General features: G+C 39.7%; 9 protein-coding genes and 2 long non-coding RNA genes across 35 annotated transcripts in view; 7 read left to right on the forward strand and 4 right to left on the reverse strand.

Annotated features, from left to right (window-relative positions):
• Nucleotides 1-5,385, reverse strand: part of slc17a8 (solute carrier family 17 member 8) — an 11,956-nt gene extending 6,571 nt beyond the window's left edge. The window contains exons 1-4 of the mRNA XM_086298285.1: nucleotides 4,931-5,385; nucleotides 2,862-3,117; nucleotides 2,388-2,506; nucleotides 819-933 (exon numbers count right to left, since the gene is read on the reverse strand). Of these exons, the coding sequence (XP_086154411.1) occupies nucleotides 819-933; nucleotides 2,388-2,506; nucleotides 2,862-3,117; nucleotides 4,931-5,028 (588 nt within the window). The 5' untranslated portion in view covers nucleotides 5,029-5,385. The remainder of the gene's footprint in view (nucleotides 1-818; nucleotides 934-2,387; nucleotides 2,507-2,861; nucleotides 3,118-4,930) is intronic.
• A 5,006-nt stretch (nucleotides 5,386-10,391) lies between these two features.
• On the forward strand, nucleotides 10,392-28,425 carry bmal2 (basic helix-loop-helix ARNT like 2). Of its 4 annotated transcripts, none has more exons than XM_086298301.1 (17): nucleotides 10,393-10,714; nucleotides 19,086-19,215; nucleotides 19,310-19,363; nucleotides 20,172-20,213; nucleotides 20,376-20,533; nucleotides 20,852-20,931; nucleotides 21,346-21,438; nucleotides 22,685-22,802; nucleotides 22,874-23,023; nucleotides 23,132-23,375; nucleotides 23,793-23,899; nucleotides 24,941-25,091; nucleotides 25,199-25,269; nucleotides 25,383-25,494; nucleotides 25,623-25,713; nucleotides 26,207-26,306; nucleotides 26,429-28,425. In XM_086298301.1, the coding sequence occupies exons 1-17, from the start codon at nucleotides 10,657-10,659 to the stop codon at nucleotides 26,584-26,586; spliced, it is 1,917 nt and encodes a 638-aa protein (XP_086154427.1). In that variant the 5' UTR covers nucleotides 10,393-10,656; the 3' UTR covers nucleotides 26,587-28,425. The 4 variants fall into 4 exon arrangements, with proteins under 4 accessions (XP_086154429.1, XP_086154428.1, XP_086154427.1 ...); XM_086298304.1 differs by lacking the exon at nucleotides 10,393-10,714 and adding an exon at nucleotides 10,985-11,342; XM_086298303.1 differs by lacking the exon at nucleotides 21,346-21,438 and having other exon boundaries at nucleotides 10,392-10,714.
• A 140-nt stretch (nucleotides 28,426-28,565) lies between these two features.
• Nucleotides 28,566-35,337, forward strand: LOC147324474 (guanylyl cyclase inhibitory protein). Its single transcript, XM_086298306.1, has 4 exons — nucleotides 28,566-30,038; nucleotides 31,210-31,342; nucleotides 33,114-33,456; nucleotides 33,979-35,337. The coding sequence occupies exons 1-4, from the start codon at nucleotides 29,968-29,970 to the stop codon at nucleotides 34,119-34,121; spliced, it is 690 nt and encodes a 229-aa protein (XP_086154432.1). The 5' UTR covers nucleotides 28,566-29,967; the 3' UTR covers nucleotides 34,122-35,337.
• A 183-nt stretch (nucleotides 35,338-35,520) lies between these two features.
• Nucleotides 35,521-61,287, forward strand: ppfibp1b (PPFIA binding protein 1b). Of its 12 annotated transcripts, none has more exons than XM_086298288.1 (28): nucleotides 35,521-35,676; nucleotides 41,393-41,474; nucleotides 42,859-43,064; nucleotides 43,930-44,019; nucleotides 44,928-45,041; nucleotides 45,382-45,513; nucleotides 46,240-46,332; nucleotides 48,887-48,979; nucleotides 49,649-49,766; nucleotides 49,865-49,909; nucleotides 51,310-51,371; nucleotides 51,799-51,883; nucleotides 52,160-52,359; nucleotides 52,736-52,833; nucleotides 53,658-53,718; nucleotides 53,941-54,115; nucleotides 54,536-54,568; nucleotides 55,127-55,268; nucleotides 55,348-55,479; nucleotides 55,675-55,825; nucleotides 55,954-56,065; nucleotides 56,186-56,274; nucleotides 57,524-57,646; nucleotides 57,753-57,878; nucleotides 57,965-58,153; nucleotides 58,730-58,894; nucleotides 58,992-59,057; nucleotides 59,141-61,287. In XM_086298288.1, the coding sequence occupies exons 2-28, from the start codon at nucleotides 41,411-41,413 to the stop codon at nucleotides 59,222-59,224; spliced, it is 3,048 nt and encodes a 1,015-aa protein (XP_086154414.1). In that variant the 5' UTR covers nucleotides 35,521-35,676; nucleotides 41,393-41,410; the 3' UTR covers nucleotides 59,225-61,287. The 12 variants fall into 12 exon arrangements, with proteins under 12 accessions (XP_086154414.1, XP_086154415.1, XP_086154416.1 ...); XM_086298289.1 differs by having other exon boundaries at nucleotides 53,944-54,115; XM_086298290.1 differs by having other exon boundaries at nucleotides 53,661-53,718.
• A 146-nt stretch (nucleotides 61,288-61,433) lies between these two features.
• endouc (endonuclease, polyU-specific C) lies at nucleotides 61,434-64,976 on the forward strand. Its single transcript, XM_086302717.1, has 7 exons — nucleotides 61,434-61,527; nucleotides 61,654-61,710; nucleotides 61,807-61,906; nucleotides 63,283-63,394; nucleotides 63,485-63,606; nucleotides 64,235-64,465; nucleotides 64,543-64,976. Exons 1-7 carry the CDS (start codon nucleotides 61,517-61,519, stop codon nucleotides 64,804-64,806), a joined length of 897 nt encoding a protein of 298 aa, XP_086158843.1. The 5' UTR covers nucleotides 61,434-61,516; the 3' UTR covers nucleotides 64,807-64,976.
• Nucleotides 64,977-65,308: 332 nt separating this feature from the next.
• On the forward strand, nucleotides 65,309-69,557 carry LOC147324477 (uncharacterized). Its single transcript, XR_015130144.1, has 3 exons — nucleotides 65,309-68,008; nucleotides 68,126-68,256; nucleotides 69,289-69,557. It is a non-coding gene; the product is annotated as an uncharacterized LOC147324477 (long non-coding RNA).
• Nucleotides 69,558-82,422: 12,865 nt separating this feature from the next.
• On the reverse strand, nucleotides 82,423-83,782 carry LOC147324478 (uncharacterized). The gene has a single exon (XM_086298315.1). It carries the CDS (start codon nucleotides 83,599-83,601, stop codon nucleotides 82,438-82,440), a length of 1,164 nt encoding a protein of 387 aa, XP_086154441.1. The 5' UTR covers nucleotides 83,602-83,782; the 3' UTR covers nucleotides 82,423-82,437.
• Nucleotides 82,861-91,804, forward strand: LOC147324479 (uncharacterized). The gene is made up of 14 exons (XM_086298312.1): nucleotides 82,861-84,870; nucleotides 85,604-85,758; nucleotides 86,311-86,524; nucleotides 86,668-86,743; nucleotides 87,304-87,554; nucleotides 88,511-88,584; nucleotides 88,903-89,003; nucleotides 89,148-89,351; nucleotides 89,515-89,601; nucleotides 89,798-90,051; nucleotides 90,208-90,336; nucleotides 90,419-90,559; nucleotides 91,051-91,174; nucleotides 91,246-91,804. Exons 1-14 carry the CDS (start codon nucleotides 84,730-84,732, stop codon nucleotides 91,461-91,463), a joined length of 2,169 nt encoding a protein of 722 aa, XP_086154438.1. The 5' UTR covers nucleotides 82,861-84,729; the 3' UTR covers nucleotides 91,464-91,804.
• A 426-nt stretch (nucleotides 91,805-92,230) lies between these two features.
• Nucleotides 92,231-97,971, reverse strand: LOC147324480 (uncharacterized). 3 transcript variants are annotated; one of them, XM_086298331.1, is made up of 9 exons: nucleotides 97,623-97,971; nucleotides 96,151-96,225; nucleotides 95,736-95,891; nucleotides 95,157-95,472; nucleotides 94,773-94,971; nucleotides 94,276-94,488; nucleotides 93,220-93,330; nucleotides 92,827-93,103; nucleotides 92,231-92,700 (listed from the first exon to the last, which is right to left on the reverse strand). In XM_086298331.1, the coding sequence occupies exons 6-9, from the start codon at nucleotides 94,383-94,385 to the stop codon at nucleotides 92,494-92,496; spliced, it is 705 nt and encodes a 234-aa protein (XP_086154457.1). In that variant the 5' UTR covers nucleotides 94,386-94,488; nucleotides 94,773-94,971; nucleotides 95,157-95,472; nucleotides 95,736-95,891; nucleotides 96,151-96,225; nucleotides 97,623-97,971; the 3' UTR covers nucleotides 92,231-92,493. The 3 variants fall into 3 exon arrangements, with proteins under 3 accessions (XP_086154457.1, XP_086154458.1, XP_086154459.1); XM_086298332.1 differs by lacking the exon at nucleotides 97,623-97,971 and having other exon boundaries at nucleotides 96,151-96,831; XM_086298333.1 differs by lacking the exons at nucleotides 96,151-96,225; nucleotides 97,623-97,971 and having other exon boundaries at nucleotides 95,736-95,911.
• A 1,687-nt stretch (nucleotides 97,972-99,658) lies between these two features.
• On the reverse strand, nucleotides 99,659-101,468 carry LOC147324481 (uncharacterized). Its single transcript, XM_086298319.1, has one exon. It carries the CDS (start codon nucleotides 101,072-101,074, stop codon nucleotides 100,043-100,045), a length of 1,032 nt encoding a protein of 343 aa, XP_086154445.1. The 5' UTR covers nucleotides 101,075-101,468; the 3' UTR covers nucleotides 99,659-100,042.
• A 6,807-nt stretch (nucleotides 101,469-108,275) lies between these two features.
• LOC147324482 (uncharacterized) lies at nucleotides 108,276-112,920 on the forward strand. 9 transcript variants are annotated; one of them, XR_015130147.1, is made up of 6 exons: nucleotides 108,276-109,936; nucleotides 110,146-110,267; nucleotides 110,365-111,185; nucleotides 111,404-111,635; nucleotides 111,733-111,911; nucleotides 112,268-112,920. It is a non-coding gene; the product is annotated as an uncharacterized LOC147324482 (long non-coding RNA). The 9 variants fall into 9 exon arrangements; XR_015130153.1 differs by having other exon boundaries at nucleotides 111,547-111,635; XR_015130148.1 differs by having other exon boundaries at nucleotides 110,365-110,955; nucleotides 111,084-111,635.
• Nucleotides 112,921-123,170: the final 10,250 nt, after the last annotated feature.

Raw genomic sequence — 123,170 nt, forward strand, 5'->3', positions numbered from 1 at the left:
TTCTTTAAATATGTACGGTAAATAAAAAGCCAGAAACTGGTTAAATGCTTAGTGTAATTCCTCTAAAGATGACAGATGATAGATTTTAACTTGGGTTAGTGCAAAAACCAAGAGTATTAGGGTCGTTGAAGTAATACTTTGGGGTTATTTTTTCTCAGAATTTTTACTTTTGTCCGATAACTGTGATAAAAGTCAGATTTCTGACGTTTTTTGCAAAAAAAAGGTCATAAGTTATTTTCTTTTTTTACCCCATTGGCTCAAATCTTCTTCTGTATACAACAGAAAGCTCCACAGTTGAAAATAAACCCAAGGTAGAAAACTCTACCCACACACTCACATATGAAAAGCTCACAGTTGTCATTTAGTCGTTTAACTGGACCTCTCAATTCTATTTTTGTGTTGGTGCCAGTTGGAGCATTTCTAACTGAGTCATTTGGAGTGCATTTTGCTAACATAGCCAAAAAGTCCAGATGTTAAATTACAGCATTTAATGTAATTTTACTGAGCACCGTATATCTATGTGATATACCCATTAGAGCCTATGGCTAGACCAATGCTCCCCTATTTTGCTAGTGGTTGCTTATGGTTGCACCCCCCCAATTTAAACATGCCTACTTCTAGTGCCAGCAACGCGAGATAGTTCAGCCTCAATGCTGACGAATAAAAATGCAAAGAGTCTGCACCTCACATAAGCATCTGGTACATTTTGTTTTCCCCATACCAAAACAGGCAAGCTGCGACAAAACAAATATTCAGATTTTTACAAATGTCAAACTACTCATTGTTTTCCCTCACATTTGGTCCCCCCCTCTTCTTACCTCCACTAAGCCCTGAAGGATGCGAACAAACATGACGCAGCCGTAGTGCGTTCTGGCTGCAGATGGGATGAACATATTGAGCAGTGATGTCAGGAAAATGGCAGCTCCGAACACCCTGCAGAAAAACTGGAATGTCATCATTTTGTACCATTGGTGAAAAGGAGTAAGTCTGGATAACTTAATCTTCGTAATAATCAAACACACTTTCCAGGAATTGTACTTTTTCGATACAACCAGCAAAGCTTTGGATAAGTTTAAAATAAAGATGTGAAGCAGAGAATGAGCCAGGTTGCTTGGAAAATCAGTTTAAAATGAGAAATACATTTCACAGACAAGTTTCCAAACTTTAACCCTGTATTTTCATACAGTCTGTTTTTAATATATAAGAGAAAACCGTGGATCCAATTAAGGTCCACAAGGTCTGTGAAGCATAAAAACAAAACAAAGACTTGCAACCCAGTGTTTGCAAAGCTGCTGCAGATGCCTGATATTGGCAGGCAGTATGTCTCCACACTAACTGGCGGTCAAAGCATCTCAGTCGGCTTTATAATGAGACATATCTCGCACCTCTGTCTTTCACTGCCTCAGATAAAGACATCCCATTCAATCCACAAGTTTCTGCTTTATCGCCACAGTGCCGCTTATAGCTCCCCCTCTCTTTTCTCCTTCGCCCCCCCTTCTCTGTTTCCAAAACAGTGTGTAAGTGACACTTGTAATATTCCAGCGGCTGGTGTTTCAGAAAGAAATCAGAGGCAGGATCTTTCATTATTAACTCTGTCAGTGGCGTGTCCTCTTTTCCTGTGAAGCTTTTATTACAGGACTGCTATCTGCTCCATCAACACCGCTCACCACACCGTACAGCGTTAACCCTTTATCCACACGGACTGAGGAGGATCCTGAATAAAAATACTGGATTTTTGGGATTTTTTCTTTGTGATCCTGTCTTAAAGGGGACCTGTTATGCTCACTTGGAATTCTATATTTTTATTCTTGGACTCTTCTAGCATAATTTTGTATGATTTGTGATTGTTTACAATAATACGTATTTACTTTATCGGCCTGGGGCAGTTCCTAAGTGCATCCAGTCTATTAAATAAGCTGTTTTATTTTGCTTACTCGTCACTTAAAGCCACATTTCTTCTGATTGGCTGTCCTTCATAAACAGCAGTGCACCTGAGAGGACTGTATTAGGCACATCCTCTGTCCCTGACATCATAGAGTGCCAAACAATAGAAAAACAACCTAAAAAGGAGCATTTAGAGCAGTCTAAGTAGTTTTTCATTCAAAAGGATTTCTTCTATACACAATAAAGGTATAATAAATACCTTTAACAATTAGGGCTGCAGCAAGTTCATCTTCATTATAAACAGCATAGTTTTTCCCCATAATGCACTGTGGTCAACAACCCAAAGTTATTTTTGGTACTCTTTAATTCACAAGTGCTCCAAAGTAGTATAATGAAACTGCTTGTTCTCTAAAATGACCAAAAGTGTAAAATCGAGTAATGATGTGAAGCAGGGACTGCAATGTTGCTGTGAAACTAGAGACTAGTCATGAAGTGTATTCGACCTGTTGGCGGACAGCTTGTTGGAGATGAAACCACCGGGGATTTGAGTGACGATGTAGCCCCAGAAGAAGGAGCCGTGGATCAGCCCCACCGTCTCTGGGTCCCAGTTAAACTGAGCTTTCTGCAAAGAGGGGAAAATGCAACAGGGAGGTTTTATAAATTAATCTTTTTATGAAAGACACATCACTATCATTTTCTTAAAATTCAGTGGTGAACTCATAAACAATAATGCACCCGTACTCCATTCAAGAGATAAAGGGTTTTTCTGCGGTCTTGATCAATTTTCAGATATGTTTCAGTTTGGTGCTTTGAATTTTTTTCAATTATTATTGCTTCAGTTCTGAAGCAAGATCTAACAGTGTCTCAAGACACTGGCAATATCACAGACAAGCCCATAAAGGCGTGAATCAAACTGGTAAACAGCAGTTTTGTCAATGTTGTCAGGGGTGGAATGGAGAGATACGGAGATCTTCTACCTGAAGCACCGGGGTCCCATTTATATAGACGGTGTTGTTGTTAACCATCTCCACGATGGCCACACCAAGATTGCATCGAATGCCGAAGGAGATGCAGAAGCCCAGGCCGCTGAGGATGGCGATGATATAACGCTTAGGCAGGCCGCCACAGCTGCAGTCCAGCAGCGGCGCGGGGCGTGGCGTTGATGCCACCGGTCTCCCATCCTCTGTCAGCTCAATATTCCCCTCTTCTTCCACATTACTGCCATCTATTTTCCTGCAGAGCAAAAATCAGTCAGAAGTTGTGTGTTCAAAATATCATCTTCAAAAATATATTTCTTTAGCTCCACAGTCTTCTTATAATTTTAGTGTCTCGTGGACTCGACACGATGGGAATCTTTTAAAGTTTAATTTGTTTGAGACGAGATTACACAGAATGCGGCTTTGTGTGTGGACTTTCTTGGTAACTCGTGTGATGACAAAAGTAGATCAGTAACAAAGCCACATCCTGCAGAGGAAAAAGGAGAAGAAAGCCAGCAAACTGCTTTTTTCAAATGCATCCCCTCTGCTTGTTCCGCCACCCAGGATCCACCGTTTCAGTGCCCCCTCCTCTCATCTGCCTGCAGAAGATTTATTATTTAGTGCAGTTCTCCTCCAGCGAGAAACAACCAAGACTGTACGAATGTATGAGGCTGGAGATCTACATGTACTCACAAACTATAGGCCTATTTCACCACTCGCGCAATGCTCTAAGATACATTAAAAAAAATCTTAAAGGATTATATAAATTTATCACAAATAACAATGACAATATTAATTTAGACCTAACAGAACTACAACATGCACTAATAGAGACTGCTGAGTAACTGAATATAAGGAATATGCCATTTGGGTATTTAGAGATTTAGAGAAGTCCGTTGAGATCATTGATAATAAATGACTATTATTTATTAATAAATTTAAATAGATACAATCTATCTGTCCTCACTGCTGTCTGTGTTTGTGATTGAGGAGCTACAGTGATGACAGCTGGTGTGTACAGTCACTGAGGAATATCTCAAGGAATAACATTTTTTAAAGTGTTCTAAGTTTTGCCATATTGAAATATAATGAATTAGATGTGTTGTTTGCGACACTGCAAAATTGCATTTGAAGTCCTGAAATGAAAATGTTGCAAAAGCAAAAGGAAGTCATTGTCAGGAAAACATGAAAGTACTCAAAAAATGTCCCCCTGACTCATTCTACTTATAAATATTATATGAGCACGTTATTGTAACCATGCATTTATTTCACAACTGAATTTTGGTGTTGCAGGTGGTTTTGGGTAGAGCTCAATTATATGACCAACTAAAACTAATTCTTATTATCTGTTTTATAATATGGATTAATATGTTCTATATTATTCACCAAACATTACTGCCATATATGGACTTCCACTTTTTAAAATTGTGTGGAGCCTGTCATGTATATCTTTTGTGGTTTTTTGCTTGTTTTGTTTTTTTTAAATTAAGACATTACTGAAACTAATTCAGATGTTTATCTCATTGTCACAGACTTAGATAATTCTGTGTATTGTTGTGTGTATTGTCTAGAAATTTAGAATCTTTTTTTTAAAAAGTGAAGAATGTCCCTTTTCCACAAGTTCATAATATCTGTCACTTTGACACAAGAAAAAAAAGACTTTAAAGGAAATGTATTTAAATTTTCCTAAAATGCCTTTAATCTTCCTTATTCATGAAGATTCCTTCATCATACACAGACACACAGAGTCCTCTGTGAAATATGTATCAGATATGAAATATGCATTAATATCTTAAAATAAAATCTGTGATTACATCATCAACATTGCTTGGGAAGCAAAAGAATAAAATATTTATTTATCGTCAGAATCTGGGGAGAACACGCCGGGCTTAATGTGCTCGCTCACAGTGTTGCATCCCTTTTACTGCAGATGCTTTATTCTTCTTATTTGAGCATTTTCACAAAGTCTCCACAGTTTCTTTATGCATGCAGTGCAGATTGCAGCTTATAAAGCATGCACAGACACTTCATGCCTTCTTCCCACCACTCGCCATTCAAACTCCACTCACCTTTGCAGTTTTCCCAAAGAGTCTCCCACTGTGTTTTTCACCTCTCCCTTCCCTGGTTTAAACACCTGCTCCTTCAACCCTGCTAAACCAAAAGGCATTGTTGTTCTCCGGGGGGTTTTCTCCTCACCTTTTATCCCAAAATAGAGTCTTGATACCTCAAGAGGTACCCTTTGTTCTGAGCAGGGACACAAAAATCCACTAAAAGCTGTTCCTCATTCCTTGAGTTTGTGGCACTGAGGATTGGCTCCACCTTTCAGTGGTACCAGGAGTCCCTCAGAGGTAAGAAGGAGTTTTGGTATGGGATACTAAAGTATTCATCAGTTACCAAAGCACCGTTTGGTCAGAGCATCTGGAACTTGTTTCATCTCTGAGAGATCCATCCAGGACTGACCAGAGAGGCAGGAAGCAAATGAAAGGGTAGAATCCAGTTTTTAGTTTCTAGGCATTGTGGTCTCTTTTTTGTCTGCAGCTGAACTGAATGAGCTGCTTAGATCTCCTCTCCATCTCATAACCTATCCATTCCTGATGAGGAGGGGCAGGTGCAGCTGGTTTTCAAAACCCAGCCCCTCGCTTTTACACATCATCATCTTCAACATCACCTCCCTGTGCCACCCCTTGAAGCTACTTGGGTTCATCTGATAGTAGGCCAGTGGACAAACTATTAAATATGAATGAGCTTGACATGTTACACTGAGGAGAGACAGGAGTAACTGGACGTGTGTGGTGTAAAGTGGGAGCAGCTGAAACCTAAGACAGAGCCATCGAGGATCAGGTTTTATATCCTGTTCTCTGCCGGTTTTGTGCCTAAATTTAGTAGGAAAGGAAAGGAAATAAGAACTGCTGCAACAAGGCTGGTGCCAGCAACAGTACCATATTTCTAACCCATTGGACACTAATGGGCATTTCTGTGAAATACTTACTGTGTGAGAGTGAATTTTCTTCTTTGCCCGTCATTAAATATGCAGCATTTTAAAAACAAATACATTGAGATTTTAAAATTTAAACAGCAGACTGGTGGGTGTTGGCCTGAACCCAGAGAGTCTGTCATAACTCTTGAAAAGTGACTGAACAGGGTAATTCTGGCACTCGTGCCATTTATTTACTGCATACACAGAGTAAGAGCTCAGCCCCCAGTGAAATTCTTTCAACAAATAATGTTCCTTTTACTAGAAATGTCGCAGCTCCTAGTTTCAGATTTCTTATGTTTTTATTAACATTTTATGATGCAATTTTAGGTTGATTGATGATATAATAATCTTTATTAGTCTCACTACATTTTTTTTTGTTACAACTCAATCTAAAGAAATAATAATAATAAAGAAATAAGATATGCATAATAGATGGGGTGACTACAACAGAATATTCCAAACATAATATCTGTAAAAATATCTAAACTCTCAGATTAAACTGGATACTGTAGATTCATCTTGGATGTAAGAAAGAAATTTCTGAATATGAAGGCTTCTCTTCATTTCTAAACAAGTAATTCCTGCCACCTAGTGGCCAGAATGGGGAACTGACGTGAGACAAAAGTAACGTATATGTTTACACCGATGAGTTGAATGTGAGATCAATGTTATACGTAATTTTCTTCAGGGATTGCTGAATTTACATCCCAATATGCTTATGTTCACATAAAAGGGAAAAAAACTTTTTAGTCCTGCCCCTGCAACACTGAAAAACATCGCAGATTCCCGGAAGCTTGCAACTGATTTTAGTCCAAAGTTGTAAATCTGACAAGTCCATTACTTGTCAGAAACAAACTACTAGTCAGTGGCTGATGATTAAATTCCATTTGTCACATCTGACCTCTTGCAGGCATGCAGCTGGACCTCCTGCAGTTCACTTACTGTCCTGAAATTAGGAAGGATGATGCATTCATTTACCTCCTGTACGGATTCCAGAATCCTGGAAGCACTGTAAAGGTGGTATTTTTTGACTTTTTCAATTTCTTCAGCAAAATTCAGCTGGCACTGCTGAGGGACAAGCTGGAAGGAGCAGGAGTTGATGTTGATGTTACTGCATGAGCAATTGACTACATCATCAAGAGACCACAGTATGTGAGGCTTCCGAATTGTGTGTCTGAAGTGGTGGTATGTAGCACGGGGGGTCCTCAGGTGATGGTGCTCTCTTCCTTCCTCTTTACACTCTTTACACTGGACCATGTATGTATAAGTCCACCTAAAGTTCGATGATACAGCCATTGTTGGATTTGTATCTCAGGGTAACAATGTAGAGAACAGGAGGGTCATCACTGAATGACCAAGTACAGTGTTTTGGCAGTAAACTATTTTTTTTGTTTTTTTGTTTTTTAATTTCCAATATATCTCTAATTGACTTTTCTCCCTGTCCCTTGTGCTGCTCCAACAAGTGAATTCCCACTGAGGGAGTAATAAAGTTTATGTCTACAGCCAGCACAGTGCCAATAAGTAACAAGAAGAACAAGAAGATTGACAATGGAGTGTCATAATTGTATTACTTCACCACTATCTAATCCAAGTCTTTAATCTCAAATTTTATTTCAGTTGTGGATTGTTTTTTGCCATGAACCAACATAAAGCCAATGGACAGGATGTGGTTCAGGATGGTTTACAGTTAAGTGAGAGAAACACCTGAGCCTAGAAGTGACATCTCATTTACTGATGACTCCTCCACACCTGCTTGGAAATCTTTTGCCATGTCATCATCATTTCAAAGAATAATAAGCAAGCTTCTACCTCAATCTTGTTTTTATGGATTTTAAATGTTTTGACAAATGTGAAGCTAGAGACACCAGCAACCATATTGAAATGTCTTCAGAGGCCAGTGCAGGTGACACAGAGGGAAATGTAAAACTGCTGGCTAAGGATAAACATAATTTCTGTAAAATAATAATTCACATTGGCAGCAATGATACTCAGAGGTCACTAAAATTAATTGAATCGGTGTGTAACTTTGCCAAAAACAATGTCATACTCTGTAGTTTTCTCTGGTCCCCTCCCCAAAACTGACCAGGGGTGACATGTTTAGGCCCATATTCTCCTTAAATTGCTGTCTGAGTGGTGTCCAATAAAATGATGTGGGCTTTATAGATAATTGGGAAACTTTCTGGAGGAAACCTGGTCTTGTTAAGAGACACAGCATCCATCCCACTTTAGATGACGCAGCAGTCATTTCTTAAAATCATGACCAGAGATAAAGGCCCAGGAACTGGACTAATGTCCTCCAGCATGTCCACGTTGCCGCAACAGCAGCGGGCGAGCACCCCCAGATATCCAGACTACCCGGAAGCAGAGTTGTAGACTTACACGCCAGACATGTTTATGTAAATGGAGAGTCCTCCTCAAACATTAAGTCTCATTATGCAGTTCTATAGGGTTCTGTGCTAGGACCAATTCTGCTTGCTTCCCTTAGACAGTATCATTAGAAGGTATAGCATACATTTTCACTGCTAAGTAGATGACACCCAACTGTATCTATGCAGTGGCTGCGCAGGACATGCAGGAGCGACAACCTCCAGCTCGTGCTAAGCAGGTCCTGATGGTGCGCAGACCTGTGGCTGAGATGTGACTAGCTGGGGCTGCAGAGGTCTCACAGCAGGCTCAGAGAATGGATGTCCTTCAGGGGAAACGGGACCCACTGGCTTGGTCTCAGAAGCTGGTGTGGAGGTCGCAGGTGGCTGAATTGGCTCTCCCAAGCCCCTAGCCCCCCTGTATTTATTTGGTATCGGATTGATACCAAAATGAGCAGTGACTGTTTACCTCCTGTTCTTCTCCAAAATCGACCACAATGCAGCCCCAGGCATCGTGTGAACAGTTCTTTGATTGCTTTGCTAATCCAACCAGAGGTAGACCTTTGTCCAAACACCTGCTGTCTCACTGGATTATAGAAGCTTACTCACTGGCATATAGCACCAAGGGTCTTCAGCCAAGACACATAGGGTGTAATATACCATGCTATACGTGTTGTACCTTGTTTCTTTTCTTCAGGGAACCTAAGTTACAGACATATAACTGACATAATAGCTGGCTGTTTCTGATAACGATTGAAGCAAAATTCTCTGGTATTTCATAATCTGCTCCAATCTATATTAATGTAAATTGTGGAGGAAAATGGTTTTTTTGTATATTTAATTGGGGGTGCGGAAACTGTCTCTGCTTGCCTTTCTGTAAAACCACTGGTTTATGCATCATCGCTCCCACTGCAATTTATGGACACATAAAAAAAAAAATCTATGTAATCATTTGTACACAGTATAGTATTTTGGACGATTTATACACTATTTTTCCCCTTTTTTCCCAATGTTTATCTCTAATTCACTTTCTTTTCCTGTCCCATGTGCTGATGTAACAAGTGAATTTCCCTGATGTGGGAGTAATAATCAAATCAAATCAAATCACTTTTATTGTCACATCACATGTGCAGGTACATTGGTACAGCACATGTGAGTGAAATTCTTGTGTGCGAGCTTCACAAGCAACAGAGTTGTGCAAATACAATAATGTAAACAAGCAAAATACAAGAATGGCTACATCTAAAACTAATAAATATATGTACAATATATAATAGTATATGCATTTCTATTATACATATTATACATAGACCTAATAAAGTCTTAGGTCTATGTTTACAGCCAGAATGGGTCCAGTAAATAACAAGAGTATTGATCAATTGATCCAAGTATGTTATATTTTATTTTATTTGTTAATTGTTTTCTGAACTAATGTAAAGACAAAGGAAAGGATGTGGTGGATGTAGCGCAGGAGGTAGAGCAGGTCACTCACTAATCAGAAGGTTGGTCCCTGGCTATCCCAGTCTGCATGCCAGGTATCCTTGTGCAAGATACTAACCCCACATTTATCTCTGATGTACCCATATGAGTGTGAATGCCTAGATAGAAAGATAGAAAGCACTTAAAGCATAGAAGAAAGTGCTTGTGTGAATGGGTAAATGTGGCATGTTGTTTAAAGCACTTTGAATGCAATAATAATAATTATTGTAATAATAAATATGAAGTATTATTAATAAGAGGAACTATCGGGGTAATGGCTAAATCTCATTATCTCATTAAATTAGGTAACTAAACATACTTTAAAACCAACTTTGAGAAAAGTTTGAGATTTTGATATTGTTAGGATCCTCGAGTATTGTCTCAAAAACTTGTTCCTTTTGTTTTTCTGTGTCACTCTGACAGGCATGCACGGCTGCTTTGAGACTTTTGATCTCTTTTGGGGGCTCTATCAGACACTTTATTAATAAGCTTTTCTTTATGCTCATTTTCTATTAAGATTTCTTTTCCGAACCCCCTCCCTTAAACTTGGAATTTTAACTAATTAACTGTCCCAGGATTTGTCAGGATAAATAAGTGCTTTTAATTATTATTTTTATTATTATTTTATTATTATATGGTTATTGGGATAACCAATCAGCCATTTTGACGGGAGGTCGGTGAAGCTACAGCGGTGATTCTGGTTGTGAACCGGTAGGAGGAGACTGTGCTCTGTCTTCCGTGTTTCCCTACTATGTCCTAATTGCACTTCGCTCTAGTACCTTTGTGCACGTTTCGATGCCCTCCCTCTGCTTTTAAATCTTCATTAGCGATAAACAAGCGGGTTTTAGAATATTTTTGCTCGTTTTGTGCCCCCCTCTCGCAGCGTCTTCACTAACAAACACTATCTGGTAGGAGTCGACTGCTTCATCCATGCATTGGAGTCCCGGGCCCCAGCGTACCGGCTCCGGCTCCAGCCATGTCGGCCAGGAATGCAACGGCTACCGGCGGTGACAGAGCGGTAGGCGAACCGGCAGGTAATTCAAACATGTTAAAGCTATTATCACTTTGAATAATAGGGGTGAAATTCAAATGTCTCCGCGGCACTGACATTTAGGAGAAATAGAAAAGAGAAGCGATGTTTTTCCGGCAGTTCTTTTGTTGCTCGTTGACTGTAACTTTGCGCTATTCCAAAAACTAGGTCAGTAGATCAGTAGACCAAGCTCGCCCTCTAACGCTATGCCATTTATGTAAGACAACACGACGCTGTTAAGCGATACCACTCTGCGAATTGCGCTAAATATCCGCCTTGCGTGTTTATCAGTTAAGGATAAGGGTTTTTATATGTAAATTGTGTGTTTTAATGCCTGTTAATGCTAACTCGAAAGATTAAACCACGTAAATGTTAGCTTAGCAGCGGCACCGAGGCGAGGCCGGGGCTACACACTCGGCTAAGATGAGTCTGTTAGAGGAGGTGCTGTCATAGCCAAGGACAGATCGTTCTTGCCGATATTTCTGACGCTTATGTTCTATTTTCTGATGAAAGTGGTGTTTAATCAGCGTCAGTGCTTGCTGCTATTTTGGCCCAACTAAGGTCGGTGCCTCTATCCGTTGACTCAGCTCGGCCATTTGTCTTACATTAGCTTGGATGAAGCAGACATTTCTGTAAGTTCATTTTAATGCTCCGCGGTCTCTTTACACAGTGTAAAATATACTCGGAACCCTTTAGTTAGTTGATTTTAGTACAAACTAAAGACCAGTGCCCATAAAAATAAACATAACTGTATATAGTGTAATTTGGTGAGTCAAAGCCAACATTTGTAAAGAATATCATTCGTAAATGGTAGTTTATAAATTCCGATAATAAGAACTGAAGTCATGTATGTATGTACATATATGTACGTACATACGTGTGTGTGTGTGTGTGTGTGTGTGTATATATATATATATATATATATATATATATATATATATATATATATATATATATATATACACATACATGCATACATACATACGTGTATATATATGTATATACATGTATGTAAGTACATACATGTATACATATGTATGTACATACATACATGTATACATATGTATGTACATACATACATGTATACATATGTATGTACATACATACATGTATATGTATGTATGTATGTATGTATATATGTATGTACATGTATGTATATATGTATGTACATACATGCATGTGTGTATAAATATGTATGTACATACATACATGTGTGTATATATGTATGTGCAACATGTCATGTGAGCGTAATCTAGGTCAAATAGCATGATCACCTTCAGCTATTGCTTATTGTTATATTCCCTCAAATATGCTTCATTGGGATAAAAATCTTGCATTAAAGAATACACTTAAACACACAATCTTTAATGTTATGGTAAAGTAAGGAATAGTATATAGGAAATGAGTAGTTAGTAAAGCAGCTGGAACCATAAAAGAAAAGGGTGCTCGAGATGATTTAAGAATTGGACACCTTTTTACTATAAATAACACTCTTTCAAATTCATTTTCCATTAAGTGAGGGTCTCATATTCAAAGATTCATACTCTGAAACTAAAGCTATTGATTATATAGTGGTAGAAAGTGTGTGTGTGTAATAAAAGAGATAATAGCCTCCTCTGCTCTGCTGTATTGAAAGCTCCCAGTAACTGAGTACTGCTTGCCACATAACTACTGCCATTTTGAATCCATGACATGCGCAATATAAACAGTTAACTGTCCAGTAAAGGCATAATATCAAATTGAAAACTGCCCATGGGGCCCTTATCCAGCAAGAGTGAGTGAGCTCAAACTGAACTTGTTGCTACTGGCCTAGGTTAAATTTTTGTTCACACTGCTCAATTTGCAATTTGAGACAACTTTTAGGATGTAAACTGTACTGGTGTTCAGGTTGTAGTAATAATAATGGATTGGATTTATATAGCGCTTTTCAAGGCACCCAAAGCGCTTTACAATACCACTATTCATTCACTCTCACATTCATACACTGGTGGAGGCAGCTACAGTTGTAGCCACAGCTGCCCTGGGTCAGACTGACAGAAGCGAGGCTGCCATATCGCGCCATCGGCCCCTCTGGCCAACACCAGTAGGCAAGTAGGGTAAAGTGTCTTGCCCAAGGACACAACGACCAGGACAGAGAGCCCAGGGATCGAACCGGCAACCTTCCGGTCGCCACGGTCGCCCATAACCAATATTATTTTGTAGTAATACATATACAAAATAATATTGAGCCAATGTGTTTTTTGTTTTTGTTTTTTTACTGTAAATACTTTGCAAAAGGTGGCCTGAAACGCAGCAGTTACATTTATTTACATGTGCCTTTTGCAAATATTTGACACTCATTATCATACTATAATGATTGTAGCTTTGTGTGTGTGTGTGTGTGTGTGTGTGTGTGTGTGTGTGTGTGTCTGTATGTTACCTATCATCTTCTTCTGGACAAGTGGACCAATGTTGATAAAGCTTTATATCAACATTGCCTAGGTCACTGTGAGTGCCATAATCTATAGTGCGTATACAAATCCCACAATTGTATATATTTTTACATTTAACAGTTCAGTTGAGCACTGAATGGAATGGGATGTCATAGAACCTTAATAATCTGCATTTATTAAGGCTGTTGTGTTTTAAACATGATTTAATGCTTTGTACCTTGCTATATTTAATCTGAACAAGGTGTGTGTCGTCCCCCCCCCAGAAAAAAAAAAGTCAGTGATCATTGCCGACCTCTCTTGGTTTTTATTGCCACTATAAGCACGTTTTAAAGCTCAGTTTTTAAAACCTTACGATGTAACTACTGCCCAGACCATGCAGCAGTATATTAATGACTAACCTTGTATTGTGGATGGATTACACAGGTCTGCAAAAATGATCTCCATTTCCCCCCATCATGTACAGTTTTTTGTTTGTTTGCTGTTGTTCTTTTTTTTGGGGGGGGTGTTTGAAAACGTGTTTTTTTTTTTTTTTTTTTTTCAGTTTAAAAAGGGAAATTGTATGCTTAATTCAACTAAAAATGTGAGTTTTGCAAGAAAACCTGACAAGATGCAGTTTTTAAAATATTTTTCTTGGTTTCAGTGAGTAAAAATCTATAAGACACAATCAAAAAAATCGTATGCAGTTTTTTGGTTGCAGACTTGTGTTATCTCAGTTGTTCTCCTGACTGAAGCTTTGTCCGTTTACAGTATCCTGCCATGCAATTGTAATTCTGTTTGGCAGTCTAATTAGAAGAACACCTTCAAAGTAATCTTATAAATGTAAATGGACTAGTTCTTATATAGCACTTTTTACTCAGCTTGAGCACTCAAAGCACTTTACACAACAGGACTCATTCACCAATTCACAATCTTTCATACAAGCACTTTATTTCTATGGTTTTTCTTTATAAGTGAAACATTTCTACACACTCTGGTGAATGCACTGGAGAGCCACTTGCAGTTCAGTATCTTGCCCAAGGATACTTTGTTATGCAGGGATCTAGCTACTAGCCTTCCAATTAGTAGACCTGGTCTACCGCCTCAACTATAGCCAGTCTAACATTCAACATGAAACATTAGGACTTATAAAGTGCTGTGAAAAAGTGTGTGCCTACTTCCTTATTTCTTAGGCTGATTGCATTTTTAATATTCAACATAGTAGAAAAGTCAAAAAACAGAACAGAACCTTGAACAGAACCTGTCTAACAAAGTGAAGTAGGCTAAAAGATCTCAAAAGCAACAAATCATGCCGGAATCTAAAGAAATGTCTGAGATGCAAAGTTACTGACATCAAGCAGTTTTGCAAGACTTTGGGAGTCCAACAACAGTTTATTCATTTTGTAATTTGGAACATTGGTGAACCGTTCCAGAAGTGGCTGGCCTACGAAAATTACTCCCAAGAGCAAATCGACAACTCATCCAGAGTAGCACCTAAAGAACTGCATAACTCACTCATCTCAGTTAAGGTCAGCGTTCACAATTCAACAATAAAAAAGGGGCTGGGCGAGACTGTGAACAGAAACAAACCTGCCAGTCCGCCTCTTAATCGCTCAAACAAGCAAAGTGAAGGTTTTGGAGTAGTCGTGTCATGCTTTGGCATGTCTTTAAACAGTGTGGAGGATTTTCCTAGCATGAACAATCTGGCTGAATTAAAACGGTTCTGCAAGAAAGAATGGCCCAAAATTCCTGATTGTCAAATGTCTCATTGTCAGTCGTCACAGTCGTTTGAATGCAGTTATTGCTGCCAAAGGTGGCACAACCAGTTTTTTGGTTTAGGGAGCAATTTACACAGGGCGAGGTAAGTTTGGATAACTCTTTTTCCATTTTAATAAGTAAAATCATCATTTAAAAACTGCATTTTGACTCTGGGTATTTTTATGTAGCATTAAATTAGTTTGTGGCATATATGCAAAAACAAAAATTAAGAATAGGGAAAATACTTTTATCACAGCATTGCATATAAGCAAGTGTAAATAAGAACGTTTACTAGTCTACATTTAGCATCTTAATAAAAGAAGGCATGAAGGAATATGAGTAGCAATTTATTTTTTATTAAGTGCAATATAGCGCTGACCTGAGAACAGTAAAATAAATTGGCTGAAGAAAACATGCTCATACCATTTACTTTCTTAACCATGTGTTTCTTCAGAATTAAAATCAGGTCTGGACTCACCAATCTTGGTGAAGCTTTTAACAATGCCATTACGTCTGCTCCTGTCTTTTGGGACAACCCATCAAACCAACATGTAAAAGAAAATGTTAAATTCCATACAATATTTTATATTAAAAATAATCAAATATTGGAGATCATCTTCTGCATCAAGAATTGTCCACCATGTTGGATGTGATCGAGTTAGTGGTTGGTAGGGAAGTGTGTATTCACCGACTAGTTGACAGTGGTCCCTGGAGGCTTCTGACAACCACTCTCTAGGTCTGTTTGACTGGTGCTTTTATTTAATCCTATAAGGTCGCCAGGGTCTGTATTAGAGATGGACCAATCCGATATTACGTATCGGTATCGGTCCGATACTGACGTAAATTACTGGATCAGATATCGGATAGAAATAAAAAATGTAATCCGATCCATTAAATATCAAAAAAGCACCTCACAAAACTTGCAACATGCTGTAACTCGGCTCATAACCGTAGCACCTCGGAGCAGTGTGCTCACGTGATAGAGCGGCTGTGTGTATTTGTAGCCTCGCTACCAAACCAGCATTTCATCTCCGAGGAAGTGATCCCAGAGAGAAGTAAATCAAGAGTGTAAGTTCATCTCTGAATGTTTGTAAAGCCTTCCAGCGTTAAGCTTAACAACCGATATATGGAGTGACTGCCTCTACTCTCTCCTGTTGCTACTTCAATCGTGAAACTGATCAGTGATCAGCTGATCGGCTTTTCTGTCGCGAGTCCGTCTCTCTTCTTTGTTTTTGGCCCACTTTGCACCAGAAAGAGGAAACCAGCGGCTGAACAACAGCAGCACATTTAAGCTTGATAAGCTGTTGTTAGAATTTATTTAATATTACTTTCTAGAGCTATACTACTTTTTCCTTTGGGAAGGTACCATCTGTGCAGTCTGCAATTCTGTTGAAAAAAGATGTTGAATCTATTTAATTATTCTTGAAAAATAATTTATTTCTGTGCATTTTTTTTTTCACACTGCATCAAATTAAAGTTGATTACGTCGATTAAGCATCATGAGGTGGGGGGTGCTTCCCTATTGTTTTTTTGCTGGGAGTTTGCAACCCTATTAGTTGGGTTGCTTAATATTTCTAAGTACTCTTTAAAATACCAGAATGGGAAGGCTTGAGTACGTTTAAGTTTATTAGATTGATCAGTATTGCTGAACTATGAAATATTTTGGGTGCAGTGTATTTTTTACATACAGGTATAACAGAATAGCTTCAGTGGGTTTTTTTTTTGGTTTTTTAACTTGAGTATGAACTTATACAAAATGCAGCAAGATATTAAAAAAACAGTTTTACTGTTTAACAAACACACTATATCGGATTCATATCGGTATCGGCAGATATCCAAATTTATGATATCGGTATCGGACATAAAAAAGTGGTATCGTGCCATCTCTAGTCTGTAAAAATGATACAAACAGGGACACATCTCAAGTTGTTACTCGGGTATGATTCACAGTTTCTGTGCTGTTATTGGGAGTAGCTCAAAATGCCACAGTTTACTAACTAAACTTTATCTGCTGGGCAAATAAAGCAAAATCCAATAATCCTATATTGAAATAAATATCACCTTATTGTTTTATAAGTTTCTTCTCTATGGAACATGTATATCTATGCTTTCCTTTGCACAGTCATCATGCAGTTAACTGCGTGCCTTATAAATGTTTGACCAGAAGTTGGGCCTTATCATTTAAGCTATTGAGCTGGTAATGACTGAAGAATGCAAACTTACTGGGCAGACCCGGGGTGTATGTGTGAGCAGGGTGGAACAGAGTATCCTATGACCTATTTTGATCAGACTGTTTGCCTTTATGTTCCACTCTTGCACATCTGTTCCCATTTCTCTGTTTTTGTTGTTGTTCTATAAATGAAAACACTCACCATTTAATGTTCAGTGGCAGCTGTTGCAACATTGTTGAAAGTATAACTTAAAGTTAATGAGAAACAAGTCATTTCTCATGTTGTTGCCATTGTGTGAGCACAGGGTGTAGGGTGAGTTGGGTGCAGCAGATGCTCATTCAGGTGTTGAGTGAATGAGCAAATTAATGGGCACGTGACCTTAAGAGAGGGATTGTGGGAGTTGACAGGGGGATGCTTGTATGGCCTGATGTCCATTCAAGTACTCGCCTTCTCTGTAATCCAACAGAATCTGATGAGGAGAGCGGGATTAAAAGTTAAGCTTCAGTCAATCTGTTAACAACTCTTTGGGTCACAGACAGTGTGAAACTGTTAAAACTAGGTGCCATGGATATCAGCCACATTTTGGCTATTTCTTGCCATTGTATCAATTTCTCACACGCGTACAAACTTGAGTGCCTCGGAGGCCATGTGTACATCAGTCATGGCAGCTCATGTTATACCACAATAGATTATACAGTGTAGAGATGTAGAGCTATTAGTTAGTGGTGTCTGAACAGCTCTACTAAAGCAGTTTGTGCATTATAAGTCTCTGTTAGCACACGTTGGCCTCAGTTCAAATACATCCCTGTGGGAGCTATGATCAGGCATTAACAGCATGCTGTTTTCTCTCTGAAGGCTGGTTAATGGCCAAGTCTTTGAGCCGTAGGAACATAATGAGCTGGATTCATTAACATCTGAAGGTTCACCGGCAAATATTATTGGAAACCCACTTCACCTTTAGGGAGATGACCTTACCAATATGATCCAGTAATATGAAAACTGTGAGGCTTTTTTTAAATTTTTTTAAAAAGCTTCATTTTTGTTATTTTGGGCTAATGTTCAAGGTGCTTGTGTTAATTTCCAGCTCCGTATTTGTATTCCTGCACTTCACTAGAATAGCTTTGCATGATTCACAGTTCAAAATTATTCTCAGACATTTGATGCAGTGACCACCTGAAGCTAGTTTTTTAGCTCCATTATTCTACTTTAAAGACAACCTTCTGCTGATTCTCTGCCTCTTGTAAATGTAACTTTTGAACAGCAGGTGGGTGGGTCTGGCTCTTTTTTTTTTTTTTTTTGAATATCTGCTTTTACTGGCATCATTTAAAGCCATCAGTAGCAGGGAAAATGGCTGCAATTGAGTGTTTTGCATAGTCTAAAACACGAGCTTTTGGCTTAATAAAAGTGGCTCTAAAAATAAATCCTCTCAAATAAAAATGCAACTTCTTATGTTCGAGATAACAAAGATTACCACAAGTCAAGTTAGAGCAGCTACACTTGAACAACCCTTTTTCTGTGGTGTTGTCCATTGTTGTGGGGGCACCTGGCTAAGTGCATCCTTCAGTTACGACATGACATAGAATTGTTATTTGCATTGTATTCAATAGTAATGTATCATTCATTCACACATTCTTTTAAACTGCCTTTATATTTTGCCCCTGGTTGTCCACTAACCCACTTCCATAGCACTGGGCCTACCTGACAGTTTGAGAACCAGTTATTACATCCCTATTAAATCACACAATGTATCTGTATGTGTAACTTCTGTATCAAGTATTTAAAATTGTTTTTAAAGCCAGAAGGTAGTATTGATTGATTGATTGATCATACTTTATTCATCCCGAGGGAAATTGAGTTAAGGCTGCCAGCCGTGCCAGCGCCATTGCATATGCATATATTTGGCATCTTTATTATATATTAGCTCAGCATAAACAGGTGGAGCAATCTGTTGCAGTAGTGCATGGTCTCTTATATTGTATTGGAAAATTATATCAATTCCTCATGTTTTATGACCAGGTACACTTCTGTTGCATTTCAGATGATGTGCTGGTTGAGGAAGAACAAAGTACTTCTGTGTCTCTGCCCAGCCTGATGACCCCACCCTCAGCTGCTGGTATGTCCCTGAGCGTGGAGTTAACCCGAAAGCGCAAGGGCAGCGTGGACAACCAGTACGTATGGGACTGCTTGCTTCAGGAAAATCTAAATCTTAAGACCCACACTAATATTTGTTGTTAATACAGGCACCGCTGTTTTTCTTTCTAGGGATTCAAAATGTGTTTCAGTCCCTAATGTAGATATGGAAGATGACCAAAACAGGTACAGTTTAACTGATAAATGACACAATGTGATGCAGAGGAATGCTACATGAAGCTTTAGACCTACTTTTTAGAGATGGTAGTATTTAAACCTCAGTTTCAAGCCTAGAAAATTAGCATTCCCCAACTAGTTGTGAGCATTTGTTGGCAGTCGCTATGAAATTGTGTTGATGAGCCCTGGTCAGTGACCTCTGGTAACCACAGGTCGCTTTGGGAAAAGTGTGTATTCCCCAGCTGGATGGCAAGTGGTTGGCTGTCGCTAGAAGAAATTGGTCTCAAAGAGGTATACCATTCTGTACCAAGGACCTCCTTGTGATTGCTTTGATCGCTTGCAAATTGCTGCAGTCACCAGGACTTTGCATGGAAGACGCTGACTTGTCTGCAAACACTTGCTGACTACTCATTACTCAATACGGTACTGAAAGTGTGAAAATCCAAACTGGAAATGGAGATAGTTTGCCTTCAAAGTTTCAGTACAGATGGGTGGTTGGGTAGTGAGCATTTGCAGTTGACTGTTTTCACTCTTCACTGACCAACAGACTCAAGCAGCCACTCGCCACCTGGTTAGGAAATACTCTGCAGCAATCTGCTAGTGATCAGAGGTTGCCTGGGGGTCACTGGCTGGTTTCTAAGCCTGTGTAACTGAGGCCTTAGTATGTTACTTGCTGGTGTATTGCTTTTCATGGAATTTGTTGAGAAGAAATTTTCTGAAGTCCTAAAGGATTTTCTTCAGGTGCTAACACCTCTTTATACCTTTTTTGTATGCTTTTAATCAGCATTAAACCATTTCAGATTTGTTTTACTTGCAGGTCAGATGGAGAGGACCAACATGTCAAAGTTAAATGCTTCAGGTAGAGTATGACTTAACTGATAAAACTTTACCAGAAATGTTACAAGATCATGGGAATCTTAAAAGGCCAGCAAGTTTTGCAATATACTGCAAGTCTGTAAAGGCAAAGCAGAAAAGTTGTTTCTATTTTTGTGGCATTATTTCTGAATTCATGTGTCTGCAGGGAGCCACATAGCCAAATTGAGAAGAGGAGACGGGACAAAATGAACAATCTGATTGACAAGCTCTCAGCCATGATCCCCACCTGTAACCCCATGTCTCGTAAGCTGGACAAACTCACTGTGCTTCGAATGGCAGTACAGCACCTCAAGTCTCTCAAAGGTACCAACTCAATGTTTTTTTAGTTTTTTTTTTAAATTGTTCAATTAATCTACTCTGACTCTGTTGTTACTGGTGGTAACTGCCAGTTATTTAGATTATTGGCATTGTGCTGGAGTGTTACTTATATCCCTGAGCTGTGAAAGGCTGATGGGGGATTGTCAACACAATAACTGAAGAAGGATGTTGTCAAGGATTTTCAAATTCATACCATAGGTGCATCGACTAGGAAGCTGAGCAGAACTGGCAGTCGTCGGTATTCTTTTTAATTATCATTATTTTTTATTTGTGTAACTTTGTGTAATATCTGTATATTTTCAGGTTCAGCAAGTTCTTTTTCTGAAGCCAACTATAAACCGTCATTCCTTCCTGATGAGGAGCTCAAACACCTTGTTCTCAAGGTAAATGCAGAAGTGACAAATCTAACGGTTTCTCTGGTATGAAGTGTAACCTGCAAGTCCCTTTGGAGATGTTTTAACCTTTCCTTAAAAAGCAGAACAACACTGTGTAGAGTCCACATATGCTGCAGATTATTATTTTGTTATTTTTTCAAATAACAATGCCAAGCTTCTCATCTTTTTTTTTTTTTTTTTTATTCATGTAATTTTATTATAAAGAAAAGTCTGAACATGGCTCAAAGTTTCTGTCTTTGCAGACACACAACAGTGTAACAAAGTAGTTAAAATGTTGCCAATAAACTACATTACTACTGTAAAAAAAAATATTTTTTTAAATAACAAACTCTTGCTATTTTTTTCTAGAACATTTCATCACTTTGGCTCCCCTTTTCTCCCCTTTGTTTCCTTATCGTGCAGGCTGCAGATGGGTTCCTGTTTGTAGTGGGCTGTGATCGTGGGAAAATAGTTTTTGTCTCAGAGTCTGTCACGAAGATATTAAATTATAGCCGGGTAAAACTTTTACATTTGTTACTGTTTCTGCAGTGTCTTTTGTTATGAAAACCTGGGACACACCAGATGGCTTTTGTTATCTTGTAACTAATGTAAATAGATTTGAATCCACAACCATCAGGTGACTCTGTAGTGAGATGTTTGAGTGCACAGCATTTGTTATGTATTGTAGTACTCAATAGAAATGGAAATGTCATCTAAATCTATCGTTATGTTGGTCCTAATAGTTAGTGCACAATAGTCTGTTGCAGGACAAGTGATTACTGGAAAGATGCCATACACTCACCAGCCACTTCATTGGGTACACCATGCTAGTACCTCAGATGGATCTCTTTGTGCATTTACAACTGACTTAATTCTATATGGCACTGATTCAACAAGGTGCTGGAAACATTCCTCAGAGGTTTTGATCCATATTGATACAACATAATCACACAGTTTTTGCAACTTTACTGGCTGCATATCCATGATGCCAATCCCCTGTTGGACCACATCCCAGTGGTGCTCTTATTGGATTGAGATCTGGTGATTGTTGAGGCCACTGAGTGAAATTATTGTCATGATTTGAGATTTGTGACACAGTGTTCTCATGTATCCAAGAAAATGTCCCTCACACCATTACAGCACCAGTTGCAGCCTCAGCTGTTGACACAAGGCAGGATGGATCCATGTTTTCACGTTGTTTATGCCAGTTTCTAATCCTACCATCCAAATGTTGCAGGAGAAATAGACTCCTCAGGGCACTGGATATTTTCTCTCTTTCAGACCATAGCTTTGTAAACCATAGAAATGGCAGTTTCTGGTGAGCCCATCTGGCACCAACAACCTTCCAACATTCAGTTTCTTAAATCACCCTTTCTTCCATTGTGATGCTCAGTTTGAACTTCAGCATGCTTTCTTGACCACCTAAATGCATCAAGTTGCTGCTGATTGATTAGCTGATGAGTTTTTAATGACCAATTGAACAGCTGTACTTAACAAAGTGGCTTTTGAGTGTATTCGTGTGCTTGTTGATAGACTATAAAATAATGATCAAAATAACACTATAGTCCTAAGCTGTCATTTAAGCCATCTGTGCTCCACACAGTGTCTGGTGTGCTCCAAGGGTCACAGTTAACCATCAGTGTTTTGGGTTTTTTGGGGGGGGTTTTTCATCATAAGGAGTAATTGCCTTAGGTCTTTTTTTTTATATACGCCATAGGAGCCATGCTTAGGTCAGTTTGATGAGCTGTTTGTTTTCCTCTAGGCGGAGCTGATTGGGCAGAGCCTGTTTGATTACATACACCCAAAGGACATGGGAAAAGTGAAGGAGCAGCTGTCCGCTTCTGAATTATATCCTCGTGAACGGCTAATAGATGCTAAAAGTAAAGCAAATATTCTTGTCTCTGTTTTTGTGTGTAAGAGATTACGGTTAACGTTTCTCTCGTGTCTTTAGCCGGTCTGCAGGTTCAGGCTGACCTTCCAATCGGTGCAGCACGGTTGTGTTCGGGTGCTCGTCGTTCATTCTTCTGTCGCATGAAGTATAACAAAATTTCTATCAAAGTGGAAGAGAAGGAATCCCAGGGAAATGTCTCCAAAAAGAAAGGTGGAGATGTTACACAGCAGGTTTTATTAGGTCTAAATTCAAAAAAAGCTTTTTAATGAGTATGTTAATTGTGTTCTGCTTTTGATTTGTATCTGCATCTGCTTTTAGAGTCGCAGAAGTACTGCACAGTCCACTGTACAGGCTACATGCGCAGCTGGCCGACCAGTCAGCTGGGAGCAGAAGGGGAGGGTGAAGTGGACAAGCAGGAAAGCTCCCACTTCAGCTGTCTAGTGGCGGTGGGACGCGTCCACAACCACTCATCTCCCCAGGTTAATGGAGAAGTCCGAGTTAAACCCACAGAGTTCATCACGCGCTATGCCATGGATGGCAAGTTCACCTTTGTTGATCAAAGGTAAAACTGGGGTTTATTGTCAAAGTGTGGCAGTTGTGGTGATTTTTACTTTTAAAATAACTATTGATTTTCAATCTGGCCTAATGTTTAAAAGTCCCAGAGAGTCCAGCGCACATTATTAATGTACAACTGGTTAGCATTTGTTATAAAGCTAATTGGTTAGCTTATTGGTTTTTTCTTTCCTCATTTGTAGTTCATGTCATAAATAATAGTGTTCATCAACAACTAGCTTGTGTATCTATAGCAACATAAGAAAAGTGGTAGGTAAAACATTCAGTTAACAGATTAAAAATGTTTCTGTTCTTGCTCTGTCTGAAATGTTTATGTTGTATGAATTTTTCCATTTTAAAGGAAATCTTAGTTGATGTAATAGGATATTTGGATCTCTCTTAATTATATTTCAATTTTCTTTGACAGAGCGACGACCATTCTAGGTTATCTTCCCCAAGAATTGCTCGGGACATCGTGCTACGAATACTTCCATCAAGATGACTTACCCCATTTAGCAGACAGACATCGAAAAGGTGCAGTTTTTATTTATGTATGGGGTTTTTTTTCCTCTATTTTGGATATGTTTAAAGCCATTTCCATGTTTAACAAATGGCTTCATTCTTAGGTTTAATATAGGTCAGATAGATACCTAATTAACACAGAACTGCCAGGAATGTGGGTGTTTGTTTGTTTGTTTTATTTTTAACTCCATCCTGCAGAAACTGCAGTAAAATTTTAAGTTTTTTAAATTTACAAATGATTTTAAATCAAAATTATTACAATTAATTAACAAACAAATACTAAGTAGTATATCTCCATTCATCCATTCTCTTCCACTTATCCAATTCATGGTTATGGGGGGAGGGGTGGGGGGTCAAACACATTATATTAAATTAATTACTGTAAAAGTAAAACTGACAGTTTAGCACACCATCCACACTGCTCCACCTCAGGCTGCAGCGCTTCATCTCCTCAAGCATGAAACCCATTTGACATGGCAGCTCTGCTCTGAATTTCTACTCTAGTTTTTACTCTGTTGTCCATGTGTTCAGTCCGACCTGTTGTACCCCAGTATTACATTCCATTGATGCAGAACGCGTCAATCCTTTATGCAACTATATATAAATCCATTTTACAAAATGCCATGAAATTAGCTGATGGTTTTAGTATAAGTCAGGCTTGACCAACTTTAGGCCTCGAGGGCCGGTGCCCTGCAGGTTCTAGATCTCACCCTGGGTCTACACACCTGAATCAGATGATTTGTTCATTACCAGGCCTCTGGAGAAGTTCAAGACATGTTGAAGAGGTAATTTAGCCATTTTAAATGAGCTGTGATGGATCAAGGACACATCTAAAACCTGCAGGACACTGGCCCTTGAGGCCTGATTTTGGACACCACTGGTTTAAGTTATCTGATTTTAAAAGCAAGGGGATCAATATGTCCCTGTTGGCGGTTCTAGTGTTAAATGTCTGTATTTTGTGATCACTGATGTACTTTTAGGTTACAGCGTTATCTAAAGATTCTGTTTTCTAGTGTTTCTCTGACTTGTCCTCTTGCTGTTTTTCTTCCACAGTGCTGCGGAGTAAAGAAAAAATAGAGACAAACTGCTACAAATTCAAAACAAAATACGGCTCTTTTGTCACTCTGCAAAGTCAGTGGTTTAGTTTTGTAAATCCGTGGACCAAAGAACTAGAATATATTGTGTCAACTAACACAGTCATCTCGTGAGTATATGGTTCAGTGGATTTGTACATTTGCTTATGTATCTGTGAGTGCGTCTGTATATATGTGTGTTAGTTTGAATTTTTCTCTTTGCTCATCCTATGACCAGATATGATCCCAGTCGAGCAGGTCGGTCAGGAAATAAATCTGAACAGTCGAGCAATCCCAAGGCTTCTGAAGGTCTTTATAAAATTATTCTATCAACACATTATTTGGTTGTAGGGGGCCTCCCCCCCCCCCCCCCCCTTTCACTTATTTAACTCTTCTGCTCTGTCTTATTTTTTCCCTGTCAGACTGTAAAAAGTCCCCTCCTATTATACCGGGCATTTCCAGCACACCTGGGACTATGATATATGCCGGAAGCATAGGAACCCAGATTGCCAATGAGCTGCTGGATTTCAACAGGTATGTACTGGATATAATTACTTTAAAAACACACAAGTCCAGCATCGGCATCTATGCTCTGGTTACTTGGTGTTGTTGTAGATGAAGGATACTGCTGTTTTAAGTTGTTCTGTGTGGGTTTCCTTTAGGACGAACTCATCACCTTCCAGTGGTAACGTCAGTCCCTTCAGTCTGCCACAGGACAAGTCCCCACAAATTCACAATCAAATCAGCAACAGCGTGAGTCATGCCGGCTGTTTATCCAATCAATCCAATCAACTTCATGCATCCTTAATGCATGAAGGAGCATTTCCACAGGTCCTTCTTCCCTGCAGCTGTCAGACTGTACAATCAAAACTGCTCCCAACAAACATAGAAGTTTACATCAGCGCTGTAACTTGCACTATTTTATCAACCGATTCACACTATAACCAGGGTTTGCCTCTTATCTGTATTTAATTTTATTTAATTTAATAACGGTACAGTACTCTGTTTTTGGTAACCATTGTCCTTGATGTAAATATGTAAAAACTGTGTATGTTTCAGTTCTGTGTCTTGTGTACTGTTTGTTTGTATATGTGTCTTTCTTGCTGCCGTTACACCCAGATTTCCCCTTGTGGGACAATTAAAGGATTATTCTATTCTATTCTGGCTCACATAAAACATTTTTAGAAGCTGAACTATGTCTAAGATGTGATGTGAGGGTTATAGTGTGCTCCCTTTTGGTCTTCAGGTCCCAAATGGAGAAACATCAGACATGGAAATACCAGGAAAGTCCAGCTCGGAGAGTGAGCCTCAAGGTGCTGCATTCTCAGGAGGAGAGACTCTTATGGGTACTTCCACTCATCGTGTCTATAAACTTTGTTATAATAAACTGAGTCACTTGCTGTATTTATTTCTTCCCTATTGCAACCTGGTAACTTTTCCTTTTTGTTTTCACTCCACCTTACCCCAGGAGAAAATTCCCAGTTGGATTTGGAGAGCGTGGTTGGACCAGGCCTGAATAGCCTCAGCAGTGATGAAGCAGCTATGGCAGTGATCTGGAGCCTTTTGGAGACGGACACAAACTTGGGAGAAGCTGTGGACTTTGAAGAGATGCACTGGTCCTTATAGAATCTGCATTACAGTGTGAAACGGCACGCTGGAAAACACCCGGATCCTCATTTTGATGATGGCAGAAACTGCTTGAAGCTTACTCAAAGGAGCAGCATTCTGTTTTTGTTTTTTGTTTTGTTTTGTTTTGTTTTGTTAAAATTTAATATATTAGTTACTCTTCTCCACATAAGCTGTCTAGTTTTTGGGTGGCTGCTCAAACAGGAGCAGAATCGGCGACATTAAGGGACACCTGCTTTCCCTCTTCAGAAAGAGGATGTGCCTCTTAAACGTTGCAGCTGCCCACCCACTCACCTTGAAACCCTGTTCCTCTCCTCCCTGCTTTAATAAATCTGCCGTCAGCCTCAGAAAGGTTGAAGAAGCCGTGAACGCACAGAAGAGTGATATGATGTACATCATGATGGCTCTGGATCCTTGCTTCTATTTCTCTCCACCTACATTTAAACAAAGGTTGGGAGTGGTGACGCAAAAAACAATTGCACTGAATTGATTTCTTTTTTCTTTTGTTTTTAAAGTTGTAATTTCATTAGGTACTGTATGCTTGACTAAAATGCAAGAGGACACCCTAAAAAACTGGCCAAGCTTTGCAACCCTTCCCTCAGGATCCAAAACCGTGGGTTTAAAGCTTACCGCGGCAGACCACACTTCCATAACCTCTACTCTCTTTGAGAGTCACCTAAAGACGTGGTGCTCTGAGATTTTCTCTTGTCAGTATCTGAACATTTTTCTCACAAACGGTGTAGTAACCTCTTCTCTTGTATGCTAACATATGTCGCTGTTTATATGTGGGGTCGATATGATATCAAACACCATGTCTTCAGGCCACATGTGTCTTAAAGGGATAGGTTGCATAAAAAGCCTCAGAATTTACTAGTTCCACCTTCAAAAAATTTTAGTTGATGAGCTGCCAGTTTTGATGGCTGGTCATTTATGAGCACTACAGTACAACTTCATGCAAATCAGAAGGGCACTTTAGAAGTGCTGATATTAAGGGTTGGTAGTGATGGCTGAAGAGCGAACCCATTTCACATCTTCTCAGTACGTGTTTGAGACTGATGCGAGTCAGGGAGTTATCAACTTTTAAGATTTTACACACTTCCCTGCATACTGTACAAGTAGTATCAGTACTTGTTCACCTCTGAATCTTTGTTCTTATTGTTGTCTCTATAGTCGTGCAGGTAAGCCATACCTTCTATCGTTTCTTCTTTTTATGCACTGACAGTCTGAGAACATGTTTATGTGCTTGTTATGTGGCACACAGGGTTGAAATGGATATGTTTGTTAAGGGATTGTGCTATGCAGAAGTGTCATTCCAAACTTTTTTTCCCCCCCTCCCCTTTATTTCCTCTTGTGTAATAGCCACGTGCATGACTCCTGAGTGTAGAACATTTGCAGAGCTGTGGTGTGACATTTGTGAGAACTTGAATGGTCCACGGAGCAGTATGGATCCCATTGCCATTTACCTCATGTAGAGTTTAGGATTGGCCATGCTTTCAGTTGCACATTCTAGCTTTTTACTAAAGTAATGAAACCTCTGATAGCCATGATTTGATGATCTATTTGTTAGTGATCCACTGCTGAGCGTGGCCATGAGTGGCTCTTAGTTATGGAGTTACCAAAGTGTTGTCGTATGCTAAATTAAAGGGTGTCGGCTTGAGATCCTGGTGAGACCAGATAATGTAGAAATTTACTTTATAGGTCCATTAAAGTAAAGTTATTGCATTTGGCTGTTTTTTTGTTTTTGTTTTTTTTGTTCTTTGTTTTTATAAGAAATTTAACAACTTGAGTATATACATCCCCTGTTATAAGTTACTTAAAAATAAATCCTCTATGTCTAAACATTTAGTGATTACACATTCTTTTAACTGAAATCTTTAACTTTAAGGAGATTTTTTTAAATTAAAACATGAACTACTGAAATCCAGCAAAATCATTTGGTTTGTGGCACATGGATTTTTATACCGTGCGTGTGTGTGTGTGTGCATGCGTGCGTGCGTGCGTGCGTGTGAGATATACCAGTTGTCCACATATACCAGTGTTGTCCACTGAGCTTTCGGGGTCAAAAAGGCTGCACGTCTATGTGTTATCTTCACATAATCGTTATAATGAAACGGTGCAGTCTTAAAAAAAAAAAGTTCCTGTTTGCTTCTTGGGAATACTTTTTTCCCCCTCATTTCTTGAAGGCCACGTCAAGATTTTTCAACAAGAACTCGTATTTCGAGGCTGGAAAAGCTTGTTGTGGATCATGCAGAAAATTGTCTGTTATATCTAATGCTTGAATTTTTAAGGAGCCGGTTGATGGAGCAGCTGAACTCTCAAGAGGACTCCTCCTTACTTGTGTCCGGTCTGAAGTGCCTTTGGACACAAAATGAACCTCTACTGCTTTTTGGAAACGGTCTCCGACGTGGCGCCTCTGCAGACTTTAAAAGGAGGGCTGAAACGTATCACTGAATAAGCTTGATGAAACGTGGCATGCTGTGCACATCAGAGATGAAACTGGAGCTGCACGTAGTTGCATCAGTGCTCTCTTTGTAACCGAACATGTAGAGCTATGAAGCTGTGCCATAGATGCAGACTGGTCCTTTTGAAAGGCAAAAAGTCAGTATTTTTTTTCATCCTGTGTATTGTGGATGTCATTGCATTCTTGTGAACGCCACTTTCCCAGAAAACTAACGCATCAGCTTATGTGGTTTATTAGTGATGAACCTTTTTAAAGAGGTGTATGTTTTGCTTCTGTCTGTTCAGAATAAAATAGTTTTTGTAAGGTAGGGAATGTTTTATTTCATGTCCGTGTCTGTGTGTAGCTGCATGTTGCTTTGGTTTTACTGATTTAATTTTTAAAAACAATTGCATTATTTGAAATGGAAAGCCAAGACTTGAGCGCCAGTTGCTCCACCAGAGGCAGGACCTGAACTCTTGGGGTTATATTTTCCAGGCTATTTGCCAGTTTGCTACTGCCGCTGTCCATACTGGTTTCTGCCACAAGTTTAGTCATGTTCGATATTCAGGCTCCAGACGATGTTGTCTGATGGATTATTGCTGCTATTATCAACATGTCTGGGCCGTCTTCCCAGGTTGTGAATAAATATTAGTTTACTGAAACTTCAGCTGAAACTTTGGTTGATTATTTATTTTTAAATGATTTCTTGGCTCTGATAGAAACACCCTTCAGTCTGCATGGCCCTTGGTGATGTGCACTGTCTTGAGTAATTACATTGTTCTCTTTGTCCCCCCACCTCCCCTCATGTGAGGAGATTAGCTCAGAGTAATTTGTCAGATGTGATAAGGCAGTGCTTGGAGCAACTAAGAAAGCATAGCGTAAGCTGGGATTTCTGCAAAGTAAAGTCAGTGGTGAGTGCGGAGCTGCTTTGTCTTTACAGTATGGGCCAAGCCGCTGTCCGGACTTGTGGAAGAAGCAAGTCATATGTTACAGAGCTGTATGAATGGTTCAGGTAAGCTTTTGAATTTGTCTTAAATTTTTACAGGAAGTTGAAAACAGATGCAGATTTTCTTTAGCCTTAAATTGATTATTACGTTCATGCCCAGAACGGAACAGACATGGCATGGTGGTGCAGTGGTTAGTACTGAAGACTCAAAGCAAGTTGGTTCTTTGTTTGAACCTGCTAGCTGGGTGGAGCCTTTCTGTGTGGAGGTTGCATGGTTTCCCTGTTCCTGCGTGGGTTCTTTTTAGGTAATCCAGCTTTCTCTCACAGTCCCAAGATGTCCTTGTTAGGTGAAGTCCTGAAACCAGATTGACCATGGGCGTAAATATAAGCTGAGTGATTGCCTCTGCGTTGCCCTGAGTTAGACTGGGTGACCTGTCCATGTTTTATCCAGCTGCTCAACACAGGGGTGAAAATGAATGAAATTTATAGAACAACTTAAAGAGATTTTTTGTTCAAAACAATCCTTGCACATCTATTATCCTGGACTTCAATTCATTCTCTGACTGAAACAAGCAGTTTTGCCTCCTGAGCCAACTTTGCTTTGATTGGCTGCCCCTCCAAACAACAGGTATAAACAGCAGCTGAATGGGAACTTTTGACCACATTAGGAAATCTGCTCTCACTGACATCATCCAGAGACAAGAGTATTACAAAAATCTGAAATGTAGTTTTTAGAGCAATCTGGCGCTCATTGTAATTACTTGCGCATGTGCTAATTTCATGGTTAAATAATGTTTGAGCATATTTAAAATAAGCATCCATCAGCGCGAGAGTGTACTTGAATTTGGGATCAATACATTTATTTTTACTCTTATTGATTTTAGCATTGTAGGACTTTCCAGTGTATTTAGCCAGATTAGAATTTGTTGTTTTTGCAGGCAAATCTGCAAAACTAACAGCATCAGCAACAAAGTAAAGTATTATCTCCTGTGGACTGATCAGCTTCACTCTGCCATGATGTCATTTGGCCTAATTATCTTGGCACTTGTGCCGCACTCTGTAAATAAGCTTTCAAACACATGTAATCCACACAGGTTGGGGATGGGTTGACCTTAATTCCACTGATTCTCAATTTAAGACACATTTTCTCTCAAATCAGACCCCTCTCTCAAACTCCCCTTGTTTTCCAAATCCTTTGGTGTATTAAAACACAAACTGTTGTTTTTATCTGTGGCAGAAAGTTTGTTATCGAGTGTCCAAGTGGGCTAATCGCTCTTCACGAGTTTCAAAGGCATTTCTGTGATGGAACTGTGGGCAGTGAGTCAGCAGAGTATGCAGAACAGATTTTCCGCACGCTCGACAGCAATGGGGTAAGCATGACTCTATAGAGTAGGTCTATACAGTACAGGAGTCTTGAAAAAGTATTGAGTCACCACTCACTTCTTTATATTTTTGCCTCCATGAAATCCAGAATTGCAAAGTTTTAACCTCCTAAGACCTTAACTCTTTCATGGCATGCATTTTTAATTTCTCTTTGCTATTTGGGCTGATTGGGACCTGATGAATGTAAAAACAGTGAATTATGTGATTTTTTTTTTTTTAACCTAATTTTTGTTTCTAAGAAAAATGAGATCCACATATGAGGACATTGGCTTTAAATTTCAATAGAACAGTGGCAGTATAATATCCCTGTAAGTGGATATCAGGCCCTTGTAGAGCAAAATGTAGTATTCTGGTCTAAAACAACCCAAAATGTGATATCCACATATGTGGACGCCAGGTCCTAGGAGGTTAAAGTAAACCTGGGTAATAATTATCCAGGTCTTCCAAAAAAGTATTCATAGAAAAACACACTTTTTTTTCACTCTTTGTGCCTGAAATATTTTAGAGGAATTATTTTTTTCACTTAACACTGAATCATTCAGGCAATAAAAGGACACCTAATTCAAGGGATGAACCAGTGTTGTCTTCACATAAGTTTAACGAATAGCTCATTTAAAATTGTATCTGTAGGAAGCCTGGGAGCCAGTCTCAAGAGTACATAATTTGTTCCAATATCTTTGGATTCAAAGAGATTCAAGATTCAAAGCGTTTATTGTCATTTAATCTATGAAAAGGGCCAAAAATTAGATATTTTGACAGGCATAAATTTGTGGTAGTTTTGCTCAGAGATGCATCTGGGCCTTCAGTTGATCCATGTATTAGATTATCATGCTGAAGCTTAACCTCCTAGGACCTGGTGTCCACAAATGTGGACATCACATTTTGGGTTATTTAGACATAAATACTCAATTTTGCTCTACAAGCGCCTGATATCCACTTACGAGGACATTATACTGCTACTGTTCTATCGAAACGAATATCCTCATATGTGGCTCTCATTTTTCTTAGAAACAAAAATTAGGTAAAAAAAAAAAAAAATCTGGTAATTCTTTGTTTTTACATTCATCAGGTCCCAATCAGCCCAAATATCAAAGAGAAACTAAAAGCGCATGCCGTGGAAGAGTTCAGGTCTCTGGAGGTTAAAGAGAAATGGTCTCGTGGAAGGGTGTCTGTGAAGAAACCATTCATATAGAATGGAAACAGGAAGAAAAGGCTGAGGAATGAAAATTACACAAGATCTGGACTGAAAATCAGCTAAAACAGGTCTGGTGGCGAGATGAATCCAAATGTGAAATGTTTAAATGATTGTCAGAATGTAGGGGTCATGTCAGGGGATGGGTACAACAGTGAGTGTGTAGAGCCATTTTCTAAAACGCAATGGAGGCTCTGTAGGGGGCGGCCAGTGGTGGTGGGGATCTTGTCAAAATTGATTAAATTAAGAGTGCAAAAATTACAATCAAATTTTGATCCATCATACAATACCATCTGGAAAGACACTAATTAGCAACAGCTTCATTTCTCAGCATGATGGTGATCCCAAACACACTGCCAGTGAATTAAAGGCGTATCTGTGAGATCATCTTGACAGAACTGAACAAAAGGCAGCAAACATCCAAAAATCTTTGAATATCCTTCAGAAATAGTTCTCCAGGCATATTGAAGACAACTAAAAGAAAGGACATGCTTTCATAGTCATGCATCACAAAACTGAAACAAAACATTAACTGTGTGGTGCTTTTTTTTTTTTTTTTTTTTCAGGATGGGGTGGTTGACTTCAGAGAGTATGTCATGGCCATCAGCATGCTTATTGAAGGTTCAGCTGTTGAGAAACTGCGCTGGTCATTCAAGCTCTATGACAAAGACCGAGACGGAGCCATCACAAAGGAGGAAATGCTGGAGATCATGCAGGTGTACAGGCTCTGTGTCGTGGTATATAAAACAGAAGATGTGCCAGATGTTGCAGTTCGACTGATGTGCGTTTCTTTGTTCGGACAGGCTGTTTATAAGATGAACGTGGCTGCTGGTTTAACCAAACCGAACCCACTTACAGCTGAAGAATGCACCAGCAGGATATTTGTGAGATTAGATAAAGACAATAACGGTGAGGAAAGGTGGCGACTTTTCCCTCCTTTTTGCGTGTAATCATACTGCAATGTTATTTCTATGTGTATCAAAGTTGATTATATATGTTTCTATAGAAAAGGTAAACAATCCAATTTAAAAAAATAAATAAATCCACCACTAAAATGTGGTTTGTTTTTAAAAGTATCTTTAGTAACAACTTTAAACAATAAAAACATCCTTGAAGCCTAATAAGGCTAATTGAAGACAAAACTGTAGCATGTTTGATGCTGATTAAAAATAACAAAATGCAAATGGATTGCTCAACCCACAAAATAAGTAAGAGGCAAAAATGTTAATCTAAAAGATATGATTTGCTCTTTTCCATTTTGATATAATTAAAGACAACCAATACTCTGGATAATATACAGAGGCATATTTTACTGACGGTGGTTCCCCAAATTTAGCCCCAAAACTTTCCATTCACTAGTATCAACCCTCACAGACAGATTATTAACAGTCAGTCCAGTGGTGTTTGTCTAATCGGTGCCCGTCCTTGCAGCAATCATCAGTCTGGAAGAGTTCATAGAGGGAGCGCTGGATGACAATTGGATCAGAGAGATGCTGGAATGTGACCCGAGCACCGTGAAGGTGGGGAGGCCGCTGAAGAGGGACACCGCTTTGGAAAACCCACGGTTAATTTGAAGTGGTTCACTATTTAGGCACACTGGACCAGCCAGTGTTTGGGCTAAAAATTCAATGAATTAAATTCTATCTTCATCTATTGGATAACTTTGTCGTAGCTGCTTTAGAGTGCTGTAACATTTGGAGCTTATTTTATCAAGCTTCCACAAGCTGAAATGCCGTGTTTGTGTTTTTATGTATTGCTCTGTTCTGGGTTATTAATGTTACTCAAACATACCAGATTTTAGAAAAAGTATGAATTTACATATGTAAATCCATAATGTACACATGACACATGTGAGTGAAAAAAGAAAAAAAAGAACTGTTATTATAAATTCTGCACTTGTGGACAGATTAACTTGCACAAAGTAATGGACCCTAATAACATTATCAGAATCAGAATCAGAAAGGGTTTTATTGCCAAATGTTGAGCAGGTTTACAACATTAGGAAATTGCTGCGGTGCTTAGTGCAAACATACTGTCATAAACGCTTAAATAGATATAAAAATAAAAATAAGAATAAGAATTAAAAGTGCTAAGTAGATAGATATATACATGAGTGCAGGTGGTGATCAAAGTTAAGAAGCTCTTCTCTGGTGTAAGAATATCCAGAGGAGTGCCCAGACACAGAAGTTATGCACAAAAACAAAACAGAAAGAAGACATCTCCACTAATGAGGCCTCACCAATGGGTATTCATGCTACATCAAAGTAATTGGGTAATAGACTAATAAAAATTAAAGAAAAGTTACTATTTTTTTACTACTACATTATTTATTTATTTTTACAGTAGATATATAGTGTTAAAACGTTTTCTGTGGAAAAAAACCACAATTTTAAACATGTATTTTTGAAATTACAGGACAGTAAATGACCAATGTGATTTTTAAAAAATGTAATTTTTACACATCTATTTCTTAAAATTTACGCTCGGAGAATCATGCTATTATTATTTTATTTTATTCTATTTTATTTATGTATTTATTTATTTTTTCGTCACTGACGCTTTAACACCACTTGGTGTCGCCTGTACTTCTTTAAAGCTCACTAGCCACAAAAGTAAGGCTTCCAAGAATTTAAGGAATACGTCTCTTCCCCGATCCAGGAAAACATGGGGAATTTCACTTTTGCGTTACTTAGCTCGACGGACCGCTGTGTGTGAAAGCTGCTGTTGGTTGTGACTATTCCTACATCAAGATGACAATAAAAATGTTTGTTTTGTTTTTTTCAAACAGTTTCTGGTTTCTCTGAATCATTTCCCGTACCGGAGATGACTGAATCTCCCGCAGAAAACTCACAGCTCCTATGTTAGGCACGTTACAGTGAACGCACCAGGACTCCCATTTAAATTCCAGGCCAATCCAAGCCTGTAGCAGGGGTGGGATTTTTCAGCCATGACATGCAAAGTTTTTCAGCGACCCTGTCACTTCGACATCATGGCGTAGCGATGTGCACGGACGGCAGGGTCGTACTGGTGGGCACGGAGAAGTTCAGAACACAACTTTTGTGGATTTTTCTCAGAAAAAACGAGAAGACGAAACTACGGAAGCGCTGAAATTCTTCGAGAAGAGTTTGGGTACGCGTCCTTCTTGAGGCTACAGCTGTGATTTATTGTTGTAGTCTGCTAAAGTTACCGTTTAGTCCGAACAAGCTGCCGCCGTTGAGGGTCGCGCAGATGCGCGCGCATGTCTCACAAAGCTACCGTTTTATGGTCACTTTTCTAACTTTTTATAACCAGCAGGTCCCCGAGCTGTTAGGTTTTGTCTGGTTAGTGAAATCTGACTCGTTAACACTGTAAGAAACGAATGACGCAAAGTGTCCTAAATACCCGACTGTAGACAAAACGTTAATGTTTCAGCTTTACGTTAAATATGTAACAGAAGCTAACTGGAAGAAGTCTGTTTATGACCTGCCACATATCTAATCTCTGCACTGTGCCATTGTTTTCCATCGCCTGAGGCTGCTCTTACCCTCTTTCCCCCTCTGTGTTTTTATCTGTATCTAAAGTAACATTCATTTGGCTTCATTTGCCTTGCCCTAGGTGCTGAATTAGTGGGATTTAGCTTTAGTAGTGATCGTGAACTGCCCCCGAATGTGAAGTAGACTTTCTGGAGTTCCTCTAAGAGACGTAAAACTTAATCAGTTGTTGTGTTATAGTTTGGCCTTTTTGTTTCTTTAAAAAAGCTCTTGAAAGCAGCACACTTGTCTGGAAACCAGATGTTGCCAACAGTAATTTTGGGTGCTTTTCCTTGAATTCATTGATTTACTAACTTAATCCCCTTTTTAATGCTAATTGAAAGCAGTTTAGGTCTTCGCTCTTTGTTATTCACACACTCCCAGGGGTCACTTTTCAGCATCTTCCTGTCTTCACCGCATTGCAGCCAAAAAAGGAAATGCAAGGAGTTTATATTAAGGAAAATTCCCCAAAAAACAAGCCTACTGTTGTTCGCAGCAGCATAACCAATCTTCTGTATGGCATGTATATTATTCAGTGTTGCATTTCATTGCATGTGCATGAAGATGAAGGACTTCTTAGTCAAGTTAAGACACAAGTTGTGCATTTGTGAGTAATACGAAAAGAATGTGTGATTCCATCCAACACAAATGAACTTCTGCCACGACTGTGCACATACATGCAGGCAGGAAACGCTCTTGGAAGCCCTTCTCACATGAAACACTTTATCCTAAAAACTACATTTCCACCTTTTGGAAGCTGTGTTTACATTGCTACATCACTAATTGCTTGAATACCATTAAGGTTTTTCATGATTTTATTTCCAGCCAGTCTAAAGATGGAGGAAAATTCCCTGTCCCCTTTTCAAACCTCTTGCCGGGAGGTATAAAAGTAAAGACAGGCATCCAGGTATTCAGCCATGTTGGAAATAGCTGCAGGTTATTCCTGCAGGTAGCTGATGAATACTCTAAATGTGTCCACACATACACCAAATCCCTGCAGGCACAGGAGTTTACTGCCTATGGCTAAGTAAAGCAACATCAATAAAACCCCACTTTTATTCAGGAAAAACATTGGGAATTTCTTTTGCCTCTTGTGTATGATAAATATCTTAGATACTCTTCTGATTTCTAAATTAAAAGCAGTGAGTTGATTCCTTATTTTGTGCTAAATATACTGTTTTCTGTCTGTGGTAGAAAAGGAGTTTGGCTTTTGTCATAGAAAAACTGTGTAAAGGTGAAGAATGAGTCAAGGCCTGCATGAGTCAAAACATATAAAGTGTTATTATGTGGGCCTACGCTGTCATGTCCACGGAAATTGCCACGTAACTTGGATAAAAACAGACTAAGTAAAACAAACTGTGGTGTGATTTTTGGCCTGGTTTGTCTTTTCTAGTCTTTTCTAACATGACAGCTATTCATCTCAGTACAGACTGCTATCAGTTTTTACAGGCACATGCAACTATCTGTGAAAGAAAATGAGCCAGAGGCTTCTGTTTTGTTGTGTGCTGCCGCTGCATGTGCTGAAGCATAGTTCGCTGGTCACGTGTAACTCAGGAATTAAGATATTCTTTATTTTCTTTCTATACCACGAGTACCGGAGCTCTTAGGGGAGCACCCAGTGAAGTAGGTTTATGTTGCCTAAAGGGACCTGAGCTGCAGGATTTGAAAAGCAATTATAGTGGTCCACTCTCCCTCCTGTATTCATTGTTCTCTGCATGTCTCTGTGAATTACATGGCTGATTTCACCAAGGGGCAAAGCTGCTTTTGCATGTTCTTTCAGTTTACTTTTGAGGCTCTTTTTAGTCTGAAAAGAGTATGCAGGCAGGTGTCAACTGTAGCATTGCAATGCCGTTTTTTTTTCCCCCTCCCACCCAGCCTTTGTGTGCTTATGCAGCTCAGTCAAAACAAACCACTATGATGAACAATAGAGCTCTCTGTTTTGTCTTATGGCTGGTGTAAGTGGTGCTTATAGACAGGCAGACAGAGGGACTCTGTTTGAGAGCGATGCTTGCTCATTGGGAATTTTGAGATGTCTCCTTTGATGGCAGTCTTGGACAGATGCTTAACATGCATCATAAAGGAAAAGTGCCTTATAAATCTAGGTTTATAAGGCTTTGTTACAGTTTGTCATATATAATATGTACCTGTCTCTTTCAAATGTGGAAAATTATGACATTTAATGAACACTTATTTTGTAATTCAAAACAATCACTTGTCCCAGAGCTTTAAAAAAAAACGGGACAGACTGTTACCTTGGCTGCTTTCTAGACAACCATCTTATGTTTACACATAACTAAAGCAACATGGAGGCTTCCTGGGACTTGAGGAAAGAGTGCATGTCCCTGTAATTAGGAATTCTTTTTGCTGTGTCCATCCTACATCCAGGATGAAGCTGTGGAAGTGCTCAGAAGGCTGTTTGCACTTATTAGCAGGTTTCAGAGCAGCATGTCTGGTCTTGAGCTGCTGTTTGAAGTATGTTTGCTAAAGGCCATGTGCTAACCCATATTTGCTTTTCTGCTGTGATAGAAAAGCTGACTCAGGCTTTTGAAGGGGATGCCCTGCAGGTCTGGATTCCAGTTTTGTCTCATCATGATCCAAACTCTGTGCTGGCTGCTGTGAAATGCTGAGATATCGCCTCAATAAAAGCCTTCCCTCAATCTGTTTGTAGTTTATGCATTTCAAGCAGTGCTGGCAGGATGTCCTTTTTCTTTTCTCAAGTTGCACAAACCTCACCAATAGCACACATGCCCATAAAACTGTAATGAGCCTGGAATCAAACAGCAGACCAGCAGCCAGGTAAACATTTCCGTATAATAAAATAATTTCATCTATATTTGCTTTAGCCCAGAGAACTTCATAAAAACAAGCTCAAAGAGCGAGCCAAGCTGCTGCAATACACAAACAGTCAGATTAGACAATAACTTTATTTTTTTATTCATTTTTTTACCACCAGTTTGCAGGTAATTTTTATTGGCTCTTCGCAGAACTCTTTGTAAACTGGCATCAGCTGAATGATAGATGTTCATCAGTCCACTCAATCCTTTGTTGGTTATCATATCCCTGAGATGAGGATTCAAGCGTCAGAAACTGTTAAGGGAGCACTCGGCACTGGCAGTAGATATGGGCAGATGTTGTCCCATTGTTTCCGGTTTCACATCATGATGCTAACAGCATTCACATTATCAGCAGACTCTTAACATCTGAGATTTTACTTTTCTGTTTTTAATGACTAAAATATTGAAAAGCTGTTCTAATTTATTAATTTCTAAACTGCTTTTCTGCCTGCAAAAGCAAAGTGAGTGAAATCCAACTTTGTCAAAGTGTTAATTGAGCAGCTTAACCATGCACTGCTATGAACAGCAGCCGAAACAAAGCTTGCAAGGATGTTAACCAAGGATCCAAAGATGGCTCTGATGTTATAATTGTGTTAACAAGAGAGTGTAATTAAAATAAATGTACATTAGTACCCCTGCACACTACTGTAGCTGATATTATGGCAACTGTTTCTTAGTTATAGCTTCTAAATTATATTGACTTTTGAATTTGTGCTGCTTATTAGCAAACCAAATTCTTATATAAACTAGCATGATTTGTATAATTAATCAATTAGTCAGTTTAGTTTAGATTTTAGCTGACAACCATTCAAAGGTCATCCCTTGCAGGGTTCCTAAAGGGGTTGCAATTGCTTTTTAGGAGTGTCTACACACACAGGCATGAAATATTTATGGATATATGTGCAGAAATATTTGTATACCAGCCCTCGTCCTTCCATGGAAACATTGTAAAATGCTCGAATTCTGCCCTGCCTTTTCTAAATGTCAGGTCTTTTGCAAAATGTGTAGTAAGCAGCTACTGTTGTTACTGAGAGAAGCATTTTTACACACTCAGGATTTTACTGTTGGAAACCACCCAGCACTTTACTGTGGACCAGTGGCATGCTGGGTGCTCATCTCCTCTCAGTCTGCTGTGTGTTGTGTCGAGTCTTGTGTTTTAGTACATGCTTCTTTTACACATAATGGAAACTGTGACCACAGAAATGCTTAAATAACAGTGCTCAGTCTGTGGGTGGTTTCCATAAAGTCTGAAACTGGTGGAACGTCCCAGTGCTGGGCACTCCCAGGATTGAAGGTAGCTGAATAAAGGAAGAGGTGTCAGTGGATGTTTGTGTGCACATGAACATCTCTATTTGCATGCTTAAACATGTACAAATATACAGCAGGGTCTTTCGAACATCAGAGGAGAAAGGGACTGCTGTGTTATTTGGGCAAATCTCCAAGACTGGGACACGAAAATGCATCTTTATTTCAATCCAAACAAAGTTCCCACTGTCCTCTTGATAGGACATTCAGAACACCAGTGTTTTAGATATTGGTTTAATTTAATATTATGTGTGGCATTCATTAGTTTTAGAAAATATACATGAGAACTCTTCAGCACAGAGTTAAACAACAGGAAGTTAAAGAAACTCAACAAATCACCTGATTTTGTTTGTTTTTTGTCTTGTTTTTTTAAGCTGCCAGAGATGCCTTGCTATCATATAACCATGCAAAAACTGACTTATTTTTATACAGTCAAACCCTACTCAGAATTATGTTGTTTTACCAGCTGTTAAAGACGCGAAACTCATGGCTCAAAGAAACCCAACAGTATTGCAGCTGAATTAATGTTTAATGATACACAAAATTACTTCTTAAAAAAAACCAGAGAAGGCCTTGATCCAAGCAGGCAGTGTGTTATCAGATTTAGCCGCCTCCTCATAACACAACGCATGTGTAAAAGTGATTTGGCTGCAGTTTAAAAAAAATAAAAAATTTTCATTTATTTTTTTTTTTAAGTTGTGAAAAATGAATGTGGTTAGCTGTGACAGAAACAACTGGCATATCAAAATATGCATAACATCAGATCAAAATTCTTAGCAAAACACAATTTTTATCTTCCAGCACCACAGTGCGCTAAGTTTCTGCCACTTTGCTGCCATCCATAAGTCACAATTTGTAATCATTATCCCAACTGAGTATCTCACAATTTTGATTTGCCTCTGCTAATCAGGAAATTTTATTTTGTTTCGTTTTGTTTTTTGTGGCTTAAACAAGTTTTTAAAAATGTATGCCTGGTTAAAGCTGTAACATTTAAAAAAATCATCCTGTTCAACAGTGAACTGGAAATGCATAACAATAAGTTTCTTTTATGTTCATGAGCAGGCATGTTTGAAAAAATAAAAAAATCTGTAACCTGTAAGTTGAAATGTGAACTGAACTGTAGTTTAAAAAATAGTTTTAAAACATTTACTGTGTTTTGGGGCTAACCCTTTAAACTGGTTTTATTGGTCTTTATAGGTTTGTCAGTGACTGAAGATGATGTCTGATGCCAGCGACATGTTGGCTGCTGCTCTTGAGCAGATGGATGGAATTATAGCAGGTAAACCTCTCCCATTAAAAAGCATCAGCGCAATATTTTACCATGACTTTTAGTACTCGTGAAAGCCTAAAGCAACAAAAGTCTCTGCGGGTCTTCCAGGTTGAGTCAACATTGATAAGCCCTTATCTGGTGTCTTGTTATGGCTTGTTGCACAGCTGACATTCAAGCTGTCATGTGATATCTTGTGCTCTATCTAGCCTTTATTCTTTGCACTTTGAGTCTGTGTAACTCTAAACCAGTGGTTCTTAAACTTTTTCTACCCCTTTTAAAAGCTGGGAAAAGTTAATGCCCCACCCCACGTATTTAACAATAAAAGAATCCAAGTGAAAAAGGTCAATCTGATAGCATCATTAAACTTTTTTTTTTTTTTGGGGGGGGGGGGTCCTTTTTTATTTATTTTTTTATTTTTTTACCTATATAAATCTCATCCAGTCACCTATATGCATTACATTTCTCTCCATATCCCTTCCCCCCGCAGTGGGTCTATGCCCAGATAGTGCGGTGTTATAATTTTTAGAAATGTGATACCTATAGTGTGCACAGCTGTATTTCCAAAAGGTGGTGTCACTGTCTAAATTCTGAATAAAAACAAATCTCAGGAAGTCATTCATGTTATCACTAATTTAACACAAATGACTTGGCATGACATCATTTGACATGAACTGGTGAAAAGTCGAGAGAAAAAAAAAAGTTCTTTAGTCTGATCAATCAGTATTGATGTGATGGGGTGTATTAGTGCTTGTGACATGGGTAACATGCAATTCTGTAAAGGTGCTATTGATGCTGCAGCTTAATTGTAATGTATTCTGCCATCCAGACAATGTCTTTAAGATCTTTGATTATGTTAGCAAGATTATGCCAAACCAGATTCTACTTTAATTAAAGTAGCAAAGGTCTATAAGGAGGGTCCAGAAAATCTGTCAAAGAGAGCCCAACCTGTTGTAAGGATGGAACATTTGTGACTTTGCCAGCCTTTTGTCCTCATCAGAAGGCTTAAAATGTTGCTAGAAAAAGAGGTGATGCAACACAGTGGTAAACATGCCTGTTCCAACCTTTATGAAATAACTTTTTTTTTTAAACATACACTTTGACAGTTATTCCGTTTCAGCATTTTTTATAAATTGTGTATTCAGTGTTGGCTTTAAATAATGTGATTACATTTTACACAGCATCCCAACATTTTGGAAAATTATATTGTGCTCTTCAATTACTGTTAGTGCCTGAGCCACAAAATGATTGATGTCCTCTGTAATCTAGCAGATGAGAACTTTTACTCACTAAAGCTTGTCAACAAACATCACATGCAGCATAAGATGACACTGCAGTCTGTCTCTGGACTAATTTTATCCTCATATTTATTCCTGTTGTGATTCTTTTGTCTCAGGTTCCAAAGCTATAGACTACTCCAATGGTTTGTTTGACTGCCAGTCGCCTACGTCACCTTTTATGGGTAGTTTGCGAGCGCTTCACCTTTTGGAAGACCTAAGAAGTGTCCTAGAGTTGATGGACTCGGAGGAAAGGGAGAGTCTACGATGCCAGATCCCCGACTCCACAGCTGACAGCCTTGTTGAGTGGCTCCACGGTCACATGGTAAGACCCTTACTTGTGGATGTTAGAAATATCAGTTGGATTCATGGAAAGAGATAAAGTTTATTAGCAGGTCTTTAGAAATTGAAGCAAACAGACCACTTTTTGCTCTTCTGCCATCCAGAAAAGTGTAGCCTCAGGGTAAACCGTTGTAGCGCTCGTGTTGCATTTTCTGTTTTTGAAATCAGTGCAAGTTGTGTAATCTTGCCAGGTCTCGCTTGGAAATGAGATTTTTAATCTCAATGAGATTTTTTTACTTGGATAAATAAAGGACTAATAATAAAAAAAAATCATGGAAGGAGTTTCTCCTGTGATGGCTGGGCATGAAGTCCTTCAAACAAACTGTAGCACAGCTGGTTTGATTCTGATTGTTGCGTGTGCCAAATTAAAGCTGTATTAATACAGAACAGTGTGGCCAAACAGTCTTGTATCCAAGTCCACAAATGGCTTGTTTGCTAAGCGAAAAAACGCAGAACAATTGTCCTGTTCTGCTGAGTTCCCATGGAATCCAAGATGGATTAGCTGTGTTGGTGTCACAGTTGATGTGCATGCAGCAAGAAACGCACAGACTTCTTGGGAATCAGAGCAGTGACTGGCTGCAGGCCAGTGAGAGTTTTTGTGTAATGCTGTAACCCACTCTGTGTACAGCAGTCTGAATGTGAGCTCTCCATTTCAACCATGTAAGGTTTTATTTGTGCTGGGTGAAGTGGTGTAGCTGCTCAGGCACTTTGATGTGAAGAATTTCAGCTGAGAACATTAGTAGACATCAAAGACTTGAGGTTTTGTCTTTAAAGCGTAGGAATACATTATCATACCCTTGCAAATGGCTCAGTAGAGTTCTTCTAATAATTTATTTTTCTCTCCCCAGTCTAACGGACACATTTCATTGGGTGGAGGTGACCATTACCAGGAGAGGCTTTCACGACTAGAGAGTGATAAGGAGTCTCTTGTGCTTCAGGTACCTGCCTAGCAGTAATTCCATAATTTTACCATCTCCTCCACCGTCTATTTTCTGTAAAACTCCTGTGAAGCTCATTAATGTTACTTGTCCCTCTCATCGACCAGTCAAAAACAAGAAGGGGCAGGACTTGTGTTATCAACACTGTAAACAATGGCGGGGGAGAAATCATTTTTGTAACCTAGCAACATCAAGCATTGAAAGAATGCTTGAAGCTCTAAAAATTAGGTCAGGGGTTTGACACACAAAAAACACTTACTGATAAATATTGTTTTACTTAAGAAAATACTTAAACCAACACAGAGTTAAAAGGTGAAAATGGAGCACAGCCTGACGTCCTTAACAAACTCAATAAATCTGCTGCAGCTCTGAAAACTTCAAGAAACTGTGAATTTCTGAATAATAGTTCACATAATGTTTTATTATTGAATTCATTTTTGTTTGTTGATTTTTAATGAATTTCCCTGGGGTGGCAAATGGTTACTAATGTAATTATTAGTCAGTGTTTGTATAATTTATCCAGCTACGGGTGGACTCTCCAGGATCTGGAAAGGAACTGAAACATTGTAAAACCTAACTGGAGGTTTCAAAGCTTGCTTGTGTTTGTGCCCCACATGCAAAAGTTTTATTGCACTTGAACTGTGATCAGATTTGTTTAGTTCTCGCCCTCAATGTTTTTAGGAGCAGGGTATCTGTATATGTTGATTGCATGATTCTACAGCTGCCGCCACCCCTGACGCACTAAGAGAGATTTCTCTTCTGACTTAAAACTCTTAAAAATCTATAATAGTACAAAGAGTGGAACGGATAACTTTGGCTCATCATGTTCTTTAATAACTTGGCCCTTGGTTTGTTTAATATCAGGCTTTGCTGTCCTTTCTAAAATGTGTTACCTTGTGTTCATGCAGGTGAGTGTACTGACAGACCAGGTTGAGGCTCAGGGGGAGAAGATTCGTGATCTGGACTTGTGTTTGGATGAGCACAGGGAGAAGCTCAACGCCACAGAGGAGATGCTGCAACAGGTCTGTGTGTGTTTGTGTGTTTGTCTTACACTCTGAGGACGGGAAGGCTATTCCCAAACCAAAGCCCCCCAGTAGTGAAAGGTGCAAATGGACATATGGTGCAGATGTGTTTGGGTGGTACTGACTCTCAACTGGAAGAGCTGAGTTCACGCCCTCCTGTCAAGTAAACATCTACTGTGTGCACTGCTGTGCTAAGTTTATAAGTGGGTGTAACAGGGGCGTCTTGTTAAAACTGTTAATCATTGAGGTTTTGCAGATGACTTTTTTGTGTCTCCACTTTTACACAATAATGCCTGTACTACCAGTGTTGTTTACACAGATTGTTTGTTTGCTATTACAGGAGCTTCTGTGTAGAACTGCTCTGGAGACTCAGAAGCTTGAGCTTATGTCTGAAGTGTCCAACCTTAAGCTGAATCTCAACAGTATGAAAAACGAGAGGCTTGACTTTGATGACGGCTTTAGGGACAGTGAGGTGAACTAATCCTCTTTGTTTCTGAATGTTTCTTTTCTATCTCACTTAACGCACACAGACACACACAGACTCAACAATAATGAAACACTCATTTATTTTGTCTTAAACCTGGGGGAGAGAGGATCCCGTCTTATTATCAGTCTCAAAGTCATTTTTATTTCTTGTTGTTAGTGTTTGCTAAACTAGCCATTGACGGTATACCCACATTATTGTAATATTAATTGGATTTTTTTTTTGTTACTTTATTAGACAAGATTTTTATAAAGATGTTGTCAGTCATTTGTTTACTAGAGATGGGAAGGTCTCTGCTTCCCAGATAGACTGAGCAGAATGTCTGGAAAGCTTTCAAACACGTCATGGTCTTGTTGTAGCAGCGCGGCCATCTCTTCCACCCCGCTGGAACAAAAAGCTGCTGTCTGTGTTCCGCCTCACAGCACATAAATCACTTCTTTTCTACAAGCAGCTTCCTCTCATTTTATCACTGCTGCTGCTTGGAAGCACTGATTTGCTGCTTTCAAATGCATTTGTAGTCACTTTATAGAACTTTGTGCTGATACAAGTCACATTTGCAAGATGGGAGCAGTTAATGAGATGTTAAAATTATTCACTTAAATTTCATTTTGGAATCTTAGAGTTAAAATTTTATCTAGAGGACAAAAATTATCCTTCAGTATTTAAGGTGTGACCTGTTCTTTTTTTTTCTTTTCTTTTTTTTCCTTTTGTCAGGATTTGATTCTTGAAATTAATGAGCTGCGGTACAGACTGACTGAACTGGAGACTGAAAAACTACAGTATGAAAAGAAACTTAAATCCACTAAGGTGAGTCATCCCAGAGCACTTTACTGGCTGTTTATGTATCTTAAAGACTAGTTTTACCCTTTTTTTTTAAACAGCCAAAATCCACCATTCTGTTTAAAGTCAATACTTAACGGCTGTTCTTTTGTTCTTTTATGCCCTTTAAAAAATATATAATATCTGTACATCTCTTGTTACCTGGATAAAGTTATTCATGCACCCATTTCAGCTGCTATTTGTATAGTATTATGCTGTAGTCACAGTAGGGAAAGCAGTGGTTTGAGACCACAGCACAGCCAGAATTTTTGCAACTATGCAATGAGCTTGGGATCTTGTTGCCTTGGAAATGGTTCCTTTGCAGATGTGGACGAGGACTGTAATCAGTCACAGTCAGTTGGCATTTGCAGAGCGGCTTTGATGGATCAAAATGGTGATAATACAGTGTCGGTTTTAAATTGAAATGAGGTTGAGTTGGCATTTACAACCCCAATTCCTAAAAAGTTCAGATGCTGTGTAAAATCTGAAGGGGAGGGGGGAAACTGAATGCAATCTATTCATCCATCTATATGTTTTCTTTCGTTTATCCGGGGCTCTGTTACACTATTGGAGCAGCAGCCTAAGCAGAGAAGCCCAGACCTCCCTCTCCCTGGCTAACTCCTCCAGCCTTTTCAGGGAAATACCAAGGTGTTGCCAGGCCAGCTGAGAGATATGTCTCCAGCATGTCCTGCATCTGCCCTGGGACCTCCTCCAGGTGGCGGATGGCTCACCCAGGAGGCGCCCAAGAGAGATCCTAGTAAGATGCCCAAGCCACCTCAACTGGCTCCTTTCAACATGGAGGAGCAGCGGCTCTAATCTAAGTGTCTCCCGGATGGCTGAACTCCTCACCTTATCTCTAAGAAGAGGCCAGCCACTCAGTAAAAGCTAATTTTTCTGCCCCTTGTATCTGCGATCTCGTTCTTTCAGTCACTACCCAAAGCTTGTGACCATAGGTAAATTGAGAGCTTTACATTCATGCTCAGCTCTCTCTTCACCACGATGGACCCGCACAGCATCCGTGTCACTGCACCCAGAGCACCAATCTATCTGTCGATCTCCCACTCAATTCTCTCCTTCCTCGTGAACAAGACCCCGAGATACTTAAACTCCCCCTTTGGGGCAGGAATTCATCCCTGACCCGGAGTGGGCATTCCACCCTTTTCCGCCTGAGGACAATGGCCTCAGATTTGGAAGTGCTGCTTCTCATTCCCACTGCTTCACACTCTGCTCCAAACTGCTCTAGTGTGAGCTGGAGGCCATCATCTGATAAAGCCAGCTTAATCACATCATCTTTGAAAAGCAGAGAGGAGATTCTGAGACCACTGAAGCGAAAAGCTTCTGCCACTTCTACACCTCCTATGGACTTTCTGTCCATAGGAGTTCTGACTTTTTGAAATTGTTTTGTACTTGCAATGTGTTTGTGATTAATCTGCAAAAATTGCAAATCTGTTGACATATGTGGCCAATCTGTTGCTGTCTACGTACACAGAATTTTACATCAAAAAATTTATTTATATTCAGGGTCCAGCCAGAACATCATAAATTTGAAACAGAAATTTCATAGTTCCTCCACAAATGGTGCCACACTGCTGCAGGATGGTGATTCAGCTTCTTCAAAATGACATTGGTGGTCAGCAGCCTTCCTTTTTATGTGGGATATAACCACAATGCAACCATTGACTTGAGTCCTCTATTGCAAAAAGGCTCATCGTAGATGATTTGCACTCACTGGAACAGTGACTCTGATTGATTGCAGTGTAATGGGGTGTTATGAATTAGATGACATATTGACAAACCTTTACCAAATTGTCTGAGAAGGACTGCAGTTATTTGGAGTATAGTTGCCTTCTGCCAGGTAACTGATGCAATTGCTTTGAAGGTGGTCAGTCAGAGGCTGGGGGGTTACTAACCACCATGTTTTTGTTTTTTGTTTGGTTTTTTTCCCCTCTCTCCTGGTCACAAAGAGTTTGTCACCCTTTTGCTTCTTAATCCAATTCCATTAACAACATCTGAGATTTCTTCATGTTTTTTAGGATTTTTTTTCCTTCTCATTCAGAGATTCTCGTGGCTGTTTGAATGCTGTGAATTTAGGTTTTGGTTGCAAAATGAAACAAGTTCAAATATCAAATGGACCCTTAATTGTTACAACACAGACAAGAAAATTGTTTGTTTTACAGTTTGAAAAGAGAAGTTAACCAAGAACACAAAAAGCTAAACTAAACTAGGTGAAGGCCAGCTGACTATCAGACTGCCACCACCCTTTTATATGCTGAAGTTAGAAAAGGTGAAGGAGTGACTCTGCTTACTAGAATTTTCCAGATGATTGCTTTGGATGTTTTCTATCTTATGCTTCTTGAACTGCATGTAGTAACTGCGTGTTGTTTGGGGGTTTTGTTGTTTGTTGCGGCGCCTACTTTTAATCTGCTTTAGTGGTCATTTTCCTGGAAATTTAGATATTCAACATTTCTTGATCTCTTTTTATCTTCTCTCCTTCCCATTTCTGTTTTCTTCTTCTTTCCGTGGCTTGTCTCTTTACTGCTAGTCACTAATGGCCAAGCTTTCTAGCCTGAAAATCAAAATGGGCCAGATGCAGTATGAGAAACAGAGGAAAGAGCACAAACTCCAGGCGATGAAGGTCGGCTTTTCCCAGGATGACTGTTGTGCTTGCTGTATGATTATGGTTTTTTGACCTCTCCCTTTGGCACCTCTTCTTCTTCTTCTTCTTTTTTAATTTTTGAGGCATAAAACGATTAAATCTGGTTAGATTCTGTTTTCACGCTCAAAAATGTATGTATTTTTGCAAATAATTTACTTAACCACGCATCACTGCATTTTGCTATAATGCATGGTTAAGTCAAGTGCAATCAGAAACACCACTTCCTTAAGTCTGCATTTACTAGGCACCAATTTTAGCAAATGCTAATTTTTAAACCACAAGTATGCTTTAATTCTGGGCTTTTGTTGAGTTGGCAGAGTTCTTCTTTCCTGTCCCTCTCTACAATTGTCCCACTCATTTCCTTTTTTTTTTAATCCACTCTATTATAACATGTACAAGATATATCTCTGTGCTTGACTCCTGCTTTGGTCATTTAAACATGTTGGTGTTTTCTTTTTGGAAATGGCTTGCATATTTAATAATATCCAAACACTTCCAGAGATCAGTGCTTATCACCCTCCTCATACTCGTTACCCTCCTGCAGCCTGTGTGCCATGTCATCCTATGTGAACCCCTGTATTGTGGTTTGTTTGGACTGGGAGTGGGGGAGGTGGTAAAATCTTCTCACTGTTGTCCCCTGGTGAACAGGAGGAGCTAGCCATACTGAGGCGGCAGCTGGAAGGCAAAGACGGAGAGATGAGGAGACTGCAGGACGAGACGGGCTTCAAGGCCATCGGCTTGAACGGTGCAGAGCCCACAGACAGAGGTGGGGAAACCAGACAGATCACACGCCTCGCTGAAGATCAGCATTCCTGATGTTTATTTGGAGCAAGTTTTTACTTTATAATTTCTTGTCCTGTTTAGTCTCTCATCCAGATGAAACTCTTAGAAAGAGGCTGAAAGAAAAACGTAAGGGGGGTTTTTATGTCTGTGATTTTATTATTGCACTCACCTCCACCCCTATTTGCATGAACGAGCATGAGCCATCTGAACTCTGCTTGTCCATTATAACCAGTTCCAGTGCTAGTACCCGACCACAGCGCGCCACATCTCAACTTTTTTTTTTTTTAATGGCACGAATCTTGTCACTGATTTTTAATGCCCGGCTACAACAGCAACGAGAACAGTTTGCCTTGTGTTTTTTAGCAGGAATGAAGAATGAACTGTTTGTTGTGACCATTCAGACTGCTTACTCCACCTTCTGACTCATGTCTTCCAACGTTAATCACCTACCTCTCTTCACCAGCAACCTGTGTGTGTGCGCACCCTGCTAACCTGTCCTGCTGTTGTGCTTTTCAGTATCTTTCATGTACAGCTGTCTTAATAAATGTCCACTTTCCCATCAGTTATATATACTATACTCTACATTCATCTGTATAGAACAGTTTCATTTTTCATGCACAGCACACACTCTCCATGATTCTCTATATTGAAGTACAAATTACAAGTGTCCATTTTAAGAATCCTATTGACTAAAGCAAAAACACAAGCTACCTTCATGTCTTGAGCATACCTTTTAAACATTTACAGTGCAGGTGAGGAAAAATAAGCGAGGCCCCTGAGTTTAATAACTAGTCAAACTTTTCTTGGGTAGAAGTAACCTTGAATAAACATTTGTAGCTGTAGACCAGACCAGTGTAATGTTTAACAGGCATGGGTTTTTTTTGACAGTTTATCCTTAGGACTGCTTCTGCTCAGCCAGATTCTCAAAATGTTTCAGTATGAATGAGTTTCTTGAGGTCATTCTGCAGCTTTTCTATTAGGTTCACTCCAGAAGAAGGATTTTCTTTGTAGTCATCCTTGAGTAGATTTATTTCAAAGTTTTGGCCTTTTGTTTCACTGCCAACAATAACAGTTTGAGAGATATAAGCATAATTTGCAGTGTGAACTTAAAAAGAAAAATGAGGAAACTGAACAAGTGGAGGACAAAAAAAGTTCTGTTCATCCATCTGTTTTCTGAAGTATCAGAAATGTTCTAGGTGAAAGGGTGGCTGTGAAGAAAGAAGGGAAACTGGTAGAAAAGGCTGAGGTATGCCAAAATACACAAGCACTGAAAGGGACCGCTAACAGAGTGTGTATCAGTGTGTTGAAAAGTGGAAATGTTTGAGCAAAGGTTAACATGTGAAACACCCGCTCACACCAACACTGTGTGTACGTTTGGTTTCTAAAAAGCAGTGTGGCCGTGATGTTGCTGGACTGACAGCCTGTAATGTTGCATCCTGTATGTTAAATTTTACATATCCTCACATTTTAACACCCTCAGACTTCACACCAGGAACTCTTTCAGTAATCTTTTTCTCCCTCTCTAGATGTGGAAGTCCAGAGGATGAAGAAGGCAGTGGAGTCTTTGATGGCAGCAAATGAAGAAAAGGTACATGTGACCAACTAGGACAGGGGTGTCAAACTCAAATACACAGTGGGCCAAAATTCAAAACTGGAACAAAGTCGCGGGCTAACATTAATATTTATTGAAAAAAAAAAAATCTTCCTCCAGATATAAGAATGAATCTTTTCTTACGGACTCAAACAAGTTTTGCTGAAAAACTGAATATGGAACAAGCAAAGCTTAATACTAAACAATATATATATTAGCTGTATAATATGATACCAGTAAGCCAGCTCTAATAGTAATTTGGTATGGCTTCGTGGGCCAAATGTGGGCCAAATTTGGTTTGGCCCACAGAGTTTGACACCTATGAACTAGGATTCACCTTGTATCACATCCCAGCTACCCAAAGCTGCTCCGGGGGGGGAAAAACTGACCTCATTTTTCTTTTTCTTTACCTTTTCCTTTGCAGGATCGTAAAATTGAAGAACTGAAACAGTCACTGCTGCGGTACAAGAAAGTTCAAGACATGGTGATGTCCGTGCAGGGAAAGAAAGGTTAGACTCAGACTTACAATCTAAAAATTTAAGTATTTTGACAAATTTACATAAAATTTGATTCACAGGATTTAAAAACTGACATTAATGATGTGCTAAAATAATGCATTTTAAGCTTTAGCTGCCACACAGACCCTTCATCTATCCCTGGGTTGCTTGCCTTTTCCCCTTGTTGTTTGTATAGTCTTGTGTGTGAAAACTTTTGACCTACTTCCTACATCTTGTAAACAGGATCATGTGTTAAATAATTTGATTTTATATTTTGGTCCATTACAGAAACAAAGACAAACGATAATGAGCACATTGAGAGTTCTGGTGATGGATGCACCACAGTCCCAGCTAGCTCTCCGTCTGTGGAGTCAGAAAAACAAGAAGGCACAGATGCTGAACAACTGAGAGGGAAAAGCCCAGATGAGGTTTGTGGAGAGGGAGAGGAGATGCTGCAAAGGGCCACGGGTCGGTCTCAAACTTGGTCGGTGCGTCTCAGTCATGTGGCATGCGGTTGCCTGTTCACCCACTAAGCTAAACTGGCACCCATGGTATCACTATTTAAATAGCAGAGAACATGAGATATTTTTAATTTTACTTTTACTGTTTTTCCTCCCCTGGAGCGACTTCACATATCATTAAACTCTAAAGTGCTCAGTAAAACACTCACTCTCACAAAAACTTCACATTAATTTCACTCCTTTGGAAATGAGTGTTGAAGAGCTGGACAACCAATTAGTTGAATAACATCTTTTGTCAGATCTCTGTATGCAGATTTAGACTGTTCTCAGGGACTCTGTAGAGTTTTTAAGTCACAGTTTTATTGCATTTAAATCTTCTTTTGTCTTTCTGACCCTGACTCAGATGGAAAGCCCCAGTAGACTAAGTGAAGAGCCCTCGCCTTCACCCAGCCCGTCTGATCCAGAGAGAGTGTCAGAATCTGAACCGGCAGATGCAGAAAGGTAAAGATTTTATGTGTTATACATGACTTTGTTTTTATTTTAACAATATTTTTAATTTACAAATTAAAAAACAAATAACCGGAGAACACTAGACACCAAAGAACCAAACAAACAGCAAATCCAAACATGGAAAACCACCAATCCTAGTGGAATCTCTTTCATATTCTTCACTGACAAACACAGTGAAATGGTGCTCATTCTGCCTGCATGTGTCTTGTATTTATATTACAATGCTGTAACTTGCCAGGAATTACATATTTTCACATTAAAATCTCAGAGTATTGGAAGCTCTCACTGCAATTTACGCTATAAATAAAGTGTAAATTTACACTGTAAATTGTGGTAAGAGCAGTGAAGCATGCTGTTTAATGTGCGTATATATTTAAATGATCCGGGGCAGTCCATGTGGCGTTGCACCATGTGTTTGACGTGTCACTGAGTGCTTGTTCTCATCTAATTTCCTGTCACACTCCACTGCAAAATGAACACAATGGAGCATTTAATAAGTATAAGACATGGTATTGTGCATTCAAGGAAGGAGAAAGGAGTGTGATTATTGTTAAGGATTGGTCATCTCCTTAGTATTATTTATTTTATTGTGAATGCATGTTTGCATGCTTGTTAGTACAGAAGTATAAAGACATAACATATTAGGATCGACTAAACCATTCACTTGACAGATGCTGCTGTAGTCCTGACACATGTTTTGTCCATTTCCTGCAGATGGTGTGTCGGGAAGTATCTACGTGTGGTTAATAATGTCCTGTAGACTCGCACTGCTAAGTAAAGTATAATGTTTAAAGTGATTTGCGTTGTGCTTTCAGCAGTCAAGAGAACACAAAGACTGTGACTCAGGATCACCTGGATGGGAGCAAAACTGAGCAGGTATGGGCAGAAATGACGTTGGCTAAAAACTGAAGACTGATTCTGTCTATTGTGATTTTTTTTTTTTTTTTTTTCTCCCCCACTAATTTACCTCAAACTGCTTTTTCCAGCCTTACCCATTTTTTTCCTTTCACATTTGAATTGTCTTTCATTTTAGTTTTTCTGGCATTTAGTATATGGAAGTACAGAATCTGTATACAAGCAATGTTTTTGTACTCTCAGAAGACAAGTGAGGAGATCGGTAGCATCAGTGAAAAGCCACCCATAAATCCTTCAGCCACCTTACCTGCCACCGTAGAGGACGATCCCTTTGGCTCGAGAAAGGCTCGGTCGTCTTTTGGAAAAGGTTTCTTCAAGATCCGCGGAGGCAAGAAGACGACCAGTAGTCCAAGCCTTGGTGAGTGCAAACGGAATGATTTGAGATCATGGAGTTAGTGGAAATGTGCTTTGTTCAGCTTTTAACCCACTACATGGTGAGAGTTTCTTCACATTTTTTCTCCCCCCCAAGACACACCCATGGAGTACACTATGGACCAAGACCATAATTTACAGCCCACAGGCTGTGGTCCCAGTTTAATTATGGAACTGTGTTTCTGGGCTGGTGTTTGTCCTTCGTCCTGTCTATGTGCTTTTTATATTTTGTGTGTGTGTGTGTGTGTGTGTGTGTGTGTGTGTGTGTGTGTGTGTGTGTGTTGTACACTTGTATATCTGCATCCCATCTCCCCAATCCCATTATTATTTCACTCATAATTTCTGGCCTCTTGTTCTTTTCTGTTGGACCCTGTCCTGTGTGTTGTGCTCTTTGTAACACATGAAGACCGCAGCAGGAGTGCGAGTGCGCCTATGCTAGGTACAGTATAGATCACAAGTCACGGTAGAGTTGCACTAGTTGTCCAGAGAAAGCAAACTGCTGAATATTTCTGTCTGCAATTTCTGATCTCATCCATTCACTTCACTGACATCTTTTTTTAGTTTAATAGCTCCAGTACTTTGTCTCTGTTCTTTGTTGCACAAACTTCTGTACCTGTGTATGTTGAGTGTGCTGTAGTGTACGTAGATTTTGCCATGTTCCTGCATGTTTTTGCCTACACTCCTTTGTTTCTTTTAAAGCTTTCCCCGAGCACAAAGCTGTGCTGAGATCCAGATTATTCGATAAAATAATTTAAACGGCTCTCAAAGACCTTCCAACTAAATCTAAAACAAAGTAACAATCCTTTTCTCAGGCAGTGAACAGTGTCTGCATGCATGCCATTCTAGAGAGCGTATCGCTTTGCTCACAGTGACCTCTCCGGAGTCCTCATGTGCCTGTCTCAGTGTATTCTGGCTCTTTGCACTGACCCTGTGCAGCAGCTCTGTCTGCCTTATCCTCATGATGCTGATGCTGATCTGCTGGCATTTGTTTGCACAGCTGAAACAGAACGACAGGGTACGGACCATCTCGATCTGGCAGGGCTGCCACAGAGGTCGAATAACAGTGACAGCACACACACGCTCCCCACTACTCCAGAAAGCAGAAAAAAATCCAAAGGAATAAAAAAGCTCTTTGGGAAGTGAGTAGAAAACCTGTAAACATCCTCCCTCTGAGTGTTCTTTTTTTTAAGTATTTAACTTTAATGTCTTATTGTTCAGGTTAAAAAGGAGCCAGTCTACCACATTTAACTTGGATGACAATCTACCAGAGGGTGAGTTCAAGCGAGGAGGAGTGCGTGCCACAGCAGGACCCAGACTGGGTTGGTCTCGTGATCTTCAAAGGGTCAACAAGTGAGTCAGTGCATTCAGCATGAATAATGAAAGTCACAATGTGGTTTCCTTGTTTTGAATCTGTGTTGTACAGTGAATGTAGTGTTTGTTTGAATAATAAAGATGTAACAAGTGCATGTACTACAACTGATCTACGTCCACAGGGGCGTGTCTGCATGCCTATTTCATTGTTGACTCTTCTCTTTTCTTGTGTAGTGACGTAGACGCTCCCTTTGCACGCTGGCCGAAGGATCAGGTGTGCGACTGGCTGCAGGAGCAGGGTCTTGGTCTTTATGTAAACATGGCTCGCGCGTGGATCTCCTCTGGACAGACGCTGCTACAGGCCTCGCAGCTGGACCTGGAGAGGGTGCGATGAAGCAGAAGAATTTAATAAGTTTACCAACACTGGAAGAAAAGCAAAGTATTCCTGCCCTCAACTTCCTGTGTAGTAACTGGGGAATGTTGTATGTTTAATCCAAACTTGTGGATGTTTAGGAGCTGGGCATCAAACACCCGCTGCACAGAAAGAAGCTCCAGCTGGCTCTTCAGGCCCTCGGCTCAGAGGAGGAGGACAATAAGGGAAAGCTGGACTACAACTGGGTGACAAGTAAGTACCAGCTGCTAGTTGAAGATATGAGTCGGTTGGTCAGTTTTTTATGTTTGTGATGTTTTACTTGATGTTCTACTCGAGTTAATAATTGATGTAATTCTCTCTGCCTCTTCTCAGGATGGCTGGATGACATCGGCCTGCCTCAGTATAAGACCCAGTTTGATGAGGGAAGAGTGGACGGTCGCATGCTGCACTACATGACTGTGGTGAGTGCCGATAGGAGACATTCACTCCCCTCACAGACCCTGTGGATAAGCTGGGCTGATGACTCTAGTGTCACCTCATGTTAGTGTTACTGCACAGAGCTCCAGTGGTGATGGAAGCCTCACTACAAAGCAACATTTTGTATGGACATTTTTCCTTTTCAAGCTTTTAATTATTTGGCTGTTAAATGTTGTGAAACGAGCTGTTGTTTGTGAACGTAAGGAGGGTTTAGTCCGCTGTAATAAACCAGGAATATGTTTTTATTAGGAGGATTAAAGAAGTCTAATTTATTTTACATAGACCCTGAGCACTTACACCAGTGGATGGAGAGGTCAATAGCAACAATACTTCTTTGCATACATACATTTCTTTTCATATCACGTTATGGAAAAAAAGACCAAGAGAATTTCTCTTCCAACTCTTCTGTTTTGCCTCACAGCGGACTAAACCCTCCTTACGTTCACAAACAACAGCTCGTTTCACAACATTTAACAGCCAAATAATTAAAAGCTTGAAAAGGAAAAATGTCCATACAAAATGTAGTCAACTTCTGAAAAGAACAGTGCAGACGCAAACTAAAAATGTTTGGTTTGTGCATTTTCTCACTTGGCCCTCATGGTGCTCCCTCAAGGTAAGTAAGCTTTAATACTCATTCTTAAATGTACCCTCTTCTTATGGCACATTTTTAGTCTCACTCTTTAATCCTGGTGTTGAAAAAAGCCTAATCTTTGCCATTGGTAAGTCAAAAATTCAAGTTAACAACTTCAAATTTCAAGTTAGTTTCTCAATTTTCAGTTATTTTCTCAGAAGTTTGAGGAGCTTCCATAACCTTGGCCTTAAGTAAAGAACATTTACAGCAAATAGCGCCTCAGTGCTCTGGGAAAGGCAGTAAGACCCCCTTTACAGTGTGTTAACTGAACTTCATGGCATCTATTTTAATTATTCTCCCAGAGAACTGATTGGTTGGTATGCTCTGCTCTTAGAAAGCTCTGATCTGTTATTTCAAACAATGTTTCACAGGAACAGGTAAGATGTGCAGCATGAGTTAGCTCTGATGTATCAGTCAGAAGTGACCTGGCATGATAAAAATAAAGTTTCCTCTCTAATCCCAGATTCACCCTCTCAGGTATTTGTATTTCAGCACTGGCTCTCTGATCCTCTTTAAGCTCTGATGTCTTGTGTTTTTAAGGATAACAATCACAGTTTAGTCAATCTTAGAGCAAATCACTGATATCTTTTTTTGTCCAACAGGATGACCTGCTTTCCCTGAAGGTGGGCAGCGTTCTGCATCACCTCAGCATCAAGAGAGCTATTCAAGTCCTCCGACTCAACAACTATGAGCCTAACTGCCTCCGTCGCCGGCCGTCAGACGAGGTGTGCTCGCTTTAACAGCCTGTTCTGCTGCTCGGCCCACTGACTTTACATACTCATAGCTATGTGTGAACACACTGTGCTTGTGGTTTGTACTTTGTGTCTGTAGAACAACATTTCACCGGCAGAGATTTCCCAGTGGACCAACCACAGGGTGATGGAGTGGCTGAGGTCTGTGGATCTCGCTGAATATGCTCCCAACCTGAGAGGCAGCGGCGTCCATGGGGGCCTGATGGTGAGAGAGTTAGTTGCTAATTTCCCTGGAAGAGCAGACGCTGTCCTGGGTTGTGTCCGCTCCTAATACACCAAATTCCCGCTCAGGTTCTGGAGCCACGGTTCAATGTGGAGACGATGGCTTTGCTGCTGAACATCCCCCCCAACAAGACTCTGCTGCGGCGCCACCTTGCCACACATTTCAACCTGCTCATTGGTTCAGAGGCCCAGCAGCTCAAACAGGAGTGTCTCGAAAACCCAGACTACACTTTGCTTACTGCAACCACTAAGGTCAAGGTAAAGCACGAGTTCCCACAGACAGACCGTCCTCTCTTACTACAAGTACTACAATTACTTCTCAGAGTACTTACAAGGAAAATATGTTGGAAATGCTTTTTCCTGTGTATTCTCTTTAAATGGGTAACAAGTTGAGAGATTTGATTTGACAAAGTGATATTAAAGTTTAGTTTCTCATGGAAATTAAATGTGCCTACACATTAATTTAAAGGAATTTTAAGTCACTAAAACTGGCATCAAAACCTTGTAACCATAAAATCATTGCCAGAAAATTCAACAAAGTTTTTGTTTGTTTTGTTTAAATCTTGTGATATCAGTTTATATCAGTTTGCATATGATTTTTAGTTCGTATCCTTTTTGCTCCATCTGGCATTTTTGTGCAACATATTACTTAAAATTTTATTGTGCAATTTATTCCAGGAGGAAAAATGACACTGATGATGCAGAGGTCTCAAAAACTCACTGATCAAATATGATGACCTTTTTGTGTTTTTTCTAAATCAGAGGTTGGTATGTGTGCGTTCCTGTGCGAATGTATGTAGTACTTACCTGTCCTCTCTCTCTGGTTCACACCAGCCAAAGAAACTATCATTCGGTAATTTTGGCAGTCTGAGGAAGAAAAAGCAGGAAGAGAACGAGGAGTATGTGTGTCCGATGGACGTGGAGATGCCAAAGGGTCGGAGCTTCCAAAAAGGCTTCGAGCTCCAAATCTATGAAGATGACCTCGACCGGCTAGAACAGGTGAGCATATTCTTCAGCATTCATTAATGATTTGCTTAATTTAAAAAAAAAAAAAAAAGTCATATTAAATTTGTGCTCTATTGCTTTCTGCTCACAGATGGAGGACTCTGAGGGAACCGTGAGACAGATTGGTGCTTTCTCTGAGGGCATTCAGAATCTGACGGTGAGAACCAGGAACAATTACTCACTGATTATTGTTTCCACGGCTTCTGATAGTAAACTTAATGCTTTTCTCTCATTTACCAGAGCATGCTGAAAGACGACGAACTCTTCAAAGAGATCTCCAATTCTCCGAACCCCAGCGTAACCGACGACGACTCCAACGCATGAGGCTGTCAGCATCAGACCTGATCCTGCTGTGAATGAAACTCTGTGCCAACCCTCTCCACTTGCACACACACGTCTCAACAAAAAAACAAGAATGCTCCCACATTTTCCTCATTTTTAGTGTTACATTCAAAGAAGAGCCAAAAGTATTAGCGTCGTGTCTTTCTAGTTGATTTTTAAATGTTGAAGCCTTCGGTCCAGAGGCCACTTTCACTCCTGAACTTAGTCTTCATTACTCCCGACTGATGTCAGAGGGAACATGTAGGATAACACCACTGTTTGCCTGCCAGCTGGTTTCTGGAGATATTATTTCTGTGTTCTATTCGGGTACCTTCCTGTTTTAACTGAAGTGAAAACCAGCAAAAAATAAAAAACATCTAGAAAATGCCTATATAGATTTAATATATGACTTTTAAATTGCCTTTTGACTGTGGCAATGCTAGAAGAAAGAGTTGGACTAGAAGTGATGTGTTGAGACTGTTTCCATTTTGAAGTTATAAAGAAAAAAACCCTCAAACAGCTGCTATGTTTTCTACACAACTGAACCCTGCTAAAGAAATGAGAACAGTCTTTAAATATTATTCTGTCACTTATACATTTACAAATGTGCATATACAGTATAAAGCAAGAATCTCGCTGCATGTTTTGAAACTGCAACACAGTCATATAAGAACTCATCATTGTTTTTACCAAAAAAGGATTTTTAATGGAAACCTGCAGTTATTTCTGGGGAAATGTTGTGCTGCAAGGAAACGTCTGGTTTTCTCAAAGCGATAATGCCCTCTGCAGCTCTCCACCTTCCCTGAAAAGATGTCCTTTTTGTACACTTATGCAATTAATAAATCAATAAAGTAATTTAAATATGTTTGTTTTCTTTGAAGAAATTAAATCCACACCTGTCACAATGTCAGATTTTTTTCAAGCGTCGGGGACGCAAGAACTCTCTAATGTTGGTCGATAATGTTGACCGATAATTGGAGATGACAAAATGTGCTCTACACAACTCAGAATCAGAAAGGGTTTTATTGCCAAATGTTGAGCAGGTTTACAACATTAGGAAATTGCTGCTCTGTAATCAGGATTTCTGTGTTTTGTTCAACAATTAAATCCTCCACAAAGACTTTTATTTATTGAGCCTCAATTCTATTGTCACAAAGAGACCGAGAATGGTTGTTCCCCTTTAGCACTCGGTTCTGGAGTTTACCCTTTACAGCATCCAGGCCTGACATTAATTGTTTATCGCTGTGAGGTGGCACAGAATCTGAATGCTGCTGAGTTTAGATGTGTGAACTGCTGTGGCGCTAAATGACAGAACACTCACTAAACTTATGAGATGTGTCTTCTGTGTGTAATCGAGAACTCGAAGTCTCGAACTCTCTTTTATTTCTGCTTCTTTTTTTCAGTCTTTCTCAGATTTATTTCTTTTGTCTAGTCTGTCTGGCTCTCCTCTCATTTCTTCCTGTCATGTCTCCACACGTTCATACATGCACAGTACAGCCTTTCTACAGTTCTGCACAAAAGTCTGTGTTCAGTGGTGAGATGCACCCATCGGCCCCTGCTGACACCTCTGTACTGGTGATATACATCACACCACTACAATGTAACCTACTATAATAATGCTGTTGACATGTGGTCACTCTACAGGACATGCTGACATAGTTAACAAATATGCATGCTCCTGCTCTGAGGTAAACCAGGACAGCTACATTTTTCCATAAAGCTAAATTTAATCTAGGCCGTTAACTTTTAATATTAGCATCTTGGTGAATTTTAAAGCACAGAGGCTTTCATTTCTGAGAAAACATTTTCTGCTGTTTGACAGCTCAGTACACCCCCCTTGTGTTCAAGTCACAGACCACTGCCTTTCCCCAGATTTACATTTCACCTTACATTTGCACAGCCTACTTTACCTACTCATTGAATAATGAGTCTACCCTTCTCTTATCCCCTTTACACTGAAACAATACATGAAAAACCTTTCACTGAGACTCTGGATAGGACTTTTGTGAAATTGAATCATGTGTGTGATGGTTTATAAGCTAAGTTGTATAAAAAATAAAAATTAAAACCACCTGAAGCTGCATCGCTGTATCACTTCTTTAGTAAAAGTTCATGCAAAACTATAGAGAGAGGCTGTGCCCTGAAACGAGGCGCCATCTGGTGGTTAAAAGTGGGTCTCAGTCTCAGAAAGGCCCCTGCAAGATTGGGTGGAGGCTGGACCTTTAGACAGACAGGCTGTGTGTGAGTCCTCTGCTGCAGTCCAGGCTGAAACAGTGGACACTTTCATTTGGCGTCATGTCTGCGAGGTTTGTATTTTTATTTACTGACTGAAGATTTGTTTGTTTACGTTGTTGCACAGGCAGCTGAATACAGGTCAGAACTTTGCTGCTTTTCCCATGTATAAAATATGTTTTCACATCTGTTATGTGCAGGTTGTTCTGTGGATTTCTGCTCCTTGCAGTGTTCCTCAGTGGACTGAATGGATCAAGGTACAGTGGTATAAACCAAACTCTGCTGATGTTTCCTCTATTTGCGTGTGCATCTGCCAGATGTTTGCATAGCCTGTCTGACACTTTCTATAACAGACCAGCTGTAAACCAGGAGCTCGCCACTATTTTCAATGAGCTGTGGAGTTTGGATGTGAATCGCATGACACCTGTGATAGACTACACGATCTCTATTCAGGTGAGAAATCTTTTCTAGTTTATCTAGCGCCTGCTATGTAGTGATGGGTCGTTCGCGAACGAAATGGCTCTTAGAGCCGGCTCTTTGACGTGAACGACGCGAGCCGGCTCCTTATCGCGAGCTGTCACGTGGGGTTTTTTTTTTTTTCTTTCTCTCAGCCTCTCTCTCGCACTTTTTTCCCGTTTCACTCTGCACGCGAGCCTTGTGCTTTACGCTGGGCAGAGGGGGGAGGGGCGGTAGTTACACTCAGTAGCACAGGAACAGAGCCAGAGAGAGAGAAAGAGAGGCAGGGACAACAACATTAGAAAGGTATAGTAATCATCCACAACTATTTTCGGTTGCAGATGATAAAGGATTGAGAAAGTTTATTCATGCAGGTCCATATGACAGAGAATATGCATGTTCTTTTAGTTTTCATATTATAATTTATATTTAATTGTGTTGTGGTTTGCAGTGTTTTGTGTTCTTTTCACTTTAAATTTGTGAAAGGAAAAAGCTGAAAATTTAAATAGTTAAAAGTTGAAATGTGAATAGTTGATTTTTGTATTATATGATTTATTTATTACATTTTATGTGGAGTGAATAAATAAAAGTATATTTATGGTGGCCCCTAGAGACAAAGCACATACAAACTTCAAATCACGTATGAACTCTGACGCATGTACAAACTCCAAAACACGTAAAAACACGTACAAACTCCAAAACACGTAAAAACTCCAAAACACGTAAAAACACGTACAAACTCCGAAGCACGTAAAAACTCAGAAGCATATAAAAACTCAGAAGCACATAAAAACTCAAAACACGTACAAAAGACAACAGAAGTGCTCCAGGATGCTGGGCGCAGTGTTGAGCCTTTGTTATCTTGTGGCTACACAAGCCAGCAAGTACCAACGACCGGATTTGGTGTGTGGTAATAACAGGTAAATGAACTTTTTTTTAAATTATTTGAATATATATATATATGAGTGCCTGTGTATAAATACACAAACAATACACACATGCTTTCAATTGTGTAATTTAAGTGATCTAGTAGCTCTGCTTTGGAAGTTCAGTTAATGCTAGAAATGTGTTTTGGAGTTTGTACGTGTTTTGTCTCTAGGGGCCACCGCATATATTTATATATAAACATATATAAATAAAACCACTTGTTTTTACGTTAGTAATTCCTTTTGTGCATAATTTTATATTATTGTTAATAATAAATTAATTAAAGCAACAAAACAACCTGAAGAGCCGGTTCGGAGCCGAAAGAGCCGGCTCTTTTTAGTGAGCCGAACCGAAAGAGCCGGATCTCTAAAAAGAGCCGGAAATCCCATCACTACTGCTATGTCTTGTGTTTGTACAAAGAAGTGTTCTGTGTTTGAATTGCCTAGGGTAGAGCAAGCTTTGTAAGTCAGGGCATCCACACGGTGCAGGATCAAGCCTCGCAGCCGCTCTTCTCCAACGTTAATGAGAGCAAACTGAGAAATATAACCACTTTCTCTAGTAAGTGTGTAGTTGTGAGCACTCTGAGCTTAAACATTCAGATCGTGTTTGCAGTCATCACTGTAATAAATGGGATTTGTGGGCTCACAGGCTTTATGACACTGCTGGACAACTATGAGCGGTCTACTGGCGTGACGGAACAAGTCACCACAGAGGAGCTCACAGAGATGGATCTCTTCTTGGACGCCGTCTTAGAGACAAAAGTCATGAAGGTATGCGTCACAACAAGCTCTGTCGAGCAGAAAGTTTACATTTGAGCACTTCAGTTACTCCATTCTGTTGGAGAAACCTGGTAGTTTCAGTCTGAATGTCTCCTCACAGCAACAAGACAATTGTTTTTGGTATTGCACAACTTTCTATTGTTTCCTACAGTTCATGGTTTTGAGGCTGCAGCTGAACTCTAGAAGGAGTTTTATGTTCTTCCTGTTGCACTGCTGCTCTGCACACATTACTTCAAGACATTACAGAGGCAAAATAACATCTGTGTGCAGCTGTGGAATGTCGCTCTGGCCTCAGCGGTCTCCCAGAAGGGGATCACTGCAGGAATGTGGACATGATGTACTTTTTGTAGGTGGAAGAAACCCCACGCTTTTCAGTGATCTCAGCGGGGGGACATGAGACAAATTCCTCACAATAACCCCTCCAACAGCGGAGATGCTGTGCTTTTCTCTTCAGAAATAGCACAGCATCTCCTCCTCTCCTCTGGGCACACTCAGGTTTGCAACCATGAAGAAGCCAGAAAGGAAATGGAGGAGGATGTCAGATATTAGAGGATTTCTTTTCACAAAGTTTAAATGAGAAATCAAAAAAAAGAATCTTTAATAACACAGCTAAAGTGAGATTCTGCAACACTATAATTTAATATGCATTTCTTTGGTAAGAAGTATGTGTGTTTCTGTTCTTAAATTGATCATCACCAGCCTGGACTCCAGTGGATTTGAACATGTGTTTGTTGGCGAGACAAAATCAGGAACAGAAATCATTGGTTTTCACAACTGGGTCCAGTTCTACCTGCAAGAGAAAAACCAACACTTGGACTACAAAGGATATAAAGCCAGGGAGCATGATTTGGTAAGAATAACAGTTCACCAGACAGAAGAGATTCATTTCCTTCGCTGGTAACATAAACATTCATGCTTTTGTCACAGCCTGATCAAGATGACCACGTTCTCAACCTCCAGTTCAGCTGGCACGGTGTGGTGAAGCCCGTTGGCAGCGCCTTCATCGGCACCAGCCCCGAGTTTGAGATGGCCGTCTTCCTCATGAACACGGAGAGAAGCACCACAGTTGTAGTCAACATTGACCAGTGTCAGATGGAGCTGGTGGTGATCAGACACGGGCGCTCACTCGGGACGGCGTACCCCAAACTGCTCAGCAGCAACAGCAGACATGTCAGGCAGCACGCGCACTGATGTGATCCATCATTTTATTCACTTCTGATAAAAACTAATCTTTGTTCAGCAATACGTGGCCTCATTGATAAGGAACTGACCTGCCTAATGTACTGCAAAGGACATTTACATGTATTTCAAGATCACTGTGACCTCAGTAGCTTTAAATAAAATGTTATTTTGGAGTTCAACATTTTTATTTTGCACAGGTTTTTTTTTTTTTAGAAAACAAGTCTTTCAAGGCATTTACATTTATTCAATGTAATATATATAGAACATAGAACTGTGGCATGACCCTTGTGGGGACAGTAAAAGCGAACAAAAGCGAGATCCCGCAAGTGATGAAAAGTAAAGAAAATCATGTGTCCTTCCTCCCTGATGAGTCTTCAAAAAAGAAGGTTGTCCTGCTCCTGTCATCCATGCACATACAACCAAGCATAGGACCCACTGAAAACCTGAAATGATTGGATTTTCAAACCAAGCAAAGGTGGTGTTGATACTTTTCACCAGATGTGCACTCATATGGCTGTGGAAGAAAAACCAAGAAATGGCCCCCTTTTGTCTTCTATGGCATGATCATTGTTGGTGTGAACTCGTGGATCATTCACAATAAGAATGCAGTGAACAGAGGTGACAACCAAATGCAGAGGAGGCATTATATGCAGGCTTTGGCACCGGCACTTATCAAACCATTGGCAGAGCAGAGGCTCCCCTCTTCAAATCTGACACGTCAACTCACAGTCCTGATCTGTAGCATGCCCGACATCCCTACCCTTGTCACTCTTGCAGGTAAGGCAGGTCCAGCAGTAGAAGAAAGTAGCATTCCCTTAGTGAGGTGTGCTGACTGCCCCGCAGGCTTGGACAGGAAGTGTGTCCATGCCATTATTACCCTGCGTGTACTGACAGCATGTAAGGAATGGGTAAGTAAGAGTGGTCCTAGAATTTGCATGTTATCCTTATTGAGGGCAGTGCTTATGGATAAATATCACAAAGTGGTGATTACCAGGGGAATTCATAGGGTGAAGAAAATATTTTAGTCAATTGATCATTTTCACCCACTCAAAAATGCCATGTTTTGTTTCTCTCTCCTGCAACTGTTCGCATGTAGAACACCAACTTTCCAGTGTCATTATATTTTGTTTAGGAATTTTTTATTCTCATATTCCTAATTTTTCAGTAATTTTGGAGCATTTCTTTAGGGTCCCCCCATGACATTTGTTTTGTTAGACATGTTGAAAATACCACAGTTGAAGACAAAAGAAGACCACTCTAATTTTTTGTCATAATTTGATATATTTCTGATGTTAGTGATGGTGTTACTCTTTATACAGGGAGTGCAGAATTATTAGGCAAGTTGTATTTTTGAGGAATAATTTTATTATTGAACAACAACCATGTTCTCAATGAACCCAAAAAACTCATTAATATCAAAGCTGAATGTTTTTGGAAGTTGTTTTTAGTTTGTGAGGAGAAAGGCAAAGGAACTCAGACTCAAGATATCTTTTACATGTGCACACATGGACGATCCCCCCTCATCCCCCGATCCATCCTGCAGCAACGTGTGCAGGACAGAATGAGACAGAGGAAAGACCGCCCAGGGCTTTCAGAGCTCTCTTTATTTATACTCAAAACAGTTTCCAAGGAAGTAGGAGTGGCATGTATGGAATTGATAATTTTCCTTAAAAGGAGAATATTATATGATTTATTTATTACATTTTATGTGGAGTGAAAAAATAAAAGTATATGTACAGTGGCCCCTACAGACAAAGCACATACAAACTTCAAATCACGTACGAACTCTGAAGCACGTACAAACTCCAAAACACGTAAAAACACGTACAAACTCCAAAACACGTACACCCTTTTTGGCTCCTACCTCAAAGCACACTGTGTTCTGTTGATCTTATGTGCTGCACAATAATGTTTAATATTTAGTATTTACTGTCATATTCCCATATATCATTGTGATGTTGTTTATTATATTACTCTTGTTTTCTTCTGCTTGTTCTCTTTTTTTCTTTCTCAACAGGTGATCCAGGTGATCGATATATGCATTTTTTTTTCTGCCCATTCTGTTGGTTTTTGTTTTTTGCCCTTTTCCCCCGTCCCTCTTCTCAGCTGTTTCTCTTTCCCTCTTTCTTTCTCCCTTTCTTTCCCCCAGTCAAGTCTGTCCCGTATTCAGCAAGTGAAAATAAAATAAACAATAAAAGGAGAAGGAATCCACTGTGATGAAGGAAAAATATGAGAAACTAACTGCAGAGCTCAAAAGCCTCCAGCAAGAGATAGACCAGGACAAGCTCACACTGAGCAACCTCAAGTTTGAAATTCAGGACTTGAAGTTTCAAAGGGAAAAGGACCAGTCAAAACTGGAGCACAAGGATGAGGCTATTCATCAGATATACTTGCAGTTGAATCAATTAAATGAAACTGTGGACCAGATGTGCACTCATATGGCTGTGGAAGAAAAACTGTCATGGTCCTGGGCCATACGGGCCCAGTATTCTCAGTTCCTTGTGTTTTTGTATTTCGTTCCTTATTTAGGTCATGTTTCCTGAGTTGTCCTGTTATGATGTTCCTTATTTGACTTCCCCTTGTGACTCTTATCCCCTGTGTGCCCCTCGATGTATCTGTGAGCCCTCATCTCCCCTCGTGTTTCATTCCATGTTTCCCCAGCCCACTATGCCCGTGCTCTCTCTCTCCTCCTGTTTGCACCTCTGTGTACTTCCTGTTTTACTTTGACAGTCTCCCGTCAGTGTTGTTTACTCCTGCCATGTCTTGTTATGTTTATCTGTGTCAGCTGTGTTCCCATGTGTGGCCACTTCCCCTGATCATCCCTCTTGTGTATTTAGTCTCTGTGTTTCATGTAGTCTGTGTCGCGTCGTCTGTGTTCCCACCCTCCATGTTTCCATGCCCGGTCTGTTGTATTCATAGCCTTACCTTAGTTCATTCCCAGTTTAGGTTTCTGTTTAGTTATTGCTTTTGAGCTGCCCTTATTCTTGTTTGTTTCTCTTGCGTTACCAGCCACAATAAAAGGCTCGCTTTTGTTTAAAGTTTACTCCCGTGTCACTCGTGTCTGCACCTGAGTCCTCCACGCACTCTCCACACGGTCTGTCACAGCGGACCGTGACAAAAACCAAGAAATGGCCCCTTTGCGTCTTCTATGGCATGATCATTGTTGGTGTGAACTCGTGGATCATTCACAATAAGAATGCAGTGAACAGAGGTGACAACCAAATGCAGAGGAGGCATTATAAGAGGCTCCCTTCTTCAAATCTGACACGTCAACTTACAGTCCTGATCTGTAGCATGCTCAACATCCCTACCCTTGTCACTCTTGCAGGTAAGGCAGGACCAGCAGTAGAAGAAAGTAGCATTCCCTTAGTGAGGTGTGCTGACTGCCCCGCAGGCTTGGACAGGAAGTGTGTCCATGCCATTATTACCCTGCGTGTACTGACAGCATATAAGGAATGGGTAAGTAAGAGTGGTCCTAGAATTTGCATGTTATCCTTATTGAGGGCAGTGCTTATGGATAAATATCACAAAGTGGTGATTACCAGGGGAATTCATAGAGTGAAGAAAATATTTTAGTCAATTGATCATTTTCACCCACTCAAAAATGCCATGTTTTGTTTCTCTCTCCTGCAGCTGTTCGCATGTAGAACACCAACTTTCCAGTGTCATTATGTTTTGTTTAGGAATTTTTTATTCTCATATTCCTAATTTTTCAGTAATTTTGGAGCATTTCTTTAGGGTCCCCCCATGACATTTGTTTTGTTAGACATGTTGAAAATACCACAGTTGAAAACAAAAGAAGACCACTCTAATTTTTTGTCATAATTTGATATATTTCTGATGTTAGTGATGGTGTTACTCTTTATACAGGGAGTGCAGAATTATTAGGCAAGTTGTATTTTTGAGGAATAATTTTATTATTGAACAACAACCATGTTCTCAATGAACCCAAAAAACTCATTAATATCAAAGCTGAATGTTTTTGGAAGTTGTTTTTAGTTTGTGAGGAGAAAGGCAAAGGAACTCAGACTCAAGATATCTTTTACATGTGCACACATGGACGATCCCCCCTCATCCCCCGATCCATCCTGCAGCAACGTGTGCAGGACAGAATGAGACAGAGGAAAGACCGCCCAGGGCTTTCAGAGCTCTCTTTATTTATACTCAAAACAGTTTCCAAGGAAGTAGGAGTGGCATGTATGGAATTGATAATTTTCCTTAAAAGGAGAAACTGTTCGCTTGTCAGCTGAAACAGGAGATAACTTTGTATGTATAGAAATGCAGACATTCTCCATAAAAGGAGAGAAAGAGAGGGGGAGCGCCAGTCTGTCTGTTTAAAACCGGATGTCACCACATTCCTTTTACACATATGGCTTCAATTCCTCTCTCCCTGTGTTGGCTCCAATTCACAACCTCTTCTTCCTTAAATAAAGCTACAACTAAGCATAAAAACAAAATTAAAAATCTTTCATCATTCTCTCCTGTTTGTAGCTGAAATTAAAGAGATACATCCCCCATCACACTGAACACTGGTGCTCCACAGGGGTGTGTACTGAGCCCTCTCCTGTACTCACTCTACACCTACGACTGCACAGCCACTAACAGCTCCAACATCATTGTGAAGTTTGCGGACGACACTACAGTGGTGGGTCTTATCACCAACGGTGATGAGACGGCTTACAGGGAGGAGGTCAGCGCCCTGACCCACTGGTGTCAAGACAACCATCTCACCCTCAACGTCGCAAAGACAAAGGAGTTGATAGTGGACTTCCGGAGGTGCAGAGAAGTACACACCCCCATCACCATCAACGGCGCTGCTGTGGAGAGAGTGAGCAGCTTCCGGTTCCTTGGCGTACACCTGGCTGAGGATCTTACGTGGTCAGTACACACAAACAAAACAGTGAAGAAGGCGCAGCAGCGCCTCTTCTTTCTCAGGAGACTGAAAAGATTCGGCATGAGCCCCCGCATCCTCAGGACCTTCTATCGCTGTGCCATTGAGAGCATCCTCACTGGATGCATCACCACCTGGTATGGCAACAGCACCGCCTACAACTGCAAAGCTCTCCAGCGAGTAGTGCGGTGCTCTGAACGGATAATTGGAGGTGAGCTTCCCTCCCTCCAAGACATCTACAGGAAGCGGTGCCTGAGGAAAGCGGGGAGGATCATCAAGGACTCCAGTCACCCCAGCCATAAACTGTTCAGACTGCTTCCATCAGGAAGGAGGTTCTGCAGCATCCGGTCCCGTACCAGCAGACTGAGAGACAGCTTTTTCCATCAGGCCATCAGACTGCTGAACACGTCATAGACACCTCAGCTTCACTACTGGAACTTCAACATTATGCACTTCACACTGTATATAAATGCCACTTGTTTTGCACATATTCAACTCTGTATATTTTATATATTTTATTATTATTATTTTATTTTATTTTTTTACTATTTAATTTGTAAAAATGTGTATACACACACACACACACACACACGTAGGAAAATATTTAGTATACACATCCAGAAATGCATACACTATTATATATTGTACATATATTTATTAGTTTCAGGTTGGCCATTCTTGTATTTTGCTCGTTTGTGTTGTTGTGTTTGCACATCTCTGTTGCTTGTGGGGCTCGCACACAAGAATTTCACTCGCATGTGCTGTGCCAGTGTGCCTGCACATGTGATGTGACAATAAAAAGTGATTTGATTTGACATCAATGTGTTTCAGACACAGACCCTACATTTTGAGTGCTTTCGGTCTGGTCGTCATAAAATGTGTATCATTCAAACACAATCATTCATTACATTAGTTTCATACTCATCGTCTTTTCCTTCCTCCTCGTCTGGCACAGTGACATATGCAACGAGAGATTAGGATATCATTCTTGATACCATTCCTCTTTCACAGGGGATAATGCATGTAGTAAAGATACAAAACATGATAAGTATTAGGCCAAAAAACATCAAAACCTTAAACATCAATGTTTTCCATGAGCCGCTCATAAACCAATCCCACCAATTGCTTTGTGAATTTGCCCAATCGGTTACCTGTGCCTGTTGGACATTTCTAAGTAATTGTAGAGCATTTGTCATATTATCAGAATGCACATTGTCTGGAATATATGTGCAACAAGTTGTATTGAACAAAACACACAGTCTGCCCTTTTCTGCCAAGATCATGTCCAGGGCAACTCGGTGTTGCATAACAGTCATTCTTATGGCATCAATTTCCTGATTTTGCTCGTTGTTGATGGTGGTCGATGCATTTAAAAACAGCCCAAAACGATAGTCCAATAGTCAGGGGGTCGCTGTGGTTTAGGACAATTCCTGAATATTGATAATCTGGACTGGCAAAGCTTGTTGTAGTAGGCATGTGTGAGCATATTGTAGAATAAGGAGGGGATGTTTTTCTCATTATCATTTAATATTTTAATATGCCATTATTAGTTCATTAGAAGTATATAACCAGCTTTGCATTAAGCGTGAATTGAAGTTTTTGATCTTACATTATTCTTTGCATTACAGTGATGGTGATAACTTTAGTTTGATCTTTTTTACAGGTACCAGAATAATAACATGATTTTCCATTGCAGATGTAACCATGATCATTCCATACACATTGCAGTTTGTTGCTCATTCTAGAGTTGTGCTCAAGGTAATTAAAGGTTAAAAGCTACAGCCAGCGCGAGTCTGGCTGATCTATGGAGGGCAAAGGCTTTGAGCTTGGAAGGCCGCACGCGCTTACACAGCACTTATAAGATGTCATTCTTGGTGATTTTGTGCTTAGTCATGTTTTAATATGTTTTAAGTAGAAGTAGCTGATCCAGCAATATTCATTTAATATTATATACTTGATTTAGAGCAATACACACTGATGGTCTTAATAAATGAAAGAGTCCTTGTAGTTGCCATGTTGTGTCTTAGCAGGGTACAGACGGTTCCAGGAGAAGGGGGGCAGTTAGCGTCTGCCCTCGGGAAGGAGACAATGTTATTCTTTGTGTTAAATAAAATTGTCAACATTGATTGTATTACACCTGTCACTACGCATGAGGGGGCGTTCTAATACCCTGATTTCATAAAACTATGGAGATGTGTTTTTTGAGATGAGATCTGAGACTGTCTGCATACAGTGTCCATCTCCCACGTGTGTGATCATTAAATCATCGTTTGACTCAACCCGACCGGACCAGTGTTGTTATTGTGGGTTTTTCCTCTGGTGTCCATCTCCAATATTTTTGAACCATAACAATATATAACAATTTTTGCCTTCTGTGCGATTATATATATATCTATATCAGGCGTTGTTCATCCAGGGATGGATGTGGTCCTGTGTCACTTCGACCAGGTGTGAGTTGTCATATGTCCATGTCCTTCTATGCAAGTTGGCTTCTTGATCCATTAAGTGCATCAGAGTCCATGCTGTAAGCAGCAGGGCCAAGGTGGTAAACAGAATAATCTTCATGATGACCAGACACACCGATTTACTCTGGTGAGTAGACTACAGGCGAGAAGTAGAAGGCGGGATATACCCAATCAGCCCTCCCTTCACCTGTAGATCACCAAAGAGTCGGGGTGGTGGTGTCTTTAGGTTGTGCTGTCACTCACTTCCACTTTTTTGCAATGGCTCTAGTGGATCCAAGAGGGCCTCTCAGCGATTTTGCAAGCTGTTAAGAGTACTTGGCATGGACCTTATCACCTGGGTTTAATCTGCAAGAGACTTGAGAAGCGTCGCACAGCAGTTCAAAACAATATCCCTATTTTCTACTAAAGTTGTCTCTCTAACAGATTTATCTATTGGTTCACTTGCATTTTCACTGAGGTCTGATTCAAACTATCTTACTACTGATTCTTTCCAAAAATAATTTCACATGTAACAATTTATATATGTGTGTTTTCTATTTTTTATTTACCTCTTTGTTGTGTTCTGGTGGACATCTCTAAACACCATCATGAGTTCAGGCTTCAATTTCAACCCAATTATACTCCTCTGGGCTTCACCTTCCCACTGGCCCCTGTACCCTTCTCAAAGTTCCCTTCTCTTCAAGCTACACAGCCTTGCACATGCAGGCAGGCCTGACGCAACAGAGTCTCATTTACACGAGTCTAAGTTTCACCAGGAATGTTAATGAGCATTGTTTTCCTCCAAACGCCTGTGTCATCACAGCTTTCATATAACCTGCTCCTCTATCTACACGTAAGTAGAAAGGCTTATCACAGTCAGGCAATGCTAAAACTGTATCTGTCTGTAATGCCTATTTTTAAATAACTGAATGCTTCTTCTTCTTTTTTCTTCTCTATAGATGCAACATTACATTTTCACTTAAGGCATTTTTAGATAATTTGTAGTTTTTCAAAGAATTCACACATCTCACACATCTTACATATTTCAAACTTTGAAGTTAGGGTTTTGTTTTGTTTATATATATATATATATATATATATATATATATATATATATATATATATATATATATATATATATATATATTAAACTTTGCATTGCTCACAGTTCATAGCTTACAGCTCTAAAAACTAGGCATTTGTAAATCATATGCCTAATCACTGTGTCACTGTGATCCACAAGTATGGTCACAAATTTGTTTCCAAACCAACAAAATAAAATAATCAAACAAACCCAAAAACATACATGAGTCAGGACACAAAAAGAAAAATGCTGCTACTGAAACAGCAGAAGTGTGAGGGAAAACAACTGTCACAAACCTGGGGGTCAAAGTGGACTGTGATCTGAAGTTTGATAATCAAATTAAGGCAGTGGTAAAATCTAGCTTCTTTCACCTCAGGCAGCTGCAAAAATAAAGCCAATTCTTTCGCGGCAGCACTTTGAGACAGTGATCCACGATCCCTTTATATTGGGGTCATCACGGTCATCATATATTAGTCATCTACAGAGGGTCCAAAATGCCGCAGCTTGTCTTTTAACTGGCACTCGAAAGCTTGAGCACATTTCCCCTGTTTTAGTTTCACTTTACTGGCTGCCCATTTCTTTTAGGATTCATTTTAAAATTCTTTTTTTTACTTTTAAAGCTCTCCATGGCCTAGCTCCATCTTATCTCTCTGAGCTGCTACAGCCTCATACACCCACCTGCTCTCTCAGGTCAGCTGCTCCTGAAGATACCCAGGACTGGGCGTAAACTTAGAGGAGATCGTGCTTTTGCTGTAGCAGCTCCAAAACTGTGGAACGAGCTTCCTTTAGAGATTAGACAGGCCAGTTCTTTATCTGTTTTTAAGTCACTCTTGAAAACCCACCTCTTTACCCTGGCCTTTGACACCACATGAGATGTTGGTTTTATACTTTTTATTTTAGTTGTTTTTAGGTGATTCGATGCTGTTTTATCTTGTTTTTGTTTTAATATAGGGCTGTTTTATTTTTATGTTTTATGTGTTTTATTTATTTATTTTGCTGTTTTCTGTTATTCTATTGTTTTAACTTATTTTCTGTACAGCACTTTGTTCCTGTGCTGGGTAATTTAAAGTACTTTATAAATAAAATTGGATTGGATATCCAATGTATATGACCGACCCAATTCATGTATGTTTTGTATTTCCTCTACAATGGTCTGAATGGTAGAAGCAGGTAGCAGAAACTGTCCTTGGAATTTCAAGTAGAATAAACTTACATTTCTGAGGAAAAGATCTGTAAAATCTTCGGATAATTCAGAATCAACCTCTATTGGGACTAGGGTTGCCAACTCCCTGAAAAATAAATAAGGGACACCTCGTGGCAACCCAGTTCACCCTTCCCAGTGTGGTGAATTTTGTAGCTCTTTTTTTTGTGTGTGAAATTATTTTTTAACCATTTGACTTGAATTTGATTTAAGCAGATGCATATTCTTTGTGATATGACCATATGGGAAAGAAATGATCATTTAGCCATTTATTTTTAGCTCAAAATGACAACATTAACACAGTAAAACAGGTCTCTTTCTTAAACAGAAGCCTGTCATGCTTAACTTTTGAGAATATAAATAAATTTTTCTTTAAAAGAACTCTGTCCTGCTTAACTTAAAATTATATAAATTAATAGAAAACAATAGAATGAAAAATATTCTTGTAACAGTGCACATATAGTGCATTTAGTACAATTGGCTTCAGTTGAGGTATTATTTCAGCTTTTCTAATGCTAATCAGCTGCTCCTGTTTGTAAACCCACTTGCTCCCATGATTACGCATCATAACTCATCGTCATTATTAATCTATGTATTACTTTTATGTATTAGTGATCTATTTGTTGTAATCATCTATCCTTGCAGTTGTTTATTACACAAAATAAATTATATTATCACACTTTTGGCCACATAGCGCTGATATTCACTGCACATGCCCATATTAACCTTAACCAGAGGGTTTAAAAACAAACCAGTGTTTACATACCATATCTGCTTCTGCCATGGCCTGGTGGACAAAAACTTGGTTAAGGGTTCCCCGAGGTTTCACGCCCCTCATGTTCTTCATGTGCCCACCACTAGAAGCATGCCTATGGAAAAAGTGCACCGGCACACAGTGCAGCGCTTTAAAGGTGTTATCGTGCATTTTCCCAGACAGGTGTTTTCCTTTTCCCATTCCTCCCTGTACTTGACCATCTGCAAAGGTTTTATGTTTCCGTGACATGTGGGCAGTAAAATATGATTTGACTGTGAAAACACGTGTGCGCCCTCTTAGTGGACAAGTAACCTCATGTCCTTCCTCAATGTGGTCCTTCAAGTGAGCTATTAGAACTTTTAAGTCTGTAAACTGACATTCACACAATGCCACTGCGCATTTAAAAGTGCTAAGCGTAATCTTGTCGGTAACAGGAGTGGGAGAAATGTGCTTTCGATAAAAATGCGCCTTGAAAGCCCCATACTGGACAAATGTCTGCCTGCAGTCGGCTCCAAAACATTTAAATGTACATCGCGGCTCATTTCGATGAAGTTTGCAATGAAGTACATAACCCTTCAGTGTCCTCACGGACTTGCCACAAAAATCACAACGTGGCATTGTCTTTAGCTGTTTCTCGTCAATTAAACTGGTGTGTGTTTCGCAGTAAAGCTAGCTAAAATCTTAAACATGCTGCATTAGCACGAACTTTCCAGAAAACTAAATACAACTTAAGGCAAAGCCTGTGACTGAGGAATGCTTTCGACGCAACAAGAAAACTGGCCATGCGAACTATGGTTAAAGTTGAATTTCATGTTTAATGGTACACTTACAATGAAATAGAAAGTTGACAGTTCTGCGACGGTTGCTCTTGACGCTCTCTTGCTGAGCTGAGTCTGGAAGGTTAGAAGTGGCGCTATCTTCTTCTTTGTTGGTTTGGTGGATTACACGCTTCCAAGTAGTATTGCTGCCCTCTGCCGTTGCAGTAACTCAAAGTCAGACACAGCAATCTGTCTGAGACAACAATAATACCCTCCTCATCTGATTTTTTTTTCAATCGGTATAACGGTTCAGTCACGTGACATTGTAAGATTCCCCTAACCCCCCGAATTAAACCAGGTCTAAATAAAAAGGAGTGAGTATCACTACAAAGGTTAACTCAGTGGTCCTAATGCTACAGTTTGATATCAGCAAACACCGAGCGCATACATTGATGTGACACCACAGCCATGCTATCATTGCAAACACTGATAACAGCATAAATTGAATTAAATCGGGATTTGATGAGACCTTCTGAGTATCACTAGAAATATTATAAACAGTCGTCTCCGTACCACAGTTTGCTATCAGTAAACACCGAGAGCATTCACTGTTAGCATAGCACATCCATGTTAGCAGTGTATAAATGGATGGTTTAGCATATATTAGCACAGGTATCAATAAAGGACTACCGTATTAAATACTTTTACTAACCTCAGGCAGATGGACAGGCGCTCTGCAGGTGGGATTGAGCGCCTGTAATTGGTGTCTAGGCGGGCGATGCTGGGACCGACGAGGGAAAGCAGGTCCTCAAACTGGCCAAGTGAAAAAAAAAAAAAAAAAAAAAACTGGCCAAGTGAAAGGAAATGGAATCGGCCGTCATCCAGGCGCAGCTCCTGGAGCAAATGGTGAAACTCACCAAACTGCTCACGCCTCTGAAGGACCTGATGGACCCAGGTATGGCGAAGACGTCTCTAACGCCGCTGCTCTGCTCTCCACAGTACATAGAGAAGGGAGACTCTCTCTTCAAGCGCTAGCTCGACAGCTGCCATCTTGCAAAGATACCGGTCTGGCACAACTTCCTCCCACATTTCCGGTTCACGCGCATCAAAATATGATATTTTGAGGCGCTATGGATTTTTCTTGGACACGCGTTGAGGTGCGAATGTGCACGCGTCAAATTAGGGGCGTTTTGTTTGCGTCCATCGCGTTCGGTGTGAACACACCGTAAGAGCCATTTCGTTCGCGACCAACCCATCACTAATACTTTGGAGTGTGTACGTGTTTTTTGAGTTTGTACGTGTTTTGGAATTTGTACATGCTTTTGAGTTTGTAGATGTTTTGGAGTTTGTACGTGCTTTTAGGAGTTTGTACGTGTTTTGGAATTTGTACATGCTTTTCAGTTTGTAGATGATTTGGAGTTTGTACGTGCTTTTAGGAGTTTGTACGTGTTTTTGAGTTTGTACGTGGTTTGGAATTTGTACGTGTTTTAGAGTCTGTACGTGCTTTGGAGTTTGTAGGTATTTTAGAATTTATACATGCGTTTTGGAGTTTGTACGTGCTTTTTGGTAGTGATGTGCGATACCACTGATTTCCTTTCCGATCCGATCCCAAGTAAAATTCAGGGTGGTATCGACGATACTGATCCGATACCGATACTTTGTACAAAAACGTATTTCAGTTATTGTATCTCAAATTATAGGGTCATAATGATTACAGGACATCGGATTACTTGTTCTTATCGCTTAATAATGCACAGTTGTCATATAGAAATAAAAAAAACTGAAGTTGTGCGCTATTTGAACACATTGCCTGCCTGCAGCACTAAAGGACTCCGTGAGAGACGTCTGTCTCGCCCTTGCAGCACCTGTCCCTGTCCACTCCTCTTCAGTTCACCTCAACATCATGTTATGTGATATGATTTACTCTGAAGTGCTTGATGAGGTTAGTAGTGTTGCCACAACACCTCCCTTTCTTGCCACATGTATTGCAAACTACGTCTCAACCGTTTGTGGAAGTAAAATACGTCTGCACATGACTCCATTTATGCTCAGCCATTGTTGTGAGTGTGCACAACAAGGGGCTGGACACATTTATACAAACGTACGTCACACATGACTATGACAGGTGGAAGACTAAGTAGTTCCTTCCAATGTAGACAATCCAAATGATATAGTTTATTTGCACTCTGTTCCTGTTAATGATAACCTACAAATTTACCCTAAATTACTAAAATATCGATATTTTAATATGAGTATCGATTCTAGAACATAAATGACTGGTATTGGAGGAATCAATATTTCAGTATCGATCCGCACATCACTACTTTTTGGAGTTTAAATGTGTTTTCAAGTTTGTACGTGCTTTGGAGTTTGTGCATGCGTTTTGGAGTTTGGAGAAGCACGTACAAACTCCAAAACACATACAAACTCAAAAACACGTACACACTCCAAAGTATTAGTGATGGTTTGGTCGCGAACGAAATGGCTCTTAGAGCCGGATCTTTGACGTGAACAACGGAGCTTTTTTTTTTTTTTTTCTTTCACCCTCTCTCTCGCACTTTTCCCCTCCTTCACTCAGCATGCGAGCCTTGTGCTTTGCGCTGGGCAGGGGGGGAGGGTCGGTAGTTACACTCAGTAGCACAGGAACAGAGCAGGAGGGAGAGAGAGAGAAAGAGAGCCAGGGACAACAACGTCACATTAGAAAGGTATCCGGTTGTTCAGTCTGACGTCACTAGCCGTGTCTGGACCTAAAATCCGCTGCAGGTCCATATATCAAACGATCACTATGGCATTACTGAGAGTTGAAAAACTGTCTAAAGTCTTTCATCTTTAATAAAATGATCAGCGTTCTGCTCTACATCCAGGCATCCATGAAAACGGAATTTATGACATTTTATGGAGTTAGAAGTTAGCAGGGAGTTAGCTCGCTAGCTTCTATCTAAATACAATATAGCATGTCCTGACTGCTGGGTTTTGGAAACAAATTAAAACGTACAGCTCTGTTATCACTTCCAGCATAAATGAAGACAGAAAACTAAACAGCAGTGACGTTTGTAGGGTTACTGAAGTTGGGCTAGCTGGTATATAATGATGTGCTACGTGACCGCTAGCGACACAGCTATGTTAGCATAATATAAACAAGCTAACTTTTTTCCACTCGATAAAAGTTAACGTGAGTGTTCTCGGTGGTCAGGAACAAATGTAATTGCATGGCAGGATGCTGTAAAAGGACCAAACTTCAGCCAGGAGAACAACTGAGATAATCCATCCACAATACGAGGTTAGTCATTCACATACTGCTGCATGGGATGGGCTGTAGTTGCATCCTAAGGTTTTAAAAACTGAGCCTTAAATAAATGATTAGCGGTAATAAAAGCCGAGGGAGGTCAACAGTGATCACTGACTGTTTTAGGAGCTTTTTGAGATTAAATAGAAGAAAATACATAACATTAAACATGTTAACAACACAACTCCGAAGCAGGTATAAATTCCAAAGCACGTAAAAATTCTGAAGCACGTACAAACTGCAAAGCATGTACAAACTCAAAAACACGTACAAACTGAAAAACGCATAAAAATTCTGAAGCACGTACAAACTGCAAAGCATGTACAAATTCAAAAACACGTACAAACTGAAAAACGCGTACAAATTCTGAAGCACGTACAAACTGCAAAGCACGTACAAATTCCAAAGCACATATTTTGCAGTTTGTACATGATTCGGAATTTATACGTGTTTTGGAGTTTGCATGTGCTTTGTCTCTAGGGGCCACTGTAGAAGATGTCCTTTTGCCATTAATTATGCCAGAATTTTAGTTTTCATTGTGAATACTTGTGTTTTATACTAGGTGATACTGTAGAACTAAAAAGTATATACATATTTTTTATTTGCAGTAACTGACCATATTTACTACTAAGATATACTGTTTTATTAAGCAGCTGGATTGCCTTTATTTATTTATTTTTTACCGTAGTTTTAAAAGTACTGTATGTTTTTGGTGATTAACATACAGTTGTAGATTGTAAATTCAAATGATAATAGCAGAAAAGACTGTTATGCATACAGAATTATTACGCAAGTTATAGGGTGATTAATTGTAAATAATGCTACAAATTTTTCTTGTTGTTTTCAAAGACAATGGGCCATATTACTGTACATTAATGTACTTTAAACATTTTAGCAGTGCAAAAATTAAAGCAATTTACCATTTTTCAATTTACAGTGATTCAACATAAATATTACAATTATCTACTTTTTTGGATTTAATGGTAATTTACCGTTGCCATTTCGCAGTTATTTACTGTAATTTTTATGTACATTTCTTACAGTGTAAGATTATTATCAGGGGTGCACATAAGTGGTCCGCAGGTGCACATGCGCTGTCAAAATAAAAGACGCGCACCAGCTAAGAAGTTGCAACACGCAAGATAAGGAAGATAAGGTGAGATCTTCTCAAGATGTGGAAGATTCTCGGAAAAGTGGTTGCAGGAGGTGAGCTGGCTTCAAACAAATGATTTTCACAGCATACTCTGCACCACATCTCTGAGCATTCATCATTTGTTTGAAGCCAGCTCACTTCCTACATCCACTTTTCCGAGAATCTTCCACATCTTGAGGAGATCTAAACAAACTCTGTCCTCCTCCAGAAAATCTTATGTCTTATCTTATGGGTCTCCACAGTTTCCTTGAGTTCTGCATTGTCTTTTCTAAGCTGTGCGTTCTCCTGCATGAGTTTATCTACCTTACTTTTGACCTCGCACAGCTCAGCACGAAGGCTCCTTATCTCCTTAAGGTGACCATCTTCCTTTATCTGAGCCCTTGTAATCAATGTCTGCATTACTTGATCCACTGTACCACTCAGTCTGTTAAATTGCTCATCAATGTTTGGTACAGAGCATGTCGGAGTCCCGTTCGTTATCGGAATTAACCAGACAGATCGCTCCACCAACTAAGAACGGCCATGCACCACCACCCACAGAATCGAGAAAGAGCTATCAATCTGTCAATCCTTTCCGTGTCGGGTGAGGTTTCCCGTGTTGAGTCAAATTAAGCCGCAGGCTCCACTCCTGGTGGTGCCCTTCCGTCAATTCCTTTAAGTTTCAGCTTTGCAACCATACTCCCCCCGGAACCCAAAGACTTTGGTTTCCCGGACGCTGCCCGGCGGGTCATGGGAATAACGCCGCCGGATCGCTAGTTGGCATCGTTTATGTCCGACCTTTTTTTTTTTAAATTGACAGCACAGTGTCACAGTGTATTAGCTTTTTGAAAGGTTCCTGGTTTCTGAAAATGCTCCAAAGTAAACTGTGTTAAACGAGCTCTTTTATTTAAGGACTATGGACACTGTGACGTCATATTCTTAGCCACCTGTCCTGGAGTTAAATAGGCAATCACTGTTAAGCATTGAAAAGCCCCAGTAAGCTGCAGCTATAATAAGGCCTACTGCGGCAACACCTAAACCTATTTTAAGTAGGCGTTTAGCACCATGACGCCATGAACCACTAGTCGGAACCACATCAGTAGATGGTTCTGAGACAGGAGAAACAAGCTCCTCGGGTTCAGGAGCAAGATTCTCCAGCTGCAGAGGTTCACCAGTGATGTTGTGAACAGCAGCTAATATTTCTTCTTCCTCCTCCCTTCTCAGCTCATCCTTAAGATTATTAATTATTTTTCTTTTCATTTTAAGATGTTCATAAAGTTCATCTATGAGATCTTCGTTATGAACAATCTTGAAATTTTGCTTTTTGACTTTTTCTTCCAGCCAAAATATTTGCAGTGTCAGACTTTCTGTTGTCTTTTCTTGATGCTCAAGATTTTGTAAACATTTCTTGAGATTTGTGTTCGCTGTTTTTAATTTGTTTATCTCAGCAGCAATGCTGCTGTTCTCCTTAAGGAAATATTCTTCTTTTTCGTGAAAGTCACGGCACATCCTCTGAATGGTGCTAACCTGCTCCTGCATTTTAGCCTCCAGAGATTCCACCTGTGACTGCTTTTCATCCAGTGTCTGTCTCACCCGGCGCTGAAGAGTACAAATTTCTCTTTTCAGCTCAACTGTGAGTTCTGTCTTCCGAAATATTTCCCTATATTGTTTTTCTATTATCTCTTCTTTTTTTTATTGTTTTATGGTGAGCTTCTCCCACTTGCTGCTCAAGTGTCTCTAAAGAGTCCTTGAGATCTGCGTTCTCTTTTTTTTGCTCGTTTCTCTCACGTTCAATCTGAGACAACTGAGCAGCAATGCTGCTGTTCTGCTCAGTGAGAGATTCCGTCTTTTCCAAAAAGTCATGGTGCATTGTCTGAACGTTCTTTTCCTGTTCCTGGAGTTTAGCCTCCAGAGATTCCACCTGTGTCTGATTTTTTTTTTAGCCTGAGCCTTCATGTGTTTAAGCTCATCTCTTGACTGATGGAAATTATCTTTATAATAATTCTTTTTGAGCTTTAGGGTGCTCAACTCCAACTGGAGTTGTTGAATTTTCATTTGAAGCTCCATAGGGTCAGGTATTTGTCTCTCCATCAACCCTCGAATCTCTCCGTCAGACTGTGAATTATTAAATGCTTCGTTAATGCTTCGGGAACTAATCGATCACCAAGGTGGCAATATGGCTCAAGGAGGCCATAGTTAAATAGGCAATCACTGTTAAGCATTGAAAAGCCCCAGTAAGCTGCAGCTATAATAAGGCCTACTGCGGCAACACCTAAACCTATTTTAAGTAGGCGTTTGGCACCATGACGCCATGAACCACTACTAGTCGGAACCACGTCAGGAGATGGTTCTGAGACTGGAGAAACAAGCTCCTCGGGTTCAGGAGCAAGATTCTCCTGTGTCGGGACCACATCAGGAGATGCTTCTGAGGCAGGAGAAACAAGCTCCTCGGGTTCAGGAGCAAAATTCTCCTGTGTCGGGACCAAATCAGGAGATGGTTCTGAGACAGGAGAAACAAGCTCCTCAGGTTCAGGAGCAAAATTCTCCTGTGTCGGGACCACATCAGGAGGTGGTTCCAAGGCAGGAAAAAAAAGCTCCTCAGGTTCAGGAGCAAAATTCTCCTGTGTCAGGACCACAGGTGGTTCCAAGGCAGGAAAAAAAAGCTCCTCAGGTTCAGGAGCAAAATTCTCCAGCTGCAGAGCCTCCAGAGATTCCACCTGTGACTGTTGTTCTTGGTACTCAAGAGGCTCTAAAGTTTTCTTGAGTTCGTCTCTCTCCCTTTCAATAAGTGACAACTGAGCAGCAATGCTGCTGTTCTGTCTAAGGAGATATTCTTCCTTTTCCAGAAAGTCACGGTGCATCATTTGAACGGTGTTAACCTGTTCCTGCAATTTAGCCTCCAGAGATTCCACCCTTGACTGTTTTTCATCCAGAGCCTGTCTCACCCGACGCTGAAGAACACATATTTCTTTTTTCAGCTCAATTATTTGTTCAGTCTTGTGATCTATTTCTCTATTCTGTTTTTCTATTATCTCTTCTTTTTTTGTTATTTTGTGGTGAGCTTCTCCCACTTGGTGCTCAAGTCTCTCTAACTCTTCCTTGACATCACGGTGCATCGTACTAATTTGTTCTTGTATTTTCATTTGAAGGTCTCTAGGCTCCGATATTTCTCTCTCCACTAACCCATATAGTTCGTTTGATTCCGCTGGAATCGCTCTGTCAGACTGTGAATTATTGACTATTTCTCGTGACATTTCTTTAAAAGCTTAATGCAACGTGTCGAAAGAAAAATACGTGTGCTTAATTATTTAACTTTAAAATAGTCCCTTTCTGAAAGGTTTCTGGTTTGCTAAACACAACTCGCTGTTTCTGAAAATGTTCCAAGTAAAACTGTGTTTGCAAAGGTGAAGAGGGGCTATTTATAGACTTTCGTGGCTTCGAATTTGACGTCAACGCTCTTCGAGCCTTTGATCCTTTGTTCGATCACAGGATCACATGACAGGAGATGTTCACGTGCGTCCAAACTGCAAATGAATCGCGCACGAGCAAAGCCGCCGCTCCCGCACTGACTGTAACGCAGTCATTTCTTCTTTTACTGTTATGCTGTTTTGTGGATCACAAGGTTTAAAACTACTTGTAAACACACACACAGTAACTCCACCCTAACCTGCAGCTGCAGCGCAAATAACAACGAAAATTGTTTGTAAACGTGTCCTGGAGTTTACAGGTGCAGACAGTGCAACAGCTTCCAGGTCATTTATTCTGCCAATATGGCAAGAAGGTCATAACTGCTTCAAGCAATACTAAGTGCAATAATCCTTTCTGTCATCGTTGTATTTTTACTCAGTTGTATATAGTATTTGTATTTGTATTCTATTTTTATCTTATTGTATATTTATTTTGTTCTACTGTATATAGTATTTTATTTTATTCTATTCTGTACAGTTGTGTACTGTATTTATTCTTATTGTATTCTAATTTTTGCCTCATAACTTTTGCACTGTCCACTTCCTGCTGTGACAAAACAAATTTCCCACGTGTGGGACTAATAAAGGTTATCTTATCTTATCTTATCTTAAGCACTGTCTATATCAGGGGTAGGCAACGCCAGGCTTCGAGGGCCGGTGTCTATGGGCTCAAAATGTGGTCATAAATATTTTGTACTTGTAAAAAAGATTTGTACTTGTAAAAAAGATTTGTATGTGTAAAAAAAATTTGTGCGTGCGTAAAAAAGATTTGTGCGTGCGTAAAAAAGATTTGTATGTGTGAAAAAGATTTGTGCGTGTGTGAAAAAGATTTGTGTGTGGACTTAGAAAAAAAACCCCTGCAAGTTACAAGTACGAATTTTGACCCTATTTTTCTTCCTTTAAGCTGATTGGTCAATGTCATGTCAATCACAAATTAAACAATCCAATCAGAGAACAGATGGGTTTGGCTGTCGGGGGGATGCTTTACGGACCTTCAGGTCCTGGAAGGGTTGCAGATTGAAGATGGAGGACAGCGGTGCCGCTTCTGCGGCGCAGGTAAGCTTTAGTTTATGGTTTACTGGAACAAGCTAATTGTCCAGACATATATTTTTGAATATCATGTTCGTTTACTACACTGTAATTTTTCACGGTGCCAAAAGATAGCTTAAAAAGGGCTCTCAACATTAGCCCTAGTGTTGCATGTGTTTAAATAGTCTCCTGTGTGGCACGGTCTGTCTGCTTAAACATCAGCATCGTGGAGAATTATGTGTTTGGATTTAAGTGTAATCCCGATGAGATGTCGTTTTGGTAATAATTGGAACTGAAATGCTCTGACTTGACCTTAGCACTGGTCCCAGGTCACCCCCGAGTTTGTGTTAGAGTAATACTACAGTAATTACAGTATACAACAACTTTCAGCAGCTACTAAAAGTTAGGGGACCTAGCTTAACTTTCAGTAGCTGCTAACGCATTAACGAGCAAACCGCGCTAACGTGTTATGCTGCGCTAACGGAAAATCGGTTAATGTCATTTTAAGGAGATTACTGCTGACAGCACAAATATATGTGTGTGTATAAAGTATCTGATTTCAGTTTTCTTCTACTACTGTAATTATGGCTTAACAAGCTTCCTCAGTGTTCTTTTAAACTCTCACTCATGACTATTAGTTATACTGTTAACTATTTTAATATTAGGTTAATAAGGGAAAAAGGGATATATCGGGAAACCATATGGTATTGTTTAAATGAAGATGCAGATGTTCAATAACATATAAATATATTTTCAACAGGAGCCAAAGACTGCAATAGAGAAGGCTATACTGAATCTTGTGGGAATTCTGTCAACTTCCCAGTCTGATATTAGGAGTAGAACTGCAACCACATCTGTTACTGCGACAGTGCCTCAGCAAACCCCAAGAGTGAGCAACCAAATAGAAATGCAAAGGTAAAAAGAAAAAGAAAATTGCCAGTAATGCTACTCCTTTCTTTTTTTTCGGGGGGGAGGAGTGTTATGGAACAGTAATCAAAGATATTCAGTAAAGTAGAAGCCCAGATAATTAGGTTTGTATTTCAGTTGTTCATATTTTTAATATTCTTTTCCCTGTATTCTGGAGAAGACATAAAATCTGTACTGACAAGGATATAATGAATACTGGATTCAAGGAACCCTTTTGGTTTTGAGTTACTCTTTGGTTTTGGTTTAAAAATATAATTCATAGGCTTTAACCTGGCATGCACAAAAGTAAAATGCTGCATCCAGGATTTGTCTCTATTGTGTGTTCAGCTTTTACTCTTACTCTCTTTTATGTAAGTCATCTTTTTATTTAAACAACCTGCTCTGCAAATTACCTATGCTCTTGGATCCTCCTTAAACATCATTATGACATTTCACCTTAACAGTAATGCAGTACTTTTCCAATCAGATGAGTAGTCTTGCTTTAATTTGGAAGAATTTGGCGCAGTGTTTAATGCCTCAAATGTATAATCTTATTTACAGGTCATTTCCAGCAATGTTTCAAAGAAGGCAATCCAAAGGAAAGAGGCCTTTCCCAGCTCCTAGTAATGTCATACATGCAGTTCGCAACCTTCAGTTGCAATTCTGTCTTTTGCCTGACTCCACGACAAAAACCCCAAAGAATGAAATACGGCTTCTTCAAGCTGGACTTGGAAGGCGAACTCTCAGCATAGCTGACAATGCTGATCATGAAGAAGTACTTTTCTCAATTTTAGATGCCTTTATCTTGTCAAAAAAAAATCTAATTTTAAACTTTAAAATTAAAATTGAAAAATGTTACAATTTGATTTGACAAACTAATGATGAGGAAATGTTTGATTTCTTTTAACCCTAATTTAGATTACTGTAGCTCTGCATGAAGAGTATCCGAAGATGAAGGCCCTAACAGGTGGATGGCTCTTGTATAAAGCAGGAGGTAAGTCATTTTAACTCCCCGACTTTGTGTCTGAGTTAATAGAAGACATTTACTTAGAGCCAAAAGCATCCGGATAAGTTTTACAAGAAGCTTTTTTGTCTAATTAAAACATTTCTAACACTTCTTCCGAGAATAACTTATGGAACACTGATATGGCTTTTATTATTTATTTTTCAAATTTGTAGGCATGGTCTTTTTTTTCGATTAACTCACTTTTTTTGTGCATTGTGATTGAAAAGCTATAAAGGCATAAGATGCACATCAATACACTTCCATTGTTTACAGGTATAAGATCAACAGTACAGCACCACTTAATTAAAAACTTGAATATTCGGAATATGTTTATGGATGAAATATTGTTTTGGTCTAGTGATTCATTCAACATTTTAAGCATTGTTTAAAAATGAAAAGCATAGTTTGCTACAAGGTAGTTTTTAAAGACATTGCTATACAAGAGTAGTGTTCCATAATGTTATGGATTTATTTGTACTTTATGATCTCAACTTTTAGAACATTGCTGTATTGCGAATGCATTATTTGGTTTTTGTTCCATATTCTAGGTGGTAGCGGACAGAGAAATCTCTCTCTAGTATCTCAGGGAACACAAGGCTACACAGCCAAGACGCTCAAGATGGCCACCAACAATGGAAAAAATACTCTTTATATTGTCCCTCTCCAAGAAAAAATTGATACTACACCTCTTCCACATGATGCTGCAGAATTCAGCAAAATGCCGAAGTCTCAGTGCAAGACCTGTGGTGTGACTATGCCTCTTCAGCTACTTGTTTGTCACGTAGAAAACTGTGTACAAGTAAGCCAAATTCAACAGTAAAACAAACATTGCTACCACCTTTGCTAAAAACTAAAACTTTTTAAGTTGTATTCTTTTTACTACTTTCAAAATGGAAGGACAGAATATTATGCTTTACCCAAGACTACTTTGGGTGAATTTCCAGAGTCAATGTATGTGCTGAAATCAGTCGTAAGTTTTGCTCTAAATGTCTGTGAAGTTTCTCAGTTATCCCAGTCATTGTAGTCTAAAGAGTTTGCAAAGAAAACATCTGGACTTCTATAAGTTTTCTTGAAGATGTGCCACCTCTCATCTGAGAAGCTTCTTCGTTTCTTTAGAGCATAGGTGTCAAAACCTGTCCCGCAGCCTAATTACATTTGCCCTGCGAAGCCATACCAAATTACTATTAGAGTTGGCCTACTGGTATTATACAGCTAATATATATATTGTTTAGTATTAAGCTTTGCTTGTTTCATATTCCGTTTTTTAGCAAAACGTGTTTGAGTCCATAAGAAAAGATTCATTCTTATATCTGGAGGAACAAATATATTTCAATAAATATTAATGTTAGCCCGCGACTTTGTTCCAGTTTTGAATTTTGGCCCACTGTGTATTTGAGTTTGACACCCCTGCTTTAGAGCAATTGGTGGAGAGTCCAAAACTTTATGCCCTATTGGAGTGTCCCCATGAGGGGCGTTGATCCCCTAGTTTGCTCTAAATGACAAATCGTGAGCAGCATGTAGCTACCATAAATGTGAAAGCATAACTGACCAGGCACATCAGAATGAAGTCCAATTGGAGGTGAGTTCCCAGATATATTTAACATTGTAATATGGACAATACAAAATTCCAAGCAGATCTTTGTTCAACTGTTTCATTATTTGCTAATTACCTGTGGCATTCTGTGCTAGATTTGGACTGTTCATCTTTGCTAGGACTAAAATAAATACACTTTTTAATTGCAATATCCTCTTCAGCCTTCTTGTCCTGTTTGTGGAAATCATTATCCTCCAGATGACTTGGTCTTGCATGCCAGTACATGTGGTGATCGGTAAGTTCATTTTAGTTGGACAACACTAAACAAATGCTATGTGTAGCACATTTATAGTTGCTCTTGCTTCTGTCTTTGCATCATGTCATAGCAGGGGCTCATCCTTATCTAACCTGTTCATCTTCTATGATCATGTTGACCACATGGATGAGCTTTTATCAGTGTTCATCCTGGCATTTTAACAATATACTTTTGCTTCTTTAGAGTGCATTGTTTAGGTGACCTTATCTTTTATTGACAGTATTCCTGCATCCATCTATCGATCGATCGGTTTAAACACTGATGTTTTTTTTTTCTTTTGCAACACTTTGGGTAAAGTGAAGTGGATGACCTGCATCACGCAGCACATGAAGTCAGAGACACACTTCTCAATTTTGCTGCTGAGATGAACACTGACATCCCAGCCAACAATAAGGAAGGTACTTTTCATACCAAATGTCAGAGTATATTTAAAATTCCAAATTGACGTGCTTACCAGAAAGTGTGCTGGGCCTTAATTTTTTGGCTTACTGGGTTTACAGTACAAAATGTTATTTTTGCATACAATGTACTTTATCTTTTAGTAGAACAGTGGAAAAAGGCCAGTGATCCCCAAGATGCTGCAGTTTTGTTTAAGAGGCATCTCTTAAAGGAAAAGGAGGAGAACCCCAAAATCACAGCTATCATTGACATTCGACAAGATCAAACATCCCAGAGCCGAGAGATCATTGCTTTCTACAAAAGACCACAGATTGATTGGGCAGGACCTTTTCGTTGTTCTTTACAAGGTAATGCTTATGGTGAAGCATAGATTCAGTTACTTTCTTTAAAGGCTGTTTAACATTCCAACTTGGTAAATGAGAATTTTCCATTAAAGGGTGCTGTAAAGCAGTTTGTAACTTTACTTGTGTTGTTGTTGTTGTCTTTTTCTTTTTCCCAATTTTAAAATAGGTGACACAGCTGTTGGCACTGGGGTCCAGAGACATTTTTTCAGCATGGCAATGCTAAAGTTGCAACATGGCTTTAACATCCATAGCGGTATGTTTCTATATCCTTTTCTTAATTAATGTGAGATGAGTTTTTAAAATAATCCATCGAGAAATTTACTCCAGAAATTTAAAAAAGAAAAAAGATTGAAGTATTTGCATCATGTTTGACCACTTCATTAATCAACTACTTACGTCAATAGATAACGCTATACCTTTTTTATTTTTCTTGTACTGTTCTTCTCCAGGTGCAGCCAACATGACCCTTCTCTTTGAGGGACAAGAGAACCATCTAGTGCCTTCTACTTCTCAGATTTTGGCAGACAGTGACTTATTTGTGGTAGCAGGCAGAATGATTGGGCATTCATTTTTGAACGATGGGCCACGATTGCATGGCCTCAGCAAGGCTATTATTCACATGTTGGTCCATGCTGATAGAGACACTGTCACTGTACAGCTCGATGATGTGCCAGACCTAGATATTCGTTCTACAATTTGCATGGTGAATACTAATTTACTTCAAGCCTTTGTGAAATCATAATTTAAATTAACTCATTATTTTTATATACATGTAAATACCCCCCCCCCCAAGAAAATGCAGATTTTTTATGCAATATATTTGCAACATACTAAAATGGAATTTTTTTTCCTCTATAAGCTTGATGGTAATAAACACCTCACTGAGCAGCAGAAGGATGACATTAACAATTTGGCCATTTCCTGGGACTTGCCACCCGTTAGTGCAGAAAACCGCAGATGGCTGTTCCAACAGCTTCTCCATCATGCAGTAAGATTGCCCTTTAAAAAATTTTTTTAGATTGTCATCACCTAAGCAAATGTCATGTGGTTATTTTTAATTATTGTTTTAGGTGATAGGCCGAACTAAAAGGCAGACAAAACACATCAGAAAAGGTCTGAAGGACACCGGATTGTTGACTATGCTTCAACAAAGACCTGACACAGCCTCAGTGGTCTTTCCCCAGCATGAAGACAGCATTCTTACTGCACAGGTATTTCAATGCATTTCTAATATGCCGACTACAGTGACAAGGCTAGATGGCATGACAGTTAATGCTGCTTTTAGGGGAGGCTGTAGCTCAGGAGGTAGAGCAGGTCATCTACTGATCAGCAGTTTGACCCTGGCTCCCCGCTCTGTATGAATTTTTGGTAGGAAGTACAGAAAATAACAATGTGATTGTGACAATGATAATTGTTGTAGAAAAAACTTTGAAGGGTCTGGGAGAGTAGAAAATTAAGAATCAGTCCTTTTACCATTATACTTTAAGTGAGACAAAATGATTGATTGATAATACTTTATTCATCATGAGGAAAATTCTTTTAAAGGCTGCCAGATAATCCAGTGCCATCATGAGCACCCCGTAGAATACACCATATATAAATGCCAAGTGTCGGAAAAAAGTCCCTTCGCAAATTTAACATGTAAAAAAACTGTATTTAAGGCAGTTGCATTCTTAAGTGTGTCTCTGAAATCTCATTTTAGGCTGTTCTTAGCCACATTGTTTGGCCAGGAGATGAGGGCGATGATGAAGACGATGATGATCCACCTTACCCACAAAGCATCCAAATGCAAACAGTGGGATTTCTGAAGACCTACATTGAAACAGGCGAGTGTAATTGCATTGTGATTCAAAATTTGAATCTAATTTAATTTCTAATGCATTGATTATTTTTACAGCCACTCCATTCCAGCTCAGCCAGCTGATGAGGTTTTGGGTCGGGTGGGAAATTCCGACTGGTACCATGAAGGTTGAAGTAGTCGAAGCAGACTACCTCATATCCTCTACATGTTTTGGAACGTTGCGTGTGCCTGGGCACTTCCACGAGTACAATGTCTTTTCCAAACATGTTGATGATTGCATTGCAACTTGTGCCACAGGTTTCGGCCTTATTTAAAAGCAATTTGTAGACACTGGATGTCGAATAAACTTGCTAAACCATGCTTGAAAAATGTTTTACATAGCCAAAAGTTTCACTGTTACTTAGGCTTATTGATTTTTTGTGAATATTGTTATGCGAGTTTAAATATAAAAATTAAAGTTACAGTTCCCACCATTAACATTTATATTTGAAGTTAAGGAACTAATGATTGTGTTATTTAGGTTTCAGTCATTGTCATGCATCCGATTTACATCATCTCTTTGTTTGAAGAAGTTTCCTGGATTACACGATTAATACCAAAGCTGTATTAAATGTTACACACAGTCCAATGATGTTGAATATAATGTTAATAAAAATCTGCCACACTGTCAGCTGTGGTCAAGCTATTTAATTACCGCATGCAGGACAGCTAACACACATCAAAACATTACAGTTCTACAGTCATGAGAGTTTTTGTCACTTTCAAGCTGTTACCAATAAAGTCAAGTTTTGGGCTATGAAAATTGGATGATAATTTTCCGGATTATTTTTGAGGTTGTTTGAAATCATTTTGTAAATCAAAGGAAATATGCTTGAACACCCCAAATTGAAATCCAGAATTTGTTAAGGACATGGATTTGGAGCAGCAGTTATTGGACTTAAATACAAATTACATTCTAGACTCCATCACAGTTAAGAAAAAGAAATCTTGTCAGACTGTAAATAAAGTATATTAATTGAATCTTGCCTTTAAAATGAAATAAAAATATAAATCAGCAAGAATAGGCATGATGGCACCTAAACAAAATTTTATTGAAGCTATTATTAAACAAAGGACTTACATGAGAACAGAAAGCATTTATCATGTTACCTTTGCATTAACTGACAGATTATCAGGAAAATATGGTTTAGTAAACTCATCAAACACAAAATGCATTAACATTAAAAACTGAAAATAAATATTGATGCAGACTTTTAGTAACTGTCCTCAGATACAAAAACTGATAATTCAACATAATGTAAACATCTGTTAGGGCATATTATTTTCAACTATCACTAGATAAAGCTATAAATCCTGCCTGTTCTCAAGAATGCCTTCCACATACTGGAGAAGGGAACTGTAAATGTCAGCCCCATAGGACATAGAGGGTTCCATGGGATTGAAAAGGTGTCTCACTCTTTCCAAATCCTCACTGTCAAGTGGAGACACAAGTTCTGGAAGGTGAATACCAGTTTGGTCCAAGTCTGCAATGTCCACATCTGGATACTCTGCCTGAAATTAGACGCCATCAATTCAGGAAGTCTTTAAAATACATGCTTTATTAATTTTGTCAATGATATACATATTTTTTTTTTTTCAAAAAAGCAATTTGAATAATTTAGAGATGTGTAATCATACCACAATACTTTCAGGAGGATTGACTGGATTCTGAGTCTTTCCAATCTCCCATAGTTGGTTTGGGGTGTAGTTCCGCTCTGTCCTAAGAGAGTGATTGTTCCAGCCTTCAATAAACGTCTCCAAATCTGCTTGGATTCGTGGCAAAAACACATACTGTGCACAAAAAAGGTCAGTACAGTTTGTTGGATCCAACAGTCTGTCTTCCTCAAGTCTGTGAAGAAGATCGTAGTAGATGTTGGTGACAACATTCCAAACGTCTCGCCACAGGCGCTCTATCCTTTAAAACAAAACAAAAATTTTAAACGTAATTTTGTTAATAACACATTCAATAATTAACGCCAGAATACTACACCTGGCAATCAAAAATATGTTTTTGTTGTAAATTAGGAATACCTTTGGTTATGCACGCTTTTGCCAGACATAAAGCTTCCTCTACCACAGCCCCGAACTTCAAACATGTATCGAGCAATGTCAACATTCTCAACTCCTTGGTCTCCCCTCACTCTAGAAATATGAAAAACAAAGGACACAGAAATTGCAGAGTATCACAGTTTAGCAATATTTTAAAGTTAATCATTTAAAGAAAAATGTGAATGTTTTACATTCAACTGTATAATATTTTTAGGGCTCTTTGAGCTCTTATGCAGAGCTATATTTGTAAATATTTGAAACTCGCCGTGGATACAAAGATACCTGAAACCTGGAGCATAGAAGCAGAGACGCATGGAAACATGGCACAAACGACAACAGACAACATGACAAAGAATGAACAGAAACACACAGACTAAATACACACAAGTGTGATTAGAGAAAATGAAAACACATGGGAAACAGCTGACACTGATTTGACATATTCGTCCATATTTATCTGATCTTCTACATTTGTACTACATTGGTACTCGCCCCCTCATACACTTCGCTCTTTTTCAGCTTCCCTTCTGTCTGTTCCACATGCTTGCCTAACTACAATGGGACTCAGAGCCTTTAGTTGTTCTGCCCCAAGACTTTGGATGTACCTCCACCAGATCTCCGGACAACAAACACTTTCACCACTTTTAAGTCACGTCTCAAAACCCATCTATTCAGAATTGCATACACCTGATTCTGTATTAGTCCATTTTAACTTGATTAGCTTTTATACTGTCATGCTTGCTTTTCTCTTCTTTAACTTATGTCTACATTTTATTTGCAATGTTTCAATATATTGTATTGTTGCTATTGTAAGATAACCTTAAGGTGTTATAAAACGTGTTATTATTATTATTATTATTATTATTATTATTATTATTATTGTAGTATTTCTCTGAAAATATAATACAAATGATAGGAAAATTCAATCATTTCCAGACAGCAAGCATGTGTGTCAGGCACGAATGTGTATTCAAAATATAAGTGAGACTGATTTAAGCCTCTATGCTCTAATGTGAACAGCAAGTTTTTGCATTATACCTCAATGGAAATCCATGCTTCTGTACAGCCTCAAGGAAGAACGTCAGTGCTGTAGAAGCCTTGTTGTTGTTAGCTGCTTTCAAGTACAAGATCTGAAAATAAAGAGACATTATGGAAGTACTAGTACTAGCATCACATTTTCTGCTATTTTAGTGAAGAATGCAAACCTTCCTTGAGAAGCCATCAACACCACCAAACATCACAAGTCCATATCTGTAAAGAGACAAAGACACAGCCCCTAAGACTTCAGCCACTGAGTATAATTAATTAATTGCATTTTTCACCAATAATCAAATATGATATATAAACACTAAATATATATATATATATATATATATATATATATATATATATATATATATATATATATATAAAACTGCTAACTTGGCGGTAAAGTGATGGCGTAATGTAAAATACAGTGTTTGCATATGCATGAATGAGTTAAATAGTAATGGGCCCAAATGTGCCCTATGACTATTGAGTTATGTTAAACTTACCTAATTAACTTATGGTTGGTGTCAATGTGGAGTAGTGACAGAGGACCAGGAACACTGTATGTCCTTCTGACAACACATCCAAGATTTGCCATCCTTTCAAGGATTCCAGCGCTGTCAACACGACGCATGGAATCCCATACTCTGTTCCACTGCACCCTGTGGCCCAGTGCCCTGAGGCATCCTTTAACCATTCTGTAGCCTAAAAAGACATTCCATAGTGAAAGAATCACAACTGCACATTGGAAGGCACTTATAGTACAGTAAATCAAACTACTAACTAATCATGACATTCAGCTAGTGTTATTCATGTAAATATGAACGGTTGCTAGCAAGAAAAATAAAATAGCCTTATTACAAGCATTATTTTTCACATGAATAACTAACCCAGATTTTTTGATTCCTGTTTTATGGCTGCAATTAAGTTGTCAATTTCATCATCTGATAGTGAGCTGTAGGTTGCCGTTATTGAGAGGCCCCACTCTTCCATTCTTCGTCGGACTGTTTCCTGCGATATGCCCAAAAGCTTGGAGATACAAGGAACGGAGAGGTCCATCTTTATTAGATCTTTGAGGTGGTCTTTGGAAACATAGAGCTTTGGCCTCCCCCGTTCACCAGCTGAGCTGTCAACAACAATGGCAGACCTTCTTGTATCCATATCGGAATGGATGAGGCAGATGAGGTGGTGAAGAGCTTCAACCACCTAAAAAATGGTTGCATTAAAATATTTAGTTGGATGAAATCCTGGAATTCAGTTTTACCATCTTACTATCATTATTCTTATACCCAATCTTTATATTGAAACACAGAACAAAATTTCATCTTGGATTTAACAAGGCAATGGATGACAGGTGCATTTGTATAGCATAATTACTACACTGTAAAATTAACATTATAAGATACATAAGAATGGCATATATTGAAACGATTTTTAAAGATAACCAAAACTAAATCAAATAAACCTACCACTGATGGAACATTAATATGAGCAGAAAGAGAACAGACTAGAGTTGATGCGTTCACGCAGAGGAACTCAATATGATCAAGGTCCAAGGGCTGCTGTTGGTAGGACTGCACCAGCCTATTTTGAAGGTTTTGGAAAACATGTCTTCCTAAAGCCACCTGAAAGAAGAAAAAAATTATTCAATTACTAATATCATATGAAGTGTATTGAAGGAACAATGAAATGTCAAACTGCGTAAAACTCAATAAAACCAAATAATATTCTCATGAAATCTTTTTATTTTGATTAACTTTGTAATACAGTAAAGAAACTGAATTGCATTAAAAATTATTTTTAAATATGTTTTATCCTGTGCCACCTTGCTGTATTCAAAAAATTCAAACAACTTTACTTTAATAATGAAAAAAATGAACCCACCAAAGAGTCACAGGAACATCCCAGGTTCTCTGTTCTGGAGGGAGATCGACCAAGGTCCACTTGATTTACAGTCACCTGTTAAGTAAAACAATCAGGCAATTTTCAAAGATTTACACGTTTCTCTATGGATGTATCATACACTCTACTATTTCTCTCTCTGAAGTACCCTGTGGATGTTCCCATGATGACACAGATGACCCACAAATTTAGTATAGCACACTTCAAAACACATAACCCGATGCAGAAAGACTTTAAAAGTCCCTAAACACATGTGACATCTGTTAGGGTTGAAAATTTACTTTACAAAATTATTAAGTAAGGCTGTTTCATTTTTTTTTTAAAGATGTACACAACGCAAATGTGCTCATAAGCATGTTGGCACTCCATGTTTGAAGGTTGAGAATGTCATTCAGCGCTGTATTCGAAATATTGCAGGTACACATAGAGTGCAGAGGGGTTTTTTGCAGTATGCTTACAAACACACGATAATGGTTAGATTAGTCTCTGGATTAGGGAGGCTGAACAAGATGCCGTGAACTGGGCCTTAGAATCAGCATATGTTTTTATTGTCACAGTATATAAGCTGTAAAGCCCGTTTCAGCATTATCCTTTTTGGGAAGCTGGTTCACACAAAAGGCTGGCACTATAAACTTGTAATTTCAACTGCTGAAGCAAATCCAATCTTTTTAAATCATTTTCTCCTGAATTCCTTCTTAAATTTTTGAACAGGACACATCCAGCAAAGCAAATATCTACAGACATTAGCTTACTGACACCAGACAGACACTGCACTACAGTTAACTACAGAAGCATTCTTGGTCAATCTGGTACTGTATAACAGAGTACTTCTCAATGTCACTGCCTATAAGCTCTCATAAATCCCAAAACGCTCACTCAGGAAGCTTGTTAAGCCATAATTACAGTAGTACAAGAAAACTGAAATCAGATACTTTATACACACACATATATTTTTGCTGTCAGCAGTAATCTCCTTAAAATGACATTAACCGATTTTCCGTTAGGGCAGCATAACACGTTAGCGCAGTTTGCTCGTTAATGCGTTAGCAGCTACTGAAAGTTAAGCTAGGTCCCCTAACTTTCAGTAGCTGCTGAAAGTTGTTGTATACTGTAATTACTGTAGTATTACTCTAACACAAACTCGGGGGTGACCTGGGACCAGTGCTAAGGTCAAGTCAGAGCATTTCAGTTCCAATTATTACCAAAACGACATCTCATCGGGATTACACTTAAATCCAAACACATAATTCTCCACGATGCTGATGTTTAAGCAGACAGACCGTGCCACACAGGAGACTATTTAAACACATGCAACACTAGGGCTAATGTTGAGAGCCCTTTTTAAGCTATCTTTTGGCACCGTGAAAAATTACAGTGTAGTAAACGAACATGATATTCAAAAATATATGTCTGGACAATTAGCTTGTTCCAGTAAACCATAAACTAAAGCTTACCTGCGCCGCAGAAGCGGCACCGCTGTCCTCCATCTTCAATCTGCAACCCTTCCAGGACCTGAAGGTCCGTAAAGCATCCCCCCGACAGCCAAACCCATCTGTTCTCTGATTGGATTGTTTAATTTGTGATTGACATGACATTGACCAATCAGCTTAAAGGAAGAAAAATAGGGTCAAAATTCGTACTTGTAACTTGCAGGGGTTTTTTTTCTAAGTCCACACACAAATCTTTTTCACACACGCACAAATCTTTTTCACACATACAAATCTTTTTTACGCACGCACAAATCTTTTTTACACATACAAATCTTTTTTACGCACGCACAAATCTTTTTTACACATACAAATCTTTTTTACGCACGCACAAATTTTTTTTACACATACAAATCTTTTTTACAAGTACAAATCTTTTTTACAACTACAAAATATTTATGACCATATTTTGAGCCCATAGGTGTCGGCTGTCAGAAGTCAAAGGTCATTTTTATTTGATGCTATTGCACTTAATTGTGTTTTATTTTCCCTCGAAATAACATCTGCCTTATCAATAACTTAGAGTGATCTGATCAATAAACACAAGTTTGAAAAAGTTTGTTTTTGGATGAACTTCATGAACAGGAAATCTAACTCACAACCGGTCACAGTGTGCAGCAGTGAGCACAAAGTCTTCAGTGATGAGGAATTCTCCACAGACATGTTGACCCTTGTTATTCTGAACTGATCCCATGTAGGGTATCGAGTTGTCCGGAGCTTTTGTTCCATGAATAATTCCTGTTGAAAACTCTGGTAAATTTAAAAAAAAAGAAGATGATAAAGTTAGTGTGCCGTTTACAGCCGTAAGATAAATCAGATATATTTGATGTTCACACTGATGCCTTGTAGACATGGTAGAAAACAAAGAAGAAACTTGTGAAGACAGTGCATGGTGCCAGCAGGAAACTCAAACTGTCCTTTACTCAGTAGAAAGACTTTTATACATCACGCGTCTTAGTTTGAAGGCTGGTCTATCGTTATCATCTCGACTTCCTGTCATGCCAACCTCTCTGCAGTGCAGGTTTGATTTACCATTATCTAATGTCAAAAGGGGGATGGTGCGTTACAAAGCAGCGAGAGAGACAGAAAGGCAGCAGAGTTCAGGTAAGAGTTGGATTTTAAATAGAGGGCTCTGTGTGCGGGCAGGCGGAGATGAGGATCCAAATGCAGGACTCAAACACAGAATTGTAACTCAAAACCTCAGCTTTATTGCTGGAGAAATTAAAACATGAACTGAACAAGGGTAGTGAACACGAAAATACTGAACACAGTATAAAACACACAGGCATAATCCGACGGTACGATGCAGCACTGAGCAAGGGCAAACACAGGGCTAATATACACAGGGAAGTAATCAGGGAATGGAAAACAGGAGGGAGACACAGCTGGGAGAGATTGGGGCTAACGAGTCAGGGGATCGAAGCTGGACACACTGACATAAGACACAATCCTTCAAAATAAAACAGGAAACAATACACACTAAACTAAGACACGGACAGAGAGAGACAGACTAGACACTGAACTAAACCAGCAAAAAACATGAGAACACAAAACCTAAGAACTAATCCCTAAACAAGAATAACTAAAACATAGATTAATAATCACCATCACCATCATCATAACCAACAAAAGCACCACAAGAGAATAAGAAAACTATCCATAATGCAAAAACACACCAAAACATAACAACTCAAAATACTGGGTCAAACTGACCCAGAATCGTGACAGGTAAGGAGATGTCATTTCAGGACTTAAACCAGACTCTAAGAAATTGCTGTGTCTAATTTTGCGATGCTGCGAGTAACAAACTGGGTTCAGTTTGGAGGTTGAAGAGGAACTTTCCCTCGCCAGGCCGACAGCCGTCTGTGTTTATCTCATCTCAGTTTATCTCACGCAGCGCAGGGCTAAATTTAAAATTATTAAATACTTAAGACAATGTATATTCTTCTATGAAAAAAAATACAAGTATTCATTTAAGCAAATAAACAGAGCCGTAAGAGATGTTTTTCAGAAACTGTTGTCTTTATTTTGATTTGCAACTAACAAATTTTTTAAAAATTTGTAGTTTTTGTTGTGCTCTCTATTATGTGAACCCCTCACCTAATTTGTTATGTTTTTTAACAAATTAAACCCCAACAATCAAATGATCCCCTGTGAGCAAGCACTAGGCACGGTGGAAAGGAAAAACTCCCTTTAAACAGGAAGAAACCTTTGACAGAACCAGGCTCAGGAAGGGGCAGCCATCTGTCGCGACTGGTTGGGGGGTGAGAGGCAAAAGAAAAGAAAAATGAGAGCACAAGTTAGCTAAATGTTGCTTATGTTGTCTGATATGAACAACGTATGGTTTTCTGGACTGTGGATGAAAAGCAGTCCATCATTACTAGTCTTTAAAAAGGGACTAATCGATCACCAAGGTGGCAATATGGCTCAACGAGGCCATAGACAGAGTTAAATAGGCAATCACTGTTAAGCACTGAAAAGCCCCAGTAACCTGCAGCTATAATAAGGCCTACTGCGGCAACACCTAAACCTATTTTAAGTAGGCGTTTGGCACCATGACGCCATGAACCACTAGTCGGAGCCACGTCAGGAGATGGTTCTGAGACAGGAGAATCAAGCTCCTCAGGTTGAAGACCAAGATTCTCCTGTGTCGGAACCACGTCAGGAGGTGGTTCCAAAGCAGGAAAAAAAAGCTCCTCGGGTTCAGGAGCAAAATTCTCCTGTGTCAGGACCACAGGTGGTTCCAAGGCAGGAAAAAAAAGCTCCTCGGGTTCAGGAGCAAAATTCTCCTGTGTCAGGACCACAGGTGGTTCCAAGGCAGGAAAAAAAAGCTCCTCAGGTTCAGGAGCAAAATTCTCCAGCTGCAGAGCCTCCAGAGATTCCACCTGTGACTGTTGTTCTTGGTACTCAAGAGGCTCTAAAGTTTTCTTGAGTTCGTCTCTCTCCCTTTCAATAAGTGACAACTGAGCAGCAATGCTGCTGTTCTGTCTAAGGAGATATTCTTCCTTTTCCAGAAAGTCACGGTGCATCATTTGAACGGTGTTAACCTGTTCCTGCAATTTAGCCTCCAGAGATTCCACCCTTGACTGTTTTTCATCCAGAGCCTGTCTCACCCGACGCTGAAGAACACATATTTCTTTTTTCAGCTCAATTATTTGTTCAGTCTTGTGATCTATTTCTCTATTCTGTTTTTCTATTATCTCTTCTTTTTTTGTTATTTTGTGGTGAGCTTCTCCCACTTGGTGCTCAAGTCTCTCTAACTCTGCCTTGACATCACGGTGCATCGTACTAATTTGTTCTTGTATTTTCATTTGAAGGTCTCTATACGATATTTCTCTCTCCACTAACCCATATAGTCTTTGTGATTCCGCTGGAATCGCTCTGTCAGACTGTGAATTATTGACTATTTCTCGTGACATTTCTTTAAAAGCTTAATGCAACGTGTCGAAAGAAAAATACGTGTGCTTAATTATTTAACTTTAAAATAGTCCCTTTCTGAAAGGTTTCTGGTTTGCTAAACACAACTCGCTGTTTCTGAAAATGTTCCAAGTAAAACTGTGTTTGCAAAGGTGAAGAGGGGCTATTTATAGACTTTTGTGGCAGCGAATTTGACGTCAGCGCTCTTTGAGCCTTTGATCCTTTGTTTCATCACAGGATCACATGACAGCTGTGCGTAATTCTGCGCATACTCAGAGAATACCCATTGTGACGCACGGTTTTGTTTTGAATTTTTTTTAAATACCCTGAAAACACTCCAAACAGTGTTTCCAACTTAGCGATTTTGTCGCTATATTTAGGGAGTTTTCAAACCCCCCTTAGCGTCGTTTTTTTTTTTTTTTTCTAAAAAGCGACTAGCGACAAATCTGGCGGCTTTTTCTGGTGTTATTGGAGGCTTATTTATGACGACTTTTGACGTGAAAGCGCTTGTTGCTCTTACTCTCAACAAGCAGCGGGTGCTGCCGTGGGCACATCGCTCGTGCCAAAGCGCTCACAGGCGGAGGATAGTCCTCCTCCAGCCGCTATCAGGGCAGGAGATGTTCACGTGCGTCCAAACTGCAAATGAATCGCGCACGAGCAAAGCCGCCGCTCCCGCACTGACTGTAACGCAGTCAATTCTTCTTTTACTGTTATGCTGTTTTGTGGATCACAAGGTTTAAAACTACTTGTAAACACACACACAGTAACTCCACCCTAACCTGCAGCTGCAGCGCAAATAACAACGAAAATTGTTTGTAAACGTGTCCTGGAGTTTACAGGTGCAGACAGTGCAACAGCTTCCAGGTCATTTATTCTGCCAATATGGCAAGAAGGTAGTGATGGCCCGCTTGAAGCTGACGCTCCGGAGCGTGTGTCGAAAAAAACAACACACTGGTTCAGAAGCACTGTGTCGAGGCTTGCTTCGTTTGGCAAAAGTCACGTGACCAGTGACGTCCGAAGCTTCATTACGCACGTAACTGCTTCGGTACCTGATTCAAACGGATATAAGGAAGTGAATCATCCACGGGATTCGTGGAGTGTGTTGATGGTGACAGAGAGCGAAGAGGTGATCATTCCACTGACAGATATGGAGCCAGCGAGGAAGAGAGGACATTCTGGCGTGTGGGAATATTTTGAGTTGATTTTGCTCAATTCATTTTATCTGCCGAAGTGAAAAACTTGAAATGTCCAAAATCATGTTTTCATAATGTAAATATCATTACAGCATATGACTTCAGGAACACTTCCATGTGAATTAAAGCTAATGAAGACTACAAAAATGTATTTGACACTATACGTACATTACATTGCTACACAGTTTAGAAAATCATTTTGTTTATTGTTTTTAGGTGATAGTCTGCAGGACCCAGGAATACCTGCATATCTACCAGCTTGCAGTGTAGTTCCTGCACTCCACAGCCTCTTCTGTTCCATGCAAGTGGATTTTCTCCAGGGCAGGAGAAACTATTTCTAAGAAAAGAAACAGACTCAGCCAGCGCACAGTAACACTAATCCTCTTTTTAAATGTAAATAACAAAAGGGCTACCTGACATAGAGCATGTTTTTACTTTGCAAGTTCTTGATTAGGGGTGGGTTTTGATTATCGCCTTTCTGATTACAATCCATGCTAAATTGAATAAAGTGATATTGATTCATTAAAATCCCGTGTCGATTTGTAAATTAACGTTATTATGCCTGAAACGCCAGCATCTCAGGTTAAACCTCACAACATGTCGTCAAACACCATACAGCTAAAACAGTAACTGGGAGCAGGTTTACGGATTCTGCATACAAACGTGAACACAGAGCGCGGACCCGACGCGTCAGAGTCAGATTTTGGTGCGTCGTCGGGTCCGCGCTGTGTTTGCCTCTCTTTTTTTCCGCTGGCTTCTGCAGCTGCAGGTTTCATAACTCTCTGTTTACATCTCTAATTAAGTCTCACATGTGTCAGCTTTCTTTTAATAGATACGAAATTATGGATATATACTGTTAAATGATCAGAATTGTAATATTTCTGACTGAGGCAAAACTTTCCAGATTCCAATCAAATTGAATCGGATCCTGTATCGAATCAAAAATGATTCTACAAATCAGTGACGATGCAGCCGTACTCAGCTCCCTAAGCATTTTCCCTTTCCAGTTCACAATCAATCCCACCCCTAGGTCAAAAATATGTATAGGACAATTGGCCTCATCTAATATTTTGTATGAACCTGTCCAGCTGTCCAGTGATTAAACGACAAGTAGATGGAGGCAGGACTTCACAGCAGGGGCATACTCCATAATGTGCTGTGCATTCTCATATGTATATTATATATATTGCTCACTTATTGTATTTACCAACATCAAGGAGTTATGAGCAAAGAAAGGCCACACCATAGTGCATGTTTAAATAGGGAAAGTTTATTGATCAAAATGTATTACGCAAATACGCATTACATTTTTTTCAGCCCCCCAATCGAGAAAACAAAACCAATTACATGTTCAAAGCAACGGAACGGTGGCCCAATATCAGAGAGAACTCCACTCTTGAGTGAGCAGCGATGATTGAGCAGTCCGTTTTATTTTGCAGATTCAAGCTGCTCTTCAAAATTTTCACCACCAGATGTCACCGGAGAGGACTGTGTTGAAAAGCTTCGAGTAATGAACCGTTTTTCAATACAAGCTTCAGTGCTTCGGAAAGCTTCATTTGGCCATCACTACAAGAAGGTCATAACTGCTTCAAGCACTGTCTATATCAGGGGTAGGCAACGCCAGGCTTCGAGGGCCGGTGTCCTGCAGGCTTTAGATCTCACCCTGGGTCAACACACCTGAATCAAATGATTAGTTCATTACCAGCCCCCTGGAGAACTTCAAGACATGTTGAGGAGGTAATTTAGCCATTTGAATCAGCTGTGTTGGTTCAAGGACACATCTAAAACCTGCAGGACTCTGAGACAGGAGAGTCAAGCTCTTCACGTTGAGGACCAAGATTCTCCTGTGTCGGGACCACATCAGTAGATGGTTCTGAGACTGGAGAAACAAGCTCCTCAGGTTCAGGAGCACTACTATGACAATTTCCCACATGCCAAAGCAACGGAGGAATGTGCTTCATTTGAGCACAACACACAGGGAACCAGCAGTCAGTGATGGGCAATAGAGGAAGCCTGGAAGCAAGAAGCAATCCTGGACTACAATAGGCACAAATACAGCTTGGATAACCTAGAGAGGATGTCAGTCAGTACAGCCTTCCCTTGTTAGCAAGTAAAACCTGGTTCCGTTTTGTTTCCTTGCTTTCGTGAATGAGAATAAGTTTCTAAATTAGCGGGGCCTGTGGAAGCGCAGACCTAACAGAGTGTGCCATGTGTTGTGCTGTGTGTCACGTCACATGTGTATTCATACCTCACAGTGAATATAAACCACTAAGCCCACCAGCTAAATCCTGCAACCACACAGACCATACTGATGGATTACCACAGAGTAAAAATGGCTTGAGCAAGAAAGATCAGAACTCAGCCTAAACCTCCTGTGAATGAGACGAACTGTGTTTGACCTCCAGTGGGACAGATCATCTTAGAATTGTAGACATATTCTTGCTCTATGACAGATTCCCCGACTCATCTTCAGCCTGTTTCCAGCATTTCCTTTTCTGTTAGCTGCCACTTTAGCCAAGCAGCAGCGTGAGTACAAATTACAACCTAAAAAAGCCAAAAAACTGTGACCTGTTCTCAGTTTTCTACCACGGTCTATCCATCTCTTAAATCTTAATGTTGATTCAGAGGTTTGCCTCTTATCTTTATTTAATTTAATAACAGTACAGTACTTTGTTTTTGGTAAGCATTGTTCTTAAGGTAAATATGTAAAAATTGTGTGTGTTTCAGTTCTGTGTCTTGTGTACTGTTTGTTCGTACATGTGTCTTTCTTGCTACTGTTACATCCAAATTTCCCCTTGTGGGACAATTCAAGGATTATTCTATTCTATGTCATTTGTTCACAGCCTCTCCCAGTCAGAGCTTTTCTCCATGCTTGTCTTACTGCACATGATGTTATTAGCACAACCACTTTAAAGGTGATAATTTAGGACTTCATCAATAACACAGACAGCAATGTAGTTAAACATCTTACACTTCATTTTTATTAGCAATGAACTTAACCTACATACACATTGTATTTATCACTACCACTCATTACAATATTCATTGTTTGCTCAAATGTAATTAATACTTTCATTTTTCTAAAAATACCTCAAAACACAATTGTATGGAAGTAATAAAACACAAACAAATCAGTAAAATATGTATTTTACAAAATTGTGCTAGATAACATTCTGCAGTATTGCACAAACTCTTTCCAATGACAAGTAAAATATAAACTATTTTGACCACTTTTTTCCATTTGACTGCATAAAAATGAACATTTACAAAGAGTTATCTTATCTTATCTAACTGTTAATTTAGACTTCATCATTATGCAATGCATACCCTGCTGCATCTAAGCCCAAACCAGTAACCAGGCAGAAGTACAGAACAGTGTCCCTGGTAAATGAAGAGGAATCAAACGGGGCTTGCGTTTGTGTGTGTGTATTTGTGTTTTAATACATGGTGGTGAAGCATCTTTTTTAAGACCCAAAGGGTTACTTTGGATATTTACAAGTCTGCTTTAACTCCAAATGATCAAAATTTAGATATCTATAAATTTCTAAGAGATCATAGTCATGTTTCTGCAGTCAAGCGACTAGTCTAAATTATGCGTGGTGACACTGCACTATTTTACAGAACCAGACTTCTAAAGGTCCAAACTAATCCTTTAACATTATATAGAAACATATGCACATTTACAAAAAACAACAAAAAGGAAAACAAAACAAATCGAGAACTCCAAGGAAGATCTCCTCTATTTTGTTCGCTAGCTGTCTAGCTTCACATGGTCACGTGTCGTGAGGGCAGCATAGTGAGGCTGCACTGACTTACAAAGCTTGCTCTACCCTAGGCAGTTCAAACACAGAACACGTCTTTGTACAAGCACAAGACACAGCAGTCGCTAAATAAACTAGAAAAGATTTGTCACCTGAACAGAGTTTGTGTGGATTCTATCAGTCATGTGTTAGCAGGGTGAACAGCAGTGGGCTGTGTTTATTCCTAGTGAGTCCAACTTCTTTACCAGCTTCTGGGGAAGTTAGGTTATATATTACCAGTAACTTTTCAGATCAAAAGGTGATAAAGTTCAGATTTTTTTTCACCATATCATTGATGAAACTTACTTTTTTTTTTTTAAATTTCAGCATCAGGGACAAGGCTGTTAATTGTTAAGGTCAAGGTTAAGCATGTGTACTCTGTGTGAACACTCGAGAGCAACAGAACATGATCTGGGATGCACTGAACAGGTTCCTGAAAACTGTGGAACAAACCAAAAATGCTTATAAATATGTGACCTCATGCAGTGTGTGCACTTAACAAACAATGAAAATAGAGATTTTCCATTATTAAAATATGTAAAAGGACTCTGATGTGTGAGTGACGTCTGTTGTTATATCTTACACCGATTAGTTTTCTCTGAAATGTAAAAAGAAGAAACAAACATGTACTCCCCCTCCGTCTGCTCTCACCTATCATTTTAGTGATAAATATGTCTTGAATTCTCGAATTGACTCGTTAAATATTTAACCTAATTAAACCCTAAAAATGGAGTCATAAGACTTTTGTCCAAATGTTACCTGCAGTCACAACAACAGTCACCGGAAGGGGCTGAATACTGCAAAGACCCCACAGAACAATCAGACAATCCACTGTCAGTAAATGTGAGTAAATCTGTGATTCTGTGAGTAACACACTGGCTCCAGTTTGGAGGCTGAAGTGGAGCTCTCCCTCGCCAGGCCGACAGCCGTCTGTGTCACAGTTAATCTCATGCAGTGCTGATTTAAAAACTCTCACATATTTGGACAATCTATAATCTTCTAACACAAAAACATACAAATGTTCATTGAAGTAAACACACAGAACAGTAGCAGATTTTTTTAAATGTGTTTTATTTATTTTCATTTGCTGCTAACTGCCTTGTTTTCATTTGTAGTTTTTGTAGTAGGAAGAACTACAAAATCTACAAATAAAAGTGCAGTTAACAAATGTAGTGCTCTCCACTATGTGAACCCCTCACCTGAATTTTTTAGGTTTTTCAGTTCAAGCCAATTAAATGAAATCTAAAAATTCAGCCCCAACAATCAAATGATCCCCTATGAGCAAGCACTCTGGCAACGGTGGAGAGGAAAAACTCCCTTTTAACAGGAAGAAACCTCTGGCAGAACCAGGCTCAGGGAGGGGCGGTCTTCTGCCATGACTGGAAAATAAAATCAAACATAAAGGAGAGCACAGCGTATTTATAAGATAAAGTTTTATAAAAATTTTATAAGATCAGATTATTATCAGGGGTGCACATAAGTGGTCCGCAGGTGCACATGCGATCTTGAGGAGATCTAAACAAACTCCTCCTCCAGAAAATCTTATGTATGCAAACACGCATTGCAAATTCTTATCTGGTGCGCGTCTTTTATTTTGACAGCGCATGCGGACCACTTATGTGCACCCCTGATAATAATCATGACCCCACAGAGCGGGACATTCACTCAGCCAAAGAGGTTTGAGATGGCCCAGCAAGCTGCAGGAACAACAATGGCCACTGTGGCAACACCCAAGCCTACTTTACACCACCAAGTATGGGTCTCCACAGTTTCCTTGAGTTCTGCATTGTCTTTTCTAAGCTGTGCGTTCTCCTGCATGAGTTTATCTACCTTACTTTGGACCTCGCACACCTCAGCACGAAGGCTCCTTATCGCCTTAAGGTGACCCTCTTCCTTTATCTGAGCCTTTGTAATCAACGTCTGCATTGTACCACTCATTCTGTTAAAATGCTGATCAATGTTTGGTACAGAGCGTAAATTATTTAACCTTTCCTCTGCCATTTTTTTTTAAATTGACCGCACAGTGTCACGGTGTATTAGCTTTTTGAAAGGTTCCTGGTTTCTGAAAATGCTCCAAAGTAAACTGTGTTAAACGAGCTCTTATTTATAGACTATGGACACTGTGACGTCATATTCTTTGCCACTATAGTGGCAAAGAATATGACGTCACAGTGATCGTTTGAGAAGATCAAAGGAGCGCTGCGGATCATTCTGCGCATGCTCAGATCATGCGAATTTCCTGTTGTCTATCACATATGGGCTGTATCCCAATTCAGGGTCTGCAGCCTTAAAGTCCTCAAGGGCCGCGTACTCAAAGACCGCTAAGGCCGGAAGTGCGAGGCTTGTGAAATGGCAACCCGTTCTCACTCCCGACACGTAAAATAATGATGATTTGTCGCGTCCCTTAACTTCTCATGCTGACGCTAAAGGTATCCTTCCACGTTTTTATGTGACGCTGTGGGTTGTCAATTCATTCCAATATGAACCCGCTCGCGCGATCAGAGACGCTTCGAGCAGAGGCTCCAGCCATCCATTTACTCCAATAATAATCCCGTCACAGCGAAACATGACGCTGTGAAGCACAATCTAACTGGAGAACCGGGGACCCTCTCCGCGAACGGGTTTTTCTCCCTAATTTAATGCTTTCTTTTAATGGACATCGTTAACATTTCTCAACAAAAACACATGAAAGTATCACTGATAATGCAACAATAAAATCGCTTCATGTTGTGGCCATCACACAGTGTTTTCCAAACTGATTCACGAGCTGAAAGTGCTCAGATTTAACGTACATAATCCTTTGTTAGGTTTATTATTTTCATTTCACACGTAAAACACATTTATAGATTCATCCACCACTCCTGTTAGTTTTGGATGTGCTCGGCTCCAACCAATCAGATGCAACCTGTGTAAGCAAAGGATGATGGGAGAATGGAGAGACCCATTTATAAGAATAAGAAAATGAGGCGGAACTGATTGATTCTAATGCAGGTATGTAAAAAATACATATTTAAAGTAATAGGGCAGCACGGTGGTTAGCACTGTTGCCGCACAGCAAGAAGGTCCTGAGTTCAATTCCACCATCAGGCTGGGGTCTTTCTGTGTGGAGTTTGCAAGTTCTCCCCGTGTTTGCGTGGGTTCCCTCTGGGTACTCCGGCTTCCTCCCACCGTCCAAAGACATGCAGCTTGTGGGGATAGGTTAATTGGATAATCCAAATTGCCACTAGGTGTGAATGTGAGTGTGAATGGTTGTCTGTCCCTATGTGTTAGCCCTGCGACAGACTGGCGACCTGTCCAGGGTGTATCCCGCCTTTCGCCCTATGTCAGCTGGGATAGGCTCCAGCGCCCCCCGCGACCCTGAAAAGGATAAGCGGAAGCGAATGGATGGGTGGATGGATCTTGATGTGTGTTTCAAAGTTTGTTTTTCATAAAAGCTTCAAACAAACAGAGGTGACTGATCTCGAAACGGTTTAATGCATTTAAAAATGACTACAGCTACCGTCAGCATGCTTGCTAGGTAACGACTACACGTGGCTACTGCAGCATTAGCCATTTAATCCAACGATGATGGATTAAATCTATTACAAACGTTAAAGGACTTGTGTGCTGCAAAATACCCTCACATGGTGCGTAAAGCAGTTTTTGCATTAGAGTTCTGCTAGCTTTTTATAAACTGATGATGCTAACGTTAATTGCTAACGTTAACTGGAGCGCCAAGACTGAAAATCATTTGAGTTGCGTTAGTTATGCGTTTATGTCACAGAGTTCTGCAAAAATCTCTTTCCTCTTTAGCTTGAAAATGAGCGATTCAGAGGATCCCGAGCTGGAGGAAGAGCTTCAGGCTGCTGACGAACTCCTTCAAGATATGCAGGTAATATTTTTAGTGGAAACAGTTGTTAAAGAGGGAACACGCTTGTCTAATATTTTGTACGGAGTAAACGTTATATTATTTGAAATTTTTTTTTATATATGTGTATATATAAGTTTGTCAAATTAAGTTGGTTAACTTAAGATGTTTGATAATCTTTGCTTTATGGACTGTATTTTAGGTGTTCCCTTTTTTCCTTGTTAATTGCGTAGAATGATGCACAGAGTGAACCTCAGCCAAGACCAGTGCGCTGGAAAACACGTGACAGACAGACAGGGAGATTTTATTCCTCAAAGACCATCAACCAGTCGATGTACTAGTTGCATGCCACGTGGTCAGTGTTCACACAACCAATGATTTTATCTCACAACTTGTTTTCACCAAAGAATTTCAGTAAGTAAATATTCTTCAATCTCTTTTTTTCCTCCCAGTGTCCAGAGAGCAGCATCAATGTCCACGTGAAGAACCTAGTTATGTTGCCAGTGTCAACCCAACAAAAGGTACTTTACCTTCTTGTATATGTTGTGATTTCTGTTTACTTTTATATTTGTTGTTATAGTTGAGTTAGGCAGGGCTTTTGTGCAGTCCTAAGAAACATACTGCCTAGAGTGTTTTTCACTTTGTGGAAGAGTTTCTTCCTTTATTTTTTTTCTGTTAGTGTATGGAACTGAGGTGCTTCGTCAGGAGCTCCTTCAGTTGTTGGAGGATGGAGAAGAGGACGCAGCCATGACTTGTGAGACGTCGTCTGAGTCAGCTGCTACTCACTGGGCGATCAGAAATATGGTGTCCTCGCAAAAGTGGAAAGAGGCCAGGCCTTGTCTTATAGATAATATGTTAGCTACTCTGGATCCACAGTCACACCGTGTGTGTCAGTGTGGCAAACAAGTAGTTGTGAGGTGTCTGGACTGCCTGCCTCTCCCATTCCTTTGTGCTGACTGTGATATTGCAGTTCACACACGCTTTGTCCTGCACAACAGAGAGGCAGTAACAGGAGGGTTTTTGCAGCCTTCATCACAGTTTAGGTACGGTTTTTAAGTCTTATGCATTTCTTGCTATGTACTATGAGTGGGTGCTGTTATTGTATATTTGTTGTGTATCAGTTAATTTCCAATTCCTTTTTATATATATATATTGTGTGTTTTAATGTTAGTTCGGCTGTTGCCTGTGCAAAGGCCAAAACATGTGTGTGACTGCCCAGCAGGTAACGTTGAGGTTTCACGCGGCGCAATTGTGGCTCTTGTAACCATAAATGGTAAGTTGCCCTTTTGTCACACACTACATACACAATAGATGTGTTTGGAGGTTTTATTGCAAATTGTGCATTGCTATCTTGGTTTGAATTACCCTCGGCCTGCAGTATATGTGGGCACCTGTCAAAGGTCATTTGGATTTACCAGACCGATTTGAAAACAACATGAAAAAAATGAATGCTTTGAGCCATGACTGAATTTATCCTGATCCTTTCTAAAGGCCGTTATAACCTTGCACTGCCAGTGGTGAGCTGCACCAGCTGTGGCCTAATGTGGTCCCCCTCAGTTAAGGACATCCTGGGTAGTGGATATTGGCCTGGCACCTTAAATTTCTGCACCCTGTTTTCAATGGATGTCTTTCAGTCTTTCTATGACATTAAGAAGGCTGCACCAGGGATGTCACTTAAGGCATTTGTCAAAGTGCTGGATGAACGAACAGCCATTTTGGAAGGGTGAGTTTCTAAATTTGCCAAGTTTAAGGAAATTGTGTAAATCAATGTTTATGATGACTGTCCTTGAATATTCTGTTGTATGTCCTCTATGTAAAAGACTGGCCGAATATCAGCTGATGCCTTCAGTAAAAGTTTCTTGGAGTGGAGTGCTGTAAAGTTTGAGGTGGACAGGATGTGCAAGGAGCCATGCTTTAGCTGCCCTGCCTGCACTCCAGACATGCTTGCCGTCTCAGTTGATGGAAACCGCAAGCTTTATCGCTTTCAGTCTAATGCAAGGTACGTTATGCATTGTGTACATAAGTCAAATATGGATTTGTAGAAAGATGTGTGTGTGTGTATACATATATGGATGGGTGGATATTTATTTTATTTTTCTCTTAGTGTTGTCGTAATACTATTTACTTTATCTTAATGTGTACTTAATTTTGTCACCATGTGTATTTAAAAAAAAAAAAAACAACAACAACAACATGATTTTTATTTTGTGTTGTCAGTGCTGTCCTGGGGAGATATGAGGTCTCGTGTAACTTAAGGCTAATTCAGCTAATTGTTATGCATTTGTTTTAAAAAGTTTGTCCCTGATAGGGCTTAATCATGCCGAGTCTTTTATGTTAAAATCTTTGGGTGTATAGGTCCCAGGGAAAGGGTTGTGCGGATCTTCATCTTGGACTGCAGCAAAGGAGTCGTCCAAAAAGTCCACTGGGAAGTTGGATGAAGAGGGCGTGGAAATAGCTGTTTGTCACCACGGAGTCCTCTTAGCTGCATTGAACATGTTTCGAGGGGAGATCTTTGCTTACCCTCTTTTTCTCCAGAGGAAGTTGGCAGCTAGCTTCCCAGGACATATTATGTTCCTTTGCTCCGATGTGGCCTGTAAATATTTCCCCCTATTTAACCAAGGTGGCTCAGCAGTGCCCTGAGCTGAGGAACCTCTTGTCAATGCGTCCTTTTCTCTCCGTCATGCATGCAAAGGCTCACACTTGGAAATGCGAGGTATACTGCAGCCTCGATACGCGCTTCGCGGAAACGCCCCCTCCATTACTCGACACACGCTCCGAAGCCTCGATACAGAACGACCCATCACTACATGCCCGGGTGTGGCAGCGTGTGTGGAGTTTTGGAGCGAGTGTGCGGAGGAGCTGTGGCGGTGACTGTGTGGAAGAGGAAGCGTGTGTGTGGATTTCCCCCCTCCTTCTCTCCTTGGAGCGCTGGACCCCCCTCCCAACTCACTGTACATATATATAGCACTGAGGTGATCCCTGTTGTAAATAAATCTCCTTTTGTTCTCTGAGAAAGAACTGTCTGCGCGTGAGTCCATTCAGTAGCCATGACAGATCTGTTTCTTGTGTGGTAAGCTTCCTGCTTTTATGATCCTTTTGGTGAGCAGCAGGTCACACAAACATGAGAATGAGAATAAGTTTCTAAATTAGCTGTGGAAGCACACAGCAAAATCTCCAGTGTTAAATTAACACTATAGAGTGTCTATATATGGGTCCACACCTCTGAGTGTTAAATACAACACTGTTGAGTGTTAAATTACAGTTTTTTTATAGCCGCTAGGACAAATTTCTCAATACTTACGTCACTTTTGCAAAACTCCTCACACAGTGAGCACAACAGAAGTCTATGTGGGCTAAACTGAGGATCAGTTATCATTGTTTTGGCACAAAATGCATTCAATGACTACATCTCTCAAATTTCATGAATTATTTTCTCACTCGGACACAACTGCCAAAAATCTTTGTACGTACAGGACATTTTGCATGTACTTACATACTGTTTTCAAAACTTAAACTTATGGTCAAAACAATAACATAATGCAAAACTGAATAAGACAGCAAAATTCAACAGCAATATTTTATTGAAACATATTTTAAATCTAAAAGTGCAGTTTAACCAGCAACAGCTGATTCTCATTGTAGATGAACATCTACACAGGTGTTACGCCTTCAATTTCATTACAAAAGGAGACAACTGCTGAATAGGTTTGTTTTGTGATGTAAACATGGACCCAGCCAGAAATGGAGAAGTGGCTGAAAGAGGAAGAAGAGTGGCTGGGAGGGGGCGAGGTATGCGTGGTGGAAGAAGAATAAGAGGAAGATCAAGAGCTGTAGTCTCAGATGAGATCAGAGCTACTGTAATTGATCATGTAGTAAATCATGGTCACTCAATGAGAGAGGCTGGTCAGAGAGTGCAGCCAAATCTGCAACGCTCTACAGTGGCATCTATTGTTAGAGTTTTCCGGCAAACCAACAGGTAACTTGTATTCTGCAGGGGCATTTGCACATTTCAGAAGTAAATAAGCTTTTGTGTAATTTTTGTTGCATTTCTGCTTAGGACTCAACAGTTACCTCACATAGGAGGGAGAGGACGGATGTTCACTGATGTGCAGGAAACTGCCATTGTTGATATGGTCATCAGAAACAATGGGATAAAACTCACTGAAATTAGACAGAGTCTTGGCAGACAACGTTACTTTCGCAAATATTCACAGTGTAAGCATAACAACAATTTCTAAAGTCCAGAAAAAACATCAGGTCAGGATGAAACAGTTGTACACTGTGCCTTTTGAGAGGAACTCTGAACATGTCAAGCAACTCAGGAACCAGTATGTCCAGGTAAGATCACAATAAAATACAGATCTGTTTTTGAACAAAACCAAACACACACAAAGACAATTTTTACAAATTTACTACTGTAACAGCTTATGTTGCCTTGTGGATTTATGTTAGAGAGTCATGGAGATTGAAGGCAGGCAAACGCACCACATTTTCATCTTTGTGGATGAGGCAGGTTTCAACTTGGCCAAAGCACGGCGACGAGGGAGGAATGTGATTGGGAAGAGAGCCACAGTGACTGTCCCAGGCCAGAGGGGTGCCAACATCACAATGTGCGCAGCAATATCCACCGATGGACTGCTGTTACACAGACCACTAATTGGGCCATACAACACTGAACGGCTCCTTGCGTTCCTGCATGATCTCTATGGACGGGTTGTGCTAGGTGAGGAAAGGGATGCAGAGAGAAGGAATCAGCCAACATTTATAATTGTATGGGACAACGTGGCATTTCATCACTCCCGTGCAGTCACCAAGTGGTTTGCAGCCCATCCCAGAATGGAGTCTCTTTTCCTCCCACCTTACTCTCCATTCCTCAACCCCATAGAGGAATTCTTTTCCTCATGGCGGTGGAAGCTTTACCACCATCATCCACATGATCAAATGTCCCTCCTGGATGCAATGAATGCTGGATGCCTGGAAATATCAGCAGAAGATTGCCAGGGATGGATCAGGCATGCCAGGAGATTCTTTCCTAGGTGTATCGCCCTAGATGACATAAGATGTGATGTGGATGAGAACCTGTGGCCAAATGGAGAAGACCGAGTAGATTAGCATTACTATTGTATGTGTATCAGTGGATGGTGTGTATACAAATTCTTGTATTTTGGGATTACTTAGTGCAAAAAAATAAAAATACATAAACATAAATACATGATGTCTGATTCATTCCAGTAACATATATTGAAATTATAAACAGAGATGTGTCCTTGTTTTACACAAGAAAACACTGTGTAATGCTACATGTTGTTAGTGTTTTTTAGGTCATTGTTTTGTGGGTGACAAAGTGTGTTTGTCGGCTGTCAACCTTTGCTAGTGTTCTGGAAGAATGAGTTTATTTGAGACCTGAATAAAGTGTTTTGGTAGTTGTAGTGCATTTTGAATGTGAAATGAACTGCTTTGCCAAGCTGAAGGTCAGTTAGAGGAGTTGTGTGAAGAGTTTTGCAAAAGTGACCTAAGTATTGAGAAATGTGTCCTAGTGGCTGTAAAAAAAAAAAACCAAAAAAAAAAACCTGTAACACTTTTGACAGTGTTATATGTTTAAAAGTAACCTAGTCAGTTTTGAAGATTAACAATGGCTAACACTGAGCAGTGCTGATTTTCTAACACTGGAATATTTCTAACATTTTGAGTTATTTTCCAGTGTTAGAAAATCAGCACTACTAGCACGTAGAGGCCTCCTCTGTGCTACGATAAGCCAGCCAAACACTGGCTGTAGCTTCAGATGTCCTGCACAAACATGAGAGGCAGCAGTGCTCTTATAACACTCAGCAAGAAGGTGAAGATCAAAAGTCAAAAAGATTTCTTTGAGTTTATTGCTGTTTATTGCTTTATGTCCCTCCTTTTAACTTTTTGTCCCTTGCATCATATCCTTTCTAGGTTTTTAATGACGTTTGAGTTTTGTATTCTTCATGTATGAGTGTAGTTTTACGGTGGTTTAAAGACCCATCTAAGAATGGGCACAGTAAGCAACCCTAGGCTACATATGTGCTTCTAGAAAGTGCTGCAGGAACAAACCTGAAATGCCTGAAATAAGTTTGCATTTTGCACTTACTGGTCCCTTTTCTCTCAAATCCTGTGGGTTATATTTTCTGAACAGTTCACAAGTTCTGTGGGTAAGTTACAAGTTACATTTTTGAGAGGTGGAAATAAAGCAAGTAAAAAGTAGACATAAAGCGAAAAATAGAGCAATCTACTAATAGTATTTCCTACATGACAACTCTGTACAGAGAGGGTGGTAATGCACGTATTTGCTGGCGAGAATCCAAATAGCATTCTGGGTATTTCACACATAGTATTGCACCTTTTGATATTTAGAATATTTTACCTAATATTGCACCTGTTTCTCAAATCAGTTTCAGTAAGCATATTGTACATTAAACAGACAGTGATTTATCACATTGTACATTCGAAGTGAGGTGAGGTAGTGTTGTATTATTTCACGCGTCCAGTGTTTTGTTTTGCCATCAGTCTGACTGTGGCGGGGAAGAAGCTGTTGAAAAACCTTGTTCTGTGTGTAATGATCCGGTCCGCTCTGTTGTGTCTCACTTTGTACAGTTTTTGTGTCTCAGCAGAGAGTGAGCTGGATGGTGAGTCCCAGATAATTCCCTCTGCTCTTTTTCGGCAGCATTGTACATACAGATTACATGAAAGGAAGTTTTGTCCCTGTGATCTCTCTGCAGTCTTTATGACTCTTTTCAGAGCCTTCCTCTCTGCCTGTGTGATGTTCCCATACCAGACAGTGATGCCTGCAGTGAGGATCAGTCCTCTGTAAAAAAAATAAAAAAAATCATCCCTACCTTCAATATGATGGTGATGGGGGCATCCTCTGACAGCGTGTTGTGCCTCAGGTAGACTTGGCCCTGTATAACAGTAATATTAGTTCTGCTTTTCTTTTCATGAGTGGAGCTGGACACAAAGAGCAGAGCAAACACAAGCGTGATTAGTGTCATGTTCTTGTTCTTTTGCATGTTCACCCTAAAACTGTGTGGTCTCTCTGCATACTCAGACTTCCTCCCACAGTCCAAAAACTTAATGGCTACATCTGAAACTAATAAATATATGTACAATATATAATAGTATATGCATTTCTGGATGTGTATACTAAATATTTTTCTACGTGTGTGTGTGTGTGTACACATATTTACAAATTAAATAGAGTAAACAATAAGTAGAATATTTAAAATAATAAAATAAAATATACAGAGTGATAATAAACTGGTCAAAGGTGTGAATGGTTTCCTCTGCTGATCTAGGAATCTGAGCAGAGCTCCAACACAACCCCAAACTGGACAATGAGTCAGAAATTAGATGGATCCACTAATATAAGACTAAAAGCTTAAGCTTCTGCCCCAAAGGTAAATGTAAATATAACAATACAGTCTACTTCTTGTGTATTCTTAAAAGAAAACCAATTAATATACTCTAAAGTATAAGACTAAAATATTTGCTATATTAGAAGAGTAGAGTTTACTACTCCTTTCACAGAAAAGTGCAAACCAGACTGAACCATAACAAAAGTTGGAGAACTGAGTGCAGAACTGAGGAAGGGTACAAAGGTCATTCAGTGTCAGCTCATCAAATGTCTCCCACCTGACCATGTGAGATTTTCTTGAAAAGTGACACTACAGCTAGATAAAAAGAGTTGTTCCTTTCATATTAAAGCTTTAATGTCTATAAAACAATTCACATGATTTAAACTGTTAATTTGAAATCATAATTAAACAATATCATGGACATTGTGTACGACCAGGGGTAGGCAACTCCAGGCCTCGAGTGCTGGTGTCCTGCAGGTTTTAGATGTGTCCTTGAACCAACACAGCTGATTCAAATGGCTAAATTACCTCCTCAACATGTCTTGAAGTTCTCCAGGGGGATGGTAATGAACTAATCATTTGATTCAGGTGTGTTGACCCAGGGTGAGATCTAAAACCTGCAGGACACCGGCCCTCGAGGCCTGGCGTTGCCTACCCCTGATATAGACAGTGCTTGAAGCAGTTATGACCTTCTTGCCATATTGGCAGAATAAATGACCTGGAAGCTGTTGCACTGTCTGCACCTGTAAACTCCAGGACACGTTTACAAACAATTTTCGTTGTTATTTGCGCTGCAGCTGCAGGTTAGGGTGGAGTTACTGTGTGTGTGTTTACAAGTAGTTTTAAACCTTGTGATCCACAAAACAGCATAACAGTAAAAGAAGAATTGACTGCGTTACAGTCAATGCGGGAGCGGCGGCTTTGCTCGTGCGCGATTCATTTGCAGTTTGGACGCACGTGAACATCTCCTGCCCTGATAGCGGCTGGAGGAGGACTATCCTCCGCCTGTGAGTGCTTTGGCACGAGCGAGGTGCCCACGGCAGCACCCGCTGCTTGTTGAGAGCAACAAGCGCTTTCACGTCAAAAGTCGTCATAAATAAGCCTCCAATAACACCAGAAAAAGTCGCCAGATTTGTCGCTAGTCGCTTTTTAGAAAAAAAACGACGCTAAGGGGGGTTTGAAAACTCCCTAAATATAGCGACAAAATCGCTAAGTTGGCAACACTTTTTGGACTGTTTTCAGGGTATTTAAAAAAATTCAAAACAAAACAAAACCGTGCGTCACAATGGGTATTCTCTGAGTATGCGCAGAATTACGCACAGCTGTCATGTGATCCTGTGATCGAACAAAGGATCAAAGGCTCAAAGAGCGCTGACGTCAAATTCGCTGCCACGAAAGTCTATAAATAGCCCCTCTTCACCTTTGCAAACACAGTTTTACTTGGAACATTTTCAGAAACAGCGAGTTGTGTTTAGCAAACCAGAAACCTTTCAGAAAGGGACTATTTTTAAACTTAAACAATTAAGCAAACATTTTTTCTTGTCGACACTTTGCATTAAGAGTTTAAAGAAATGTCAAACGAAGCATTTAATAATTTACAGTCTGACGGAGAGATTCGAGAGGAATCACAAAGACTGTATGGGTTGATGGAGACAGAAATACCTGACCCTATGGAGCTTCAAATGAAAATTCAACAACTCCAGTTGGAGTTGAGCACCCTGAACAGCACAACAGAAAGTCTTACACTGCAAATATTTTGGCTGGAAGAAAAAGTCAAAAAGCAAAATTTCAAGATTGTTCATAACGAAGATCTCATAGATGAACTTTATGAAAATCTTAAAATGAAAAGAGAAATAATTAATAATCTTAAGGATGAGCTGAGAAGGGAGGAGGAAGAAAAAATATTAGCTGCTGTTCACAACATCACTGGTGAACCTCTGCAGCTGGAGAATCTTCCTCCTGAACCCGAGGAGCTTTATTTTCCTGCCTTGGAACCATCTCCTGATGTGGTTCCAACACAGGAGAATCTTGCTCCTGAACCCGAGGAGCTTTTTTTTCCGGCCTTGGAACCATCTCCTGATGTGGTGCCGACTAGTGGTTCATGGCGTCATGGTGCTAAACGCCTACTTAAAATAGGTTTAGGTGTTGCTGCAGTAGGCCTTATTATAGCTGCAGGTTACTGGGGCTTTTCAGTGCTTAACAGTGATTGCCTATTTAACTCTGTCTATGGCCTCCTTGAGCCATATTGCTACCTTGGTGATCGATTAGTCCCTTTTTAAAGACTAGTAATGATGGACTGCTTTTCATCCACAGTCCAGAAAACCATACGTTGTTCATATCAGACAACATAAGCAACATTTAGCTAACTTGTGCTCTCATTTTTCTTTTCTTTTGCCTCTCACCCCCCAGCCAGTCGCGACAGATGGCTGCCCCTTCCTGAGCCTGGTTCTGTCAAAGGTTTCTTCCTGTTTAAAGGGAGTTTTTCCTTTCCACCGTGCCTAGTGCTTGCTCACAGGGGATCATTTGATTGTTGGGGTTTAATTTGTTAAAAAACATAAGAAATTAGGTGAGGGGTTCACATAATAGAGAGCACAACAAAAACTACAAATTTAAAAAAAAAATTGTTAGTTGCAAATCAAAATAAAGACAACAGTTTCTGAAAAACATCTCTTACGGCTCTGTTTATTTGCTTAAATGAACACTTGTATTTTTTTGTCATAGAAGAATATACATTGTCTTAAGTATTTAATAATTTTAAATTTAGCCCTGCGCTGCATGAGATAAACTGAGATGAGATAAACACAGACGGCTGTCGAGGCCTGGCGAGGGAAAGTTCCTCTTCAACCTCCAAACTGAACCCAGTTTGTTACTCGCAGCATCGCAAAATTAGACACAGCAATTTCTTAGAGTCTGGTTTAAGTCCTGAAATGACATCTCCTTACCTGTCACGATTCTGGGTCAGTTTGACCCAGTATTTTGAGTTGTTATGTTTTGGTGTGTTTTTGCATTATGGATAGTTTTCTTATTCTCTTGTGGTGCTTTTGTTGGTTATCATGATGATGATGATGATGATGATGATTAATCTATGTTTTAGTTCTTCTTGTTTAGGGATTAGTTCTTAGGTTTTGTGTTCTCATGTTTTTTGCTGGTTTAGTTCAGTGTCTAGTCTGTCTCTCTCTGTCCGTGTCTTAGTTTAGTGTGTATTGTTTCCTGTTTTATTTTGAAGGATTGTGTCTTATGTCAGTGTGTCCAGCTTCGATCCCCTGACTCGTTAGCCCCAATCTCTCCCAGCTGTGTCTCCCTCCTGTTTTCCATTCCCTGATTACTTCCCTGTGTATATTAGCCCTGTGTTTGCCCTTGCTCAGTGCTGCATCGTACCGTCGGATTATGCCTTTGTGTTTTATACTGTGTTCAGTATTTTCGTGTTCACTACCCTTGTTCAGTTCATGTTTTAATTTCTCCAGCAATAAAGCTGAGGTTTTGAGTTACAATTCTGTGTTTGAGTCCTGCATTTGGATCCTCATCTCCGCCTGCCCGCACACAGAGCCCTCTATTTAAAATCCAACTCTTACCTGAACTCTGCTGCCTTTCTGTCTCTCTCGCTGCTTTGTAACGCACCATCCCCCTTTTGACATTAGATAATGGTAAATCAAACCTGCACTGCAGAGAGGTTGGCATGACAGGAAGTCGAGATGATAACGATAGACCAGCCTTCAAACTAAGACGCGTGATGTATAAAAGTCTTTCTACTGAGTAAAGGACAGTTTGAGTTTCCTGCTGGCACCATGCACTGTCTTCACAAGTTTCTTCTTTGTTTTCTACCATGTCTACAAGGCATCAGTGTGAACATCAAATATATCTGATTTATCTTACGGCTGTAAACGGCACACTAACTTTATCATCTTCTTTTTTTTTTTAATTTACCAGAGTTTTCAACAGGAATTATTCATGGAACAAAAGCTCCGGACAACTCGATACCCTACATGGGATCAGTTCAGAATAACAAGGGTCAACATGTCTGTGGAGAATTCCTCATCACTGAAGACTTTGTGCTCACTGCTGCACACTGTGACCGGTTGTGAGTTAGATTTCCTGTTCATGAAGTTCATCCAAAAACAAACTTTTTCAAACTTGTGTTTATTGATCAGATCACTCTAAGTTATTGATAAGGCAGATGTTATTTCGAGGGAAAATAAAACACAATTAAGTGCAATAGCATCAAATAAAAATGACCTTTGACTTCTGACAGCCGTTGGTTACATGAAAATGTGTTTCTATTTTTTACTTCATGTTGTGTCTCCAGTTGTGTGTGAACGTTCGATTAGTTCACAGAGTACAAACAATTCAGCCTCCACGTGCTGAAATAAACCTAAAAGAAAATCAAGTGTTTCAGGTGGCGAACCTGTTGATGAGCCGACGGTGGTGGACGTGTCTGTCATCGAACCAAAGGTCTGTAAGAAACACTGGCCTGGTCTTCCTGCCAGTGTTTCCTGTGCAGGTGGATATGGAACAACCAAAGGATTCTGTCAGGTATGTTTTCTGTGATTTCAGTGGAAACTTGTGTTCTGTTGACAAATGTATAAAAAAAAAGAATATAATCTGACATATTAAAATCCTCACAGGGTGAGGTAATACCAGGATGCTCTGTAGAATCCTGACCACTTTTTCATGGGAATTGATCGGCTGCTGACCGCAAGGCACTGCAGCGGGTGATATAAACAGCCCAATTATTCCACCATTTATACTGGCCTTATCTGTATTTATAGATGTAAATGGTAAACGGCAAATGTACTGGTTCTTATAGAGCTACTCTTTCTACTGTTCTTTACACAACTTGTGCATTCACCCATTCGCACAAGCACATTTTTCTAGGTGCTTTCTAAGTAACATTCACACACACTCTGTGTGAATGTCAGAGATGATCTGCTCTACCACCTGAGCTACAGCCACCCCGTGTGTGTTGACAATAAACTGAAATCCTAATCCTAAAATGTGGGTCGTGTTTTGGGTCTGCCACTTGAGGATACACAGAAATAAGCCATGCTGAACAGATTTCCACATCTTTTCATCTCATCACAAATGCCTCCAAGATACCTGAAAAGCTTCTGTTTCATTTTATATGGAGAAATAAAAGCTAATATTTACAAACAGTATTTTGTTTAATGTTAAAAGAATCTGGTGGTTTGGAAGTTTAAAGTTTGAGACATTAAAGTTACACGGTTAACTACTGTAAGGAACAAAAAGACACTGTTAGAAACTCTTTCTTCAAACATATCCTTCATTTGATACATTAAATGATGCATGAATTCTACTAATTCTATTCTACTACATCAGTCATGCGTGATAAGCACTGTTGATGATTCACCAGCAGGATCGTTTTACGCTGAAATCATTTTGAAATCAGGACGGTGTGTGGCCACAAAATAAATGATTCATATCAAATGTGTTAAACCTAAAGTAAGAAGCTCATTTTGGAAATGTGAGGGGGGAGAAAGTGGAGACGTTTGACTTCAGATGTTTGGTGTAAAAACAAAGCTCTCAGGAGACTCCTCGAATACTGTAACTCTGTGAGTACAGTAATGGAGTATTTTTACTTTGTTACATCATTGATTAACATCAGTCAGCCTTTTAATATCATTTATTTAAAAAGACGTTTGTCTGTCTGTGTGCGTGATGCTCTGCGAAGCGTCCTGCATTAGAAACAATGGAAAACTATCCACATCTCTCATTTTCAGCGACTCGTTTGATTTCTGATGCAGTACGCTCATTTGGCCACACAGCGGCGCTGCTGACTTGTTAAATAGCTCAGCAGAAACATTTCAAATTATTTCATTCAGCATTCGTTTCGTGTCTCACTATGAAAACGCCTCATGCGTGACCTCATC

Source organism: Aulonocara sp. 'chitande type north' Nkhata Bay, linkage group LG7 (assembly GCF_057382095.1).
Source record: "Aulonocara sp. 'chitande type north' Nkhata Bay isolate Kocher_YH1m ecotype deep benthic linkage group LG7, A_spYH_male_GT1.1, whole genome shotgun sequence".
Taxonomy (NCBI): domain Eukaryota; kingdom Metazoa; phylum Chordata; class Actinopteri; order Cichliformes; family Cichlidae; genus Aulonocara; species Aulonocara sp. 'chitande type north' Nkhata Bay.

Coding starts and splice junctions, on each gene's coding strand:
- endouc (XM_086302717.1), top strand. Junction 61,907..63,282: donor ACTACACGATCTCTATTCAG/GTGAGAAATCTT, acceptor TGAATTGCCTAG/GGTAGAGCAAGCTTTGTAAG. Junction 64,466..64,542: donor AAGCCAGGGAGCATGATTTG/GTAAGAATAACA, acceptor CTTTTGTCACAG/CCTGATCAAGATGACCACGT.
- LOC147324474 (XM_086298306.1), top strand. CDS start 29,968: ATGGGCCAAGCCGCTGTCCGGACTTGTGGAAGAAGCAAGTCATATGTT. Junction 31,343..33,113: donor GCACGCTCGACAGCAATGGG/GTAAGCATGACT, acceptor TTTTTTTTTCAG/GATGGGGTGGTTGACTTCAG. Junction 33,457..33,978: donor ATTAGATAAAGACAATAACG/GTGAGGAAAGGT, acceptor CCGTCCTTGCAG/CAATCATCAGTCTGGAAGAG.
- LOC147324479 (XM_086298312.1), top strand. CDS start 84,730: ATGTCATGTCAATCACAAATTAAACAATCCAATCAGAGAACAGATGGG. Junction 87,555..88,510: donor ACGTAGAAAACTGTGTACAA/GTAAGCCAAATT, acceptor TATCCTCTTCAG/CCTTCTTGTCCTGTTTGTGG. Junction 89,602..89,797: donor TGGCTTTAACATCCATAGCG/GTATGTTTCTAT, acceptor GTTCTTCTCCAG/GTGCAGCCAACATGACCCTT.
- LOC147324481 (XM_086298319.1), bottom strand. CDS start 101,074: ATGTCACGAGAAATAGTCAATAATTCACAGTCTGACAGAGCGATTCCA.
- ppfibp1b (XM_086298288.1), top strand. CDS start 41,411: ATGATGTCTGATGCCAGCGACATGTTGGCTGCTGCTCTTGAGCAGATG. Junction 43,065..43,929: donor AGTGGCTCCACGGTCACATG/GTAAGACCCTTA, acceptor TTCTCTCCCCAG/TCTAACGGACACATTTCATT. Junction 49,910..51,309: donor AAAGAGGCTGAAAGAAAAAC/GTAAGGGGGGTT, acceptor CTCCCTCTCTAG/ATGTGGAAGTCCAGAGGATG.
- LOC147324480 (XM_086298331.1), bottom strand. CDS start 94,385: ATGTCTCTTTATTTTCAGATCTTGTACTTGAAAGCAGCTAACAACAAC. Junction 93,331..94,275: donor AAGCATGGATTTCCATTGAG/GTATAATGCAAA, acceptor TCATATTTCTAG/AGTGAGGGGAGACCAAGGAG. Junction 93,104..93,219: donor AAAAGCGTGCATAACCAAAG/GTATTCCTAATT, acceptor TTTGTTTTAAAG/GATAGAGCGCCTGTGGCGAG.
- bmal2 (XM_086298301.1), top strand. CDS start 10,657: ATGTCGGCCAGGAATGCAACGGCTACCGGCGGTGACAGAGCGGTAGGC. Junction 25,714..26,206: donor ACAATCAAATCAGCAACAGC/GTGAGTCATGCC, acceptor TTTGGTCTTCAG/GTCCCAAATGGAGAAACATC. Junction 26,307..26,428: donor AGGAGGAGAGACTCTTATGG/GTACTTCCACTC, acceptor ACCTTACCCCAG/GAGAAAATTCCCAGTTGGAT.
- LOC147324478 (XM_086298315.1), bottom strand. CDS start 83,601: ATGTCACGAGAAATAGTCAATAATTCACAGTCTGACAGAGCGATTCCA.